Source organism: Elephas maximus, chromosome 6, assembly GCF_024166365.1.
Source record: "Elephas maximus indicus isolate mEleMax1 chromosome 6, mEleMax1 primary haplotype, whole genome shotgun sequence".
Lineage (NCBI taxonomy): Eukaryota > Metazoa > Chordata > Mammalia > Proboscidea > Elephantidae > Elephas > Elephas maximus.
This window is the reverse complement of record NC_064824.1, coordinates 63,791,178-63,905,629: the sequence shown is the minus strand read 5'-3', so window position 1 is coordinate 63,905,629 and position 114,452 is coordinate 63,791,178. Positions and strand designations below refer to the sequence as shown.

Below are 114,452 nucleotides of genomic sequence, written 5' to 3'. Positions count from 1 at the left end.
CCTCCTTCCTTACTATTATTTTTGGTTTACAGTGGTGAATGTAACACAGATATATATATAAATAGAGATTAATATTAATAACTTTCTATTTTATCAGTTACAACAAGCCACACTCATTAACAAATTTTTCGTGATAGACTTAAGGAGGCCTGGTGGTGCTGCAGTAAGTGCTCCACTGCTAACTGAAAGGTTGGCAGTTCGAACCCACCCAATAGCTCTGTGGAGAAAGACCCGGAGATGTGCTTTTGTAAAGATTACAGCCAAGAAAACCCTGTGGAGCAGTTCTACTCTGTCAGATGGGGTTACCATGAGTCAGATTCAACTTGATCATGTGCACGTATATATGCGCACGCACGTGTGCTTGCGCGCACGCACACACACACGCACATGCACACACCCCACAGTGTTCTTGACCCAAAGGAAGTCATTGCAAATAAAGTGAGGGGCCTATGACTAGTGAGGATTTCCTTTTCCCCAAACTATTCTCTACTTCACATTCTGCCATCCTATCCCTATCTCCTTTCATCATTCTCAAAAAGAGAAAAACACAAGAGCTCTCCTAAGGATAGCTATCAATGATTACTGTCATGGGTTGAATTGTGTCCCCCCAAAAATATTTGTCAACTTGGTTAGGCCATGATTCCCAGTATTGTATGGTTGTCCTCCATTTTGTGATTGTAATTTTATGTTAAAGAGCATTAGGGTGGGATTTTAATACCACCTTTACTCAGGTCACCTCCCTGACCCAGTGTAAAGGGAGTTTCCCTGGGGTGTGACCTGCACCACCTTTTATCTCTCAGGAGATAAAAGGAAAGGGAAGGAAGCAGAGAGTTGGGGACCTCATACCACCAAGAAGCAGCACCAGGAGCAGAACATGTCCTTTGCACATGGGGTCCCTGCACCTGAGAAGCTCTCGACCAGGGGAAGACTGAGAACAAGGACCTTCCTCCAGAGCTGACAGAGAAAGAAAGCCTTCTCCTGGAGCAGATGCCCTGAATTTGGACTTGTAACCTACTAGACTGTAAGAAAATAAATTTCTCTTTGTTAAAGCCACCCACTTGTGGTATCTCTGTTATGGCAGCACTAGACGACTAAGACAATTACATTTCTACCACTGGAAACATACATTCCTTTAACATAATGTGCTCTCTATTAATGATATATAGATTACCTTGATGAGCCATGGCAGGTTTGACCTTGTCATGTTTGTCTTTCCTGAAAATAGACGAACATGACAAGGTCAAAACTTGGGCAGGGTTGGTAGTAAGACTACTTTTTGCCTCTTACCTGTGGTTAGTGAGAAATATAAACATGTCATAATCACACCAACCACTTAGACAAACACCTACCACTGTCACTCTTTGTTGAACTTTTATTGATTCGAATTGCGTGAACTAAAATCTAATTGTCAAAACTTTATTCATTATCAGAATGTAATTCATGATAAGGTTTTGGATTCAGGCACACCAGGGTTCTTATACCAAGTTTTCTACTTGCTAGTTATATAAACTTCAATTCTCCGAGTCTCATTTTTTGTTAAATGGATTTAAGTGTACCTATCTCACAGTATTGCTTATTAAATAGGCTAATGTATGTTATTTAGGAAAATGCAGATTCATTTAATGAATAAAGATATGACAGTGGTTGTATGTTCTACTTGAAAAACTACTTAAGATTTTACCCTTTTCAGTTGCTCTGTTGGTATTAAAAAAAAAACCACTTAGATCCTTCAGTAAACACACCTATGATGACATGGTAAACAAATTTTGAATATTACTTTTTATTTGTTTGGCTTGAAGTGATAAATTCAAATCTAACGTATTCCCAAAACCTAATCTGAATCTAGTGTTACCTATGGCATTCATACATGCTTTCAGTTCTTTTCAATATGAGCAAGTCAAAGGTTACACATTGTTTTATCTGTTTCCTCAGCAGTCTGTGTATCTCCTATAGCACCTGAACTGCTCCATAGAGTTTTCTTGTCTGTAATCCTTACGGAAGCAGATCTCCCAGACTTTCTCCCGCAGAGCCACTGGGTAGATTCAAACTGCCAACCTTTCAGTTAGCAGTCGAGCACTTTAGTTCCACCCTGGGCATTTTTCTAGTCTGTACTTCCCTTTTACCTCAGCCATTTCCAAGAAATCAATTAATCAATGGTGATTCCTTTCCCTGGGTCTGTATACCCAAACACCCACTGGTTGTCTCCATCTGAATGCCCCTCCCCAACCCACACTGACCTCCGTCTGAGCTTTTAGAATTCAGTTCAGGTATCACCTCTTCTAGGAATCCTCCCTTTCATTTATGGTTTAAGAACTCCTCCTTTGTGCTCCCAGGCACCCTGGGAACACACATCACATTATATTGCATATTTGTGTAGTGTGTCTGTGTGTGTACGTGCTTCATATACATGTAGTATATCATGAATATTTAATGTCAGTCCTTCCATCCTTTTCTACCTATATTCACACATACATGCTCTACTTACCTTATCTAGATTGAACATACCTCACAGGTTACTAATTTATTTATCTATGCTTAATACGGAAACCCTGGTGGCGTAGTGATTAAGTACTACAGGTGCTAACCAAAAGGTCGGCAGTTTGACTCTACCAGGCGCTCCTTGGAAACTCTATGGGGTTTCTGTGAGTTGGAATCAACTAGATGGCAACGGTTTTTTGTTTTAAACGGGTTAAGCTTAATACAACTTCTAAGTTTCATCCATCCCATTTGTTTTCTTGTCTTCTATATCAGAATTTTGACAAAATAGCTAGAACAACAGACTCAAACATACCAACAATCATGAAGATGGCACAGGACTGGACAATGTTTCATTCTGTGATACCTAAGGTCTCCATGAGCCAAAGCAACTAAAAACATAGCAGAATTAACTATTCTTAAACAATACAGCAAATAAACATTATGTAGTATGTATTCTTATCATTCAATACCACCAATTTGAAACAGTATTTCTTTTTTCTCAAGAGACCTAAGATCTTACATTCTTGACAATTTATCCTTTTAACCTAGTCCAGATATTTATGATTTATAATTTAGAGGATAAATTATCTGTCACTTTCGCTCTCAAGATGATTTATAGAAGTCAAGTTAAATGACACCTTGGTCAAGTAATTTAGTCTCGCTGGGCTTCAGTTTCCTCTATTATAAAATTGGGATATTATATCAGGGAGTGTCTCAGTCTGTTCTCTAGAGGAGCAAAACCAGTGAAGTATATATATAGATATATAGAGAGATGTACTTCAAGGAAATGGCTTATGCAATTATGGGGGCTGGCAAGTTCCAAATCCATGGGTCAGGTAGCAGGCTGAAGGCTTCTGCAGGCTAGTGTCCCACGAACCAGAGATCAGGTGATGGGAAGAGTGCAAGGTCAAGAGAGAGAGTGAGTCTTGCTGGAACATCCACTTATATATATACTAGGGATAGGCCATACCTCCAGGAAACTCCTCTTCAACTGATTGCTGATTACATCAGATCACATCATAGAGGTGATTATATTATATTATATTACAATATGGAAGAGCGATCAGTCCAATGTCTGCCAAACCACTGAGGAGCATAGCCTAGCCAAGTTGACACATAACATTAACCATCACAGAGAGCTTATGGGCCCTTTGAGTATGGATTTCTATGATCTTATTAAATATTTTTACATCTTTCTCTCCAGGCTTTGGCGTTTTCATTGGAACACTAATGTCTTTACCATGCAGTGAGTAATTCAGAGCTAGAAGAAGAAAAAATTAATACAAATGAAAGAGACTACTTCTGAAATTCCACGTCGGACAGTCTAGTGGTGGCCATCTGGTTGGAAAGCCAGAGCAAGGAGATTTGTCTAAGCAGCAAGGCAAGCACATTGTTTTTCCTTTGGCTATTGGTGTGGGGGGCAGAGCAGTGTTAAGGAGACTGATGAAAATTCTGGAAGAAAAGCATCCACGCACACATACACACACACACACATACCCTTTGACATAGTTACTGATTACAGTTGATACCTATGGTTATTTAAACATATACTGATTCTGATTCACTATACATATTCATGCAGAATACCCATAGTGGCCATACATTGCCTATATTCATGCATATGTGACAAAATCCCATAAATGAGGCAATGAAGGTCAAAACCAAGGTATACACACAACTGTTCTGTTTTGTGTGGTGTTCTCCCCAGGGCTTCTCATGTATTTTTTTTTTTTGTCAATTAGTGTTACATCATTTCCATTAGTTCAGAATTCCTGTTCTTTTATTCCACGGAGGGGAGCAGTGGTAAAGAATACGGACTGTGAAGTAGATACACCTGAGTGTCAGATAAGGCTTTATGAATGAGCTAGGCCACTAGACAAAGGTTATGGAGGCGAATGCAGGTGAAAATCTAGCCTGTCCTCTGCTTGGCAGCCCATGAGCCTTAACTTCAGGCTGGATTTGTCTGGGGGATGGGGTCTTTTTAATATTCCCCAAAGGTTCTCTGGTGGTATTGTTTTGTGTTAGTATAGCTGAACCGGAACTATGTTTCTCAGAGTTCCCTTCCCTATGTGGTTCTGGGTTAGTAGGCTTCAAGAGACATTGTGCACAGGTTTTGGAAGACAGAATTAAAGGAGCAGCTGTATTTTTATGAAGGTTGGTGCAAGGCACAGGCAATGTATCAGGTTGTGCATGTTGCCACTGACTGGCTGGCCCTCCTCATTGTTGTGGGGCAGCACCCATACTCATAGATCCTCCAGCTTCCACCAGATCTCTCTTCAGCTTCTCAGGATCCTAGGCCAAGTGCACGTGCAGCTCCGTGGTGAAGGGTGCCAGGCTCTCCTGCAGATCACCCAGGAAACCAAAGTTGGTGAAAAGACATGTGTGATGTGATGGTTAAGACTGTGTGTCAGCTTGGCTGGGCCGTGATTCTCAGTGCTTTGGCAGTCATATAATGATGTGATCAATTCCCTGCTAAGAATTGATACATGACCACCACCATGATAGGATCTGCAGTGAGTAACCAATCAGTTGAAAGAGAGTTTTTTGGGGCATATGGTCTGCATGAAATATAAGCAGACATTCTGGCAGGGCTTGGGGGCTTTTTGCTCATGCTAGATACTCCAGCTGGCTCCTGTTCATCTGAACTCCCGGTTCTTGGGACTTGAGCTAGCAGCTTACCAGAGTTCTTACCTGCTGATCTTGGGATTCATAAGTCTTTGCAGCTTGTGATCAAGACCCCTGCTCTCTGACTGGGTGATCTTGGGTTTGCCAGCCCTTGCAGCTGTATGAATCAGGAGAAGCCTCTATCCTGACCCATGGACTTGGGACGTTCCAGTCTCTACAACCGTGTGAGCCATTTCCGTGATATAAATCTCTCTCTATATATGTATTTATACACTTATTGGTTTTGCTGCTTTAGAGAATCCAGCCTAAGACATTTGAGTTCTAGTTTGTCTTCACATGTTCCAGTTTCCTTGTGGATCCTAATTAGTCCTTGTGGATTTGATTCTAGTTTATCTTGCTCTCTACTAATCCAGTTTTCCTTCACAATTATCGGTCTGGTTGACTGATAGTGTCTTTGAGTTCAACACTAGTTGCAAAAATACGAGCCTGCATTGACTGTTCAACCGCTCCCACAATTGCATAAAATCTAATCCCTATGATAAATCCATTATTCTATATCACTTATGGGGTTCTGTTTCTCTGATTGAATCTTGACTGCTACGGGCACCATACAGGCTAGTAAGGGCCTTGGACATACCACAGTATTTGGTCTAGGATCAAAGACTGGCCAGAATGAATACTTAAATGCAGTTAGGTAACTGCCACTTGGATTTATTATAAAATCAGCAAACAAGCAGAGCAAAGTATGTAAGACCAAGGATATATAAGGATATATGTGAATGCTACACTTTAACCTTCATGGGGAACTAGGGGGAATGTTCAAATTTTGATGGTTTGGCAGCTCATAATGAGTGAGCAATCTCCCAAGTCTACGGATGGGGTTGGACTGTGGATGTCTAAGTCAGCACTCAAAACCCACCTTATCATTCGGAAGGAAATTCACTTGTTAGAATGATCTCAAGCTTGTAGTGCAGTGAGCATAGCCATGACCTTACATAACCAGTTGCTGACTTTTTGACCTACTGCAAGTTTCTTAGGGCAGTTAGCCATCCTGGTTTGTCTGGAAGTCTCCTGGTTTTAGCTTTGAAAGCCTCACAGCCTGGGAAACCTCCAAGTTAGTTGGTCACGCTATTTGGTAGTCTCTTTATACATCAGTTTCGTCAATTGTAGAGGGAACATAGGCACATTCAATATAGTACTGTTATCAGAACTAAAGGAGGTAATGTAGGTAGAATGCGTAACAGTGCCATCACTATGAAGACAATTATTACCGTGTTTCTAGACCACCAATATGGTTGGTTTTGTCTCTGGTGAGCTTGTATTCATTCTTATTTTTCATGGAAACACATGTAAACTATCACAGAATATAAGTGGTTCCTCCTAAAACTGCTGATTTTGCTGTTTGTGTGTATATTTGTTAACACACAAACATACAGCATTCATGAGCTCTTATAATGATCATTTTGATTGCTCTATTGTAGTGGTTCTCAAAGTGTAGTCCCCAGATCAGCAATATCAATGTGACCCGGAAACTTGTTGGAAATGTCAGTTTTGGGGCTCGACCCCAGACTTACTGAATCCACAAATTTGTGTCTCATTGAGCCCTCCAGGCGATTCTGATGTATGCTCAAGATTGAAAACCACTGCTCTGTTCTATAGTTTACAGCTGCCTGGACCACAATCAGAAACCCTGGAGGTGTAGTAGTTAAGAGCTACAGCTGCTAACCAAAAGGTAGGCAGTTGGACTCCATCAGGCGCTCCTTGCAAACTCTATGGGGCAGTTCTACTCTGTTCTATAGGGCCGCTATGAGTTGGAATCAACTCGACGGCAATGAGTTTGTTTTTTTTTTGGACCACAGTCCGTGGCTGGGGCCCCCTAGAGAGGAAGGAATCTATTAAAACAGTGACTGGATTCATTTTGAGATAAAGTAAGATTTTGAAAGGTACGAATCTTTTCTTCTTTGAATAGAAATCACTTAAAGGGTAGATTTTCATCCTGTGTATGTTCTTAGACACAGAACTTGACTGTGGAGGCTTAGGATTCACCTTTGAAAGGCTCTGACAATAGTTTCAGTACACATCTTCTGGACAACTTACATAGCTTCCCCATAGTTCACTGTAATTGAAAAAGATTAGAATAGGAAAAATCGTTCCCTGTTAACCTAATATGAAGGAGCCCTGGTTGTGCAGTGGTTAAGCACTCAGGCTGCTAACCTGTAAGGTCAGCTGTTGGAAGCCATCAGCAGGTCTGCAAGAGAAAAGACCTGGTGATCTGCTCCAGCCAGTAAAGATTAAAAAAAAATTACAGCCTAGAAAACCCTATGGGGAAGTTCTACTCTGTCCCACAGGGTCGCTATAAGTCGGAATTGGCTTGACGGCACACAACAACCACCTAATATGATATTCATCTTAAACTTAGAGTTTTGAAACATTTTACACAAATGTTATTGAAACATTTTTCAATAACTGCAGCTCAATTTGACAGTTATATTTTGAATGGCTGGTTTCATGGTTGATAGCTGTTTAAATTTAATCATTTCAATTTGGATGCTTAGTTACCTTTCTCCCCTGTGAGATCTTGATGAGACTCTGCTTTTGTCCTTCCTTGTAGCAATGACTTCTTTAAGAGAAGTCTAATTTCATTTTCAGTGGTGGAAATAAAATAAGCAGTGAAATGTAAACGATGTGTATTGACTTGAAATAAATATGTTTTAGACACAAGATCTCTGTCCAGATATTCAAAGTCCAAAATCCCCCCTTCACAGTGTGACAGCTGTACTGTCCTTCAAACAAATATACTCTTAGCTACTATTTTACACATGGTTTAATGCTGAGTTACCTGCTTCTAAAAGTCAGAGCTTAATGTTTGTGGGCGTCTCTCTTCAAAGAATTGTTTTGTCTTCTGAGGAAGCGTCTCTGGCATCCTCATCTCACTTTCTTTTCCCTCAGTGCAAAGCACTCCCTTTGAGTTTGCCAAGCAATCTTCTTTCCTGAAATCCTGTCTCAGGAGCAGGAATGAGCTTAGACAAATTTAGATGAATGAGAGAACTAATGAGAAGCAAAGAGAAAAAGGGCATCATTAACTGAGGTACCAATTTCACTGCGTTTGTTGTAGTTTATCACTAGGCGTTATCTTAACTCTTAGGCGAGAATCTTCTGATACCCTCTCCCACAGCTGTGATTCTATGACTTATTTGAGCAGAGAAGTAATTTTATGCCTATGGAGAATCACACAAGGATGTTGTCTAATAAGCTTTAAAGGAATAGCGACTGGGAGGCTGTTTCTGAACAATTAATTGAAACTCCTAAGTCACAGGATCTGACACTGGGTAGAGGCCTTGCTCATGCTGTTGCTGCCTAAAAGGCCCTTGTCCTATGGCCTATTCTCCTTCTACGTATTTGCTGTTGCATAACTTAGTGGCATAAATCAACAGCAATCATTTATTAATATTATGTCTCATGGTATTATGGGTTGACTGGTCTCAGCAAAGTGGTCCTCACATGGGGTCTCTCACGTGGTTGCAGCGGTAGCTGAACCAGCTGACACTCCTTAAGCATCTCTCTCTATCATTATGTCTTCTTTCCCGTACAGTGGCTTCAGGGTAACGTGATTTCTGAAATGGCAGCTCAAGGGTCCAAAGGTACAAACAGAGCTTCCAATCAGCATCTTAGTGCCTCACTATTAAATATGAAGATACAGCCAAGGATCACCAGGTATCTGGGGAAAATGTCTAACACAAAAGATAAAGACTAAAACAAACAGAAAAACACACACACACACAGAAAAAATAAAAAGGAATACAGAGGAAATGGATACAAAAACATATTATATAGGTTTACTATTGGCCAGGAAAGGAGCTCTGGTGGTGCAGCAGTTAAGCGCTCAGCTGATAACCTAAAGGTTGGCTGTTGGAACCCACCAGACACTTTCTCCAGGAGGGAAAGATGTGGCAGTCAGCTGCCATAAAGATTACAGCCTTGGACAGACACCTTATGAGGCAGTTCTACTCTGTCCTGTAGGATTACTATGTCTCAGAATCCACTTGATGGCAACAGTTTTTTTTGGGGGGGGGGAGTGGGGGAGCCAGGTATTGTTCTAAGTGCTTTATACATACCAATCTCATTTGTACCTCCCTACAATACTATTTTTTTTTTTTCAATACTATTTGATAAACATTCTGATTATTGCTATTTTACTTAGAAACTTCATGACAGAAGTCAGGGCACTCGCCTAAAGTCATAGGGCTCAGTCAATGGCAGTATTGGCATCTGAACTAGCTGTAGAGTCTAGGCTACCAACCCTTTTACAATACATTAGAAACAATTCACACAGCATCAGGAAAAAAATTCTCATAAATAAGATCCTCAGCAATAAAACCAAAAGCAAATCTGCTGCTGCCGAGTCAACTTCAACTCAGAGCGACCTATAGGACAGAGTAGAACTGCTCCATAAGGTTTTCAAGGTTGTAAATCTTTTTGGAAGTTGACTGCCACATCTTTCTTCCACAGAGCGGCTGGGGGGTTCAAACTGCTGACCTTTTGGTTAGCAGCCGAGTGCTTAACCACTGTCCTACCGGGGCTCTTTCAGCAACAAAATAGATACTATATCCATGAAATAAGAACAGAATGCTATTTAAAAAGAACATTTAAAATGCAGGAGTACAAATAAAAACAGAAAAGGGATGAAACACAAATTTTGAGGAAATCTTTCAGGAACCAGACAAAAAAACAAAGAGATAAAAATAGGATAGAAACCAGAGACCTCATATTCTATTAATAAGAGTTCCAAAAAACAGGGAAGATATAACACAATAAATATTTTCAGAACTGAAGGATGCATTTTCAGGTTGAAGAAATCATTCCAGTCTACCACAATGAATAAAAAAATACTCACATTGAGGCTCATCATCAGAAAGTCAGAAATAAAGAAAAGACTATAAAAGTTCCCACAGAAAAATCAGGTCTCACTGCAAGGATTCAGAACCAGGATCAGATTCTTACTGAACTTCTCAATAGCAGCATTGGCCACATTCCAGTTGGAGCACTGCCTTCAATATCCTGAGGGAAAATAATTTCCAACCTTGAATTCTGTACCTTGCCAAACCACAATCAAGTCTGAGGACAGAATAAAGAAATTTTCTGACATGCAATACCTCAGCACATGTATCTCTGAAGTCCCCATTCTCATGAGGTTATTGAACCATCTGCTTCTTCAAGATGAGGGTGTAAATTAAAAAGAGAAAATCATGAAATCCAAACTATAAGGGGTCAATCACAAAAGAGAAAAAATGCGAATGCTCAGGATAACAGCGGAGGAAATATCCAAGACCACTGCTGGGTAGCAGGCCAAGAGAGCAAAAGACAGGGCTCCAGGAGGATCATCTCTGTGAAAAAAACAGTACTGATAGTTCACCTAACACATCTGATTTTACTGAGAGTTTAACGGCAATGTCAGAAAATTTGAGGATGCATGAGTAGTAGGTACATAGGAAACTAAGGTGGTAAAATCATGCAGGGCTATTTTAAAGTTCAGAAGTAACAAAAATTAACACGAGATAAGAAACATAAATTACAAAACATGATATGTATGGTCAGTATGAGTACTATGCACACAGCTATAATAATGTAAATATTAAATATTCACTTAACCTCAAAGTATGCTGTAAATATAGGTAGAGGGGCATGTATTTGTGTGTGGTAGGAGTTGTGCATCAGACAGCTTAATCTTCATTTTTCATACTGGGAATCCAATCAATTATGATGTGTCTAAGATTGAAAAGTCAATATATAGGGTGAGCAGATTATTTAGAAATATGGGATCTATATTATAAACAAATTCAAGTGTGCATATATATTACTGTGGTAAAATTAAACCAAATTAAAGTTCTGCTGAATAATATTTATAAGTATCTCTATACCTGCATCCATGATTGTGAAAAGAAACTAAAAGCTGTTGCCCCACTTAGCCTGATTGTGGGTTTATCTGCAAACATCCCATACAGAGAAGCCTGAATTCTCTTTGTTGTTGTTACTGTTATTAGGTGCTGTTGAGTTGGTTCCAACTCATGAGAATCCTATGTATAACTGAATGAAACACCGCCCTGTTCTGTGCCATCAACACAATTGTTGGTATGTTCAAGCCCATTGTTGCAGTCACTGTGCTAGTCCATCTCTTTTAGGGTCTTCTTCTCTTTCACTGACCCTCTACTGTCCTTTTCCAGGGATTGGTTCCTACTGATAATATGTCCAAAGTATGTGAGATGAAGTCTTGCCATCTTCACTTCTAAGGAGAATTCTGGCTGTGCTACTTCCAAAACAGATTCGTTTGTTCTTCTGGCAGTCCATGGTATATTTAGTAAGGTTCACTGACAACACAATTCAAAATCATCAATTCTTCTTTGGTCTTCTTTATTCATTGTTCAGCTTTTGCATACATATAAAAAAAAAAACAAAAACCAGTTGCCATCCAGTTGATTCTGACTCATAATGACCCTACAGGACAGAGTAGAACTGCCCCACAGAGTGCCTGGTGGATTTGAACTGCCCACCTTTTGGTTAGCAGCCATAGCATTTAACCACTATACCACTGAAGCAATTGAAAATACTGTGAGTTGGGTCAGTCTCACCTTGGTCCTCCAAGTGACACATTTGCTTTTTCTTTTTATTGAGGCATTAAAGGCCATCTTTAAATTGTTCTTGTTATCAGGAGTAGTAACACAGAACTATCACTGGTCACTAGTTTTCAAAATAGTTCATCAGATAAGTAAGCGTCATTTAGGAGTGCCCTGAAGAAATGAATTGGAATTGACTCAATGGCAATGGGTTTGGTTTTGAGGAAGTGAAGTCAAAGACTGGAGAGTTCATCCAGGTGTACACAGTGAGGAAAATCTGGTCATTGAGATGCCACCTGAAAGTTCTCTTGAAGATGCAGAGTTGGCCTGGAGGAAGAGAGACCTGTGGTTAGAAGCAAAGTCGTTTGGAGAACTGGGGTACCTGAGAAATGGCGGGAAAAGTTGAACAATAATATCCAAGAGGTGTAGAAAGGATACATTTTTTTCTATTTCACAAGCTTGTAGAGGATTTGATTTGCAAAATTAATAACCTCTGTGATTTTAGCCATTTGACAAACATCTGAATTTAAATATTTCTTGAAGTATGAGAATTATCTTAACTCACTTTGGAAAAATTTTCAAAATAATTATGGATGTTTCTAAGTATATTTCCTCCTGGAGAAAGCTTGTTAACCCAGGAGGTTCTAGTCCAAACTGAAAGTGTGTGAGGGGAAAAGTATATAACGCATTTTAAAAGTGTATTAAAAAAATGATGGCTGGTTTTTACAGCTCACTGATAAATTAGGAATATTATATTTGAAAACAGATTTAGGCTAGAACTCTATCTTGTCCAATCTCCTGAGCGAATATCAATTCATTCATGCTAAACAGTCCAGTTTCTCTCCTTTAGGTAATTCTTTTGCTCACAAGAGTATTCTCTTTGCAACTGTTTGGAATTGGTGCCTGATTTCTTCTAACAAACATCTCTTTTGTTATTTTTTTAAAAAAATATCTTCAAGTTGAACTCATTTTCCTACTTCCTCACAAATTATTTTTTTCCCTGAAGAAGCATGTCTATTAGCATCTTCATCTCTTAGTCCCCCATCCATCCTTAATACTTCCACCCAAAGAACTTTTCTCTGAAGTAGAAACTACCTTTGAAGGATATTGAAACCACGCTATAGGTTTCAGTATTGTTGGAGAGCAAGTTGAGAATACATTTCAAACATTTTAACTGCTCATAGTCAATCACTTTTAGGGATATGACCTATGGAAATAATCATGGCTATTTGTCATAGTGTTATTTAAAATTGAATTGAACTACTTAAATGCTTATCAATAGTGGTTTGGTTAAATACAATAGAATTTCGTAGTATGTAGCATTATAAGTGGTGAGGTGGAGATTGATCAGTCTATCTAGTTATATTATACATATAATTAGTTATTATTTTTAAGAGGTCAAGGATATACTGTTAACTGAAAAAAAATATGATGTGATCCAAGTTTTGTCTTTAAAAAATATGTGCATGTACTTAATGTCTACTCATATAAATTTTGGAAAGGATATGCATGAAAATGTTCATAGTGTTTTTTTTGGGGGGGGTGCTAGGAATATAGGTGGTTTTCATTCTTTTTTACCTTTTAATGAATTGTCTGGTTTTGTTTTACCACAAGTAGGTATATTTTTTTTAATCAGAAAGAAATAAACAAATCCTTCCCATAAAGATTCAATATATCTAAATTAATTACTAGGGAAAAAAATAGCTAAACAACTTCCAAATCATAAAACAACAGTCCTAGAGGCAACTCTAAGAAATAGCCCCTATCTTTGAGCAAGATAATAATTAAGTTAAATACTTGTAGAAACTTTCCATGGGAATACACTTAGGGGCAATATCGAGAGCATAATTAAAGGGCCAACCATGGATATTAAATGGGACAGCAGTGCCCTTTGGGTAGAGGCAGTACCTTTGCTCCAAAAAAAATGAAGAAAAATCACTAATGAGAACATAAGGCAAGTCAAAATCTCCCTGCTCTGTTAAGGAATGGTGAAGTATACCAACTTGTCAGGAAAGCTGGAAACACAAATGTGAATTTCAAGGGTTTCCAAAGCAAAATAGAGGTCTGTGCAAAAGCTTTGACTGTACCATACAAACATTCGCAGCCCATCAACATAAGGCAGCATAACTTGATTAGGATAATTGACCGCACAGAAACTGGAACATCTAGAACATAAAGAAAGATTCCATTAACCTGCCAGCCTCAAATCCACTGAAATGGAAATGAAGCTGATCTTCTCAGAGCTCTCAGAGTTCCCTAGGTCAATTCCTAATTTACCCAAATGTCCTTTGCTGGAAGTAAACATGTGTTAGAATGTCCACTTCTATGTTAGGGTCTATCGTTATTGCTCATATTATTGCTAAAGAGGACAAGAAGCTTGGTTTAGGTCCAATTTAAGGTCTGTGGAAATTAGTTTGGTTTTCTTCCAGACCCAGCCAATGAAAATAACTGGTTCCATTCATTTATTAGTCCAGATAAACAGAGCCAGTTTTATTCTGGGCATAATGCTTATCTGTGTGACTGACCTGCACTGAAGCAGAGGGAAGATAGAAACTATGAAAAGCAGAAATGGAAAAGTTGGCCTCTTTCCCCAAGAGCTAACTGTCCCAGAGCAAAGAGAAATATTGCTTAAATGAACTGAAGTTAAGAGCAATAGGCTCTCTGGTGTTTTTGACCTTTGATTATAAGGAAATTAAAGCAATTTGGCAGTGTACTCCACAAGAACAATTTTTCTTAGTTTTTACTCAGCTTAAAGATACACAGAAATACAAATGAATTGTTTATTAGGGCATAACTTTTTTTGATACCAGCACCTGTCTTTCCCACAGCGTATGAAACATGTCTCCTTTGAAAACTAAATTACAATCTGTTTTAAAAATCTTTAAAGGAATTCCACACATTCTTAAACTATTCAGAAATACCCTTGTATAAAACCAGGGCTAGGAAATATTGTTTTATTAATATGGACATTAATGTCAGAACTGCATATTACTTAGTCTCCAACTATCCACTATGGAATTGACTCAAAGCAGCTTCTCTTGATTAGTTATATTCTTTCTTTTAATTAGATAATTTTTAATAAAAAATGCATTAAAGCCCTAAAAAACCAAACCCATTGCCGTCGAGTCGGTTCTGACTCATAGTGACCCTATAGGACAGCATAGAACTGCACCATAGAGTTTCCAAGGAGCACCTGGTGGACTCGAACAGCTGACCTTTTGGTTAGCAGCCATAGCACTTAACCACTATGCCACCAGGGTTTCCAAAAAAATGCAGAGTGAAAAAGTCATACAGCGAAAAGTATATCTGCTGCCTAATACAAATTCCCAGACTCCAGAAGTAATCGCTAATCACTTTTTTGCTTATCTTCTCAGAAATTTCTTATGCATACACAGCATTTATATGTAATAAATGAGTATATAAAACACACAGATAAATATTCATGTACCTCACAAATGGGAATCTTCTTCTTTATACCGTGTTCTGTAATTTTCTTTTTTTTCAATTTAAAAACTTTGTCCTGGAGATGATTCCAATATAGATCTACATCATTCTTTCCAATGATTACATAATATTTAATTATATGGATGTGTCATAATTTATTTAATCAGTTCTCTATTGAAGGATAGTTGATGTCTTGGTCATCTAGTGCTGCCATAACAGAAATACCACAAGTGGGTGGCTTTAACAAACAGAAATTTATTTTCTCACAGTCTAGTAGGTTACAAGTCCAAATTCAGGGCATCGGCTCCAAGGGAAGACTTTCTTTCTCTGTTGGCTCTGGAGGAAGGTCCTTGTCCTCAATTTTGCCCTGGTCGAGGAGCTCTTCAGCCACAGGGACCCCATGTCCAAAGGACGTGCTCTGTTCCTGGTGCTGCTTTCTTGGTGGTATGAGGTCCCCAACTCTCTGCTTGTTTCCATTTCCTTTTATCTCTTGATAATCCTCTCAACATAAAATTACAATCACAAAATGGATGACAACCACACAATACTGGGAAACAGGGCCTAACCAAGTTGACATATATTTTTGGGGGGACATAATTCAATCCATGACAGTTGGGTTATATCTTAGTTTGCTAGTGTTGCTATAACAGAAATACTACAGTGGGTGGCTTTAAAGAACTGAAATTTATTTTCTCACAGCTCATGAGGCCAGAAGTGTGAATTCAGGGCACCAGCTCTAGAGGGAGTTTCTTCCTCTGTCAGGTCTGGGGGAAGATTCTTGTCTTTTTCAACTTCCGTAGCTCCAGTGTTCTTTGGTGTTCTTCACATGGCATCTATCCCGCCCTTCCTCCTTTGTGCTCCCTTCTCTCTGTGTCTTTGCTGCTTCTCATCATTCAGAAGTGATTAGGTTTATGACACACCCTACTCTGATACAGCTGCATTAACATAACTAAGAAAACCTTATTTTTAAACAGGATTACTTCCACAGGTATAGAGATTAGGGTTCCAACACATATTTTGAAGGGGTCAGTTCATGCCATAGCAAGTTGTCACCTTTCTTTTCCCCTACAAACAATATTTGAATAAACAATAAGCTTTCAGATATCTATGTCTTTGCATGTATGCGTAAACATAATGGTAGTATAAAGTTCTAGACGTGGAATTACTAGGTCAAGGTGTTTCCCTTGTATTAAAAGCTCCTTGGTTAGTAGATTTGACAAAATTGTGTCTTTTCATTTGAATAGTTTCAAGTGAAAATATGAAAAACCAAAGAGTTGACTGTATAAAATGAAACAGCAATGGGCATTATTTAAGATCAACAAAACGCTCATTTTTGAGTGTTCAGTGCCTAAAAGATCAGCACGTAGATGTTGTTAAACCAGAGAGAACGGATTTCTACAAGCATGTTGTTGTTGCGTGCCTTTGAGTTGCATATGCTCCCTTTAAAAACACTCAGCTTTCAGTTCCTGAAAGAATCTGTCACCAAATTGTGAAGAGGATACTTTGTAGAGCATTTAAGGTCTTGAAGCAACTCAGTTCAATTTTACAAGTATTTAATGTGGGCCTACTCTTTACCAAACTCCTGAGGACTGCAAAAAGGATTCCATACTACCCATGCCCTCCAGGGTCACGGGGGTGAGAGAGGACAACAGCACAAAGAAGCTAATTAATGAAAGAGCCCTATTTAAAGTTTCACACACACACAAAAAGACTTTTAATCTACCACTTTTCACAGGACAAACTTATGTCATGTGAGAAATGATATAAGAGAAGGGCCTGTGTCTTACTTCTCTTGTACATTATAACCAGTAACTAGTCGCCATAGAGCCGACCCTGACTCATGGCAATGCCACATGTGTCAGAGTACAACTGTGCTCCACAGGGTTTTCAAAGACTGATTTTTTTGAAAGCAGATCACCAGGCCTTTCTTCTGAGGCACCTGTGGGTGGGTGGATTAGCCGCTGAGGATGTGTACCACCCAGGGCCCCCAGCACATTGTAGGAACCAATAAACATTTTTTGAAGGAAGAAAGGACAGGGAAAGGTAGGAGGGAGGGAAGGAGGAATGAACCTGAAAATCAGAAACAGCCTCCAGCATGCGTCACGTTCTGAGCTTCCTCATTCATCCTTGTATCCCCATCAGTCATGTGACAGCCCCAAGTTCACACCTTATTAACGAGCTACCTTGAATGATTCGCTTTTCCCTGCAACAAACACAGCCCTCTCATCCATCTATGCTTGTGAACACGCTGTTACTCTTGCCAGGAATGTCTCCCTTATATTAGTCCACCAAGCAAGGGCCCACGCATCCTTACATTGCTGCCACCAAAGAAGATAAAACTGCCCCTTCCCCTAGGCTCCTATAGTCCTGGAGCATGTCTCTATTACAGGTTTTCTTCCTGAACTCTTGTCCATCCGTACTATCAATAGGTAGTTTTTCTTTTCTTTTCTTTTTTTTTTTAAATTTATCACATTTTCTTTATTGTGTTCACTTGTGAACATTATTTATCTATTGACTAGGGTATAGTTTTTTATTATCTTCCCTGAAAATGCAGGTTTACTCAGGTTTGTATTTCTTGCAGTGTTTAGCACATTGCTCCATTTTTAATTTAAAAAATTTACTACTAACTGGGCATCTGCTATCCGAGCAGTGTATTAAGTTAATCACTTACATTGCATCAGTGAATACTTGGTAAGACTAGCAAATGCTTATGGTGCTAACCACATGCTTGCACTTTACGTAATTAACTCATTTAATTCTCACAACAACCACTGGAAGTAGGTTTATGATTATTATCATTTCTATGTTCAGATAAGGAAACTGAGGCACTGAATGATTCAGTAACTTGCCCAAAGTTAATAGCTATGTATGCATTGGCACTAGACTTCAGACTCAACGTCCATGTGAGACCTTTATGTGGGACTGTCTCAGGAATGGAGAACACATTTACATTAACACTTTGTACTACGTGTCAGGAGGACCAGGCCCTGGAGAAGGACACCATGCTTGGTAAAGTAGAGGGTCAGTGAAAAAGGGGAAGATTCTCAGTGAGAAGGACTGACACAGTAGCTGCAACAATGGGCTCGAACATAGCAACGATTGCGAGGATGGTGCAGGACCGGGCAGTGTTTTCGTTCTGTTGTACATAGAGTTGCTGAGTCAGAAAAGCCTCAACGGCACCTAACAACATCACAATTCCTGTTTATAACATGTTCAAGGTCACACAGCTCATTGGCAAAGACAGTTTCAAGATTATGTTTATGTGTTCCAAAGCCCATGCATTTCTGTTGTACATAGGTTTGCTATGGGTCGACCTATATGCCAACTCAAGGGCACCTAACATACACTTGTGCCTTGGTGGCTCAGTGGTTAAGAGCTTGGCTGCTAACCAAAAGGTCGGCAGTTCAAATCTACCAGCTGCTCTATGAGAGAAAGACATGGCAGTCTGCTCCTATAAAGATTATGGCCTTGGAAACCCTGTGGGGCAGTTCTACTGTGTCTTACAGGGTCGCTATGAGTTGGAATTAACTCAATGACAATGAGTTTGATGTTTCAGCTAGTCCCTGGTGGTGCAAATGGTTAAGTGCTCGACTACTAACCAAAAGGTTGGCAGATAGAACCCACCCAGAGGCACCTTTGATGACAGGCCTGGCAATCTACCTCAGAAAGGTCACAGACTTGAAAATCCTACGGAGGGCAGTTCTACTCTGAAACACATAAAGTTGCCATGAGTCAGAATTGATCTGACGGCAACTGGTTTATGCTTTAAGGCAAATAAAAGTCCTACCTCTCCTTTAGGGCATAACTCATGTCTCAGTTTATACTTTTCAGCAGTTGTTTTTAGCTACCCAGCACCCTTTTCTCCTTTTTCTGGGAGCACCCTGATATTTCATCAAGAATCTATCACCCCTCTCAGTTCACATAGGTAACACACGAATTATATTGCTGTTATGTTTACATATCTTCTCCTCAGTAAGATTTTAAGCTCCTTGAGAACAGGACCTTCTTCCTTCTCTCTCTTTTCTCCTCTCCCCTCCCCTCTACTCCCCTCCCCTCCCTTTCTCTTCTCCTTTCTTTTCATCTTTTATGTGACTCCCTCATGCACGATACATAGTAGAGGTTGAAAATGTTTGTAGAATGAATGCCTTGCACACTGCACTTGCTCACTCAATATTTGAAGGATTTAACTGTTTGTTGAATTATATGGCAAATACAATGAGTCTTACCAAGGTATTGTATGTCCCCTTGGTGGCACAAGTAGTTAAATGCTCCCCTGCTAGCTGAAAAGTTGTTGGTTTGATCCCACCCAAAGATGTCTTGGAAGACAGGTCTGGCAATCTGCTTCCCAAAGGTCACAGCCTTGAAAACTCTATGGAACAGTTCTACTCTGCACATATGGGGTCACCATGAATTGGAATTGACTTGATGGCATCCAGTACAACACCAACCTAAAGGCTGGCAATTCGAGCCTACCCAGCAGCACCATGGAAGAAAAGCCTGGCAAACTGCTTCCATAAAGATCAGATCCAAGAAAACCCTATGGAGCAGTTCTACTGTGTAACACATGGGGTTGCCATGAGTCAGAATCAACGTGACAGCAATGAATTCGGTTTGGTTTTTTGGTACTAAAATGTTAGAATGTCAGTAGGCAGAGATAGGCCAAGTATAAACTGAAGGTATAGTTGACATACTTATCCCATTCAAACAGAGAGCATTTTAAGTCGCTGAGCCATTTTTCACACTAGGGCCCATATAGAATACTTACGTATAATCCAACCTGTTAGTCGTAAAGGAGTGATGATGCTGACAAATTCCACATTTTAGAGGGGGAAAAAAAGTCAGCATTCTCCAGATAGGGATGTAAAGGTATCATGATACCTATCTCAATGGCAAAGACAAGTAAATCCCTATGTAATATTGGACTAAATTGGATTAAGACGTTTAGAGTTTCTAAACAGTAGGGTCACCATGAGTTAGCTATGGGTTTACACAGTAAAAAGATTACAATGTCCACCCATCCTCCACCCATCCAAAGGTGTGATTAAAAACAAACAATACTCTAAACCAAAAATAAATGTAATGAATCCCAGAGAAATTCTATTTGTTTCCTCTGATGATGACTTTTTAAAAAGCATCAAATTTCTTAAAAAATTCCTGGCTTTTGGCTACTGTGAGGTCCAGAAGGTGTTGGCCCGACCATGGTCATTGGGCCTCATCGTCCCCACTTTTTCCACTCCCCAGAAACTCCTCAATAAAATGGTTTGACCCTAAAAAAAAAAAAAAAATTCTCCAGAAGTCTGCCCAGGTGTGCCCTGAGCAAATCCTTGGTTTTCCTTTGAAGAGTCTTGTGCTGTCCCCAAGAAGAAAGGCAAACAGTGATGCAAGTGCTGACACAGCCATGAAGGGAAGTTCTCTGCTTATAACTCCTCTGGTACTGCACAGTGACCCTAATTTCAGACTCACTGTCTAGGTCACTTCCCTTTTTCTTCTTCAACAGTTTAATGTGCATTTCCCTTGTGAGAAAACCACCATTTATTTCCCATTGCCAATAACAGCATTTTCCTGAGTATTTTCTGAAGAAACTAGTCCTAATATTTGCAATACAAGAAAGTTGCTTTGAAATGCCCCACATATAAAAACAAACAAACAAACAAAAAAACTATTGATGTTGAGTTGATTCCAACTCATGGTGACCCTATAGGACAGAGTGGAACTGTCCCATAAGGTTTCCAAGGACTGGCTGGTGGATTCAAAATGCCTGCCTTTTGATTAGCAGCTGTAGCTCTTAACCACTGCATATTCTATCTCAACCCTTAGGGATATCACTCTACCTATTAGCATATGTAGGCCCTAATGAGAAGAGAAGATGAACATAGTGATAATATTATGGTCTCACACTACTGGTATTTAGATACCATAATTAGTGTGGAACAAAGGAAGAATAAAGGAGACTAGTATAAATGAGAAGTGAGACGAGATGAAAGCCATTCTTCTTGGTACTGGATCCTGCTTTTGGCTAAATACCCTAATATTTCAATCAGTCACTCTGTAAACAGCTGAGTCCAGTTTGGGATAGCTTTATTTTTCACTTTACATGGACATAAAATTGTGGGAGAGGGTTGAAGAGTTCAGGGATGGAGGTGGTGAGAAGGAGGAAGCATTTGCCCAAAGAAAATTTGGCATAGATCTCCTTTACCTCCTTGTGCAGCCATAGTACTTCTCCTTTTGCTGGTTTTTGTCTGTATTTCCCACTGTCTGCTCTATTTACTGAAAGACAACCCTAAGGAGAACAGGGCCTGGAGAGGAACTAGCCCAAAGGATAATTTTGGTAATGGCTAATATTTCCTGACTGCTGGGTTTTTTTAACAACATACAGTCACTGTGCTAAGACAATTATCTCATTAAGTCTACACCAGAGCCTCACAATCTAGGTATTGTTGTTAAGCTGACAAATAAGAAAATGGAGGCTTAGAAAGTTTAAAAAAACTTACCCAAGGTCACACAGCTCTGCTCTAAACTCTATCCTAAAATGATAAGAGTAATATGAGGCAACAGCGGAGTGAACAGGGTCTTGGCATAGAAATAAAAAGCCCTGCAATGAAGTCCTAGCTCCTCTTTAACTTTTTGAGACTCAGTTCTTCATCTGTCTATATGATGGAGCTAGGGTGAAATACATCTGAGGTAATGTTTTTTTTTCTAATGTTTATTGGAAAGCACTTTGTAAATGCATACAAACATAATGTATTACTCTATTGTTGTTACTTGCCAGCAAGTTGACTCCAACTCATGGTGACCTTATGTGTAACAGAATGAAACATTGCCTCGTCCTGCGCCATCTTCATGATGACTGGTTATGTTTGAGTCCATTGTTGTGGCTATGTGTAGTCCATTGCAATCTTGTGGGCTCATTGTCCAGCACTAGAGGATGCTACAGGATCTGTTCCTTGAGTGACAGCAGAGGAAGCTCTGAGCACTACCCCAGTGTGGTAACAAGAGGAAACATTCACTGAATCCCACTGTTGCGTCATTTAGTCCTCTCAACAACCATGGGGCTCTGGTGCTGCAGACACGCTCAGCTGTTAACCAAGAGGTTGGCGATTGGAGTTCAACCAGAGTTACCTTGGAAGAAAGGCCTGGCAGTCTACTGCTGAAAAAATCAGCCATTGAAAACTCTATGGCACACAGTTCTACTCTGAAACACATGGGGTTGCTATGAGTTGGGGTTTTAACAACCATCTGAGGAAGAGAAATATTATTATCTCCATTTCATTAGGTGAGGAAATGAAAGCGCAGGGTTAAGCAACTTGCTCAAGGTCACAAAGGCAGTAATTAGGGAAATGAGGATTTGATTTAAGACCAATTTTTTCCAAAGTCTAAACCATTCCTGTGTAACAATAGGTTTGAGCAATTTTGCTGAAACAATTCCTTTTTCAGTTCACAGCCTTCTTAAATGAGCTGTGAACAGAAAAGGGGTTGTTTTGGTAAAATTATAGTCAGAGATGTAACATTTGCTTTCTGGAAATGCTCAAAGATCTCTACAGTCTGATGTATAATAGCCAAAGGGACTGGGAGTTTGGCAACAAGTCTAGGGATTTGAGCTGATGAAAAGCTCGGAGAACTGTTAGATAGGGTTTTATTTTAAAAGCTAAGAAGGGTAATCCTCACCCAAAACCCCTCATCCTCAAAGGGAGTGTGTCAAGAATATCCTTTTTTTGAGAATACATTAACAATTCCCTTACCAGGTGAATAGGCTCTGAAGAAGATGTTGATGTTATGTGCTATTGAGTCAATTCTGACTGATAGTGACCCCATATGACAGAGTAGAACTGCCCCAGAGGGTTTCCTAGGCTGTAATCTTCACTCTGAAACTTGCTTTTGAATGTCGAGTAGCTAAAGCAAATGGAAGAAATGATGAAGTAAGAGTTGAGTAGAAGATTTCAATGGCAGCTTGAGAAGACAAGGTATTATAACGACATGTGCAAAGACCTGGAGTTAGAAAACCAAAAGATAAGAACATGCTCAGAATTTCTCGAGCTGAAAGAACTGAAGAAAAAAATTCAAGCCTTGAGTTGCAATATTGAAGGATTCTATGGGGAAAATATTAAATGACAAAGGAAACATCAAAAGAAGATGGAAGGAATACACAGAGTCACTATGCCAAAAAGAATTGGTCAACATTCAACAGTTTCAGGATGTAGCATATGATCAGGAACCAATGGTACTGAAGGAAGAAGTCTAAACTGCACTGAAGGCATTGGTGAAAAACAAGTCTCCAGGAATTGACAGAATACTAATTGAGATGTTTCAGCAAACAGCCTGATTGTCTGTGCTAAGAAATTTGGAAGACAGCTACCTGGTCAACCGACTGGAAGAGATTCATAGTTAAGCCTATTCCCTAGAAAGATGATTCAACCAAATGCGGAGGTTATAGAGCAATATCATTAATATCACCCACAAGCAAAATTTTGTTGACGATCATTCAAAAGCCAGAAATTCAAGCCAGATTCAGAAGAGGACGTGGAACCAGAGATAACATTGCTGATGTCAGATGGGTTCTGGCTGAAAGTAGAGAAAAACAGAAGGATGTTTACCTGTGCTTTACTGACTATGCAAAGGCATTCAACTGTGTGGATCATAATAAATTATGGATAACATCTTGAAGAGTGGGAATTCCAGAACACTTAACTATGCTCAGGAGGAACTTGTACATAGATCGAGAGGTAGTCATTTGAACAGAACAAGGGGATACTGCATGATTTAAAGTCAGGAAAGGTGTGTGTCAGGGTTGTATCCTTTCACCATACTTATTCAATCTGTATGCTGAGCAAATAATCTGAAAAACTGGACTATATGAAGAAGAATGCAGCATCAGGATTGGAGGAAGACTCATTAACAGCCTGCAATGTGCAGATGACACAACCTTGCTTGCTGAAAGTGAAGAGGACTTGAAGCACTTACTGATGAAGATCAAAGACCACAACCTTCAGTATGGATTACATCTCAACATAAAGAAAACAAAAATCCTCACAACTGGACCAATGAGCAACATCATGATAAACGGAGAAAAGATTGGAGTTGTCAAGGATTTCATTTTACTTGGATCCACAATCAACAGCCATCGAAGCAGCAGTCAAGAAATCAAAAGACACATTGCATTGGGCAAATCTGCTGCAAAGGGCCTCTTTAAAGTGTTGAAAAGCTAAGGCATCACCTTGACAGCTAACGTGTGCCTGACCCAGGACATGGTGTTTTCAATTTCCTCATATGTATGCAAAAGCTAAATGATGAATAAGGAAGACTGAAGGAGAATTGACACCCTTGAATTGTGATGTTGGCAAAGAATATGGAATATACCATGGACTGCCAAAAGAACAAACAAGTCTGTCTTGGAAGAAGTACAGCCAGAATGTTCCTTAGAAGGAAGCATGGACATGTTATCAGGAGGGATCATTCTCCGGTGAAGGACATCATGCTTGGTAAAGTAGAGGGTCAGTGAAAAAGAGGAAGAGCCTCAACAAGGTGGATTAACACAGTGACTGCAACAATGGACTGAGCATAACAACGATTAGGAGAACGGTGCAGGACTGGGCAGAGTTTAGTTCTGTTGTACATAGGGTTGCTATGAGTTGAAACCGACTCAACAGCACCCAACAACAACAACAATCTTTTCAGGAGCATATTGCCAGGTCTTTCTCTGGTTTAGTGGCTGGGTGGGTTTAACCTTCCCGTCTTTTGGTTAGCAATTGGATGCTTAACCTTTGCCCACTAGGGCTCTTTGAAGAGAATGTTAGGTGAGACTATTAAATATAGGGAACTGGTCAGTGGAGGAATTGGAGCTGAGAAGATCAGAAAGGTGACAGTTTAGAGAATACACGGCAGCAGTTTCTTAACATTTTTAGAGCTGGTTGAAAGAAAAGGCAATGAGCAAGGGCCGCAGTTAGAAGTTAGTTGGGAAAAGATTTTGACCCAATGAATAAGTGGAAGTTAGGGTTGTTCAAAATATCCACTGCCTTTCTCTGGATGGTCCCTCTCTCTGTCTTGGCCTCGCTGTGAAACAGGTCCATGTGAATTGTGTTAGCCAAAAAATGTGGAAATTTGAAGACCCAGCCTATGGTAAGCCACATCTTTTCCTCTGCCGGAGAACTGCAATGTCCCAGAGAAAGGCCGCTCCCTCTACTAGAGTCCAGAGCTAAATCAATGAGGGCAGAGGCAAGCTGACCTGTGATAGGCACATAATGTGAGCAAGAAAGAAGCCTCTGTTGTTATAAGCAACTGACATGTTGGGGTCATTTGTTACCGTGGAATGCCTTAGCTATCCTGACTGATAAAATAAGAAAACAATTTTTAAAAGTCAGTTGTCCAAAGATGGAATGGACTGTCTCCAGCAGTGGCGAGTGAGTTCACTGGACTGGAAGTATTCAAACATAACTGAAAGATCACTTTGGAGGATGTTAAAAAAAAAAAAAAGGAGAGGGAGTTCAAATATTGGCTGAGTGACCTTAAGTGTCTTTCCATATCTGAGAGTTTACGCTATATTAATAGTGAGTTAAAAGTTGGTGCAAAATGAGCTAGGCCAATTTCATGCATCCATATTTAAACTCACTTGAAGAGGAGGAACACAGTGACATCAGGGTAGATTAAAATCCGTCTGTGGTTACTGAAATTTAGAATATTAACTTACGCTTGTTTGGGAACAGGCTTCTGGAATGTAACTAAAAGGAGAGTTAAATATTTATATGGTTTGAGATTAACCATAAAAGACCTTCGGGGGAGGATTAGAACACAAGCATAGCCAGGGAAAGTGTAATTCAGTCACTACCATGAGCCTCTCCCCAGAGCCTTCCTAACTGTTAGATGTGCAGTGCCAAGCCACATGCTTGGCCAGACATCAGAGAAGGCAGGGACACGGAGTGGGATACTGCCATTCCACTGGATCCATCGTGCCCAGAGAAATGCCCGGCCAGTATTCCCTCCCTTCCTCTCTCTCCCCTTTGCTGTTTGCTTCCTTCATAATCCTAGTTTTTCTGTCTTCTCTCCTTCTGCTCTCCCCTTTCCCTCACCTCATTAGCTTTATTTTTCTTCCTCAGTAATCTGATCTTGTTCCCATCTTCCCATTTACCTAAGGTTTTATAAGTGAGAAAGCTAGGAAAGGAAAAGAGTAAAAATAAAGCAAAACTATAAAATGAGGGAGGCTTTCATTCACTAGCTGAGGTAATCAGTGTATAGTGCTGTGTGTACTATGTGTGAGCATGGCTTTGGGGAAAAAGATCTAATTCAAATCTCAGCTCCACTGATTATGACCTGGTTGACTTGAATGAGGTCCTTTAACTTCTCAGTGTTCTCAGTTTCCTAATCCTAGCAGGGTTGTGTGAAGATTGAATAAAATAAAATAGGTTATATTGCTAATACATAGTAGGCATCAGGTAAAAGGTCAATAATATTACATAAACCCATTGCCATCGAATCGGTTCCAACTCATAGCGACCCTATAGGTCAGAGCAGAATTGCCCCATAGAGTTTCCAAAGAGCACCTGGTGGATTTGAACTGCCAAACTTTTGGTTAGCAGCCATAGCACTTAACCACTGTGCCACCAGGGTTTCCATAATATTACACAGACTACATGTTTTAGTTCAGTTTGGATCTGTATTTACAACTTCATTACCTCAGCTTAAATGATTTAAAGCTGGAACCATTTTCTGTTTTATTTTTCACAATGCCTAGTATTGTGTTGGTCACAGGGATTTATAATAAGTATTCTAAAAGATAGAGCCAAAAGCTACTAGTGGGCATATTCTATATTATTTTATCCTCTAGTCTTGAATAGCACTATTCATATTACCACTGTTGAGTGAAGTTTTGGGGTATTTTGTTATTAGGTGCCATTGAGCCAGCTTTGACTTGTGGGGACCTTATGTATAACAGAATGAAACATTGCCCAACGTTTGTTGCAGCTATTGTGTCAATCCATCTCACTGAGAATTTCTTTCATTTTTACTTAGCTCTCTGGGGATACTACCTTACCATATAGGATGTGTCGTGTCAACAATTTTTGTTATGACCTAAGCCCTATACATAAGAAAGGGAATAGACACACTCCTGTTGTTGTTAGGTGCCATCGAGTCAATTCCAACTCATAATGACTCTATGCACAACAGAACGAAACACTGCCCGGTCCTGAGCCATCCTCATAATAGTTGTTATGCCTGAGCCCACAGTTGGAGCTACTGTGTCAATCCACCTCGTTGAGGGTCCTCCTCTTTTCCACTGACCCTGTACTTTACCAAGCATGATGTCCTTCTCCAGGGACTGATCCCTCCTGACAACATGTCCAAAGTATGTAAAATGCAGTCTCGCCATCCTTGCCTCTAAGGAGCATCCTGGTTGTACTTCTTCTAAGACAGATTTGTTCGTTCTTTTGGCAGTCCATGGTATACTCAATATTCTTCTCCAACACGACAATGCAAAGGCATCAACTCTTCTTTGGTCTTCCTTATTCATTGTCCGGCTTTCACATACATATGATGCATCTGAAAATACCATGGCTTGGGTCAGGTGCACCTTAGTCTTCAAGGTGACGTCTTTGCTCTTTAACACTTTAAAGAGGTCCTATACAGCAGATTTACCCAATGCGATGCGTCTTTTGATTTCTTGACTGCTGCTTCCGTGGCTGCTGATTGTGGATCCAAGTAAAATGAAATCCTTGACAACTCCAATCTTTTCTCCGTTTATCATGATGTTGCTTATTGGTCCAGGTGTGAGGATTTTTGTTTTCTTTGTGTTGAGGTGCAATCCATACTGAAGGCTGTGGTTCTCTTCACTTTCAGCAAGCAAGATTGTGTCATCTGCACATTGCAGGTTGTTAATGAGTCTTCTTCCAATCTTGATGCTGCATACTTCTTCATACAGTCCAGCTTCTCGGATTATTTGCTCAGCATACAGATTGAATAGGTATGGTGAAAGAATACAACCCTGATGCACACCTTTCCTGACTTTAAACCAATCAGTGTCCCCTTGTTCTGTCCGAACAACTGCCTCTTGATCTATGTAAAGGTTCCTCATGAGCACAATTAAGTGTTCTGGAATTCCCATTCTTCACAATGTCATCCATAATTTGTTATGATCCACACAGTCAAATGCCTTTGCATAGTCAATAAAACACAGGTAAACATCCTTCCGGTATTCTCTGTTTTCAGCCAGGATCCATCTGACATCAGCGATGATATCCCTGGTTCCACGTCCTCTTCTGAAACCAGACTGAATATCTGGCCGTTCCCTGTCGATATACTGCTGCAGCCATTTTTGAATGATCTTCAGCAAAATTTTGCTTGCATGTGATATTAATGACATTGTTCTATAATTTCCACATTCAGTTGGATCACCTTTCTTAGAAATAGGTACAAATATGGCTCTCTTCCAGCCAGTTGGCCAGGAAGCTGTCTTCCATATTTCTTGGCATAGATGAGTGAGCACCTCCAGCGTTGCATCTGTTTGTTGAAACATCTCAATTAATATTCCACCAATTCCTGGAGCCTTGTTTTTTGCCAGTGCCTTCAGAGCAGCTTGGACTTCTTCCTTCAGTACCATCAGTTCCTGATCATATGCCTCCTCTTGAAATGGTTGAACATCGACTAATTCTTTTTGATATAATGACTCTGTGTATTCTCTCCATCTTCTTTTGATGCTTCCTGCGTCGTTTAATATTTTCCCCATAGAATCCTTCACTATTGCAACTCGAGGCTTGAATTTTTTCTTCAGTTCTTTCAGCTTGAGAAACACTGAGCGTGTTCTTCCCTTTTGGTTTTCCATCTCCAGCTCTTTGCACGTGCCATTATAATACTTTACTTTGTCCTCTCCAGACACCCTTTGAAATCTTCTGTTCAGTTCTTTTACTTCATCATTTCTTCCTTTTACTTTAGCTACTCGACGATCGAGAGCAAGTTTCAGAGTCTCCTCTGACATCCATCTTGGTCTTTTCTTTCTTTCCTGTCTTTTCAATGACCTCTCGATTTCTTCATGTATTATGTCCCTGATGTCATTCCACAACTCGTCTGGTCTTTGGTCACTAGTGTTCAATGTGTCAAATCTATTCTTCAGATGTTTCTAAATTCAGGTGGGATATACTAAAGGTCATATTTTGGCTCTCGTGGACTTGCTCTGATTTTCTTCAGTTTCAGCTTGAACTTGCATATGAGCAATTGATGATCTGTTCCACAGTCCGCACCTGGCCTTTCTCTGCCTGATGATACTCAGCTTTTCCATCATCTCTTTCCACAGATGTAGTCAATTTGATTTCTGTATGTTCCGTCTGGTGAGGTCCAAGTGTATAGTCTCCATTTATGTTGGTGAAAGAAGATATTTGCAATGAATACTTCATTGGTCTTGCAAAATTCTATCATTCAATCTCCGGCATTGTCTCTATCACCAAGGCCATATTTTCCAACTACTGATCCTTCTTCTTTGTTTCCAACTTTTGCATTCCAATCACCAGTAATTATCTGTGCATCTTGATTGCATGTTGGATCAATTGCAGACTGCAGCAGGTGAAAAAAAAATCTTCTGTTTCTTCATCTTTGGCCCTAGTGGTTGGTGTGTAAATTTGAATAATAGTTGTATTAACTGGTCTTCCTTGTAGACATATGGATATTATCCTATCACTGACAGCGTTGTACTTCAGGATAGATCTTGAAACATTCTTTTTGACAATGAATGCAACAGCATTCCTCCTCAAGTTGTCATTCTCAGCGTAGTAGACTATATGATTGCCCAATTCAAAATGGCCAACACCAGTCCATTTCAGCTCACTAATGCCTAGGATATCAGTGTTCATGCATTCCATTTCATTTTTGACAATTTCCAATTTTCCTAGATTCATAGTTCGTACATTCCAGGTTCTGATTATTAATGGATGTTTGCAGTTGTTTCTTCTCGTTTTGAGTCATGCCACATCAGCAAATGAAGGTCCCAAAAGGTTTACTCCATCCACGTCATTAAAGTCGACTCTACTTTGAGGAGGCAGCTCTTCCCCAGTCATCTTTTGAGTGCCTTCCAACCTGGGGGGCTCATCTTCCAGCACTGTATCAGACAATGTTCTACTGCTATTCATAAGGTATTCACTGGCTAATGTTTTTCAGAGGTTGACTGCCAGGTCCTTCTTCCTAGTCTGTCTTAGTCTGGAAGCTCAGCTGAAACCTGTCTTCCATGGGTGACCCTGCTGGTATCTGAATACCAGTGGCATAGCTTCCAGCATCACAGCAACACACAAGCCCCCACGGTACAACAAACCGACAGACACATGCGGGAGACACAATCCTAGTCTTTAAGAATTTTACATCAGAAATGAGCTAGGGCATTTACGCAGACCCTGTTAGCTCCCCACCAAATATCCATTCTCCCATCCTCCTTGCCAACACAATTTAAGATTTTGTTTGAAATGTCAATGTCCCCATGACTAGACAATGTCTCACCATGGGTCTAAGCCAATCATGAGAATCCTGTTTCCTGCTTTCCCAGCCTTCTTTCCAGTTAGTGGTGGCCATGAGATGTAAGCAGAAGTCCTGTAAGCAAATGCTTTCCCAGACACAGGAGACATACATGGTTGTCCCTCTCTTCATCCTACTCTGGCTTGAGCATGCACATATTGCTGGCCCTGTAGCAGCCATTTTGTGATCATGTTATGACAACCATGAAGAAGGGAAACCAACAGGATAAAGACAGTGGAAGAGGAAGATAGAAAGAGAACTGTTATTAATTATATTGCTGCATAACTGAGCCAACAGCTCCAACTACCTACTTCTAGTCTTGTTAAGTGAGAAAATAAACCCCTATCGGTAGTCCCTGACTTACAATGGGATTCTGTTCCCATGACTCTGTTGTAAGTTGGTTCTGATATAAGTTGAATACCTCATTTTTTTTAAAAAAGTTTTCATTATTATTACCTTTTATTATCAGTATCTTTATCAATCCTATGTTTGTCTTTGGGGGTTGGAACCATTACATATAATCTTACAGATAAATTTTACTACATACATACATACATAAAAAATACAAAAGCCATAAAAATTTACTCCCACGATGAAGAAGAGTTGGATGATGCTAGCATTTTGTCAACTGCTGTAATAACTCCACTTGTGGAAGGTTCTGGATCATCTGGATTATCCCTGGGAATGGGGATGGCATTTTTGGTCAGAAAATTAGAGTTGCCTATATTGTTCTTTTCTTTTTTTCTTCATATATTTTGAGGTAACATCTCACTCCTTCCTCAACCTGTCAATCGACTTAAACAAAGCGATCAATGTTTGGATCCGTGTTTTCAAGCATCTGAAGCCCCTGATTTAGTTTAGAAAAAACTTCAGCTAATCATTTCAGTGTAAATTTTTTTGACAATTTTTCTCTTTCCTCTTTGTCATTGTTTCTTTCTTCTTCAGCATTTCTTTCTTCTTCAAAATCCGGTAAGTCCTGATCTGAAATTCCCCTCCTTTGTGATCTATGAGCTATTCCACATTGGATATATCAAGTTCTAAATTCATAGTTCTTGCCATATGGACAAATTTCCAACAACCTCTTCCATCATATTATCCTGATCAAATGCTTGAAGCATGTTCACATAACTCAGCAATTTTTTCCAAATCCTCTGCATTCATTTTCCCATAACTTCCTCCCAGGAAGATTTAATGTTCCAGATACACTGACAGTTGTAAGTGCGATTTGTCATACCTCGAATACGTCCTAAATTGGAGATTACCTGTATTTGTTTAGGCCATTCTAGATTTTTTATAAATTATAGCCAAACACATTTATAACAGATACAAGGAAAAAGGATAATGTATAGCATAATTTCTGCTGCTGTGAAATTTCAGGATAAGTAAACCCATTGCCCATTGCTATCAAGCCAAGTAGAACTGCCCCATAGGGTTTCCAAGGCTGTATAATCTTTACAGAAACAAGCTGCTACTTCTTTCTCCTGTGGAGCCCCTAGCATGTTCGAACTTCCTACCTTCCACTTAACAGCTGAGTACTTAACCGCTACACAAACCAGGGATCCCTGGATAAGCAAACAGTAGGGTAAAATATCATTTATATGGAAACAATGGAAAAAGGAAGGTATCTTCTGGAAGCTCTTTCTCTTTCTCTGATAAGAATACATTTAATTTATTCTAAGGAAGATACATTTGTTAACAAAACATATTTTAAATCTGAAAGGGGAAAGAAAACCATAATACGTATGGCTACCTGATGATGAAAGAAAATTATTTGGGGGAAAATTTTTTATAGTAAATATTAGTTATGTGATGTTGGCAATTAACACATACAGTTTTACCAGCTGTCTTCACATTTGTTGATATCACTGTGCTGGGATGTAAAGAAAATTAAGCATCAGTAAATTACATTAAATTTTTTTTTTTTTTAATTTGGCAGCAGTCTGACTTCTTATTCCTGACTAATTTTCCCCCACATATCAGTATTTGTCCCTATGCTAATTTGATTGTTTTAGAGTGCTTATTTTACTGCTAAGGAGGCCTGGTGGTGCAGTAGTTAAAGTGATCAACTGCTAACTGAAAGGTTGGCAGTTCAAAACCATCAGCTGCTCTGGGGAAGAAAGATGTGGTAGTCATCTTCTGTAAAGATTCACAGCCTTGAAAACCCTATGGGGTCTCTATGAGTGGGAATCGACTCGAAGGCAGTGGGTTTTTTATTTTACTGCTATTTTTGACTGAGACATTATTCACCTCAGGATTAATTCTGTCATCTTCATTTCCTGTATCATAAATCTCTGAATTTTATGTTTTTAAGCCTACGAAAGACTTTTAATACAAGCAAGTCTTACCCACAAATTTTTTTTTTCATGATCATAGTTAGAAACTCAGTTTATATACCTTCCCTGTCTACTTCTTTTTAAACTGGCTTTCCCATAATTGAAATACTTATTTGTTCATTACACAATTTTCCAAGCCAGAAAACACCTCGTTTACTATGTTCAGAAAGATCAGATCAAATCCAGCAGTGCCAAAGACACCCCTTTAATGTGAATATTTATTTAGTCACAGTAGCAGTTTGGATTGTGCAACTAACCCATGTGTGAAAATTAGCCTTGTTGTTGTTAGGTGCAGTCGAGTCAGTTCCAACTCATAGCAACCCTGTGTACCTTGTTATGCTTAAACCCATTGTTGCAGCCACTATGTCAATCCATCTTGTTGAGGCCCTTCCTCTTTTTCGCTGACACTCTACTTTACCAGCATAATGTCCTTCTCTAGGGACTGGTCCCTCCTGACAACATGTCCAAAGTATGTGAGATGTAGTCTTACCATTCTTACTTCTAAGGAGCATTCTGGGTGTACTTCTTCCAAGACAGATTCGTTCATTCTTTTGACAGTCCATGGGTATATTCAATATCCTTGCCAGTACCACAATTCAAAGGCATCAATTCTTCTTCAGTCTTCCTTATTCATTGTCCAGCTTTCACATGCATACGACGCGATTGAAAAAACCATGGCTTGGGTCAGGCTCACTTTAGTCTTCAAGGTGACGTCTTTGCTCTTCAACACTTTAAAGAGGTCCTATACAGCAGATTTACCCAATGCGATGCGTCTTTTGATTTCTTGACTGCTGCTTCCATGGCTGTTGGTTGTGGATCCAAGTAAAATGAAATCCTTGACAACTTCAATCTTTTCTCCGTTTATCATGATGTGGCTTATTGGTCCAGTTGTGAGGATTTTTGTTTTCTTTATGTTGAGGTGCAATCCATACTGAAGGCTGTGGTCTTTGATCTTCATCAGTAAGTGCTTCAAGTCCTCTTCACTTTCAGCAAGCAAGGTTGTGTCATCTGCATAACACAGGTTGTTAATGAGTCTTCTTCCAATCTGATGCTGCATACTTCTTCATACAGTCCAGTTTCTCGGATTATTTGCTCAGCAAACAGATTGAAAAAGTATGGTGAAAGGGTACAACCTTGATGCACACCTTCCCTAACTTGAAACCACACAGTATCCTCTTGTTCTATTCAAACAACTGGCTTTTGATCTATGTACAGGTTCTTCATGAGCACAATTAAGTGTTCTGGAATTCCCATTCTTCACAATGTTATCCATAATTTGTTATGATCCACACAGTTGAATGCCTTTGGATAGTCCATAAAACACAGGTAAACATCTTTCTGGTATTCTCTGCTTTCGACCAAGATCCATCTGACATCAGCAATGATATCCGAGGTTCCACATCCTCTTCTGAATCCAGCTTGAATCTCTGGCGGTTCCTTGTGGATATACTGCTGCAGCCACTTTTGAATAATCTTCAGTAAAATTTTACTAGCGTGTGATATTAATGATACGGTGCAACAATTTCCACATTCAATTGGATCACCTTTCTTTGGAATAGGCACAAATATGGACCTTTTCCTGTTGGTTGGCCAGGTAGCTGTCTTCCCAATTTCTTGGCATAGACAAGTGAGCACTTCCAGTGCTGCATCTGTTTGTTGAAACGTCTCAATTGGTATTCTGTCAGTTCCTGAAGACTTGTTTTTTGCCAGTGCCTTCAGTGCAGCTTGGACTTCTTTCTTCAGTACCATCGGTTCCTGATCATATGCTACCTCCTGAAATGGTTGAACATTGACCAATTCCTTTTGGTATAGTGACTCTGTATTCCTTCCATCTTCTTTTGGTGCTTCCCACATCGTTTAATATTTTCCCTGTAGAATCCTTCATTATGGCAACTCGAGGCTTGATTTTTTTCTTCAGTTCTTTCAGCTTGAGAAATGCCAAGTGTGTTCTTCCCTTTTGGTTTTCTGTCTCCATCTATTTGCACATGTCCTTATAATACTTTACTTTGTCTTCTTGAACTGCCCTTGAAATCTTCTTTTCAGTTCTTTTACTTCATCAATTCTTCCTTTTTCTTTAGCTACTTGACATTCAAGAGCAAGTTTCAGGGTCTATTCTGACATCCATTTTGGTCTTTTATTTCTTTCCTGTCTTTTGAATGATCTCTTACTTTCTTCAAGTGTGATGTCCTTGATATCATTTCACAGCTTGTCTGGTCTTTGGTCATTAGCGTTCAACTCATCAAATCTATTCTTGAGAAATTCAGGTGGGATATATTCAAGGTCATAGTTTGGCTCTTGTGAACGTGTTCTAATTTTCTTCAATTTCAACTTGAACTTGCATATGAGTAATTGATAGCCTGTACCACAGTCTGTCCTTGACCTTGTTCTGGCTGATATTGAACTTTTGTATCGTCTCTTCCCACAGATATAGTTGATTTGATTCCTGTGTATTTCATCTGGAGAGGTCCACATATGTAGTCACCATTTATCTTGGTAAAAAAAGGTATTTGCAATGAAGAAGTTGGTCTTGCAAAATTCCATCATGCGATCTCCGGTATTGTTTCTATGACCAAGGCCTTATTTTCCAACTACCAATTCTTCTTCTTTGTTTCCAACTTTTGCATTCCAATCACAATAATTATCAGTGCATCATGATTGCATGTTTGATCAATTTCAGACTGCAGAAGCTGGTAAAAATCTTCAATTTCTTCATCTTTGGCTTAGTGGTTGGTGCGTAAATTTGAATAATAGTCATATTAACCAGCCTTCCTTGTAGGCATATAGATATTATCCTATCACTGATAATGTTGTTCTTTAGGATAGATCTTGAAATGTTTTTTTTTGATGATGAATGCAACACCATTGCTCTTCAAGTTGTCATTCCCGGCATAGTAGACCATGGGATTGTCCGATTCAAAATGGCCAATACCAGCTCATTTCAGCTCACTAATGCCTAGGATATCTATCTTTATGCATTCTACTTCATTTTTGACAATTTCTAATCTTCCTAGATTCATACTTCATAAATTCCATGTTCTGATTATTAATGGATCTTTGCAGTTGTTTCTTTTCATTTTGAGTCATGCCACATCAGCAGATGAAGGTCCCAAAAGCTTGATTCCATTGAAGTCATTAAGGTCAACTCTACTTTGAGGAGGCAGCTTTTTCCCAATTGTGTTTTGAGTTCCTTCCAACCTGGGGGGCTCATCTTCCAGCACTATATCAGACAATGTTTTGCTGCTATTCATAAGGTTTTCACTGGCTAATTCTTTTCAAAAGTTGACTGCCGGGTCCTTATTCCTGGTCTGTCTTAGTTTGGAAGCTCAGTGAAACCTGTCCACCATGGGTGACCCTGCTAGTATCTGAATACCGGTGGCATACCTTCCAGCATCACAGCAACGCACATGCCCCCACAGTATGACAAACTGACAGACATGTGGGGGCTGGTTGTCCTAGCCCAACTATAACAGTATAAGACTTACCTGGAACGTGCCTTAAACTTTTTGACTACAGGGCAGGCCTCATGTAGAATCCTTGCTTTTCGCTTCACCCCTCCCCAATATGCCTACCTCAACTTATCAACACTGAACCAAAGATTCACGTCACCTTCTTAACAAAGACTCTTCTAGTCTCTCTAGCCAACAGAATTTCTTTCCCTTTGTGCATTGCCACAGTATATCTCTTATGGCACTTGCCATATTTTACTTTTGCTTACATGTTTTTGTGTTCAGGCTTTATTGACAGCCCCCTCCTCCGTCTACATTGTAAGCTCCTTGGGGAAAGGGACAGTGAATGAGACCCACAGCATGGTGCACACAGCAGGCATCTTATTCAGAAGCATAGGTATATATACTTGGTGGTTAGTCTTTGGGACCATCAGAGTTCTTATTCTTAGATGTGAGAAGGAAGCTACTAGTGGGAGACACAACTTATTAGAGTCAAGCAGTGTGGTCAAGGGCACAAGCTTCTGCATCATTAGCCTGCATGAGCTGCCTCCTCACTCTGCTGCTCACCAGCTTTGTAGCCTTGAGTATCTTACATAATTTTCTAAGTCTCAGTTTCCTCATCTGTAACATGGTAATAGAAATATTAACTGCCTCATGGGGCTTTTGTACAAACTAAGTAGCCAAAATCTAAAAAACCAAACACATTGCCATTGAGTTGATTCTCACAGATGGCAACCCCATGTGTTGCAGAGTAGAGCTACTCCAGGGGGTTTTCTTGTTTGTAATCTTTATAGAAGCAGATTGTCAGGCCTTTCTTATTTGGTGCTGTTGGGTGGATCTGAACCACCAACCTTTTAGGTTAGCCAAGAGCAAACCATTTGTTCCACCCAGAAACCTGCCAATTAAATAAGATATATAAAATGCTTAGCACACACAATAATCATTCATTGATACTACTCTTAATATCATTATTATTATTTGAGCTTCAGTTTTTTTTTTTTTTTTTAATGGCTTGATATAATAGTTTGCTATGTTGGATCATAGATTAGAAAGCATAACTGTACTGAGTAGTCCTCCATTAGCAAAGCAATAATAATCAAATAATTTAGGGCCCAGATCTTTTTTGCTTGGAACACGTAGAAAAATTCTGAAATTTCCTATTTAAATTTGCCAGTAGAGACTTGTGATACATTTTTTTTTATCATAGAATTTAATGTCCTATAAATTCCTCTTTAGGTTAATAGCAATGATTGACTATAATTACCTCTGGTTACTAATTTAGTATTTATAAAGCATGTTAGTGAATGCACTGCCCCCATGTAAATGGACACACCCTGAAACTTACACCTAAGCCACTGTTTGTTAATTGTAAGATAGGATTTTGCAGCACCCTAGTCCTAGTGCAAGGGTCTCTTGTGGAGCAGTGGTTAAAGCTCTCAGCTGCTAACCAAGAGGTCAGTGGTTCGAATCCATGATCTGCTCCTCAGGAGAAAGATGTGGCAGTCTGCTTCCGTAAAGATTATAGCCTTGGAAAACCTATGGGTGTGATTCTACCCTGTCCTATAGGGTCACTGTGGGTCAGAATTGACCTGATGTCACACAATGACAAAAGCAGTCCTTGTGCAGGAGACCATCAGGAATCCGCACATTAATTAGTGGAGCACAAGGGCTGAGAGGGTACCACTCAAGGAACTTTCAAGATGACATTACCATTTGCTCGATTCTAATTTAAATAATTTGAAGTTCTTATAACATTGGGATGCTTTGAAAAGTAGGATGTTTATACAAAGGAGTAAAAAAGAAACCTTTCCTGGCATTTTGCAAAATGTTCCTTTTAAAGAACAACACATTTTTATAGGCCTGTGCTGATTAAAGAAAGCTTATTAGATATAAATGAGAAGCATGTGCTTCTGGTGGGATTGTACCCAGAGGATTTTAGTTAAGTCTAAACTTATTAGAGTATTTGAAATATACCCAGTTGGACAGTAAATGGGCTTTCTTCAACTTAAAGTGGAGAATCGTTACAAGAAAAAATAATTGTACAAAAAAGTTATGGGAGAGAAAAAAAAACATATTAAAATCTTTGTCAGTGTTCCCATTCTGAGGATTTTTAGGAGTTATAGCTGAAGAAGTGCAGCTTTGCCTCCATCCCTGAAATTGGTTTCTTGCATAACACATTATTTTGAATGTCACCAGTGGGCCTTTGGATTTCTTTACAAAACCAAAGACCAAGATTGAGAATGGGGCAAATGCTTATTTCAGTCCTAGAAATGAAGACATCAATAGTGTATAAAGGCAAGTGAAAGATAAATACATTTGTTTTTCCATGTGTTAAGACACAACTAAAACATTCTTCCCATTTTTTCCTTAATATTCTGTTTCCTGGCAACACATGGCAAAAATTCCCAATCAACCACATCTTTCACAATTCTCGATTCTTTGAAAAAGCAGCACTAATACTGTTATTTAGATTTCTAGTATATAAAATTATTTTCAGAAAAGGGGTAATATATACATGTATGTGTATATATACAAATGAGAGTTTAGTAAAGGAGCATTCTAGTAAAACCATAAGGATGTGTTACATAACCACTTTAGCAAACAATTGGGTATTATTTCTTAAATTTGCTATAATCCAGCAATTTCACTTGTGGGTTTTTATCCAAGAGAAGCTCTTTCGCGTGTACCCTCTCCCTCAAATAAAACAAACCCATTGCCTATCAGTTGATTCTGACTCATAGCGACCCTATAAGACAGAGTAGAACTACTCCACAGGGTTTCCAAGGAATGGCTGGTGGATTCGAACTGCCGACCCTCTGGTTAGCAGCTGTATGCTTAACCACTGTACTACCTGGGCTCGACATACCAGTGGGAATGTATAAGAATGTTCTCATCAGCACTGTTTGTAATCTCTTTCTCACATATACATACAACTGGAGATTTTTGAAATGTTCATCAAGAGCAGACTGGATAAACACAATACAATGTGAAAACTAATACAGGTACATGTCTCAGCGTGGATAAGCCTGGTGTACATAATGTTGAGTGAAAAGTCATGTAGCAGAACATTACAGATACAATATATTTCCGTTATGTATATTGTTCAAAAATGTACAAAATTTACCAGTATTTTACTCAGGCATACAAGCATGTGGGAAATTTCTAAAGAAAAACAAGGGAATTATTTAAAAAAATTCAAAATCAGGAAGAAAGTGGGTAAGACTCTGGAGGGTCCTACAAGGATTTAGAATGACATTCTTTTTCTTTTTCTTTAAGTAGTTGATATGTACACAGATGTTCACTGCATCAGGATTCTGTGTACATTGCATGTGTTTAATGAATGTGCTTTTGAATCTGCTTAATATTTGGTTAAAAAAAAAACGAAGGGTGCTACATAATCATTGTTATTATTGTATCTAAGCAAAATATTTTAAAAGTAATATAATCTTCCGGTCTTTCATAAGTCATCTACTTGTGTGTGATCTGGGGCATAATTTCTTGATTTCTCCGAGATAATACCATTGTTCAACTGCTGTTAAAGCAAACAAAAAAAGAAAGATGGCAAAACTGGTCAGTCAAGTTCACTATGGTTTGTGATGCTACAAAAGGTCAAATTCCATGACAAATTGACAACTTGTCCCAGGTCTTTTGTGTTTGACAAACTTCAGAGGTGCAAAGTTATACTGAAAACTCTTTCACTGCGATACTATAAATCATGTTTATACATGAAAATTATTTTCTTATTTTGGTCTACCCTTTCACTGAATAGTTTTATGTTTTTCACTTCTAGGATGCTTCCTTAAATACAATCTGGCCCCTGATATTATAGAATATCTGTTTGTATGTGCTCCGAAATAATTAAATTAACGAAACACTTTCATTTTTTATATTAACGAACTTTATCATTCCCCCTCAATTCACATATTTGTTTAAACCAAGAAATTGATTTATTTAAAATCATTGGTCAAAAAACTTTTACAAGTATTTTATTCTCAATTCAAGTTTATATATTTATTCAAAGTGAGAAAGACCCTTAGTTTTATGTCAAAACATAAATTTGGAAGTATTTTATTTACATTGTTCTAGGTATAACTAAATGGGCAAAATTATGCTAAATAAGGCGTTATAAAGCATTACTTTGGAGCATTTTGTTTTATGGTTTTAAATATCACATGCCCAGTTATTATACAATTATACTAAAATTGCCACAATCCATTTTTTGGAATCCTCCTTGTACTAAAAGTTATATTAAAATCACCCAAATGAACAAACTAGGTTTCTGTTGTTAAAGGGAGTACTGTATGGAGATAACCTGGTGTCCTCTTTTCTTCCCCCGAGTTATCTAGAGAATTCATGTGATCCTCATTGTCTTTATTGTAGAAGTCGGTGTTTTTGCTTTTTATAGGACATCTGGTTTCATAGCATCCAGTATTTAAGAGGATCTCTTTATAAAACAAAATTAACAATTTTTATTTGAATATATTTGAAGATATTCTAAAACATATTGTAAAAGCAAAACCTTATATTGCTCAACTTTTCTATATGTTATCACTATATGACAGAATAGAGATTGTTGTTGTTGTTAGGTGCCATGGGGTTGGTTCTGATTCATAGCGACCCTACGTACAACAGAAGAAAACACTGCCTGGTCCTGCGCCATCCTCACAACTGTTGTTATCCTTGAGCCCATTGTTGCAGCCACTATGTCGATCCATCTTGTTGAGGGTTTTCCTCTTTTTCACTGACCCTCTACGTTACCAAGCATGATATCCTTCTCCAGGGACTGATTCCTCCTGATAACACGTCCAAAATATTGGGAATAGAGATTAGGAAAGTCGAAATTGACAAGAAATGCCTGAAGACAAGCTAAAGATGAAAATCATTCACCCTTGGATTCAAGGCAAATCTATTTTATAACACCTATCATCTGAGAATTACTCTGAAAGATTACACAGGGGTTTTGTGGAGTCTGTACATATTATTGAGCCCTGGTGGCACAGTGGTTAAAAGCCTGGCTGCTAACCAAAAGGTCAGCAGTTTGAATCCTCCAGCTGCTCCTTGGAAACCCTATGGGGCAGTTCTACTCTGTTCTATAGGGTCGCTATGAGTTGGAATTGACTCCACAGCAACAGGTTTGTTTGTTTTATATGCATTATAATGTATACATCATCCCCGGCACACAGTTAGTACTCAGTAAAATGTTCTCCCTGCCCTTACGTGCCAGCTCAAATAGGTAGTAAAATTTTCTCTGTACAAGAACATCACAAGGGAATACAAGCTACTTCCTTATCATCCAAGCATTTACGTGTGTGTGTGTGTGTGTGTGTGATAAACTACAGGCCTCAGGATCACTGCCCCACTGTCTTCTCCCACTCACTTCATAGATGTTTTCCTATTCACCATTCTCTCTTAACTTCGGGGTTTGGGTCAAGAGAGAGAAACATTTGTGTCAGGGAATAGAAACATTTAAACGGGGGGAGAGGATGGAGGTAGCAAAGTATGCACATTACCATCAACATCATCACTAGAGAAAGCATATGTAAGACGTGAGTCGTGAGTGACATGATTCCTATATGAAATGGCAAAGCCATCACGCAGTTTTGTAAGGTAGGAGATCAAAGGAAACCTATTGACGCTAAACATTCAACATTTCTTTCTTTCGTACCGATTTTGCGCTTATCACTGTGGAATGCCTTGTAATGGATTCTAGTTTATGAAGACAGTTAGGTAGATAAGAAATTTAATATAAATTTGTTTTTCTATATTTACCCATAAGTTTCCCTCTCACATCTCTATTCCACTGGGTGGTGGAAACTAAATCTCTGTAAAGCCCACATTCTATAGGTCCTGCCTAGGACAAGGTAAGCGTTGGGGTGTGGGTGGAGGCTGTATTTGTGTGAGACAATCTGCATGGGCTGTCAGGGGTATCCAGGCGATCATGTGCTGATACTACGTCCCAGTCCCAGAGTGCCTTATGGTCATATTTACATAATTTGTTGTTGTTTCCTGTCACCTACTTACAGTTTAAGATTTCCCACTTCTCTGCTCTTCATCTAAAATGAGGACTGGTACACTGTTTTCTGTAAAGGGCCAGACAGTAAATATTTTAGGCTTTGAGGACTATACAGGCCTCTGTTCTAGCTACTTAACTGCCATTTTAGTGTGAATGCAGCCATAGAGAATAGATTAAAAAAATGGGTGGTACTCAGTTCCATTGAAACTGCATTTCCAAAAACATGCACATGTAAACTATATTTACCTGCACTGGAAAACAATTTTTTGACTCTTCGAGACTCCCTAGGCACATGAGGGCTGTGGGGCTACCCAAGGCCTGCCTGTCTCAAGACCTCCTTTAGAAGTGCATTTTACCCTTACCCAACATTGGGCAAGGAAAGACCCTGAGGTCTTACTGCTCTCCAGGGCAGGGCTTGTGAACCTAGCCTCTTTTTTGCCCTGAGATTCCCCTCACTTATCTGGCTTTTCAAATTGCTCTCACTGCTCTCCCACTCTAACTGAAACTTAGTTAAGAGGATGCAGGATCAAGGTCACAGTACTACACATCTCATTATACGTGAATGGTGGCCCAGGTAGTGGTGCTGTTCTGTGTGATAAGAGGTTACAGGGCTTCTCCTCAGGCATGCTTTCAATGTGGTCTTTTGTTTTTTCCTTCTAACTCTTTTCTCTTTCTTCATTCTGTATATATATACATATTTTAAATCAAGACTTGGGGTGGATGTAGATGGCAGAGACTGAGCAAATATTTTTCAAAATGTATGGTTTATGACATATATTTTGTGTGGAGTCCTTCAAGATTTAGACTTTTGAGATTTCAATAAATTCAAGCTTTTGCATCATTCCAATAAATCAAGCTTTTTAGATAAAAAGTATTTAACTATGAACAGGGTGAGTGCAAAGGTTGCACACATGTAAAAGGTGCTTATGTTCTTGTTGAGAGACCAAACGTAGATCAAAAAAGTACATACGAAACCCTGGTGGTATAGTGGTTAAGTGCTACAGCTGCTAACCAGAAGATCAGGAGTTCGAGTCTACCAGGCACTCCTTGGAGACTCTATGGGGCAGTTCTATTCTGTTCTACAGAGTCGCTATGAGTTGGAATTGAGGGCAATGGGTTTGGTTTTGGGTTTTTTTTTTTTTTTCGGATCTTTTGCTGTATAAAATCTCCCCCGAAGTTTAGTGGCTTAAAACAAAAACAAATTAATATTTTTCATGATTTTGTGGGTTGACCAGGTGATTCTTCCACCAGTATTGCCTGAGCTCACTCACAAGGTTGAATTCAACTGGCATGTCATCTGGGGTTCAAGCCCAGGTGGGACATCTGGGACAGCTGGGCCCCTTTCTCTCCACGGTTTTTCACCCCAGGCTTCTACATGGCAAGGCAGTCTCAGGGGAGCATTCTGAGAGAGTGAAAGCAGAAGGTCAAAAACCTTTTAAGGCCTGGCCTTAGATGATACAGAAGATCACTTCTACCATATTCTATTCAACAAGGCAATTCACATAGCTGTTCCAGGTTCAAAGGGCAAGGAAACAGACTTTACCTCTTGATGGGAGGAGCATCAAGGTCACATTGCAAAAGGACATGCCTACTGGGGTGGGAGGAATTTGTGGTCATGTTTTACAATCCACCACTCCACCCGAGAGCAAAGCTGTAGGTGAAGGCAAACTTTCATTTTTTCATCCTGGTGGTCATCTGAAGGTAAATATACCTCATATCCAGTGGTCTACAAGAGGATGGGGTTGATGCCTGTCTGGATGTCACACTCTGTCGATTCTGCCTGCATAAAGGTATCCTGCCAAAAAGGCAAGTAGGGCTGAAATGCAGTGCAGACTCCATTTAGCTGAATGCCCTGGAGTGGATCAGCATCTACCAGGAGGAAGGGGTCATCTGCTTACCAAGCAAACCCTGTGTCTGTGGGACTGTCTCTGCTCAGAGGCAACTTTTTCTAATTTATATAAAGCACTCTTTAGGCTGTTAGAGGCCCTGCTGGGTACCGTCTTTCTGTAATTCAAATATACACTGGATCTCGATGAAGGTTAAGAACTTTACTACACAGTTTAGGCAGTTATTCCAAGTCTGTACAGAGTTGGCAGTGGGAGGAGAAGGAAGAGAAATTGATGTTTTCCTGGATTAACTCCTCTGCTCCCTATACTTTCCCAGAAGTGAAGCTACAATATCCAAGCCTTGGGTGAGATGTGTCCCAAAGATTCTATCTAGGCCTTCATAGGTTGTCCCACATGGGAGACTCCTTATTCCCCAATTCTTCCCCTTCTTTAGCACTTCTAAGCCCTTTAGCCCCTTCCTTCTACTCCCCATCCTAACTCCCCTTTTCTCTGTTATCTACCAACCCTTCCAATAGAAATGAGCAAGTTTTCTTCCTTGGCAGTGACTTTTTGTGTGCAGCCCCCAATACCAGCAGAATGTCAGAGACTCCAGTCCCTGAAGCTTTGCAAAGGTGAGGAGTGTGTTGTGGTCTTAGAGTTTGCTGATTTCCTTGGGAACAAAGAACAGGAGTGCTCTGGTTCGGTGATTAGATGCAGGGAGGAAGGGATGGTGGTGGGATTCCACCTTGGGCAGCAAATTACTTTTCTCCTGGTATATAAAAAAAAATTAAATACAAACACCTGTACCAAAAAAAGCCCATTGCTTTAGAGTTGATTCTGACTCACAGCAATCAAATAGGACAGAGCAGAATTGCCCATAGAGTTTCCAATGTTGTAATCTTCATGGAAGGAGCCCAGGAAATCCAATGGTTAAGCATTTGGCTGCTAACTGGAAGGTTAGGGCTTTGAACTCACCAGCTGCTCTTCAGGGGGAAATGTGGCAGTCTGCTTACATAAAGATTACAATGTTGGAAACCCTATGGGGCAGTCCTGCTCTGTTCTATAGGGTCACTATGAGTCAGAATCGATTCCAGGGGAAACTTTACAGAAGCAGACGGCCACATCTTTCTCCTGTGGAGCAGCTGGTAGATTCCAATTGCCAGCCTCACAGTTGGCAGCCAACTACTTAACCACAGAGCCACCAGGGCTCCTTAGATACATATGCTGTTGAATCGATTTCGACTCATAGTGACCCTATAGACAGAGGAGAACTGCTTCATAGGGTTTCCAAGGAGTAGCTGGAGGATTTGAACTGACAATCTTTTGGTTAACAGTCATAGCTCTTAACCACTGCATCACCACAGACACTGAAAAAAGTATAATTTCCTCAATAATTCCACTTCCAGTATGCATGACAATCATCGGTCTCTTTTTAAACTAATTATAATGATGCTATTTCTTTTGGTCTAGTACTCTAGACCTATTATGCTAAAAGAGCATCCTCATCTTTTATGCTTTCAGGTATTTAACAAATTATCCTAAATTTCCTGGCAATGAATGATACCATGCCCAGGTAGTGTCTCTCTACAATCCCCCCTTCATGCTATTGGAATCAGGAGGCAGTGAGGGCAAAGGGAGGTGGTAAGTTTACTTTATGCCATTGCACTGGAATTAAGAAATATCAAGGTAAGTTGGACTGATCCAAGGAGGCTTTGGAGTCCCTGGGTGGTGCAAAGGGTTAATACACTTGGCTGCTAACTGAAAGGCTGGAGGGTCCAGTCCATCCGGAGGCACCTCAGAAGAAAGGCCTGGTGATCTCCTTATGAAAAAAATCAGTCATTGAGAACTCTATAGGGAGCAGTTCTACTCTGAGACACATAGGGTCGCCATGGGTTGGAATTAACTTCATGCAACTGATGGTGCTGAAGGAGGCTTCATTGGAGATTAATTACAACATTCAGCTGGGCTGGAGGGGCTATGGAGAGGTGAAGTGAGATAACAAAACCATACCAAAAGATACACAGATTTTCAAAGATTTAAATTTAGTGTGGTACAGTCAGGGGAAGATAAGTTATCCGACTTTTCTAAAATAATTGATGTGTTCCATTTCCATGTCTAAAGTTCTAAGGTCTTGATTATAACAAGTATCCTTTACATAAAGCTCTAGTAATTAGAATATTCTTACAAATAGAAAATGCTAAGTTGTTAACATGATTTTCTACTATGTGTCTTTATGATATGATGCCTCTGATGATAGGAGCATAGTTTAGGATCTTGGATGATTGACACAAGGTGGTTTATTCAAATTAGTTAGAAGAAAATGATGAAGGTAGAGTGTGATCATCCCAGCACTCTTTGTAATATCAAAATTTGGAAGCAATCTTCATTGTCCAACAATAAGTGATTCATTAGATAAATCCATACAAAGGGATGTTGTTGTTGCTGTTAGGCGCTGTTGAGTTGGTTCCGACTCATAGCCACCCTATGTACAACAGAATGAAGCACCCCAGTCCTGCACCACCCTCACAGTCATTGTTATGTCTGAGCCCATTGTTACAGCCACTGTATCAGACCATCTCGTTGAGGGTCTTCCTCTTTTTCACTGACCCCCTACTTTACCAAGCATGATGTCCTTCTCCAGGGGCTGGACCCTCCTGATAATATGTCCAAAGTATGTGAGACAAGGTCTCGCCATTCATGCTTCTAAGTAGTGTTCTGGCTATACTTCTTCCAAGACAGATTTGTTCGTTCTTCTGGCGGTCCATGGTATATTCAATATTCTTCACCAACATCAAAATTCAAAGGCATCGATTCTTCTTCAGTCTTCCTTATTCATGTCCAGCTTTTACATGCATATGAGGTGATTGAAAATACCATGGCTTGGGTGAGGTGCACCTTAGTCCTCAAGGTGACATCTTTGCTTTCTTAACACTTTAAAGAGGTCTTTTGCTGCAGATTTGCCCAGTGCAGAGGATCTTTTGATTTCTTGACTTCTACTTCCATGGGTGTTGATTGTGGATCCAAGTAAAATGAAATCCTTGACAACTTCAATCTTTCCTCCATTTATCATGATGTTGCTTATTGGTCCAGTTGTGACGATTTTTGTTTTCTTCATGTTGAGGTGTAACCCATACTGCAGGCTGTGGTCTTTGATCTGCAGCTGTGAGTGCTTCAAGTCCTCTTCACTTTCAGCAAGCAAGGTTGTGTCATCTGCATATTGCAGGTTGTTAATGAGTCTTCTTCCAAGCCTGATGCCACGTTCTTCTTCATATAGTCCAGTTTTTCAGATTATTTGCTCAGCATACAGATTGAACACATATGGTGAAAGGATACCACCTTGATGCGCACCTTTCCTGACTTTAAACCATGCTGTGTTCCCTTGCTCTGTTTGAATAACTGCATCTTGGTTCTATGATGTAAAGATTCCTCATGAGCACGATTAAGTGTTCTGGAATTCTGATTCTTTGCGGTGTTATCCATAATTTGTTATGATCCACACAGTTGAATGCCTTTGCATAGTCAACAGAATACAGATAAATATCTTTCTGATATTCTCTGCTTTCAGTCAAGATCCATCTAATGTCAGCAATGATATCTCTTGTTCCATATCCTCTCCTGAATCTGGCAGTTCCCTGTCAATGTACCGCTGTAATCGCTTTTGAACGATTTTTAGCCAAATTTTACTTGTGCGTGATATTAACGATATTGTTCAATAATTTCTGCATTCTGTTGGATCACCTGTCTTTGAAATGGACACAAATATGGATCTCTTCCAGTTGATTGGCCAGGAAGCTGTCTTCCAAATTTCTTGACATAGATGAGTGAGCATCTCCAATGCTGCATCTTTTTGTTGAAACATCTCAATTGGTATTGTGTCAATTCCTGGAGCCTTGTTTTTCACCAATGTCTTCAGTGCAGCTTGGACTTCTTCCTTTAGTACCATTGGTTCTTGATTATACTCTATCTCCTGAAATGGTTGAATGTCAACCAATTCTTTCTGGTACAGTTACTCTGAGTACTCTTTCTATCTTCTTTTGATGCTTCCTGTATCGCTTAATATTTTCCTGTAGAATCCTTCAAAATTGCAACTTTAGGTTTGAATTTTTTCTTCAGTTCTTTCAGCTTGAGAAATGCTGTGTGTGGTTCTTTCCTTTTGGTTTTCTAACTCCAGGTCTTTGCACATTTCGTTATAATACTTTACTTTGTCTTCTACAGCTGCCCTTTGGAATCTTCCTTTTGGCTCTTTTACTTCATCATCTCTTCCTTTTGCTTTAGCTGCTCGACATTCAAGAGCAAATTTCAAAGTCTCTTCTGACATCCATTTTGGTCTTTTCTTTCTTTCCTGTCTTTTTAATGGCCTCTTGCTCTCTTCACTTATGATGTCCTTGATGTCATCCCACAACTCGCCTGGTCTTTGGTCGTTAGCATTCAATGCATCAAATCTATTCTTGAGATGATCTCTAAATTCAGGTGGGACATATTCAAGGTTGTATTTGGCTCTGATGGACTTGTTTTAATTTCCTTCAGCTTCAACTTGAACTTGCATATGAGCAATTGATGGTGTGTTCCCCAGATGGCCCCTTGTCTTGTTCTGACTGATGATGTTGAGCTTCTCTATTGTCTCTTTCAACAGATGTAGTGGATACGATTCTTGTGTATTCCATCTGGCAAGGTCCTTGAATATAATTAACATTTATTCTGTTGAAAAAGGTATTTGCAATGAAGAAGTTGTTGGTCTTCCGAAATCCTATCATGTGATATCCAGTGTGATTTCTATCACCAAGGCCATGTTTTCCAACTACTGATACTTCTTTGTTTCCAACTTTTGCATTTCAATCACCAGTAATTATCAATACATCTTGATCGCATGTTTGATCAATTTCAGACTGCAGAAGTTGGTAAAAATCTTCAATTTCCTCATCTTTGGCATTAGTTGTTGGTGTGTAAATTTGAATAATAGTCATATTAACTGGTCTTTCTTGTAGGCATATGGATATTATCCTATCACTGATAGCACTGTACTTCAGGATAGATGTTGAAATGTTCTTTTTGACAATGAATGCAATGTTATTCCTCTTCAACTTGTCATTCCCGGTAGAGTAGACCATATGATTGTTCTTTTCAAAATGGCCAATATCAGTCCATTTCAGCTTATTAATGCCTAGGATATTGATCTTTTTACATTCCATTTCATTTTTGACCACTTTCAATTTTCCTAGACTCATACTTCATACATTCCATGTTCAGATTATTAATAGATGTTTACACTTGTTTCTTCTCATTTTGAGTCATGTGACCTCAGCAAATGAAGGTCCTGAAGGCTTTACTCTATCCACATCATTAAGGTCAACACTACTTTGAGGAGGCGGCTCTTCCCCATTTGTATTTTCAGTGCCTTCCAACTTGAGGGGCTCATCTTCTGGCACTATATCAATCAGATGGTGTTCTGCTGCTATTCCTAAGATTTTCACTGGTCAGTTTTTTCAGAAGGAGACCACTAGACTAGTCTGACTTATTCTGGAAGCTCTGCTAAAACCTGTCCACCATGCATGGCCCTGCTGGTATTTGAAATACTGGTGGCATAGCTTCCAGCATCATAGCAATATGGAAACCACCACAGGATGCTAAACTGACAGAAGCGTGGGGATACAAAGGGCTACATGTAGCCATTAAAGCTAATGCTATAACAATGAGTTTATTGACATGGAAAAATATGTTAAGTAGAAAAAACTGGTTACAAAACAAGTCACAAAAATGGTCTAATTTTCATTTTAAAATATATATGTCTCTGTCTCTCTTCCTATTCTCCATCCTACTCACCCAACTTTTCAATAAAAAAAAAAATCTGGAAAGATATACAAAGAAATCGGTCTGAATAGCATTGATTACCTGTGGTATAGAGAATTATAGGTACAGTATTTCAAAACTGGTTTCTTTTAGTTTATCTGTATTTTCTGCAATGAACACAAATTGCTTTGTGAAAACAAAAAATAGTTATACAGAAAAAGAGATTCATTTAAGAAAAGTCTGAGTCAGGGATACCTGAAATACTACAGCTCTGAGGTCAACATTGTACAGGACTATCACCAGATTTTCCCACAAAATATCCTTTGGTGCCACTGTCAGAACTGAGAGCTAGCTAGATCGAATATTAGTCTGACTCAGCATGGCGTTTCTTTTTGCTGTTATGCTAATTCTTAAAAGCTTGAAACTCTGCACTCTATTCAATCCATTTCATCAAATATTTATCGAGCACCTACTATGTGCCAAGCATTAAGGATACAAGATTAACAAGACATAGCTCTGTTGCAATTTATGTCAATAAGTGCCCTCACAGAAATGTGTACCTCTTTGAAAATCCCAGATGGCTGTTCTGATGATAGTCTCCAGGGCAGAAAAAAAAAAAAAAAAAAAAAATTCGTAAGCAATGCTCATGCAAAACAATTGTCCAAAAAAATTCATACTAAAATTATCTATTTATGTTTTCGCTCTTTTAATTATTGTAATATTTTAAAACAATGTGGGATTATGTTGAATTGTTATAAAAAATACCACGTATTTGTAGCTTTTCAATAGGACACCAGCGCTTTTCTCCTTCTGATTCAATAGATTCTCAATTCTTTTATTTCTTTTGGTAGAAATTGTTTCAATCTGTTTAGTCTTTGTGCCAAATCTGTCAATTTGACTTTCAGATCCTGACTCTAGACTCCAGTTCCCACATGAGGCAAAACTATTTTTAAAAGCTAAATTAGGCAGTATGTTTCAAACTAAAATTGCTAAGGCCTGGGTAGCCAGCAATTAAACAATTAACAAACTAAACATGTTTTTAAAGTTGAGCTTAGTGAATCTGAACAATTTTGTTACATTATATATTACAGTAAAATTTTATGGAGTAGAAATTTGATGTCAGTTAAGTAATTTCAATTTCTTCATTTTTGTTTTCCATGAATTATTGTTTGTATTTCCAAAAGGTATGTTTTTTTTTTTTTTTTGCATGACAGTATTCTTGGCTCAGAGTTTACATGAATCAGAGCGTAAAAGAACATAGAGATCACCTCGTGCCACTATTTTATTTTGGGAAAAAGTTAAGCCCAGAGAAGCAATTTGTGTGAGTGTAAAACGCTCTGCACAATCTATACAATTTAAACCCATTGCTGTTGAGTAGATTCTGGCTCATAGTGGCCCTACAGGACGGAGTAGAACTGCCCCATTGGATTTCCAAGGAGCTGGTGGTGGATTTGAACTGCTGGCCTTTTGGTTAACAGCCACAGCACTTAACTACTATGCCACCAGGGCTTCCTGAAAATTGGTAGCTATTGTTATTTCAACCATGTCCTTCAGATTCCCAGTCCATTATTCTTACATGCTTCAAATAATTTCTCTATATTGTTTGGTTAAACATTCTTTGGACCTATCATTTGCTAAAGACACTATGCATACTGAGTTGTTCATTGTATTTAATGGTATTTGATTGATTGGTTCATTTATTTAGCAAATATTTCTTGAGCACCTAGTAAGTGCCCCTTAATGTTCTCAGCATTTATTTAATAGTCAACAGAATAGTTTCAGATCTATATAAATGAGTGTTTTGTGGCTAGTCCTGTGTTTCTTTCTGTATGTATGTAGACACGTTCACCTCTCTTCTTTCCTGTGTAAAATCTGTTCAGTTTTCTATCTTAACTGTCATTATATACTGGACATATACTATTAAAATAAGCCTATTTCTGAGAAACATGTCTACATTCAAGGTTCTGGATTTTATTTTATGATGAAATGCTGATTTCCCTTTTGTAAAGCAAATTCCTTATTTCATAATTTTGAATAGAATGGTACTTAAAAAAAACCCTCCAGTTGATTAGATTTAAGGCATTAAACATTTCCACATACAATATTTTTTCCCCTAGGCCTGAAACATTTTAATTATATTGTGAAATAGAAAAACTTCCATTAATTTTAAGTATTTGCTTTTGGAGCGATATGAAGTAGTAAAAGTAATGTGGGTAGGTATGTCAGACCCAGAAATATTGTTTTCTTTGTTTAAATTATCTGTCTTGGTTGTAAAACTGACAGTCAATTTTTAGTGACCTGTGGTCATTTTCATTTTTTTTTTTCACTCCTCATGCAGCATTTTGGTCCTATTAGCTGGCTCTCTCTTTTTATAGACCTTCCCTAGCTTCCATTTTCAGTTGTTATTTGCCTTACTAGGCTTGCTGTCAATGCATCTTGGTCCTTGGAGTGCAGATTGCTATTCTATATCCATATGCTCGGTCTTGATTGTCAGTGAAAATTGTTGCTTTTTACCTGGGGGAAAACCAGTATCCTGACAATCTTTGGCTCCTGCCTCATTCAGGGATGGGTGGTGCAAGACAAGGAATACTGATATCTAGGATTTCTCCCAAACTTCCAAAGACTACCATGCTAACCTCCTTTTAAAGGCACAACAACAAAGAAAGTTGCAGAACCTCCAAGAAGAGAGAATTTCAGGAGTTAGTGTTTTCAGCTCTGGACTTAAGGGCAAATGTTGCCAAGTTAGTATGGCAACATACATTATACCTCCTGAACTTTTTTTTTTTGGGGGGGGGGTGGCGGAGAGCTTAGAAATTGCTTGTCAGAAAAGAAAAAAATTTTTTTTTACTGATATTAAAATGTCACAAAACACATAAATTTTCACTGATGCTTGCAAAATAACCACAAAACAAAAAATAGACAAATTACTAACTAAATAAAATTTTAGACCTAATTCACAGGTGTTGTGGTGTAAAATAGTACTATGGATGCTAAACCTAATGTCTTACACTAGCTAAGTACGAAAGCTACACCTGTTGATACTGTTCCAAACAATATGTCTAAACCTTATTTTAGGTCACAATAACACTAATATACCAATAAATAAGTACTTTATGAGTATGTGTCAAAATGCAGGAGGAAGGGCACAGCTAAACTTCATACAAAAACCTGCCACCAGGTAACCAGACACTCCACTAAAAAGTTTTCAGCTATTTCTCTATTTATATTCCTATGTACATTGAAGCCAAAGCCAAATAAACGAATCAATTCAAAGGAAGTTATAAAGGTCATTTTAAGTCCTAGTTTAGGGTGTGACAATGTTTGTCATACCAGCAGAAGAAAGGCTGAAATGGAAAGTTTTATTGTAAATATCATAAAAGGAAAAAAAAAAAAAAGGTAGTTAAAAAAATTGTCTTAAAAACAACGGTAAAACCCATCAAGTGTCTGAGTTCTCATCTTCCAGAAAAGATTTTGAGCTTTTAAGCAAACCTGCAGTAGAAGCAAGCCTTATCCAGGAAGCCACAGTCTTTCCAAACGAGGACAGCAGGTTTCTCTCTGGTGTCCCTGTTTTCTTTCCATCTGAGAATTGGTTTGCCTTTAGATAGCAACCCAGGAAGGGGAGGTGCACCCCAAATTGGCGAGGCTCTGCCAAATACCAGAGGCTGTTTGGAGAGGGAGGCTCCTCCTTGGGTTGTGAGGCGCCCCTACCACAGCGCGTGCTTACACAAACGGAAACCACTAGCTGCGCTGAAGTGAGTCAACTGATGAAACCAAGACTACAGGAGAAGGAAGCTCACTCAATAACTTAGGAACCTAACTGGTGACAGAAGCTGCTGAACTCTGCCGGAGGAAACCACATGAGCCGACACTTGCTGCTGTCATGAAGTGGTCCTCACAGGCGCTGAGCCCCCCCAGTTTGCAGGCAGCTCGCCTCTTCATTTTGGCGAACTGAAGAGTAATGGAAGAAGTGTGTGGGGAAATTTAGATCTTCTGGTTCCCCGAGGACCCTGACCTGTGTGTTCTGATTACAAGGTGACCATTGCCACCAGGTCAGTGCAGAACTCCTCAAGTGTAGACGGGCTGGGAGGCACGACTCCTGAGAACTAGTCTCGAGGATTGCGGAGCGACAGAATCCACGCGGCGGCTGCGCGTGGGCTGGACGGCGGCACCCTCCCCCCTTCGCGCGGTCCCAGGTTCTCACCTGGAGCGCTCAGGTAGGGCTTGGGCGGGGCAGAAGGCTGGCGCGCAGGCGCGGGACGGGGGCCTCGCCCCTGCCGACGTCGCAGACTGGAGCTCACCTGGGAGACTCCAAGAGGAAGCGGAGCCTCGGTTCGGCCTCTCCTGGCAACGCAGGAGGCCCAGCGGGAAGTCAGGAGGCGGCAGAGGAGGAGCTCGACTGAGCGGCAACTGTAGCGACAGCAACCGGAGCCGCCGCCGCCGCCGCCACCTGCACCTGGCGCCCGGCCCACGTCCAGCTCCTGCTTGGCCGCCGCTTCCCGCCGCCCTGCCCTGCCCACCTGCCAGGTAAGCCGGCGAGTCGGGAGCGGGGGATCGGTAGCCCCCGAACAGCCTCGGATGGGGTGGTGGGACAACCGCGGAGGTTCACGTGTGGAAGAGAGGGCTAGGGTCCAGGTGGCCGGTTGGAGACTGTCTCGAGAGCAGTTCCAGTTGCCCATCGGGGGAAGGCGGAAGGGGCGCTAGGGATCCGGGGAGGGGGCGTCCCGCCGCCCGTCTTGCCCACGGTGTCCCTTGTCGGTCCCTGCAGGCAGGCGCCAGAAAAGCCGGACCCAGGCCGAAGTCCTGGTGGTCCCAGACCCGTCCTTGGGAGGGTCGCTGATGGGCAGGAGAGGGTGGGCCATGCGCGAGGCGGCAGCGTTTCCACTTGGGCTAACAGGTTGCCCGTCGCCTCCCACCCCTGTGCCGGGGACTGCCAAGCCCGCTACGCGAAAGGGCATGGCTTCGCCTGGCCACGTTCCCAGCCGGACCCCAGACAGTCCTGTGCTGGAAACCGCGGCCGCCCGAGCCATTTAAATGGTTTCCAAGCGGTTTGGAAAGCGCTCTGTGGTCGCGACACGGACATCCCTCTCTGCCTGTTTCGTCTCGTCTCTACACTTTCCCGGGTGCGCATTCTAAGCCAGTGCTGCGCCCACTTTCCGGTTTGATGGGGAGGAGTTATTTTCTTCGTGGCAGAAGGAAATCCAACTGCCACGCACCAACCGCACACCATCTCGTTGAAGGACCTGTTGACTCAAAACCAAAACCAAACCCAATCCCATTGCCGTCGAGTCGATTCCGACTCATAGCGACCCAATAGGACAGAGTAGAACTGTCCCACAGGGTTTCTAAGGCTGTAAATCTTCACGGAAGCTGACTGCCGAATCTTTCTCCCGTGGAGCCGCTGGTGGTTTGGAACTGCCGACCTATCGGTTAGCAGCCGAGCACTTTCATCACTGAGCCACCAGGGCTCCAACCTTGTTGACTTAAGGACCTGTATATCGCGGCTATGGTTTCCTTGTGGCATATGACTCAAAGGTTCAAAACTTTGTTTCAGGATCCTGCCACGTCTGATCCTGGGTGTGCCAGGCCCAAATTCCCCTCCCTGACTAATTAGGCTTTTCTGAAGCTTAAGAATTGAGGATGAAGCTGGTGCTTACCTTAGTCTTTTATTTCCTTCTTTAAGTCCTCAAAGAATTCTCTCTGTTTTTTAGAACCACATCAAATTTACCAATTTTTCTGGTATTTAGAAAACGTTAAGCTAACATCACTTACTATTGAAGTTGCAGTACATAATGAAGATATTCATTTAAGCTCAAATACGTTCTATTGTTTTAAACTAAAAAAATTACTGCATCTTATTTGGGAATTTTGCAGGAAAATCTTCTTTTCCTGTATAAATTTTTCTTTGTAGCTAAAGTACATGAGATTAAAGTCATACCCTATAATTAGATTTCTTTACATTGAGCTTTTAATATCTGATATTAAATATTTAATATCTTAATATTAAAAGTATGCTTTTAATAGTGTACATGAAAGTTTAAACATCTTCAGCTGTTGGTTTGTACATAGCATCTTTCTTTTAACCAACACTTTTACATAAAATTTCTAATAAATGGCAATTCTACCACCTAGGTTTGTTTAGTTCTATCTTTGCTAAGTTTTAAAATATTTAAAATTGTACATTTGGCTTAAAATGCCGTAGGTAACACATATAGTTAAAAAAAAAAAAGTGCAATTAAAAAACCAACCAGAGCATTTTTTTTTTTCTGGACATAATTTTTAATTATACTTTCAACCAACGCTTTTCTGTTTTTCTCCAGAGCCCCACTTGCCCTCTTAATCTTGTCACTATACAGAGAAATAAATGTGCTAAATACTATTTAAAAATTAGGTGTAGGTGTTGCTCCTTGAGTTTGGAATATTAATTTAATCTCCATTGGTTATTGGGCCAAAAGTTATCAGACTATCTTTACTGTTATATCTAGAGAGAAATGTCATGAGTGTGCCTCAGTTAATCCACCTGTAAAATAGGAAAAACCACACTTATCTTTCCTAGATTAAGGTAATAAGGCCTTAAAAAAATCAGGGATCTTCTCTAGCCCTAGCATTCTGAGGTCCCCCTTCTCACACTGGAGATCCAATCAACCCACCTGGTTTGTGGTAAACTGAAGCCAAAAGAGATCTTCTAACTTCAGTTCCCCCAGCAGTTTAGTGGTAGAGATGGCATTACTGTTCCAGTGACTTAACTCATGTTACTTTTCACCACGCACATTCTCTCTTATCGTAAGGTGTTTATCTTTTTTCTCTTTTTTATGGTTTATACAATCTTTACAAGGAGCTCTGGTGGTGCAGTGGTTAAGCACTTGGCTGCCAACTGAAAGGTCAGGGGTTAGAACCCACCAGCTGCTCCATGGGAGAAAGATGTGAAAGTCTGCTTCCATAAAGATTATAGCCTTGGAAATCCTGTGGGCACTTCTTCTCTGTCCTGTTGGGTTGCTATGACTTGGAATCAACTCAACGACAATGGGTAAAGATATTTGCAATTAGAGAATGGTCACCTGTTCTCTGTTCAGCTCTGATTTACCTTAATTCCTACATATCCCGGTGATGTCTGACTTCAGGGAGACTCAGTGAGACCGCCATGCCCTTCCTCTCACTGTGGATCACATATACATTGAAGATTCCAAATGGATTGAGATTTTTAATCCTTTTTTGGTGTTTCAGAACCACAGTTAACTTTTTAGTCAACATGGACAACATAATTTACTCTTCTGAACTTTTCTTGTGTTGGCTTAAATACGAGCTTTATAAGGCAGAGCCCCAGGGACATCCATCTATTTACAGTACTCTAGATTTTTGGGTGGCAGGTACACTTCCTCAATACTAGTGCTTTTTAGACTCTTTTTTTTTTTTTTTACTGCAATCCTTAGTAAGAAATGCATTCTGTGCCTCAATTCAGTATACTCTACTGTGTGTAAGATAAATGAAACAAGTTTCACAAAACATTTAATATTACTTCATAGATATTGTCTATTATTTAAAAAGTGTTGGTCTCAACACACTATATTGATTTTGTGATCACTAATAAGCTCAGAGGAGTCGCTGGGTGGCACATATATTTAAGTGCTTGACTGCTAACTGAAGGGTTAGAAGTTTGAACCACCCAGAAGTGCCTTGGAAGAAAGGCCTGGTAATCTACTTCTGTAAAATCAACGATTGAAAACCCTCTGAAGCACAGTTTTATTCTGACACACATGGTGTCGCCATGAGTCAAAATTGACTTGATGACAACTGGTTGGTTGGTTGGTTTTTTTTTCGGTTTTAAAGAGCTCAGACAAACAATGTGAAAATGCTGTATCTTACTGAATTTACATTTCTTAAAGGCGGATTTTTCTACAAACACACAAAGGGAAAATAAAACTGTACTTTTTTCATAAATCATATGCAAACCTAATTAAGCATTTGTTTGGAGAGTTTAAGACTCTAGATTCTTCCTGCCAGATTAAATCTCTTAAACATTGGGAAGGGTATGCAACCTCATTGTACGTTATTGGATTTTAAATGAGTTCCCAGCATACTGTAGTGTGTGTGGGGGGGGGGGGAGCAGGAAAAAACTGTAAAGGTTATTTTGAGGGAGTTTTGATGCTAATTATCAAGTGAAGGTTTGAGAGAGAAAAAGATTTCTGTCCAGCTCTGTTCTAAGCTGTAAGTTTATGGCTGAGCTACAGTGCTGGGTGGAATCTGAAAAAGATTATTAAAGAAAAATATAAGCCAGTTTATTAGTTGCTTTGTATTCTGTTAACTTTTCACGGTTTCCTCTTTTATTATGAAAGAAGAATTAAGAGAAGAATTATAGGACTCACACTCTCGCCTCCCTCAAAGAGACTAGATTGAGAGATTCAATCAGTGCTAATAATGTATGCAGAGTATATCTTTTAAACTTGCATTGCAAAAGGTGAGTAGCCAGTGGTTTCATGCTGTATAATTCAGGAGATGTGAATCGACACATAGACTACACAGAATATCAAAATAAGATATATTGCCAGTAGTCGGTATATCATTGTTTTCAGAAGTATGATTTTCTTTTCCTTCCGTTTTTGCTTAGAAGTGAAAAAGGTGAAAGAGGTTAGGAAACATGCTTAGTCTGAATTCCCCAAACCTAAAATGATTGATAGAGCCCTTCCAACCCTTCCATAGAAAGCTCAGAGTAAAACAATTTGGTTTCCCCTGGTGCTTCTCTGATGTTAGAAAGGTCAGAGATCCAGTGACCTCTGGCAGTGAACCCTGATGTTCAGAGACCTTGAGAACAATTGAGGAAACTGAGAAACCATCCTCATGGGGTAGTGTGCAGACACTGGGAGGGGCCTAAGCCCATACACGCCCTGCAGGGTTTGGGGCCTCTCAGAAGCCTTCCTGCTGGAAGGTTTCTCATCCTGCTCCTCCCTTACCCAAAGCCTGACCGGTGCACTTACACTTTTGTGTTAGACCTGCCTATGTATTTGTAGTAGGGAGGTGTAAGGAAATGAGCAAGATATCCCACTCAGTGACTGCAGGGATGCAGCCTTAGAAGTCTGGTTGGGTGGTTAAGCCTTCCACAGATACTTCCAATTTTAACCTGTTCTCACATTCCTGGTGGAAGGACATTTTCTCCTAAAACAGTATCACTGTATTTAATGTTTTGGAAATGATCAATGGCACATCATCTTTCTGTGTATTCACTTCTCTGATCCATAAAGTGTAATAATATATTTGGAATCATAGATCATTTATGGATATAAAAATCAGATTGGGAAGAAAGCATTTTCAATTACCTGTCCAATTATGTATCTAGTTAGTGTCAGATTAATGGGTTTGTGTAATTTGGGTAATTTTAACACAATTCATGGACTGTCAGTGGCACCATTTAATTCAAATCAGTGCCAGCCAATGGTAAAATAAAAAAGTACATTAACAAAGCAGAAACTGAGTAGGACTCTGAATTCCAGGTCATTAGTACCTATTGACAGATGAAATCTCGAGTCATCTTTTGAGTTGGGTTCATATTTTTGACACTAACTAGAGAGTATGAGCGTGCACTCTTGTGCACGTTTTCCCTATAATTGTTTCAGTTTCAAACTGTCCCAACTACTTGCTTCACCTGTCTCATTGCTTACTGGCTATTTTTAATTTATCATAAGCACCTGAGATAATGCATGTTTAAAACAGTACCTTCATTACATTAAAAAAAAAAAAAACTGTTTCATTTCCTGTGTACTATTTTTAGACATTAATATAGTTTCACCATTTCTTATCTACGATTCCAAGATTAAAAAAAAAAAACCACTGGAGACAAAAAATTTTTTTTGTAACTTATTTGTCAACACAGTATGACTTGAACTCATTTGGAGTAAAAGCTGAGTGAACTGTCAGGAAGCTATTTATCGTGTATCACTCTTGGTGAGACTATCTGTATATCTCAATGCAGAAAAAGTCACATGTTTGATTACAAGGTACTGCCCCAGGCGCTGTGTAATATAGGCAATGTGAACCGTTTCACCTTTCTAAAATCCAAAAAGTTACAGATTTTGAAATACATTAGGTCCCAGGGGTTGTACAGAAGGGATTGTGGCTCTGTACCTCTATCCAGGTGCCATGGCAGAAATCCTGAGGTCAATTTGTACTCTTTTAGCTTCTACAACCATAAGATCACTGAATCCTCCTAAAGTTTTGCACCTAACTTTTTTTTTTTTTTTTTTTCAAATCTCCTCCCACTTTTACTACCGTAGTTCACGGTCTTCTCAGATCTTTACAGGGGTACCACAGACGCCTCCTCATATCGTGACAGCCCAGCGAAAGGTCTTGTCAACCTCTAATTCATCCTTAGCGGAGCCTCTGAGGTGATGATCTCCATCAAAATGTAAACTTGAGCTTCTCTCTCCTCTGATTAAAATCCTCTAATAACTTGCCATAGCTCACAAGATAAAACCCACAGCCCTTAAAATAGTCCCACAGAATCTGACTCTTTCCTAATTCTGGGTTTACAGGCCATAAGCCAAAAAAGTTTATATTCCAGAAACCGATTTCACTGTTTTTTTTCCTGTGTGCTTTTCTTTTGTACCCCCAATTGCTGAGAGTACCTTTCCTCTTAGCTTATAACTCTTACTGGTTCTTTAGATACAACTTACGTCTTACCTCCTTTAGGAAACTGTACCCCTTTGGCCGTCACCTCTACATACAGCTGAGCTGGGTGAGGCCCTGTGCATACTTCTGTCATGCACTTTATACATGGTGATATGTACAATTACAGCCTGCTTTTGTGCTTGTCTCTCCATTAATCCACATTCTCCATTAGGGTGGGGACTGTTGTCTTAATCCATTTTTTTCTTCTTCCTTGACTAGTAATACTATCCAGTTCCATCAACGAATGTGTGAATGACTCTTTTTGTCCTCTTCCATATATAAACTTGAGAGAGATGGGGAATTGTGTTTGACTGAGGTTGGAGATTTTTCATAGCATCTTTCAGTTTACAAAGCACTTTCATGATTTTTTGTTTTAATTCTCAGAGTAGCCCATGATATAGGTGACAGTATCCCCTGATACAGATGAGAAAACAAATCTATACAGATTGACTTGTTTAATATCACTCAGTACTGAGTAGGGTCCATTTTATTTTTAAACCAAATTATCTGCTGTAGAGAGCTGTCTCTCATAAATTTTATCCTAACAACGATGGGGGCCTGACAAAGAGATTTAAGGAGAAAATTTGCATATGCAGTTTAGCTTTTAAAAAGATCACTTTGGTAACAATGTAGAGATAACATGGCAGGCTACTGGAGAAATCCAAGTGAAAAGTGGTGAGGGGTTGAGCTGAGGCAGCGACAAAGGAGATGAAGAATATAGATAGGAGATAACATGGAGGTAAAATTGATGTGGCTTGCTGTCCACTTATAAGTAGTGGAGCAAGGAAGAGGGAGGAGTCTGGGATGGATTTAGGTTCCCTAGCAGCTTTTGCAAACAGGGAAGTCTCTCCTAAAAGGACACTTAAATGATCGCATTCACCTCTCTATCAAGTTCAGAGAATTCGGTTTAGATTTAATTGGGTGAGAAGTATCAGTTTCTGTAAATCTAAAGCCAGGCTGGCACTTCATATGTTCCGTTTATCTTACATGATCATGTGTGTACCCTGAGTTACAGGATTAAATTATTTCACTAACAAATTTCAAGAATTCATTTTTTTTTTTTTTTCCTTCTGGTACGGTTGATTACCCCACCTATATCCTTGAAGATTGCAAACAGGCAGAACCAAGGCTACATGTCAAATACTTAACAATAGTCATTTAATAACCTGTCAATTCCAGGGATCTTCTTTTTTGAATATAAGGAGTAATGGAAATTAGCCCATGAGGGAAATTATATGTGTGTGTGTTAGATTATTTACAAATCACGCAAAATTTCTTTTTTCTTTAAGCCTATTGTAGAGTAAAAATGTTGGAGTGAAAGTGGCCCGGGAAGGGCAGAGGGATTGGGCAGACACTGTAAGCAGATTTGCTTTTTATGGAAAGCAACCACAAAAATTACAGAGTTGGAAAATTGTTTCCCTGTACTTGATTAGTCTGTTTAATTTGGATTGTTGTTATACCCATCTCATTCCTGTGAATTCCATATTATTTTTGTGCCTTTTGGTTCTGTTCCAAGATCTTAGTTTTACTGTTTAGAAATGGAAAGTAACTTTGTATTTGAAATGTTTTCCAGCTTCTGTTTATATTACATAATTGAGTATAATACTATTGGTGAGAAGTTAAGGGGGGCAGCTTTTACTTAAACTTTAAAAATATAATTGAATTGGATTAGACAAAAAAAAAAAAAAGGCAAATGATTCCTAGGATGCATCCATCCTCCCCTAACCCTCATAGTTAGTCCTTCTGCAGATACTGTCAGTTGTACCTCCTAAGTAAATGCTTCTCAAACCCATTCGCTTTTCTCCACTCCTATCTCTACCATCACGTCACGCCTGGACTTTTGCAGTGGCCCCCTATACGTCGACGTGCATTCTTTCTGGCTTCTTTCTAGTTGTTTCATGGTACTGTAGCCAGAGTGGTCTTTTCAAAACATTTGATCGTGTTAAAAATCCAGTTGCCATCCAGTTGGTTCTGACTCATAGTGACCCCATGTGCGTCAGAGTAGAACGGTGCTCCACAGGGTTTTCAATGGCTGGTTTTTTGGAAGTAGGTCACTGAGGTGCCTCTGGGTGGACTGGAACCACCAGCCTTGCAGCTGATTTATCAGCGGAGAGCAGTAATCATTTTTAGCACCCAAGGACTCCTTGGTCATGTTACCCTCTGCCTAAAGCCCTTTATTACCTTTGGGATCCTCTTCTAGGCCTTTGCAAGTGTTACTCTCCCTGTCTGAACACTTTTCCCCCTCATTTTGGCCTACCTGGTTACCACTTGGAGCCCTGGTGCTGCAGTGTTTAAACATTTGGCTGCTAACCAAAAGGTCAGCAGTTCAAATCCACCAGTCACTCCTTAGAAACTGTGTGGGGCAGTTCTCCTCTGTCCTGTAGGATCGGTATGAGTTGGAATAGTTGACAGCAATGGGTTTGTTTTTTAGTTACCACTCATCCTTCAGATTCCAGCTAAAGCTCCCATTTTTTTTCAGCACTTACAGTTTTATAGTTGAAATTTTTCACTAGTCTTCCCCCGCACCCAGATTCTGGTTTAGAGTGAAGACAGTAGGCTAAAGAGATGAAGTCCTGGGAATATTAACCTTTGAAAAATTAAAGTTAAGGTTTCTTCACGAAGGGGGCTGACTTTAATATATAGCTCGAATTTTTAAAATTTTAAAACTTAAATTTTAGCTATCAATGCCTTTATATTTTTATCAAGTAATAAAAAAACAAAAAAAGCCCTTGCCATCGAGTCGACTCATAGCAAGAGTGTATAGGGCAGAGTAAAACTGCCCCACAGGGTTTCCAAGGAGTGGCTGGTGGATTTGAACTGGTTAGCAGTGACAGCTCTTAACCACTGTGCTATCAGGGCTCTTATCAATTAATAGTTAATACTTATCATCATAACAACTGTTAAAACAGTTAGTCCATATTTATTATTTTACTATTGAGTTTTACTCTAGTTATATGTAAATAAAATTAAGTAGGGCTATTTAAAGGCTTATAAGAGCAATAACAATAAAAATCCAATCAGTCCTTCCTTTCCTTTCCCAACTCCCCCTTGTCTGCTGCCTAAAGGTAACCACTTTCACCTCTCTAGCTCTTTCTTTTGGTAGTTACCTTTTAAATTAACATGCTTATACTACTTTTTTTTAGTGTATTGATTTTTGACATTGTGTTCTGACTTCCTGTTACCATAGATGAAGGTTTATCTCTTTCACACACACACACTCTTGCTTTCCATTCTTCCACCAAAACCAAAAAACCAAACCCACTGCCATCGAGTGGATTCCGACTCATAGTGACCCCATAGGACAGAGTAGAACTGCCCCATAGGGTTTCCAAGGAGCGCCTGGTGGATTTGAACTGCCAACCTTTTGGTTAACAGCCGTAGCTTTTAATCACTACTCCACCAGGGTTTCCCATTCTTCCACATCCCAGTGTAATTCTCACATTCTTTTGTTTGCATTTGAAGATTTATTCACTAAGTATTTATTATGATTATGCAAATATTGCTCATTACTGAGCCAAGCAAACGTGTGATGAGTATGATTTCCTACTTGCAGAATTTTTGGTTTATCCTGGAGTTAATAATATACTTTTAAAAAATTTACTTAGTTTTTCCATGTATCAGTTACTATTTCTGTGTATTCTAAAATCTTCTCAGTATGAAGATTTTGAAATTTACTTGTCCTTCCTGAAGCCATCTGGCCTCTTGTTCTACTTTGGGCTGTTGCTCTTTAGGCCTGCTCCGTAGCCGTTTTTGGGACTGCCCTTTGCTGACATCTCTAATGGATTCCCTATTTCTTACATAATGCAGTGTTTTCCTGTTTATTTCTTCCCTCATTTGGATGGGCCACATCCTACAGTAGCTTCATGAGAAATGTTGCATGGAATTAAGAAACGAGATCTTGCAGGTTGTATCCTTTCACCATACCTATTCAGTCTGTGTACTGAGCAAATAATCTGAGAAACTGGACTATATGAAGAAGAATGGGGCATCACGATTGGAGGAAGACTCCTTAACAACCTGCAATATGCAGATGACACAACCTGGCTTGCTGAAAGTGAGAAGGACTTGAAGCACTTACTGATGAAGATCAAAGACCACAGCCTTCAGTATGGATTGCACCTCAACATAAAGAAAACAAAAATCCTCACAACTGGACCAATGAGCAACATCATGATAAATGGAGAAAAGATTGAAGTTGTCAAGGATTTCATTTTACTTGGATCCGCAATCAATAGCCATGGAAGCAGCAGTCAAGAAATCAGATGACACATTGCGTTGGATAGCTCTGTTGCAAAGGACCTCTTTAAAGTGCTGAAAAGCAAAGACGTCACCTTGAAGACTAAGGTGTGTCTGACCCAAGTCGTGGTATTTTCAATCGCATCATATGCATGTGAAAGCTGGACAATGAATAAGGAATACCGAAGAAGAATTGATGCCTTTGAATTGTGGTGTTGGAGAAGAATATTGAATGTACTGTGGACTGCCAAAAGAACCAACAAATCTGTCTTAGAAGAAGTACAGCCAGAATGCTCCTTAGAAGTGAGGATGGTGAGACTGCATCTTACATACTTTGGACGTGTTGTCAGAGGGGATCAGTCCCTGGAGAAGGACATCATGCTTGGCAAAGTACAGGGTCAGCGGAAAAGAGGAAGACCCCCAACGAGGTGGACTGACACAGTGGCTGCAACAATGAGCTCAAGTATAACAACGATTGTAAGGATGGCGCAAGGCCCGGCAGTGTTTCATTCTGTTGTGCATAGGGTCGCTATGAGCCGGAACCAACTCGACGGCACTTAACAACAACAACCTTTACATTTTCTGTTATATTTTATTTTTAGTAGTTAACTCTATCCACATGGTTCAGAAATTTTAAAAAGTAAGAAAGGGTATGAGTCTTCCTTTCACCATTGTTCTCTGTCAACAAGTTTTCCTCTCTGGCAGAAACCAGTGCTGTCCTTTTCTTATCTACAAGCAATATGTATATATTTCCCTACTTTTTGAAATGCAAATAAATCTTGCTCTTTTTTTTATTTAACTAAATTTTTGAGATCATATCATCTTATAAAGTAGCTTCTTTGTTTTTCACTCAGCATAATATTTCATTATATGACTAGCATAATTTATTTAGCTGGTACCCTATAATACAGTTGTAGGTTGTTTCCAACCTTTTAATATTAAAACAATGCTTCAATGCATAAGCTTACAGGTATGTCATTTTACTTGTGGACTAGCATATTTGTAGAATAAATTCCTAGATATTATTCTTACACCTCATTGATACGTTCAGTTATCAAACTACTGGACGTTTGATAATTATAAGCCAAATGGGATAAGGTAAAAGTGGACAAAATCTGAAAGGAGAGTAAGTAAAACCAGGCCATTCTGGGAGGACAATTAATAGTGCAGGGAGTGCCTAATGCAAACTATTGCTTTCCTTGTTTTATTTGAGCTTTTTGCTCATAGCTTTTGTTTTCAGGTATGAACCAACTTTTGAACTGGATAAAGCTTGATTCCATTGTTATTTCAGTCCCCTTCTTATACCCTTTAACTCTGTTATCACCTGCTTTAGTGTTCAGTGGGCTTTTTTTCCTCTGCAAACATAAATACAGGATTACTTTTGCAGAGAATCTGGAGCAGAGAGCACTTCATCATCAGAGCCTTTTCAACAAGTCTAGAACACATCAATACTTAGCAACTTCCCTGGCATCCACATTGATTCATTTGCTGAGTTCAGCTAACTCTGCCTCCCAGATCTCTTTCCAAGCTTCCATACCCCTTCTGCTCATCTCTTGCCTGGATTACTCTTAATAATAGCCTCCAGCCTTCTATCTGGTTTCCCTACTTCCCCGCCCCGCCCCCCCCCCCGCCCAAAACTTTCACATTTAGCACAGCTTCAAGGATAATCATTCTAAATTTCAGTTTGATTAGGTCATCACTCTGTTTAAAATCTATTTCTGCCTCTCCTCTTTGTCTAAAGAATTAAGTAAGCCTCCCTTCCCTAAGTGGAGTTTAGCATTCAGTATCTGCCTTCTATGCCTCACTGTATGGTAATTACCTCTGTATGGTCCTGAGGAAAATTGCCTTATTTCTGGGAAGCTGTCAAAAGCAGAATTAAAGTTTAGGCTGACGCAGGTTTATTTCCAACTGAAACTTGTATTTTAAAGTAGGCCTTTCATACCTTAGGAGCCCTGGTGGCACAGTGGTTAACAGCTTGTTTGCTAACCAAAAGGTTGGCAGTTTGACTTCATCAGCCACTCCATAGACACCCTATGGGGCAGTTCTACTTGGTTCTACAGGTCGCTAGGAATCAGAGTGCACCTGATGGCAACAGGTTTGGTTTGATTTTTTGGTTTTATACCTTAACTATAAGGAGTGGGCAATGCAGGAATTTCAGGGGATAGCTGGGTAAATAGAAGGTATTGTGTGCTTCAAATGAGGCACATGTATAACCTAATCTTAAAGACATGCTTTTAGGTATAATTTTGTAAAATTGATGGTACGGATGATTTGTGAAGAATTTATTTTATTCTTTTACATCTGTGTGAGGTGAGTAAGGGGATAGTTCTAAAAGTTGAGGTTGTAGTTTTTTTTTAAGTTTTAGAGCAGGGGTTGGCAGACTATGACCCTTGGGCCAATTTTGATTCTCTGCCTTTTTTTTTTTTTAATAAAGTTTTATTGGCAAAGAGCCACACCCATTCATTAAGGAATTATCTGTGGCCGCTTTTGAGCTACAACAACAGAAATGAGTGATTGCAATAGAGATGATATGGCCTGCAGATAAAATATTTACTATCTAAGTTGGAACTGACTCAATGGCAACAGGTTTGGTTTTTTTTTTGGTTTGGCCCTTTGCAAGAAGTTTGCTGACACTCTTTCTAGAAGATAATGGGAGATGGAGGATGAGTGGAGAGCTGGAGAATGAGTATCTCCTAAATTAGTTGTGGATAAACCTGTAGAAAGGCGAGTGCAAAGTGATAGGAACTGAGTAAGCAATCTTAGCTTTTTCCTCTCTCATTACCCCATCCCTTAATATTCTGGGTCCTCAATGGGCGAAGGAGGAAAATGCAAGCATAGCTTCTCCACTACTTTTGAGACCTTCGAATCCTTTAAAAAATGAATGCTTTACTGGATTTGTGGCACTCAACCTGCATACCCACTCTCCAGCTATACTCCATGAGAAGGCCCAGAAGACACTCCCTTCACTAAGGTATTGAGGAATAGCCCTCTGTAGTTGCTCTTCTTGTAGGCCTCTGAGATTGGTTTCCTGATTTCAGTGGAAATGATGGGATCCCATCATAACATTCCATAGAAGCCAAGTGGCAGCATATTACCACCAAAGGCAGTGAGAACATCTGCTGTAATGGGCAGCAGGGACATATAGGTGTACCTGATTATTGAAATAGAAGCTTCTAGAGAATCACTTGATCTATACAACAGCCAAAATTTAAGACCTGGTAGCCAAAAAGTTGACTTTAGTTGCCACAGTGGGAAGTCATGGCCTCTCACCCAGTTTCTAGATCTAAGTCTTTTACAGACTCAGAGCCACTTGATAGAAATGGAGACCAAGTCCCCTTGAAGAAGAGCCCTGCACCATTGCCTCACCATTCTTCTAAGCCTGCCATAAAGGGACCTGCAGTCATTTACTAGAAAGTCTGCATCTTAGTCATCTAGTGCTTCCATAACAGAAATATCACGAGTGGATGGCTTTAACAAAAAGAAGTTTATTTCCTTACTGCAAAGTCGGCTAAAAGTCCAAATTCAAGGCGTCAGCTCCAGGGGAAGACTTTCTCTCTCTATTGACTCTGGAAGAAGGTCCTTATCCTCAATCTTCCCATGGTCAAGGAGCTTCTCAGGCACAGGGACCCCGGGTCCAAAGGACATGCTCTGCTCCTGGTGCTGCTTTCTTGGTGGTATGAAGTCCCCCACTCTCTGCTTGCTTTCCTTTCCATTTAACTCTTGAGAGATAAAAGGTGGTGCAGGCCACATCCCAGGGAAACTCCCTTTACATTGGATCAGGAAGATGACCTGGGTAAGGGTTATGTTACAATCCTACCCTAATCCTCTTAACATAAAACTACAATCGCAAAATGGAGGACAACCACAGAATAGTGGGAATCATGGCCTAGCTAAGTTGATACACACATTTTTGGGGGGACATCATTCATTGCATGACAGTCTGCATTGGAAAAAAAGAAATACATGGACCTTTCATATTAATACCTGAGGACCCCAAAATGCCATCGTGTTCCACCAAAGTAGGAGCTTGCAATGGTCATGTAATAGATGGAGTCTTAGCTCAAACCTGACTCACAGTTGGCCCAGATGGTCCACATATCCATCCTGTGGTTATATCTCCAGTTCCTTAATATATAATAGACCTACTGGATAACAATGAATCCCTACATTGGCTCTCGACATCATGGAGTGAGGATCATTATGACAGAAGTTAAGGGGAAGACCTTGAAACTCCTTCTCTTCTAAATTTGTAAATTAGAAGCCATCCCATATCCCCGATGCAATTGCTCAGATTAATGCCACCATCAAAGTCTTGAAATAAGACTTGTGATATCTATCCCATCCCCTTTAACTTACCTCTTTGGCCTGTACAGAATTTGGATGAATCCCAGAGAATGACTGTGGACTGTCATAAACTAAACCGAGGAAAGATTCCAAATGTATTTGCTGACTCATATGTAGTATCTTTACTTATTAAATCAACTTTTACCCTGGCATTTGATATGAAGCTGTTGACTTAGCTAATGCCTTTTTCTCCATACCAATTCAGAAGAAGCACCAGGAGCAATTTACTTTTGCTGATTAGGACCAATAATATAGTTTCAGAATCTTGCCTCAGGGTTAGGTCAGTTCTCCTGTCCTAAAGGTCTTGATAATCATCCTGCCCTTCTACAAAAAGTCACCCTGGTCTACTACATTGATATTTTGTCGATTGTATTTGGTGAGTGGAAAGTACCAAGCAATTTTGATGTTTTACCAAAGCAAATGAGAACTAAAGGGTAATAAATAAAGCCCGTGAAAAATCAGGGGCAGTCATTTCAGTGATGTTTCTGGGCGTTCAGTGATCTGGAGTATATCAAGATACCCCTTCCAACATGAAATCAAATTAACTGCACCTCACACAACCTACCACAAAAAGAGAGACACTATACTGAGCCTTTTTGAATTTTAGAGGCATCATATACAACATTTGAATGTACTACCAAAAAAAAAAAAAAAAAACAAAAACCCTGTAGTTGTGTCGATTCTGTCTCCTAGTGATCCTTTAGGACAGAGTAGAACTGCCCCATAGAGTTTCCAAGGCTGTGAATCTTTATGGTAGCAGATTGCCACGTCTTTCTCCTGCTAAGCGGCTAGTGGGTTTGAACTGCCAACCTTCTGGTTAGCATACAAGTGCTTTAACCACTGCATCACCAGGGTTTCCTTTGAATGTGCCCCTTCAACTAAAGCTGATCAATTTTTGGTTTTGATCAGAGCAAGAGAAGTCTGTACAGCAAGTCCAGGATGGTAGTGCAAGTTGTCTTCCAGATAACTTTAGCTTTAAGATCTAGCAGATCCAACGATAATCTCTAAGTGTCCGCGGTTAAGAAAGATGCTATATGGACCTCTGGCAAGCGCAAATAGAAGAATCACAGTGCAGACCTCTGGGACTTTGAAGGACACTGATGCCCTACGTTGGTCATCTAGTGCTGCTATAACAGAAATACCACAAGTGGATGGCTTTAAGAAACAGAAGTTTATTCTCTCACAGTCTAGTAGGCTAGAAGTCCAATTTCAGGGTATCAGCTCCAGGGGAAGACTTTCTCTGTCAGCTTGGGAGGAAGGTCCTTGTCATCAGTCTACCACTGGAATAGGAGCTTCTCTGCACAGGAACCCCTGCTTTCTTGGTGGTATGAGGTTCCCCTCTCTCTGCTTGCTTCCTTTTCCTTATATCTCTTATAAGATAAACAGTGATGCAGGCCACACCCCAGGGAAACTCCCTTTACATTGGATCAGGGATGTGAGCTGAGCAAGGGTGTTCCATCCCACTCTGATCCTCTTTAACCACAGGCTGAGATTATGATTTATAACACAGGAAAATCACAAAATGGAGGACAACCACACAGTACTGGGAACCATGGCCTATCTAAGTTGGCACATATTTTAGGGGGACACAATTCAATCCATTACTCCCACTGTAACAGGTTACTATTCCGCCTTTGATAAACAGCCTTTCACTTGCTACAAGGTGGAGACTGAATGAATAACTCTGGGGCATCAGATGTGAACCAAACTTTCCATCATTAACTGAGTGTTGTTTGACCTACCTAGCCATGAAGTTCGCCATGCACAGCAACAATCTCTCATCAGGTGAAAATGGTATACAAGAGACAGAGCTTGGGTAGATCTGAGAAGTATAAGAAAGTTGTATGAGCAGGCAGCCAGATGGCAGCCATCTTGGCTCCTGCTGCACATGAAAGTGCATTGGATTCCTGCAGAGAACAACCTCTCCAACTCTAAGTTCTAGTTCACGGGCTCGATACCTCCCTGTGAACAGCCTCCTTTGACACCCCAGAGGGCAGATTTATGACTTATCCCACCAGCAAGTCACCTCGTGAGTTTTCTACCATTAGCGTGCCAAAGCCATGTCCTCTTCGGCCAGGTCTGGATTCAGCCCTGGTATTGAGGGGGGTGTTGTTCTACCTTGGGGACTTATCTCAGCCCTAGGGATCATGGTTGTCTCTTATAACTACTACTCCTGTGTTCTTTAGAATTCCGTTTACCCCTTTCTTGCCAGTTCCCTGTTACTCCAGTCCCTCCCCATAATTGTTTGTATTGAACTTCCCTTGTTCAAATCACTATGTGGCTTCAGTCTTCTAATTCAAAAGCAATCAGCTGTACTTACCAAGTAAATAGCTAAATGGACAGACCTTTTAAAATGCATTGCTTCTGTCTAAGGGAAAAATCAGCTAAGTGACTCATGTGGAACCACTCTAATCATTCTTTAAAATTCCTCTACTCTTCAGAATGCATAAATACTCTGTACGCATAGTTCAGATATTTGTGAAATTCATGCCCAGGTGCAGATGTGGTAGCAGGGAGTTTGGGACCCCCGATGGGTAGTGCAGCTCCCTTTGTATTTATTTGCACCAAGCTGTAACAGGTAGAGTTAAATGTCTGACTGCCTTGACCTTCCTCTTATTGAAACCTATGCCTCACAGTCAGCTCTGATCAAATCTGTCACTCTTGTCCTTTTTCCCATGACCTGTAGCTGTCTTTGCTCAGAAGGTAGTCCTGCATTCTGACAATTGGATGCACCTCTTTTTCAGTGGTGGTATTTTCTAGGCATTCAGAGCAACTCTTCTTTGCCCTTAGCGGGGCGCTTTCAGGTGTGTCTGCTCCTGCTCCTCTGCTTGGGCTGTCTCAATGCAGTTGGCTTTGCATCGGTGTTTGTCTCTTCTCGTACGTACATCCTCAAGTCACTTTCTGCTCAGAGGAATTGCTGGTGAGGTTGTGAACATGCATTGAAACGTAATCAAAACTAACAAACCACTGTAGCAAGTCACTATAAAATTAAATTCTACCAATAAATGCAAGCAGAAATTACTTCCTGCCACCCCTCTAGTCCCTAACACTTTCACCCGCAGATGAGGGGTACTTAATAAAATTTTTGCCCAAGCACTTAAGGGTTTATTATCATGGCAAGGTTTTTAAAATTTGATTAGGAAATCAAAATGATAATGCCTGGCAAAGAGCCAACGGAGTATTGATTCACGGTAGTCTACTTTTTTAAATCTACAATCTACACTAGTATTTTGGGATGTAATTGTGTACTTCCTTGCTTAGTGTGGTTCCCCTTAACTCTCTACAGCCAGGCATTTAACTCAGTCACAAGAGGTCTCATATGCCAATTAGGCTTTGTGCCAATTAAATTCAACTGGTACCAGACCTTAAATCCCTGGAATTGTGAAAGTTTATTGTCACAAAAGGAGCCCAGGTGGTGCTATGGTTAAGCACTTGGCTGCCAGGTTAGTGGTTCGAACCCACCAGCAGCTCTGCAGGAGAAAAGACCTGATGATCTGCTCCCATACAAATTTAAAAAAAAAAAAATTTTTTTTTTTTTTTTTTAAATTACAGCCTAGGAAACCCTATGGGGCAGTTTTCCTCTGTCCTATATTGTGTCTGTGAGTCCAAATAGACTCAATAGACACACTACAACATTGTCACAATGCAGGAATGAGCAATGGAAAGAGCAGCTATCTTTTATTTTATTAATGTTACTTTTACATGCATTTATGAAGTTCTGCTTCTCACTGTCTTAGAGTATTGCCTCAGTTGGAAATTTTAAGCAAAACTAACAATATAACATTCCTGCAATGTGTACTTTTCTACCAGGAAAAGCAGCAATGATGATAAAGATTGATTTTATCTTCATGCTCTTTCCTTCTGAATCAGAATCTGTATTTAAACAAGATCTCCAGGTCACTTTAGTGTTTGAGAAGCACTGGTCTGAAGAACTGGAAGCCATAGCGTCATAGTTAGATTATTTAAATTTGTGAGATTTCAGGTCTTTCTGTTCAGACAGAAACATATTTTTACCCTGAGAATAATCCGTGGATTTTAACCAAGTCTCATAGCCTATTACAGTTGTACATATGTTGTTAGTCTTTCAAAGTCTCATTTTATGAATATTTTCTTTATCATTAATGCCTTTTTATAATGTCTACACATATACTTACATATAGAATAATATTTTTAAGACAGTCTCTGAATTTTAATTTCTTATTTTAGAAATTTAGAAATTGAGAAGTTGTCTGACCTTTACATTTTTTTCTAGTTTTTAGAAATTATTTCCTGGTACTCCCCACCCTTGCTCTGTGACTATGATCTTTCACAATTAATAAATGATCATTTTAGATAGATATGTTTGAAAGGCTTTTAGAAAGAGTACAAGAAGAACAAATTTTTATGTCAGTCATTTCTCATGTACAAATGTAACTTGTTATATCTTGAGTTTGCTGTCCTGCTGATTTTTTCCCCCAATTTTCAAACTTCTGAATCCAGTTAAATGTTGACTCTAGGAGAGTCACTATGAGTTGGAATCGACTCGATGGCAGTGGGTTTGGTTTTTATAACATCATAATTTACAATAAAACTGCAATGCCTTATTCACATCGTCATTAATCCCTGAGTCTTAATTTGGGTCATTCTTGCTTTGGATTTTGTCTTATCTCTTTGTGGCTAAATAACTTCTGCTCAATTTACATCAGGAATCTATTTTTAAACAACTATCTTCAGGGGTATTAGATATTAATAACATGGTTGGCCCTTGGATAACACAGTCCTTTCCTTATCAGGAAACCCTGGTGGTGCAGTGGTAAGTGCTACAGCTGCTAACAAAAAGATCAGCAGTTCAAATCCACCAGGTGCTCTTTGGAAACTCTGTGGGGTTCTTCTACTCTGTACTATAGGGTCGCTGTGAGTCGGAATTGACTTGGTGGCAATGGGTTTGGTTTTTTGTTTTTTTTTTCCTTATCAGTTTTTTTTTTTTTTTTTTATCGGTAGCTAGTTTTGATTTGTGATCTAGACTTGTGATTTTCAAACGTGTTGCCCACTGTAGTTCTCCAGGGAGCTTAAACCAACAACAGAAACGGTGCCTGGGCCCCATCCCTAGAACAATTAAATCAGATTCCAGAAGTGGGGCTTAAGGCGCTGCATTTTTAAAGAGCTTTCCGCTAATGTGTATCCTGAGTTGAGGACCATTGATGGAGATGCTTAATGTTGAGTGTAATTTAGCTTTATGGAAACCTGTTATTGCACATTAGCATCAAAGGACAGAAAAGTCTTATGAAAATTGCTGGCTGGACTCTTTGAGTGATCGACGACTGATAACGGAAGACTCCAGAAATAATCTGAAAAGAGCAAAGCATCATATTCCCACTGCCAGACTCTGTCACTAAAAGGTTCTCAGCCTCTTAATCCTCCATTGTCAAGATCAATCTCATCCTCAGTCTTTATAGATATATTTTTTTAAAAAGAAAAAAGCTCAGAAAAGTGTTTTAACTCGTTTGTCTACAAAACCTTACCTCAAGTGATGTGAGATTATTTGTAGTATTTTTTTTAATGTATTTTGTATGTATGTTCATGTATTTCACTGTAAAATATTATTTGGTTTGATTATGAGGTGCTGTCTCAGGTCCCTAGCAGGGGTGTTTTTAATACACATATGTGCGAAATATCACCTTCCTAAAAGCCAAAAAAAAAAAAAAAAATTCCAAAACACATCTGGTCCCATCAGGTTTGAATAAGGGGTTATGGACCTATATTTTTCCCCAGGCTTTTTCCCTTATCCTCTTACATTTGGGGTGACATTTCTTGACTCTTAAAGACCTTATTTCAGATACCTTTAGTCAAAAAGTGTGGGATTTTACATCAGTCCTGAGTTTGAATGCCTGCTCTGCCACTTAAAATGAAGGCTGTGGCCAAACCACTTAATCTATTTGACTGTTAGTGCCTTTGTCGGTAAAATGGGAATAATATAATACATTACAAGGTTGTTGGAAGCTTAAGTGAGAATTTATGTGTTATAGTACCAGAGACCTAATCAACATTCAACAAAAGTTAGTTATTGTTTTGTTATTTCTAATAATAAAGGAAATCTTGGTTCTCCCCTCTCCCCTTTTCAAGTAAACAGACATTTATTGGGTAGGTGTCCACTATAAGAGGAGCATTGATGGCACAGTGATCAAGCACTTGGCTGCTAACTGAAAGGTTGGTAGTTCGAACCCACTAGCCACTCCATGGGAGAAAGATGTGGCAGTCTGCTTCTGTAAAGATTTATAGCTTTGGATACCCTATGGGGCAATTCTACTCTGTCCTCTAGCGTCACTATGAGTTGGAATCAATTCAATGGCAGTGGTTTTTTTTTTTTCTTTTTCTTTTTTTGTCCCGACTATGTAGCCAACAGTGTCATAAGTGCCAGAAAAATAACCATGAGTAAAGGAGACACTATCCATGTCCTTCATGAACTTTCCTTGACTCCCTCATTAGGGATGTCCTAAACTAAAACCTACTCATTGAGTGACTTCTTAGATGGATACACAAACATACACAATGACAGGCCTATTGTCCTGCTGATGAAGAACTCCTTGTATATGGTTTATATCCCTCCACCCCCAAATGCTTTCTACTGCCTCATTAGTTGCATCCTTCTTTCTCATTCCCCACCCTACCCACAAATATGGTTTTTGGGAAAACCACTAGTACTGTGGAAGGATCTAGTTCTGTCATCTCCCCACCTACTCCTTTGCTTTCCCTGATTTCCAGTTCCATATATCTTTTTGACCACTGAAACTTGCCTTGGGAGTCCTACCAGCATCTCAAATTTTCCATTTCCAAAATTGAACAAATTATCTCCTCAATTCCCACCCCAAATCTAGCCTTCTTTCTATATTCCCTGCCTTTTGTTAATGTCATCACTTTACCCATCCATCTCAAATTTTTCCTTTTCTCTCGCCAACTCTCATTGTTTGATTCCACTTTCTGGACTCCCTTGGAACAGTCCTCTCCAGCTTTCCAGTTCCTCTCATCTCTTTGGTATTCATCCCCTTTACTGTGCTGAGGAGCCTGTGGTCTTTTTAAACATAGATTTGCTTATGATCTTTCTTCCTTAAAACTGTTTAATTCTTTCTATTCCATTCATTGAGGATAAAGTTGCTACGTTCCAAATTCATTGTAAGATGTACAAGACTTTTCACGAACTGGTTTTTCTAAGCTTAACTGACTTTCTAGCCTGTGCCTTCCACTTCTGCTGTACTAAGGACTGGCTATGTCTTTTCTTGGTTTTATGCCTTTGCATTTGCGATTCACTCTTTTTCCCTCATGTTTACCTGCCTAGGAATTAATTCTCTTTCAAGACTCTGCTCAAAGGTGTCATCTCTGGAAAATTTTTACCTTGAGATTTCTCCTTACCCTCCCGTATTTTTTTCTTGGACTCTTGTCCACGTACGTATCACACTGCTTTGTAGCTGCCTGTTGACTTGCCTTATTTCATACTAGTCTCTGCGCCTTGAAGGTAAGGGCTATCTTTTATTTTAGTAGTCACAGCTTAGTGTAAACTTGACACGTAAGAAATTACGTAACTGCAATTTCTTATATTAAGCCTCCAGACAAAGGAAAATGGAGAAGAGGTGATTTTAATCTTTATATGAGATTGGTGAAACAACCAAAGATCAGAAATCTTGGAATCGCTCACTTTTGTAGGAAGCGAACATCATTATTGAGGTTATCTTCTGGAGCCAGTGGTTCATTGATAGAGCAATCCAATTAGATGTAGACTATACCTGTTGCTATCAGTTGATTCTGATTCATAGAGACCCTATAGGTCGGAGTAGAACTGTCCTATAAAGTTTCCAAGGAGTGCCTGGCATACTTGAACTGCCAATCTTTTGGTTAGCAGCTGTAGAGCTTAACCACTACACCACCAGGGTTTCCGAAGTAGACTATAGAACTAAATATTTAAGTTGTGCCCGTTTTGTTTATTCAGCTTAAAATTTTCCTGCTAAAGGCCAGAGAATCCATCTCAGACCTTAGTTTTCTTATTTAAATATAGTCATTAGTGTTTTCTTTTTTCTTTCTTTTGCTCCTGGCGGTGGATAATAGGCTTTAGTAAAATTGTTGCTCATTTCTTAGGACAACTGCAGGCAGTGCTTTTTCAAACCAAATATTGCCCCTGTAACTCAATGATCTCTATAGCCTCCCTAGAGACACTTCAAGTAACACTTAATGCCATTTCCTTTTTGTTATTAGATTCTGTTTCTGTGTAAGATATTGAAAATAACTGTTATAAAACAACAAATCAGATGCTCTTGATTTTCTTGTCTTTGTGGGTTCTGTCAGGATTCACAAGTACTATCTAATGAGCAATATTTTAGCTTTATTTCTGGGAGAATGCTAGTTTACTTGTCAGTAAAACTACTTCATAAATCTTAATTGGTTTAGTTAGAGTAGCTGTTCATAAAAAACCAAAACAAACAAGCCTGTTGCCGTCAAGTCGATTCTGACTCATAGTGACCCTATAGGACAGAGTAGAACTGCCCCATGGGGTTTCTAAGGAGCGTCTGGTCGATTCAAACTGCAACTCTTTTGGTTAGCAGCCAAGCTCTTAACCACTACGCCACCAGGGCCCCATAGGTTAGAGCAAACTACATAAAATAAAGACCACTATTTTAGATGTGGAATCCCTGGGTGGCACAAAAGGCTGGTATCTAAAAGGTTGGCAGTTTGAATTTACCCAGAGGCACTTCAGAAGAAAAACCTGGTGATCTACTTCTGAAAAACCAGCCATTGAAAACCCTATGGTGCACATTTCTACTCTGACACACATGGGTTGCCATTAGTTGGAATCAACTCAGTGGCAACTGGTTTTTGTTTTAGATGTATACCTGACAGTACCCCTTCAATATGCCCTTGTTTTCTTATAATGTCGCCCTTTCTTTATAATCAGTTTAATGAAGTCCTTTGACCCTTTGGTTATCAAGTGTAAAATATCCTCTTTTTTTTAACTCAAAATATATTTATAAAAAATAATTTATGCATATTATACAATAGATTTAGCCAGAGCTAACAAAGAATATGTCTTGTTCTGGGGAGAGATCACTAATATTTCACAGTCTCAATAGAGTATAGTAGCCAATTTTAGCAACTGTGCTCTTCCAAAAGTGTAATTGCCTTGAGAGCAAGACATCTTTGAATTCTTGTTAACCGTGAGAGTACAGTGTTTATAGCTTATGTTCACTTGTTGGTTGAATGAATGAATTGAAACATACCTGTAGGAATATATGTCTACTAATGCCATCTATCATTTCTGTTTATAGGTATTACCACTTAAGGAAACCTTCTTGCCAGCAAATCTATGATAAAAAATATAAGCAACAGAGGAAACTATAACTGTTGTTTCTCAAGTGAAAAGCTTTTAATGTCAGAATGGCTCACCTAAGGCGACTAGTAAAATTACCTCTTAAAAGATATTACCATAACAAGTTCTGGAAGCTTGGTGCAGTAATTTTTTTCTTTATCATATTTTTGATTTTAATGCAAAGAGAAGTAAGTGTTGAATATTCCAAAGAGGAATCCAGGATGGAAAGAAACATGAAAAGCAAAAACAAGATGTTTGATTTCATGCTAGAAGCTGTAAACAATATTAAAGATGCAATGCCAAAAATGCAGATAGGAGCACCTGTCAGGCAAAATATTGATGTTGGTGAGAGACCCTGTTTGCAAGGATATTATACAGCAGCAGAATTAAAACCTGTTCTTGACCGCCCACCTCAGGATTCTAATGCACCCGGTGCTTCTGGTAAAGCATTCAAGACAACAAATTTAAGTGCTGAAGAGCAAAAGGAAAAAGAACGCGGGGAAGCAAAGCACTGTTTTAATGCTTTTGCAAGTGACAGGATTTCTTTACACCGAGATCTGGGACCAGACACCCGACCTCCTGAGTATGTTGAAGAATATTCATGGTCTAAAAAAAAAAAAAAAAAATTTTTTTATTCCACTGTTTATCACCAAGGTTGATTAGCTAAGGAAGGTGCTTATTCTTTAGCCACTCTGAGGGTAAGAGGGTGGGGATCAGCAAATACTTTTTTATTTAATCTGTTTTATTTATTTTTTGTTTATCATTATTGGGGAAAGATATCCTTATCTGTGCTTGGGAAGGCAGTGTAGACGTGGAAAGTTATTTGCTTAGAAATGAGAAAACTGAAATCTAAATCTGACCTGGATAGAACCACAAAGAAATCCTTTCTTCTTAAATGCTTTAGTTTTCTCATCTACCAAGAAGAAAATATTGGGCAGTTATGGGAAATGTAGGCAGTGGGGACGTTGTTCCTGTTCCTGCGTATTTCGCTATAGCACAGAAAGGTTAAGGAACGTGCCAAGATTTTGGGACTATTAGACAATATTTTATGGATTTATGAACTAAGTCACAGACTTTGTGGCTACTTTCAGTGCTTAATTTTTTTTCTATCAGAATGCCTTGTGTTTTGCAAACTTTGGAGGGACAATATTTTTATAATTACTATTTCAACTGTGCTTTCTGTAGAGTCTTGTTGGTATTTAAATGCTTGTTATCTATAGAGTGGCCTCCCTTTAACAGTTAAGAGGCTCACATTTCTTTTTATTAAGTCACTTTATTTTTTTGTCTCAAGTATATTGCATCTTTGTTAATATTTTTCCTCAGCTTCTACTATGCTGACTTTTTGTCTGTTGTTACATGTGACATAATGTTCAAATGCTCTATTTGGACTGAAATGGATAAAATATATCCCAGCACTTTTAAACTATATGTAGATTTTTTGATGGTACAACGTAGACTATAAGCAAATAATGCCTACATATTTGCTTTCTGGCTATAGCAGAATTACATTTGGCAGTGAACCTGAAGAAAAGCACTGTTATAGACTGAGCCCTATTGCTTCATTCTGGTTTTTCTAGATTTATGATCATAAATACCTGCTCCAACTGTATGGGGTACTTAATATTGAAGTTGTGTAGGTTAGATTTCTCTCACTCTAATCTGTATAACCCAAGATTAAGTTGGCTCATCATTTTTAAATCAAAGTGTGAAGAAACAAATGAAGGTTTATAAAATATTCTAGCTGCTATAACAGGGCATGGGACAGTTCCTTTTTATATTAATAATTGAATGCATTATTGCACTGTACTGATTTTTAGGGAGTTCTTGACTGAAAAGCAATCCACATCACAAATCAAGAAGCATGGTTTTTATTCTTTCACTTGACAATCAGGGTCAGCTCCAGATGAGCCGCTTTTCTGATACAGCCTTGAGAAGCTGCGATAATTTTCATCACGTTAATCGCTAAGTACCTGAAAAACCACTAAACTACATTAAGAACATTGTTTTGGATGGGAATGGAGCACATAGAACTGTGTAGAGTTGGTGAAGATTTAATAGGCTATTACTTTGAATTAACCTAGTTAGAATTGCTAGTCTTTTTTCATGCCCATTGGAAATATATATGTACTTTCTCCCAAAGCCAGGGAGTCATGTGACTTGATAATTTAAGCATATTTCTATATGTCAAACTTTTCAAAAAGTTTGACTGGAAATATATAGTCACTCTGGCAAATTATCCTAATGCGCTATTTTAGTGACATGTGAAAAAAAAATTAAAGCATAAATTGAACATGTTATTTCCAAGTAAATGGAGTTTATCAAATCATACTGTGATTTTTTTTTTAATCACTTGCATTATGCTACAGCCTGACACTTTTACCTGATATTAGTAATCAGTTAAGCAGATAAATCCTTAGCTTAAACTGAGGAAAAGCTGTGTAAGATTAAAGTGATAACATTTTATTAATGTAAATTTCTGTTATTTTCTACTTTAAATCTTCGAAACCTTTTGGTACTTCTTGATTAATATTGTATTAATTAACTACATGACAAATACAGGGAGTGAATTTATTTTTAAATCCCAAATTTCCACTCCCTTCCTAAAATGCTTGTACGATAACAAATCTTAAGGTAGTTCCTCCTTTTTTTTTTTCTCAAAAAAGAAAATACCATGTTATGTACGTTTTTATAATTTTTGCTTATAGTCGATGTTGATTTATAAGCCTTTATATCTTAAAAATACAAACTTATATTTAGTCATCAGTTTCCAGGTAATTATGAGTCAAGTGTATATTATGAATAGATTAGTCTGTGTTTAGACTTTATTTTTAATTGGTAGCTTGTCCAAGGTTTAGAATAAATAATTTGCTTTCACCTACCAGTGAGGAAGAATGTCATTATTTGCTTCTGACCACGCATTTGTATAAGGCTTTAAAATCATGCAGGCACCAAAGAGAAAATCACTTTCACTCCGACCCACCTCTTTTTCTCACTCGGTGCTGTTGATACTTTCTCTTGATACCCTACCTCCAATCTAAGTCCCTTTTTATCACTAAATATTCTGCCCTAAAGACCTCTTAGAAAAGGATCTGTAACTAGCTCCTACGGAGGTATGGTTATAAAAGGAACTAATAAGAGAGGTTGTAGGGTATCTTTTTTAGGGTGGCTTTCCTAATCCCCTGTTACACTGGGGGCTACGGTTTCCCTGGTGTCCCCGGCAGAGCAGCTCAAGTGTGCTGGCCTCCTGTCTCCATGTGTCAGTGACAGATTTCCTTATCTTTGGGTTTGAGCAGCACTGCTTGATTGTTCACACACTGTATTTATAGTGCCTTTTTACTGTGTGGGAGAATTTCATAGTCTGTTGTCTAAAACTGTAAAACATTTGTGGTTTTTAAGTGAACTTAAAGATACAGTTGCTTTATTCATTTATCTTTCCTTTAGGTCACACACGTTTTATTGTATGTCCTGAGTTCACTCTGTGTGGCTTTACAAGGTTGTGAACCCCTCTTTTATATGTTACCTTATTGGATCCTCACAGAAACTCTGTAGGCTGGGGACTGTGGTCTAGTCTTAGAGGCCACCCATACCCCAGTGGCTTAATATGAAGATCATTCTTATTGAGGGAGGCATTTTTTTTAAAAACGAATTCAAGATTAATTTATAACTAATATTTCTAGCTAATGGATAATACCAATAATCAGCCAAGGACTACTTATGGTCTTTTTCCTGTGCCCACCAACATTTCAGATAGTGATGGAGGCTTAAAATGTTGCGTATTTTGTATCTTGAGCAGATGAGGGCACAGGATTTAACCTGCTTTAGATTATTGTTTTTTCATTCCATTATGATTTTCAGAAAGTTTGTGACTTTTAACATGGATGTAGATCTTTTATTTTAAGTTTCTAAATATGGCTTTTTTTTAAAGAAATTTTAAAATGCAAAGTCTTATTAAACAATGTATTAGATTATTGGATCAAAATACAACACATGGCAAATGGTAAGTACTTACTAAGTCCTTGCTGAATGAATCAACATCATAAGAAAATAGATTTTATGGTAAGCTCTTTTCCCCCCTTTTGGTTCATGTATAGATTAAGAAATTAAATAAACTTTGGAAAATATTATATATTTGGAAAAATCACTTAAAATAATTTCTAAAAAGGTGAGTATTCATTTATTAAAGTTATGCCATTTTTATAGTTGCAAATAAGAAAAATGGATGATTTTTGCTAGGAAGGAGAAAAAATTGACTTTTAACAATTACAAGTATTTGTCATTTTTACATGTTATCTCACTTAGAAGTAATTGTCATTATTTAAGGTGTTATTTGTATTAGTTAGTATTATATTGTTGAGAAAGCTTACAACAGCATGTTGTCATCTTTGACATGTTGTAATCCGTGTCAGTGGACACGATTGTTGCATAAATGGTCTGCTGGTAAAAATTTTTACTTTGGTCTATTTACAGTTGTAGAGCATTAAGATCACCATTTCTAAAGTGATAGAGGTTAAATAATGACAATTTTGGAAACCCTGGTGGCGTAGTGGTTAAGTGCTACGGCTGCTAACCAATAGGTCAGCAGTTCAAATCCGCCAGACACTCCTTGGAAACTCTATGGGGCAGTTCTACTCTGTCCTATAGGGTCGCTATGAGTCGGAATCATCTCAACGGCAGTGGGTTTGGTTTTTTGGGTTAATGACAATTTTAGTAATGTTATACCTATGAAATAAAATGATAAAATTAATAACTATTTCTATTCTTTGACTTCTTCTAGATGTATTGAACAAAAATTTAAGCGTTGTCCTCCCCTGCCTACCACCAGTGTCATAATAGTTTTCCACAATGAAGCGTGGTCCACGCTGCTTAGAACTGTCCACAGTGTGCTGTATTCTTCACCTGCCATACTGCTGAAGGAAATCATTTTGGTGGATGATGCTAGTGTAGATGGTAAGAAAGCACATGCTAATTAGATTGTTTCCTGAGTAAATCCATGTAGTGTTGTCCAAAGTCTATTTGTTTATATTGTGCCATCTGTATGCCAGCTTGGAGACTGAATATAAAAGCTTGGATCGCATGTATGCTAGATGAAAGTAGAATCCAAGAGTGTACATATTCATATATTTTGGGGTACAGAAATGCATGAGACATCATTTTTCATAGCTTTATAGATATCAGTGTGAGCTGTTTATTATACAGCCTAGTAGGCAAGAGCACAGACCGGAGCCTTGCTTGAGCCAGACTGCTTTGGTTTGAATCCCAGCTCTGGTGCTAACTAGCTGTGAAACTTGGGCAGGTTACTTCACCTCTGCGTCTCAGTTTATCTGTAAAATGGGGATAATGCCTTATTTCATCAAATCTATTGTAAGATATACCATTAGTTTATAAAGCACTAGAAAGAGAGAAAAAAAAAAGGTCAATTAAACTAACATGCCACTGATTATAAGAAGTATCAAATTGTCCATCTTAGAATTAAGTAAATACAGAAATAATACGAAACTCTTATGATTGTGCAGAGAATTAAATCAGTTAATATGAATAAAATATTAATTAGTAAATAAATAATATAAATGAGTACTTAAAAATCACTAGTCACCATATTCTGTTTTATTTTGGCTCTTTTAAATATTCCAATACTGTTTACAAAGTTAGCCAAGTGCTTTTATGCATTTCCATTTAAAATTATAAGTCAAAAGTTAGTTACTAAATTAGACATTTAAAATTAGAATCTCAAGGCTAACCTGACAAATACTCTAATTTGCTAAATTTTTAGACATTACAAATATTTTAAATATCAAACATGTACAGATTATTTCAACGATTACAAAATCTATTCCTGAATGAGTCGATTTGGAACCAGATTGCTGAAGGTACTCTATGTACCACAAGAAAAGAAAAGAAAACAAACACTACCTATTAAGTGACATGCCATTAGTTATAAGATGTATCTAGATTTCAGAAATTATCATGTGAATAAAACATAAAACTTTTAACTTGTTTTATTTAATCATCTCTACAGGCAATTGTAAACATTTTCATGTTTCAAAACAAAATATCCTGAATGAACTGAGGTTATGTCCTTAAATTAACATCTATTGTTGTTGTTTTTGTGCCATCAAGTTGATTCTGACTCACAGCGACCCCACAGAGCAGAGTAGACCTGACCCATAGGGTTTCCAAGGAGTGGCTGGTGGATTCGAACTACTGACGTTTTGGTTAGCAGCTGTAGCTCTTAACCATTGCACCACTAGGGCTCCTAAATTAACATCTAGGTGGAATAAAGTTGCTTATTACCAGAGATTTTTGAACTGGAGGTGAAATCTATCCTCCAAATGTGAAAGTTTTATAGGTCAGGTCCCCTGGATTAAAGTCGTGTACTACAGAACTCTGATTCGAGTCTCCTGTGCCCTTACCCAAGCTACTTCACTTTATAATCAACTGATTTATTTACTACTGATTCTGTTCTGAGTTTTTTCACATTCTTCCTGTCTAGTTGGGCCACAGCTTGTTGAGTTTTAAGTGCCATCTCATTAAATTCTGTACACTTCTCATATGACATACCTTTTAAAAAAAAATCTTAAAGAAATTGCTCTTTCTTCTTTGATTTTTTGAAACTTCTCTCAGATAATTTTTATTTTGTTTGATTTATCAAGTAGCAGGGCAAGAGGGGGCATGCTAATTCTTCATTTGAAGGTAACTCGTATGATTTAATTCCACAAACAAAATTATACCATTAAAGGAAATCAGAATCAAAAGTCATAGTCATTCAAATCATTCTGTTCTAACCATTTTCGTCTTCCCTTTTCTCTCCTACTCACTGTCTAAATAATAGTGGTTATCTAATTCTACCCATGTCAGAAATCCAATTTTGAAATCTTGACATTTTCACATAACATGGTTATTAGGCTGTTTCTTTTGCCTTCAAAACTTTATTTTTAATGACAGTGGTGGACTAGGTGTGTTTTACTTAACCATTCACCCTTTTCACCCCACGGTGTTACTCTGTGTGATACTGCAATGAATATACTTGTGCTTAAGTTATTTTCCTTATCTTGAATTACACCTATGGATAAGTTAGGAGAAGTAGGACTCCTTTTTCAGAGGGTTTGAGTATTTTTATAGTTCTTTATGTCAATCAACAATGGAGTTGGAATGGTTTTCATGGCCAGGGCTCTCTTTGCATGCTAGTGTAACATGCATTATTGAATCAGTCACAAAGCTCTCTTTTTGACTGATGGGTACCCACTGTGAAAAATGTGTCCCTAGTGGCTGTAAAGAAGCCTGTGAAGTAGAAACTATAGCTCCTGATTTCAGTTTGCTTAGGGAGAAGCAGAATAAAAACGTAATTAATCTAGTAATGATGAAAGAGTTAAATCCCGAGCATAGCAAAACAAAGATAATGAGCATTTTCAGAGCATAGTCCATGTGCTAGGCCCTATCTTAAATGCTTTATTTGTGAAGAAATCTCTCATTTTTTTCTCCCAGAAATCCACTGGTGGGGGTAGGCTCTATTATCCCCATCTTACAGATAATTTGAAACTGAGGTACAAAAAAGATAAAATAGTTTACCTGAGGCCAAGCACTAGAAGTAATGTCGCCATAAATGAAACCCAGGAGGTTGAATTTCATAGGTTTGGGCTCTTAACCCCTCAAGAGAGGGATGTAGATGGTGACTAAATTTAGGAGGCATAGAAGAGATCATAGGAAGTTCGGAAGTTGTTGGTAAATAAAAAAATTATTAACAATTTCAAACAGTGAGAGGGTTTATTGAAGGAATCTGTAGTGACTCCATTAAAAAAAAAAAAGACCATTAAGACCTTTGAAATGTCTCTATCTTCTAACCCTCTTAAAGCAGAAAATACCTGTGATTATATTTTTATAACAAATTACAACCCTGCTTATGTTTCAAAGAGTTCATTGCGAAATACTTGGAAGGTGTTAAAAAAGTTAATCTATTACTCGGAGACAACAGGGTTTAGATAGATTTATTTTTCAAAGGGTTGTTCCTGGACTCTCACCTTCTCTATGAATGTTTAAGCTTTGAATAAGTCATTCTCATAGCTACACCACCGGAGAACTGAAAAAGCTTATATGATCACAGGTAAAGCCAAAGTCATCTGCTTTTGCTTCTGAAATCTGGCAGAAGCAAACATCTACTCCAGGATATCTGTTGGCCTTCTCAATATTCCTGAATCTTTCCGAGGCTGTCCTATGGGCCCAAGAAGCCCACTGGAAGAACTGGTTATCTGCTCAACAAAGAATCAAGAGTTTAATGGTGAAAAACCAGACTTGAGAAGTTTTTAAAAAATATGAACGACACTTGACTAACTTGATTTTAGTGTTTTTCTTTCACCTACTGTCTCAACTTCTGCTTGTTATGTATCTCATCCAAATTGGAGTATTGTAAATCTTAAATTGCACACCCATGGCTAAAATTTTGCCTGTTTTTAAATTCATTCCTGATTTACATACTCTTTTCTTCTTTTATATTTTTACTGGAAAAAAAAAATCTGTCACAAGGCTCTAAAACTTTTGAAAAACTTCTGCTTCTTGTAGAAATAGTCCCCAACTGTTGTCATCCTGAACTTCCCTACCCATTTTTCTCTCAACATTTCAGTCTCAAATTACTTTGACCACTGCCTAAATATCAGAGAATCTTTTCTGATACCATTTGTTTCTAAGATTTCCAAATTTAAATACCAATTTAAAAAACTGACGAACATGTTTTTGGCCATCCTTGGTCAATGTTCTCAGACCTTTCAATGAGTCTTGTTAACTCCTGGGATTCATTCCATTTGAAGTCTCTTAAAACTTCCCCCCAAATACATTATATTTATTGATATGAAAGATATAAGTATGTATTATAATGTTAAGTGTTATAGTAGTTCAGAAGATAAGATTTGCTTTTTTTTTTTTTTTTTAGTAAAGGGTTAAAATAAAGATCTAATTTTCATCTTAATGGAAGAACGTGTGCAATTGTTAAGATTATGAATGGGGACGGATCATTGCCCTGTGGCGTCTTCATTTCATATGTTAAATACAAAAATAAATTCAGAAGAGTTAATATTGATTTTTTTTTCCTTACAGAATACTTACATGGTAAACTAGAAGAATATATAAAACAATTTTCCATAGTAAAAATAGTGAGACAAAAAGAAAGAAAAGGTCTGATCACTGCGCGGTTGCTGGGAGCAGCAGCAGCCACAGCCGAGACGCTCACATTTTTAGATGCTCACTGTAAGTACTTAGGTATAGACATAGTTGTAATGCTTCCCCTCCCTTTCCTTCTCATTTATCAGGGAAGGAAGCTTTTTCTTTAAATACTTAATTGCATTTTCTTCAGCAGCATCTTCAGCTGGTGATGATAGCAATGAGAGACCAAGCAGATGACAGCTCTGCACAGGATCTTCCTTCCATTTAATCAGAGCTCTTACCTTGTGTTCAAGCCGCCTCAGTTTGATCATCCTTCAGTTAGTTACTAGTTTCCCCCGAGAGCTATCCTTACCTGGGTTTTTTTTCCAGAAGCTCATTCTGTTAAAAAAACAAAAAAGCAAGTTTTTCCTTATTACTCTATTTCCTGTACTTAAAATAAGTGAAAGTTTTTTCTTTTTAAATATAATCAGCTCTATCATTTAACTTTGCCTTAGTAATGATACTTTCAATGTCTATATTTTGGTTTGTTTGTTTGTTTCCAAAGATTTGTGGACTCCCTACTATGCCAATTTAGGCATTCTCCTCTCCTAACTTCTTCTGGTATCTCTTCCATGAATATTGTCGATTTTTGTTGCTGCTACTGTTGTTTGTGGAATTTTAATTTTTTCCAGTGTCAGTGTTTTTAAATAAAGCATTTTAGAATCAAGGTTTAATGGATATGTTAGATATTACCAAAGGTCACTTAGTCCTTTGAGCTACAAGTTTAATGGGTTTCATTGTTAATGTTCGTATTCGTGTTTAGCTTTGAATTAGCCAGTCCTTTTTTTTTTGGTTATGTTTGACCCAATACCATTGTTCTGAGCATACTCCAGTTGTCACAGAAGGATGTTTGGATTTGCGTGAGTAATTTAGAGCCTTCACAGCAAGTACTCTCTTATAGCAGCCATTTAAAAAATGAAGAGAGTCTAAAAGTCATTCAACAATGGGTTCAAACAGCAATTGTGAAGACGGCAAGGACCGGGCAGTTTTTTATTCTGTTGTGCATAGGGTTGCCATGAGTCAGAACCAACTTGATGGCACCTGATAACAACAGCAACATTCAAGAGAGGCCTTTTAAAAGAGAAATGGCCCATTTTGCAGTATTCCCACTCTTGGTCCAAAATGAAAATAATTTCAGACCTAGTAGTCCTTGCCTCCCTGCCCCGTAAATGTCTCTAACAGTGGGTAGGTGGCTAATGGCCCCTGCTGGACCCTGGCTGTCAAGCTCTGCTCAGCAGGGAGCCCAGATTAGGACTACATATGTCAGTATCATTGAATTTGCTGTGTATTATGTCAGACAGCTTATCCTATGCCAAGAGCAGAATTTTCACAGGACTCCTGGGCCCCACTCCCTTCCTTTAGGACTGGAACAGCTTTGAGTGGTCCTTCTCCAGCTATTCAGAATATTCTGACTCATTAACTTATTTTCTCCTAAGATCCAATCAGAGAAATAGAGATTTCAATTACTGTACTTTCCTCAAAGAAACAAGTTTAAGAAATCAGAATACTAATTTTTGGATGAGATGGTATTGACCAGCACAGAGTTGCCTTGGTTCATGACCCATTTTAAAGTGAAACACATTAGCTGAATCCTAAATACACCAATTTTACTTTCACTCCCTTTCTAAGGGAAAAAAAAATCATCTTTAGGAGAATTTTCCTAACATATACAGAATCTTACTTTACCTTCTCATCCCATCACGCACATACATATACGCACACACACACCTTAAAAAAAAAGTTCCCATATGTAAATATTGAAAACACAAGTGACTTTGTTATTGTTATTTCTCTGTAAACCTTCTTCAAAAAAAAAAAAAGGAAAAAAATCCTCATTTTTTTCGTTTAATTAATTAAAATTGTGTTCTCTCTAGGTGAATGTTTCTATGGTTGGTTGGAACCTTTGCTGGCCAGAATAGCTGAGAACTACACAGCTGTCGTGAGTCCAGATATCGCATCAATAGATCTTAATACCTTTGAATTCAACAAGCCTTCTCCTTATGGAAGTAACCATAACCGTGGAAACTTTGACTGGAGCCTTTCCTTTGGCTGGGAATCACTTCCCGATCATGAGAAGCAAAGAAGGAAGGATGAAACCTACCCAATTAAGTAAGACGATTGCTCTCAAAGCAATGTACAGTTTGGTTATTTAAAAATGTATGTGCTATTTGCTTTTATAGCACTTGCCTCTGAGATAATTCACACTGAAGAAATAAAGAGCACACATTCTATGTGTAAGGAATAGAGAAGTCATTTACTTAGGTCCTCACGGATGAGGCCACTGAGCAGGAAGTAGAATTAAGAGGGTTCTTAGGTCTTCCTCATAATCATTGCTTGTGAACATTTAAGCTTGATTAGAAGAAGACACTTAACGAATGTTTGCATTTCCCCCACAACTTGATTTTGAAAATAACATTTTCCGTTTTATTTTACCTATATAAAAGCTTTGAGATTGTGATAGCTGTTTAATTTGGTTGTGAATTTGATTCACTTGGTCTTCAACAATGCAGTTTTATTTTTGTTTTTATAACTATGTTCAATGATGTATTATTTTTCAGAACACCCACTTTTGCAGGAGGCCTTTTTTCCATATCAAAAGAATATTTTGAATATATTGGAACTTATGATGAAGAAATGGAAATCTGGGGAGGTGAAAATATAGAAATGTCTTTCAGAGTAAGTTTATGGAGATTAAATATAGCACGTATATTAAAAAGTGGAGTTTATTGCATTCTGATTGGGTGATACAGATTATTATGTATGTGGCCAGCCTTTGCTTTCTAAAATTTAATTGCTGGAAAGCTTGGAATAAGGGTATTTCCTTTTAAAATGTAACTTAATATATTTATTTGTTATTGCCAATGTAAAGAGAGGAATCAGTTAAACTTCTGTGTCCTGGCAATAACACCAATTAATGTACTTGTAGCTACTGAATTCCAGCCAAGATAAATATAATTAAATCCAGTGCTTCAGGAAATGAGTTGATTATCAAGGGAATCAGGATGGAAAAACATTTATGTATAATTTTAAAGGACATTGGACTTAACTCTTTGGATTAAATGAGCTGGTTTTTCTCTATACACGTTAAAAGTTAGTATGAGAAACAAAACGAAGGCTTTGGATGGTCTCCACTTGTACCTCATTTATTTGATTTCATGAGTTCACTTTCCTGCAATTGACTTTATAGTTCATTTTTCGTACCTTAGGCTGGAATGTAGTACAAAAAGGACTGAATTAGGAGTGAGAAGATTTAAGTTTTGGCTCTGGCTCCATCATATACTGCCAGTGATAATCTTAGCCAAGCTTGAACCCCTTAAGGATAGGGGTCTTGTTTTATTCATTTTGGTGTTCCCATCACCCAGCACATTTGTATCTCAAGCACAGTTTGTTAAATTGAACGTATCACTAAGTTTTATCATTTGTTTAAAAAAGGGGAAAGAGAGAATATAATTACTTTCCTTAACACTGGCATGTACTATTAAACATGACTTCATTTCAGATTTTTTGCTTAGAGATTATTTCTGGCAAGACCAATTTTCAAGGTATTTAAGTGAAAAGGTATTGGTTTCATGATTTGCCATTTAATTTAAAGTTAATGCAAATAAGTTTTTTGAAACTCTAGATAGGTATGCATTATTTTATAATGAGTAACTGCTTCACAAGGTTACTAGATTATACTTTGGTGATAATGCCTATTTGGAATTGTTTTCTTGATTATAAAATTGAATATACAGTGAGCAAGTGGATGCTGGGTTCACTTGTTCCCAGGCTGCTAGTTCATTTCATAGAAGAAAAACCCTGTTGCTCAAGTGAAGTGATCATGTAAGTTGTAGAAAAAGATGGCAGTCAAATGCAGAACAGTCTTCAGTCTTCCTGTGCAATTAGAGTGCTTGCATAAAAAAAAAATAATTGCTTGCAAAAAGAAAAATTTTGGAATCCATTTTTATAAAAGATCTGGAATAACTTTGGTTAATTTCTTTCTAAAAATGTGCTTTTATTCTTGGTATCCGTACAAGTTAATAAAATTGTTCCTTGTATTTAAGAACCTAACAGGTATCATTTGTGAAGTTGTAGTAAATCTATTTTCTCAATATTTTTATTAAAATCTTAAAGGTAAACTTAAAAGCAACACTTTGATCTCCCTAAAATACTGTAAATTTAAACAAATATCATTAATTATCAGGTATGGCAATGTGGTGGGCAGTTGGAGATTATGCCTTGCTCTGTTGTTGGACATGTTTTTCGCAGCAAAAGCCCTCATACCTTTCCAAAAGGCACTCAGGTGATTGCCCGCAACCAAGTTCGCCTTGCAGAAGTCTGGATGGATGAATACAAGGAAATATTTTATAGGAGAAACACAGATGCCGCAAAAATTGTTAGACAAGTAAGTTAAGAGCTAACTAATTCACTTACAATAAAAATTCACACCGGGTTTATGTCCTTTTGTTTATTTGAGTCTCAAGTACAAAACATAGAAAAATAATTATTTTTGATGCTGGATTTTTATTTTAGCTTTCTAAAAATATAGCTAACTGATGGTGGCATGGTGGTTAAGAGCTACAGCTGCTCACCGAAAGGTCGGCGATTCAAATCCACCAGGCACTCCTTGGAAACCCTATGACGCAGTTCTACCCTGTCCTGTAGGGTCGCTATGAGTTGGAATTGATGGCAACGGGTTTGTTTTTTTGGTTTTGGTGTTAGTTTTCTCCTTTTGTAAGGAAACATTAAGTAGATTGCTTTAAAAAATTCAGGTATTCTAATTGATATTATCCTTTTTAGCATGGAAGATACTTAGTTTTCAAAACTGCCTTGATTCAATATTTTACCCAAAGAAACTAAGATTAAGTGGAACCTATTTTTACTGATTTTAGGAAATGTAATGAACACGTAAACCAAGGTGCTAAGTGGCCTTTTGAAGATTGAAATAGAGAGAGTCATAGCGTGGCATGAGAATGAACCAGGAATGCCAAGGCTTCCCCCCCCCTCCCCCCGCCAAGTTCTGGTTCCACTCTTCACTGAAGGTGTTACCTTGGCAAAGCCCCTGTGAGATTGAAAATGAAGATACAACTTCATAGGGTGGTTGAGAGGTTGCTGAACATGGAGCATGTGCTTAACAGACTCCTTCTCTCTTCTTCCCCGTCTTCAGGGACAAAGTATATATATGCCCTGTCTACCTCACAGGGAAATCAGAAAGTAATAAGTGCTATCAAATGTATGGTGCCATTGTTATTGAATTGTCATAGATAAAAATGCTACAAATGTTGATATCCAAATACAATTGAACTGAGTTCCAACAGTCTTAAAATTGGATGTGGTGAAAGAACTATCAGTTAAACAACATGCTTCAGCAAGTGGCACTGACCTCTTTGTAGGTAACAGTGCTAGTTTGTTGGGTGTTTCTGCGGAGTCCTGGGTATCAATGTTTTGACTGTCCTGGTGAAGAAAAACTGGGCTACATCTTTTCCACCTTTTTTCTGATCTCCAATGTCTCCCTATAACTTGTCAGGAAGATGCAAACTCAGAGCACTATTGGGTTAGATTGTAGGGTTTTTACTCAGGGCCACCAAAACAAATTGGGTAGACTGTGTACTGCACAAAGGTACCTGGCTAAGAAGGGACACCGGCGCTGAGTGCATCTCATGCTCTGCTTGTCACCCACAAGGGGTCTCATGAGCCAGCAAACCATTTTTTTTTTTAACCACAAGGCAAATAGGCCTACCTAGTAAAATGCATAAGCTATCCAGAAGTCTTAAGAGCCTTATAAACCTGTTGCTGTCAAGTTGATTCCGACTTATAGCAACCCTGTAGGACAGAGTAGAACTGCCCCATGGGCTCCCGAGGGTGCAGCTGGTGGACTGCTAAACTGCACCCAGGGCTCCTAAAAGCCTTATACTGTTGGCCAGGGTGCCTTGGTTCAAGACTTTGAAGTTGGCATAAGAACACATTTCCCTTAGTTGAGCTGTTAAGGTTGAGTATTTGCTTTTGCATAAAGGAGCCCTGGAGGTGCAGTGGCTAAGCGCTCAGCTGTTAACCAAAAGGTCGGTGGTTTGAACCCACCAGCCTCTACGTGGGAGAAAGTATGGTAAGCTGCTTCTTTAAAGATTAAAACCCATTGCCGTCGAGTCAGTTCTGACTCAGTGCAACCCTACAGGACAGGGTAGAACTGCCCTATCAGGTTTCCAAGGAGTGCCTGGTGGATTCGAACTGCCAATCTTTTGGTTAGCACCCATAGCACTTAACCACTACACCACCAGGGTTTCATCTGTAAAAATTACAGCCTTGGAAAACCTATGGGGGAGTTCTACTCTGTCCTAAATTTAGGTTTCAAATATAATATTTCTCTAAAATTTTGCCCACAGCCCAGATACCTTTTTATTTCAATAGTATATTATTTTTTAAAAATTTGTCTTCTTAGTCCCTTAAAATAAGAGAAAATAAAACGCATTTAACTAAAAAATGTCTTTTTTCAGGGTATTGTTAGGAGTAGGCAACACTTCTTTTGACCTAAAAAATTACTCCCGGCTGCCTTGCTTTTTGTGGTCTTGCCTGGAGAAGAGATACAAATTCCATTACGTATCGGCGCTGCTTACCAGTACCTGCTTTCTCATGTCTCAGCTTGCAGATCACTGGATAAATTTTGAGTGCTCCCACTTCCATTCCTTTGCCCCAGCATTTCACTGTGGGAGAGGTTTGTGGCACAGATGAAAAATAAAAAGGCACCATGTCAGCATGTCTGAATGAATGGTGAATGAATGCAGCTAAATTGCGTCTTGTATTTTAGCCCAGCTTTTTTTAAAAAGCCCTAAATAAAATACAAAGGATAGCATTTGACGCCCTTGACCAGTGCAGGTTTGATTAAGCATCCCCTTCATTTCTCATCTTTTTCTAGAAATCGTTCGGTGATCTTTCAAAAAGGTTTGAAATAAAGCACCGCCTTCAATGTAAAAATTTTACATGGTATCTGAACAGTGTTTATCCAGAAGTATATGTGCCAGACCTTAATCCTGTTATATCTGGATATGTGAGTACTTTCCTGTTCCTTTTTACTCGTCACGTTCCTTGCCACCTACATTTATGTGGCTCAGGGAACATTGCTGAAATACTTTCTGATTTCTTGTGTTCGAGATTTTACATTTTTATTAACACTACTTCCTGAAATTAATTGAAACAATTTAAAGTACACAGATTTAAATATATATATTGTAACTTGAAATTTTTCTTTTAGATTAAAAGCTTTGGTCAGCATCTATGTCTAGATGTTGGGGAAAATAATCAAGGAGGCAAACCATTAATTATGTACACGTGTCATGGACTTGGGGGAAACCAGGTGAGCATGGCATTAAATATCCTCCCAGCTCCTTAGCACTTACAAGCACAAGTTGCTGTATATTTTCTACACATCCTAATTAGCTTTATACTGAGGTAAACTGGTGTGCAAAAATGTTTTTAGACTAAGTTTGACAATTAATATTAAAGTTACAGAGTATTTTGGTTTTCCCTCTGACTGAATACAATTTGAAGTTGCTTGTTTATTCAGTAGAAAGGCAAATGAAAAAATAATAGAATAATGGCATTTGAAATGAAAAAAATGGAATCCACTATATAGAAGATCTTTAATGTTTACAGGGTGATTTTGCAAGATTATACATAAAGGCCATGTTTAACTGGATTTAATATCAGATTACATCAAATGTTAGCACCAAAAGAGTAGAATAGTAAGTTATTTTTGTGAGCCATGATTTTATCTCAGCATCTTCTTTAAAAAGGTATGGTCTTGATTCTCCTTGATTGGTGACATCTGGTTTATTATCATTCTTTGACTGTTTTGCCAATTAACACTCAAATACTAAATGTTACTATTTGGCCTACTGTCAATGGAGAGGTGTCCTTAGGTGGTACAAATGGTTAATGAGCTTGGCTGTTAACTGAAAGGTTGGAGGTTCAAGTCCAGCCAGAATCACCTCGGAAGAAAGGGCTAGTAATTGACTTCTGAGAAATCAGCCATTGAAGACCCTGTTTAGCACAGTTGTACTCTGTCACACATGGGGTCACTATGATGGCCACTGGTTATGTGTAGAGAACATAATAAAATATTGAGTTTTTAACTTTTAACTTCCTTTCCTTGCCTTTTGCAAATTAACTCATGGGAGGATTAGACTCTATTTCTCTCATTTATTTATTCAACAAATTCACTGAGTGACTCCTTCATACCAGGAGCAATTTTCTTCCAGAAATCTATATTTCAGAACAAGCAGTTATAGTTAGTATGACAAGGTCTGGAATAAGGTATTCAGAGTGCTCTGGGGATATGTAGGAGGGTGTCTGAATTAGACAGGGTGCCTATATATTTTCCTTGGGAAGATGACACTTAAAAACATTTTTTTAATTTGAAAGGTTAGTTGGAGTTAGTGAGGTGACTGACGGAAATGAGAACAGAATGAGAAGAGTGTGAAGAAAGGTACTGAGGAGAGGCGCTGTCTTTTCTGCGAACTATAGGCATTTTGGTATAGCTAGAGTCTAAGATGTGTGTGGAGGATTTTCAGAATATTAAATATTTATGATGCCCCATTGTAACAGGATGGGACTTTGATGATGTTGGTTTTAGGAAGGACGGGTCAGTTTATTTCTGGGATCCATACTCTTCCATATTTCCTTCTACTCATTAACCTCAGCTTAATGTAGTCCCAGTCCTTACTCACCTAAACCAATCAGTCTCCTGAGGGCAGATGGTACAGCAGCCAAGAAGCCAGAACTGATGAACAGGATCCACTGCCGGATGGTCAAAATGTAATTCTGAAATGGGATGGAGATATATGTGTGTGCGTGTGTGTATATATACATATATATATTTATGTGTGTGTGTGTGTATATATATATATATATGAGTTGGAATCAACTCGACGGCACTGGGTGGGTTATGTATATATGCCTATACTGAAACCAAACCCATTGTCAATTCTCAACTATACAGGGTAGAACTTCCCCATAAGGTTTCCAAGGCTGTAATCTTTACAGAAGCAGACTGCCATGTCCTTCTCCTGTGGAGCAGCTGGTGGGTTTGAACTGCCAACCTTTCAGTTAGCAACCGAGTGCTTAACCACTGCACCACTAGGTCTTCTCTCAGCCTGAATGGCAGGTATCAATTTAGATGCAGTGTTAAAAGTACAAGAAAACCTGACACAATTCAAACTGTCTTGAAAAATAAGGGAATTTATTAGGTCAGTAAATCCAGCCATGGTTTGGTAGCGGCTGCAGTCCAGTTTCTGTGTATTACCCGGTGCTATCCTCCTCAAAGGAGCACTTGCAGCACAGTGGTTAAGTGCTCAGCTGCTAACCGCAAGGTTGGCAGTTTGAACTCACCAGCCATTTTGGGGGGAAAGATGTGGCAGTCAGCTTTCGTAAAGATTAAAAAAAAAAAAAAAAACCCTGAAAACCATACGGGGCAGTTCTTCTCTGTCCTACAGGGTCGTTATAAGTTGGAATTGGTTTGACAGCAACAGGTTTAGTTCTTTTGAGGTAAAATACTGGACGGATTTCCTTATCTTGGCAATGGGAAGGTCTGTCTTTTCTAGAGAATTATAACTAGAATGCTGTTTTCATGATCTAAACTGCTTTTCTTCTAGCGCCTCTATCAGAAGTACTACCAGGTATAAAAATGTCTGAAGTTATACTTTCAGGAAGAGATAGAAATAATTATGAGACTAAAACCAGGGGAACTCAAGATATGTTGCTGTGTTGATTCAGCTAATGTCTGTGGTGTGCCAGCTCTGATGCCTGCCTAGCACATAATAAGGGCTTGATAAATATTAGCGCGAACACTAATTATTTCATTATTGAAAATCAATTAACGTTAATTTATTTTATCTTGCGAAGTCAACATTATTAAATATTTGATTTGTAATGAATGTTATCACTAGATATACTGCCTGACTTTGGTCTATGGAGAAGGCAGCTAGCTACACACACTATTCTAATAGAGTGCTATGAAAGTTGTCTTTGATGTAGTGTGGGAATCTTGAAAAGGGTGTAATTTTGTACAGTTGGACAAATTCAGGGAAAGCCAAAAAAGGAAGGTAATACTTTAGTTGACTCTTAAAGTATGAAAAGGGGCTAATCAGGCAGAGAGGGTCAGAAGGGTATTCCAGGCAGAACACAGTAAAGGAAAGTCTTAGAGTTAAGGATATACACATTTTGCTTTGTTAGAATTGTGTGGAAGGAGCATAGTATATAATTGAGGCAATGACTCACATAAAATTAAAAAAAAAGGACAATTTCATGTACCGATTAAGTAGTGTGGGCTTTATCTCAACAACACAGGTGACTCACTTAAACAGGGGAAGTAGAGGATAACATCAATGTTATAAGAGAATAACTCTGGCAGCAGAGTGGATCATAGATAATAGGGGCAGAAATTAGAGGTAGCTGGAGGTATTACGGTAGAGATTCTGAGGGCCTGAACAAGAGAAGTGAGGAAACTGAAGTAAGGATGGATGGGATGGTAACATTTCAGAAGAAAAGATATTACTAAGTAGGGTTAAGAGATGTAGGGGGAAAAAGACAAATAACCCAATTAAAAAATGGACAAAAGATATGAACAGACACATTACTAAAGAAGACATTCAGGTAGCTAACAGATACATGAGGAAACGCTCATGATCATTAGCCATTAGAGAAATGCAAATCAAAACTACAATGAGATTCTATCTCACTCTAACAAGGCTGGCATTAATCCAAAAAACAGAAACTAATAAATACTGGAGAGGTTGTGGAGAGACTGGAACACTTATACACTGCTGGTGGGAATGTAAAATGGTACAACCACTTTGGAAATTAATTTGGCGCTTCCTTAAAAAGACAGAAATAAAACTACCAATGACCCAACAATTCCACTCCTTGGAATATATCCTAGAGAAATAAGAGCCTTTACATGAACAGATATATGCACACCCATGTTCACTGCAGCACTGTTTACAATAGCAAAAAGATGGAAGCAACCATGGTGCCCATCGATGGATGAATGGATAAATAAATTATGGTATATTCACCCAATGGAATACTACTCATCAATAAAGAACAGTGATGAATCTGTGAAACATTTCATGGAGGAACCTGGAAGGCATTACGCTGAATGAAATTAGTCAGATGCAAAAGGACAAATATTGCATAAGACCACTATTATAAGAACTCAAGAAATAGTTTAAACAGAGAAGAAAATATTCTTTGATGGTTACAAGAGGGGTGAGGGAGGGAGGGAGGTATTCACTAATTAGATAGTGGATAAGAACTACTTTAGGTAAAAGGAAAGACAACATACAATACAGGGGAGGTCAGCACAACTGGACTGAGCCAAAAGCAAAGAAGTTTCCTGAATAAACTGAATGCTTCGAAGGCCAGCATAGCAGGGGCGGGGGTTTGGGGACCATGGTTTCAGGGGACATCTAAGTCAATTGGTATAATAAAATCTATTAAAACATTCTGCATCCCACTTTGGAGAGTGGCATCTGGGGTCTTAAACGCTAGCAAGCAGCCATCTAAGATGCATCAATTGGTCTCAACCCACCTGGAGCAAAGGAGAATGAAGAACACCAAGGACACAAGGTAATTATGAGCCCAAGAGACAGAAAGGGCCACACAAACCAGAGACTACATGAGCCTGAGACCAGAAGAACTAGATGGTGCCCGGCTACAACCAATGACTGCCCTGACAGGGAATATAACAGAGAACCCCTGAGGGAGCAGGAGATCAGTGGGATGCAGACCCCAACTTCTCATAAAAAGACCAGGCTTAATGGTCTGACTGAGAGTAGAAGGACCCCAGGGGTCCTGGCCCCCAGACCTTCTGTTAGCCCAGGACAGGACCATTCCCAAAGCCAACTCTTCAGACAGGGATTGGACTGGACAATGGGATAGAAAAAGATGCTGGTGAAGAATGAGCTTCTTGGATCAGGTGGACACATGGGACTATGTGGGCATCTCCTATCTGGAGGGGAGATGAGAGGGAAAAGGGGGTTAGACACTGATGGAATGGACACGAAAAGAGAGAGTCGAGGGAAGGAGTGGGATGTCTCATTAGGGAGAGAGCAATTAGGAGTATATAGTAAGATGTATATAAATTTTTGTATGAGAGACTGACTTGATTTGTAAACTTTCACTTAAAGCGCAATAAAAATTAAAAAAAAAAGATGTAGGAGGGGACAGAAGCATTAGTAATAGCAACAATAACTAAAATGTACTGAGTACTTAACACGTGCCAGTCATTGTTCTAGGTGTTTCCATATATTCATTTATTTTCATAACCATATAGGTTAAGAGATATTAAATTACTCCTTTTACAGGTGAGGGAACTGAGGCATGGACAGGACTGCACAGTTCCTAGCTTAGGTGGAAGTGCCATTAATTGAGATGAGTAAGGGAGAAGGAACACATGTGAATAGGAAGAGACATAAACTTATGTACTTGTTACAACTTTCCAGGTACATTTTTGTGGAGTGCCTGTCCTAGTCTCCATCCTACTTGATAGCTTCCAATTTCTGATATAAGAAACACAATACCTTCTTCATGAAGTATTGGTGATGGACTGAAAGTTATAGTGTCCTCTATTATAAGAACTCATGTTTCTTGAAACTTTTTATTGTATTATTTTGTTGAGGCAGCAATTACTTCGTTATTCAGTAAGTTGCTGATTTTCTTATTGAGTAAATTTTAAAAAAATTTTATAACTGAGGATACAGGATGCTTTTGTCAGTAACAGCACTCTTCCTTCCATAGTACTTTGAATACTCTGCTCAGCATGAAATTCGGCATAACATCCAGAAGGAATTATGTCTTCATGCTGCTCCAGGTCCTGTTCAGCTGAGGACATGTACTTACAAAGGTCACAAGACAGTCGCTACGGGAGAACAGATATGGGAGATCCAGAAGGTACTTCTGTGCAATTAACTTGTCCCTTTATGTAACTATTATTATTTTTAGCTCTAATTGCTTATCTAATGAGCCCTGGTAGTGCAAATTTTTAAGTGCTTGGCTGCTAACAGAAGGTTGGCAGTTCCAAACCACACAGTGGCTCCATGGGAGAAAGACCTGGCAATCTCCTTCTGTAAAGATTACAGCCAAGAAAATTCTATAGGTAGTTCTACTCTTATCATATAGGTCACTATGGGTCAGAATTGAGCCTGACTGCACCCTAGAACAACAATTGCTGATCTCAGAAAATGCTTGAAATATAGTACATTAATACCATCCAACAGAATTTCTCTGCCTTTGTTAACTTTGTTATTATATATGTCTACTCGTGTGTGTGTGTGTGTGTGTGTGTGTGTGTGATATAAAACATCTATGAGTTAAATACACTGTAGATAAAAGTAATTGTAAAGTTGCTTGGTTGAAGTTAGGTTTATTCAGATTGACACTTCTGTGAATTATTATTACTATTTTGAATTATTATTTTGAGGGTTTCTAACATGCTTCTTGCAATGATTGCTTTTTTTTTTTCTTGGCAGAAAGAAAAAATCATTTTTTAATCACCTAAAGTAATTAATTCTTTCCTTCCCTGTTTTAGTACTTTTTTTATGAATCTAGAATTAAAAGAAAATGCATGAAAAATCTCTGTTTTTAAACACACATTTTAGTACCACATTGGAGCAAAGCAGTTTTTACCTGAAAATTGTTTTGTATAACTAGAATACTATAATGACTAGCTTTTATGATTTCTTAAAAATAATTTTCCACTTCTAGATATATTGATGGAATACTTCTTGTTTGAAAAGTTTATTCAGAGCTTGCTCTGTCTACCTCTCTTCATTTATGTAGTACCTTGAGTGAATTGAATGGTAATGGCATAAATCGTGTTGTTTAAACCAGAAACCAAGATTCTCTCATAGTTGATGTTAGAGAGATTTAAAGTTAAGAATGATGTACATGTGGTATGCAAGTCACCCTTTAGTTTCAATAAAACCATAAAGTAGTTATGTTTATTCGTTAACTATGAGTCTTGAAACTTAATGTCTTTTGTTTTTTCCTTTTATTCTAGGATCAACTTCTATATAATTCGTTCTTAAAAATGTGCCTTTCAGCAAATGGAGAGCATCCAAGCTTAGTGTCATGCAATCCATCAGACTCATTCCAAAAATGGATTTTTAGCCAAAATGATTAAGTGTTCCTTAAAATTAAGGAGTTGAAAATGGAGATATTCTTTCTCATAAAACTGTGACTAGGCATACACTGTAGATTTTGAAAATTATGCAAAAGCAGCTAATCGTAACTTATTCCAAGTGCATTTTTCTTATTTATATCTTAAAACGTCTACATAGCACTGCTACAGAAATCCTTTAAGTTTCTGTTTCAAAGCACAATAATTAGTAATACCAAAGACGATTCTGAAATGTCCAGGTGTAGGGGAAGAGGTGTTTACAGTAGGAAGAAAATCATTTGCTGAGTGAAGTGATGTTTGTGTGTTTTGTATACTTAAGAATATACATACCTATATTCACACACTCACAATTTAAAATATTTCCTCTACTTTTTTGGGGAAGGGAGAAAGATTTGATACTGTATTTTTTTAATTACATAGACATAGATTAATAAAGGTCAAACATTGACCTTTGTGAACAATCCAGGAAATTTTTATAGATCTAGAATTTATTATTTAAAAATTTATTTTTGCCTTTTATTTAACTCGTCTGTCAAGTGTTTCCTTAAACATGAAATTAAATGAATAAGAAGAGGAATATTTTTAACTCTTCAATTTCTTGGCAAATTTAAAATATTTTTTAGTCTGAAGCCCACTCCACTTGAAGCACTTAAGTCTTCCTTAAATGACTTTTCTTAAATAGCTGTACAGTGTGTTTTCCAAAAGCAATTCTTTTTTTAAAGAAAGAACCTTCATAAATTACTATCTGTTTAAAAGGTGTTTTTCTTTCCTTCTGTTAGTCTTTTCTTACCATAATTCACTAATCTTGAATGTTTGTGGAATTAAATTTCAAATGTAGAATATTTGACTCTTTTTAAAGCTAAATTTTATGTTATTGATTCAATTATAAATGGTCTTTGTAATTTTTTCATCAAAAAAGTGTTATTTTCATCTACTTAGAAATATAATTTAAAAAACCCTAGATGCTATTCTAATCATTTGCTAAAGTTTTTTTTTTCTCTTTTAGAGAAAATACATGTTGATAACTGGTGAAGGAAACATGAATTTTATATGATGAATTTCTAAATACCTATTATTCGTAGAGCCATCAGATATTTCTTAAGAAAAATATTCGATAGTAATGGCCTTAAAAAATGAGGAATGGAGAAGATTCTATATTAGATATTTAAAAGATTTTGTACTAATTTCTGGTAACATTCTTTGGACATCAGCTAGAGTAACTTAAAAACAAGTATGATGCTTACTTAGGCGCTCCAACAGTCTTTTCGTTTTGATCAGTTTATATAAAGATTTCTTAGATTCTCATTCCCGAAGTAGAAATATGATTGGCTTTATATTTTAAGCCTAGCAGACCCTCGATTATACAAAAGAAAGCATTTTTTTTTTTTCAGTCGTCCAGCTTCATCTTCTCATTGTTTGTAACTTTGGACTTGAATTTTAAAACCTACATTCTTTAATTGATTTTTATGCCAACTTCTATTTCAGTTCAAATAACACTGTGTACCCAACTTTATGTCAGAAGTAAGGCATTGCCCTTGAACATGTGTCTCATGGGGTAGAAAGAAAGACAAATAATTTTGAAATAATATATATAACATAACTAATATTATGTTATGTTTTATGATACAGATGACAACTCACATTCATACTGATATCTCACTAATAAGTAAAGATATTCTTTATTACTATAACTAATAATATATATTATGAAATATGCACTAATGCCCATTTATATGTACAATTTTCTGTTTTCTCAATTTGTTACTCTAGACGTGAACATCCAGGAGTAAATATTGCTCTCACAACTTCTTATATATCTTAAAAAAAAAAAATTCCTCAAAGATATTTTATAAATGAACTTAAGTAAAGCATGTTTAAAAACAAAGTAAACCTGAGTACCCTCTGTGTATCAGTCACGCGTTGTCATGTCATGATCCATCCAAAATCTGTCTCGATTAGGTTGATTTTATCATGGCTGAATTAAATACATTCAAAGGGAATGTTGTTTTTCCATGATCTGGGAGCCTTAGGCTGTTGCTCAAGGGTCCTACAAATAATTTCATTAGGGATTGGCTGTTTGGGGGTGAATAGTGTCTTTTAAAAGTCTGAGACTTGGAGCACTGCTAACAGATAATTATGGAGCCTGACTTCCACCCACCTGAGAGATCTGCCTGCACTCAAGTGTGAAATTCTGGAGCTCTTGCTCTATTTGGAAGGAGCCCTGGTGGCGCAGGGGTTAGCACTTGGCTGCTGACCGGAAGGTCAGCAGTTTGAACCTCCCAGCCACTCTGCGGGAAGAAGATACAGCAGTCTGCTTCCATAAAGATTTATTTACAGCCTTAGAAACCCTGTGGGGCAGTTCTACTCTGTCCTACAAGGTTGCTATGAGTCAGAGTCCACTCGATGGTAAGGGGTTTTGCTCATCTGCTGTGACAAATGGTCTAGTTATTGCACAAGGACTGGCATGTCACCTGCATTCTAGAGGACCAAGTCTCAAGGACTTCTGGTTGGTAAGCTACATTGCCAGACACTCTAGGGTCAACCTCATGGGCAGGCTCGTTGAAGACTGAGATGTGATCACACAGTTAACCACAGGAGAAAATAAGCAACACGCTAAAATTGACTACTGCTGCAGCCAGTGATGACGAGCATTCATTAAGTCTCTAGCTTGCCAGAGAATTGGCCTTACTGTTGATATACAATTCAATTAAATACTACATAAATATCAAAATATAAGTACAAAAGATAAGTTGCTTCTATTTTGAGAAAATCTTCAATGCTTAGGAAAGACTAGAAAGAAGTCAAACTTCTAGGATTTCTGCACTCAGTTGCTTCACGATTCATTTTAAAGAAAGCAAAATTTAAAATCGTAATACATTTTTGTGTGATTTGTGCAGCAAAGTTGCTGCAGAACTCTCATTAGCCAATTTACCTGAAAAGAAAAGGCCTTGGCCCCAAACAGAATGTTTGTGAAGGCATTAGTATACTATTAGTATGTTTTAAGTTAAAATATTTTATATGTATCCTTTTTATGGCTATTTTAATGACTTTTTTTTTTTTTTTCAAATCATCAGCCCAATTGCATTGGAGAAATGGGTTTCTTCTGTACACAAAAAATAGTCATGATTGCTCTCTAGCTTTGGACAATAGGAAATATCTTTCATGTTTTCGGGATTGTACTAGGCACCAGGGACTAATGATATTCAAAATAGTCCTAATTTTCAAGAATTTACAGTCTAGTAATGCAGTCACCAATGAGTATCATAATCATGCTATTGGGGATAAATAGCTCCATGAAGGAGGCAATACATTTAGCTTCTGGCGACTCCATTCTGAGAGTTATCAGAGAGCTCAGAGGCCCCATATTTCAGAGAAAAATGACTAGAGGAATGCTTCTTAAAATTTATTGTACACACCTGGGAATCTTATTAAAATCCAGGTTCCTATTCACTATGCTTGGACAAAAAAGAAGAGCAAATAAAAAGGGATACTGCTTGGACTGATGAAGATCACGGACCAAGAACTGTAAAGTATGACTAACTCCACTCCTTGAAAACCCTATGGGGCAGATCTACTCTGTCCTATAGCTTTGCTGTAAGTCAGAATTGACTTGATGGCAAATGGGTTTTTATAGTACTAGAATAATGGAATCAAAAAATGAAAGTACTAATTCGCATAGCAAATAGTAAATCTATGAAAGTCATTATTCCAAAGAATTAAAGTAGGTGGAAATTTTAAATGCGTGTAAAATAGACATAGCAAAATTGATGGCTGACAAATTCGCAATTGAAAGGGAAGGTAGAATGTTTGGGCATGTCTCTAAGCTTTTAGAGCAACACAGACAATGACAGCATCTCCTAAAACATATCCCTTGAGTATTATGTCAGTGCCAGTATGCTCCCTTGAATATTAGCTATGGGAGTCTGTTTTTACTTAACAATTTTTTAGTTTTAAGGTATTCCTTTAGAATCTTAGCCATCCACTGTGTAAATCATAGTGGGAGAAGTCTAGTTTTTTTCCAGTCGGTCTTTTGAAAATGTCTCTCATTTTAAAACATAACAGTAAATAGGAGATTACTTTTCTTTGAAAACACAGGTGGAATTCATGGTGTTTCGAGTTACTTTCAATAACATTAAAAAAAATGAAAAAGACCAAATAACTTCTACTTATCTGTAAAAACCTTGTTAACTGGGAAGAGCATTATTTCTGTTATTCTGTGTTATTCTGTGTTAGGGTGCATTTATTATTTTATTTTCCATCATCGTTCTTCTTACTAGCAATAGAAATTAAATTTGGCTGATTTAAGTGGAAAAGGAATTTGTTGAAAGGATATTGAATAGTTTGCAGAATATTTGAAACAGTGGAGAAAAGGCTAGTAGAAATGGCAGGATAAAGCAAGGGATTCAACTTTGTAGCTGAAATTATGCTGTAGAACTCTTCTGGTGAGGATACCGTTTCTACCACAAGCAAACACCAGATGAATGGCCTGTACTTTCATTTCACCGGAATCTGCATTGCCCACTGCTGACAGTGGCTACTGGATGCCCCGCTGTTACAGCTGTCACTAGCTCCTCGGAGTTATTGCCACTGTTGCTGCCAGGATGAATTGTCCACTGCCTGCCCTTTTCTCTCTAGCCCCCAAGTCGATAGCTAGGCTGGCTGCAGGTTGACTAAACCTGTTCCTGAGCCCCTCCCCTCAAGGCAGTGGAGCTTTGAGGCTTCTGCAGTGGACCTTGGACATTTCACAGGCATGGGAAGGGAGTTCTATAGGGTCACTATGAGTCAGAAGCTACTCAAGGGCAGCAGGTTTTTGGGGGGTTTTGGGGAAGAGTTCAGGGACCAGGCAGCTAAAAAAAAAATGTCAACTTTAGTACAAATTCTATAAAATATAAAAAAGTTGCTATTCTTTCCTCACTATCTTTCCACTTAAACTGTAAAGCAAACATATTAAAATGACTGCATATATAATAGGTACAAAAATGCTGCCCACTTAATCATATTGTGAGTACATTCTCTTTTTTTTTTTTTTGGCCTCTTAATTAGATCAAACGTAATATATTTCTTAGTTCTGTACTCTGTGGCATTAGATATTATACTCATAATTTGTTACCTCCCAGCAGCAATTTCTATTTTATTTTTTAAAGTTACTATTTTTCGAGGCATAGTTTGCATGCAACAAAGTGCACAGATCTTAAGGGTTCAGTTTGATGAGTTTTGACTTGTGTATAACCTCATAATCACCATCCAAAATGTGGTGTAGGATATTTGCATTACACCAGAAAGTTCCCTCGTGCCTTCAACCCAGGAAACAACTACTTTCTGATTTCGATCAGAGCGCGTTGATTTTGATCTTTCATTTTATATACATGAAATCAGACATTGTACTTTTGTGTCTGTTTTTTTGTTTATCATGGTGTTCTTGAGATTCGTCCATGAGATTTTGTGTGCCTGTAGACTTCCGTTTTAATTGCTGAGTAGTATTCCATGTATGGATATACCACAGTTTCTTTATCCTTTGACTGATGGGCATTTTGAGTTGTTTCAAGTTTCTGGCTATTTTGAACAAAGGTGCTATGAATATTCACGTAAAAGTCTTCTTGTGAACATATGTTTGCACTTCTTTCAGGTAGATACCTAGGAATGGACCTGATGAGTGTTTACCTTTATAAGATATGGCCAAGTAGTTTTTAAAAGAGGTTTAATATTTTAAATTCCTGACAGCAATATCTGAGAGTTGCCTGTAGCTCCACATCCTTGCCAACATTTGGTGTTTTCAGTCTTTTTCGTTTTAGACATTCTAGTGGATGTGCAATGGTACCATATTGTCTTTTGAATTGTCCTTTCTCTGATAAGTAATGATGCTGAGCACCTTTTCATGTGCTTATTGGACAGTCATGAACTTTCTTTTGTAATGTGTTTAAGTCTTTTGCACATTTTTTGGGTAGATTTAGTTTTATTATTGATTTGTAGAAGATCTTTATGTATTCAGAATACAGTTCTTTGTTAGATATATATGTTGTAAATATTTTGTTCCAGTCTGAAATATGCATGTTTCTTTTCTTCATGGTGTCTAATAATGTGCAGGCATTCTTATTTTTGAAGAAATATAAATTTATCAAGTTTTATGTTTAGTGCTCTTTATGTTCTAAGAAATCTTCGCCTACCCCAAGTCTGTGAAAACATATTTCTATGTTTCTTCTAGAAACTTTATATTTCTAGCTTTTATTTTAGGTCGATAATTCATCTTCAAATAATTTTTGTATCTGGAGTGAGCTAGAAGATTGAGATTTATTTATTTTTTCATAAAGATATCCAGCACCATTTGAGAACTTTCTTTCCCCCCAAATTACATTGGTGCCTTGGTTGAAAATCATTTGACTCTATGTATGTGCGTGTCTCTTTCTGGGCTCAATTCTGTTTTATTGATCTACAGTCTCCTTATGGCAATACCACAATGTCTTGATTATAACATAGTTTAGTATTTTTCTGTCCCAGACAGGTTATGGGTTAATTTGTGTCCCTCCAAAAGATAACTCCTGGTACCTGTGAATATGACCCATTTGCAGAAGTAATTAGTTAACATAAGGTCTATAGTGAGTTCAAGGGAATTAATGGCTGATCAAGGAAAAAGATAGGACCACAGATAACAATGCAGAACAAAAAGCTATTTATTATGGCAGAAGCACAGAAACCCTTGATAGCTGCATGCAGGGGGTGGTTCCCCCCACAGCATGCGATCTTTCTGAGGCAAGAGGTGCAGGGAGCCACCAGAAGGAGAAAAAAGCATGAAAGAAAGAAAAGGAGAAGGGGGGAGGAGTTTAGATGTCTCTGCCTGATGTCCTCCTGCGACGAGGTGAGGAGGCTGGCTCAGAGAGCTCCAAAGGACAGCAGCATCCTAAAGCACTTATAACCACAGGGTTTTATCTTATCTAGGGGTAAAAAAAAAAAAAATTTTTTTTTTTTTTTTAGGGGTAGCAGATGTCAGGTGCAGTTTCACTGGGTATGAAAAGTGGCCAGGCTCTAAATGACTAAAAATCTGCTTATTTGGCCTATTTTTAAGACAACTGGATATATACAAATTTGAGTTTGGCGCCGGCAGGCTTTTTGGGCCAGTGGGCCTAAGCTTGCTAGTGAAGATGTAAACACCTTGAGGCCAATACACAGGCCATTTTGACTCATACAACATGGTCACATAGAGGTTATACTGGAGTTGGGTGAGTTCTAATGCAATATGAGTGGTTTCCTTATAGTAAAAGAAGAGCCATAGAGACAGAAAGATACAGATGGAAGATGGCCATATGAATATGGAGGCAGGGATTAGAGTTATGCAGCTATAAGCTAAGGAATACCTGGGGCTACTAGAAGCTGGAAGAGACAAGGAAGGATCTTTCCCTAGAGACTTCAAAGGGAACATGACCCTGCCAATACCTGCATTATAGACTTCCAGTCTTCAGAACTGTAGGGGAATAAATTTCTCTTGTTTACATCACCCAGTTTGTGGTACTTTGTTTTATTTATACATCTATATTTATATATATATGTGTATCATCTGTATCTATATATACATCTTTACCTATCATCTCTGTCTCTTTCAGTGGTAATCCAATACCTTAGCCTCCATTTCCATCTTTATAAATCCTTCTCTGAAGTGAGAAACCTGACTCCCATTATCTTCAATATATTTACTCATTTGTTCAATCTCCCTGTATGCAACCAAACCCGTGACTGCCATCTGGCTTCTTGGTCCCTGGCCATGCCATTTCCTCCTCATCCTAAGCCCCAGCCATCTCCAAGGGAAGAAATGGAAGAGAAGAAAAAATCAGCAAGAAGAAGAGAAAGAGAAAGAAGAAACACCTCCTACTGCTTTTCTTAAACAAACCGAAAAAACCCCCAAAAAACTCCCTAAACCAGAGGAAGAAAAAAATGCTTTTGAAACCATGAGAGACCGAGTGTTTTTGACCACATTTTATCTGTTTCACTGTAGTTGAGAATAGAAATATAGTGACTGCATTTCAAAAGCAGAAATCATAAGAGGAATTTTGATAACTTTGTAAAGATTCTGTATACAACAAAAATGGGAAAACATTTGTAAAATGTGCATCAGTTTCCTATTGTTGCTGTAATGAATCACCAAAAATTTAGTTTTACCACCAATTTAAATAACACAAATTTATTATTTTATAGTTATGGAGGTCAGAAGTCTGAAATGGGTCTCACTGAGCTAAAATTGGAATCCCTGGGTGGTACAGAAAGTTGAGGGCTCAGTTAGCAACTGAGAGGTTGGTGGTTCAAACTCACCCAGAGATGCCTCGGAAAAAAGTTCTAGCAGTCTCTTCAAGATCTATCCTGAAGTACAACGCTGTCAGTGACAAATCATATCCATATGCCTACAAGGAAGACCAGTTATTAAAATTTACATCCCAACCATTAACGCCAAGGTAAAGAAATTGAAGGTTTTTACCAATTTCTGCAGTCTGAAATTGAACAAACATGCAATAAAGATTTATTGCTAGGTGGAAACAAAGAAAAAGTATCAGTAGTTGGAAAATATGGCCTTGGTGATAGTCAAGGGAGATTGCATGATAGAGTTTTACAAGACCAACAACTTCTTCATTGCAGATACATTTTCAGTAACATGCACGGCAACTATACATGTGGACCTCACTGGATGGAATACACAGAAATCAATTTGACTACATCTGCGGAAAGAGATGATGGAGATGCTCAGTATCATCAGTCAGAACAAGGCCAGGTGCCAACTGCAGAACAGACCATCAATTGCTCATATGCAAGTTTAAGCTGAAGCTAAAGAAAATAAAAACAAGTCCATGACTGCCAAAGTACAACCTTGACTATATTCCACCTGAATTTTGAGACCATCTCTGGAATAGATTTGACACATTGAACACTAATGACCAAAGATCAGGTGAGTTGTAAGATGACATCAAGGACATCATACATAAAGAAAAAGGTCGTTAAAAAGACAGGCAAGAAAGAAAAGACCAAAATGGATGTCGGAAGAAACTCTGAAACTTGTTCCTGAACGTAGAGTAGCTAAAGCGAATGGTCTGAGACTAGAAGGACCCCAGAGGTCATGGTCCCCAGAGGTCATGGTCCCCAGGCCTTCTGTTAGCCCAAGACAGGAACCATTCCCAAAGCCAGCTCTTCAGACAGGGATTAGACTGGATTATGGGATACAAAATGATACTGGTGAAGAGTGAGTTTCCTGGATCAAGTAGACACGTGAGACTATGTGGGCAGCTCCTGTCTGGAGGGCAGATGGGAGGGCAGAGGGGGTCAGAAGCTGGCTGACTGGACACGAAAATAAAGAGTGGAGGGAAGGAGTGTGCTGTCTCATTAGGGGGAGAGCAACTAGGAGTATATAGCAAGGTATGTATAAATTTTTGTGTGAGAGACTGACTTGACTTTTAAACTTTCACTTAAAACACAATAAAAATTAAAAAAAAAAAGAAATGAATTAAAAGGACTGAACAGAAGATTTCAAAGGGCAGCTCTAGAAGACAAAGTATTATAATGAAAGGTGCAAAGACCTGGAGTTAGAAACTCAAAAGGGAAGAATATGCTTGGCATTTCTCAAGCTGAAAGAACCGAAGAAAAAAGTCAAGACATGAGTTACAATGTTGAAGATTCTGTGGGTAAAATGTTGAATGATGCAGGAAATAGCAAAAGAAGATGCAAGGAATCAGGGACAGATTACCGAATGAACAAGGTATGCACGGGTTTACTTGTGCTTACTTACTAATCTGTAGTGCACGATTTCAACTGTTGTTCACCACATCAAAGATGTGAAATCATGTACTGCAGATTAGTAAGTAAGTACAAGTAAGCCAGTCTGTAAGCTTGTGTGTGCCTTGCTTACCGGCTGATCTGCCCCTAGAAGGAATACACAGAGTCACTATTCCAAAAAGAATTGGTCTACGTTCAACCATTTCAGGAGGTAGCATAGGATCATGAACTGATGGTACCTAAGGAAGAGGTCCAAGCTGCACTGAAGGCACTGGTGAAAAACAAGGCTCCAGGAATTGACGATGTTGAGATGTTTCAACAAATGCATGCAACACTGAAGTGCTCACTAGTCTATACCAAGAAATTTCAAAGATAGCTACTTGGCCAACCAATGAGAAAAGATCTATATATGTGCCCATTCCAAAAAAAGGTGATCCAGCAGAATGCATAAATTATCAAACAGTATCATTAATATCACATGCAAGTAAAATTTTGCCCAAGACAATTAAAAACAGGTTGCAGCAGTACGCCAGCAGGGGGCTGCCAGAGATTCGAGTGGGTTTCAGAAGAGGTTGTGGAACCAGTGGTATCATTGGTGATGTCAGATTGATATTGGCTGAAAGCAGAGAATACCAGAAAGATGTTTACCTGTGTTTTATTGACTATGCAAAGGCATTTGACTGTGTGGATCATAATAAATTATGGATAACATTGAAGGAAAGGGCAGGAAAGATGAATGAATGGAAATGGGGAACTCAGGGAGGACATGGGTAGAGTGCTATCACTGAGGGGATCGCAATGAACGTATCAAAACAAGATGTGTATAAATTGTTGAATGGAAACTAATTTGCTCTGTAAACTTTCACCCAAATCACAATAAAATGTAAAAAAAACAACAACAAATTATGGATAACGTTGAGAAGAATGGGAATTCCAGAACACTTAGATGTGCTATAGGGTCATTATGAGGAGGAATTGACTTGATGGTAACAGGTTTTTTTTTTTTTTTTTTTTAATTGTGCTCATGAGAAACCTGTATACAGAACAAGAGGCAGTCATTTGAACTGTACAAGGGGATATGCATGGTTTAAAATCAGGAAAGGTGTGCCTCAGGGTTGGATCCTTTCACCATACTTACTTAAATCTGTATGCTGAGCAAATAATCAGCGAAGCTGGACTATATGAAGAAGAATGAGGCATCAGAATTGGAGGAAGACTCACTGACAATCTTTGATGTGCAGATGGCACAACCTTGCTTGCTGAAAGTGAAGAGGACTTGAAGCACTTACTGATGAAGATCAAAGACTATAGCCTTCGGTGTGGATTACGCCTCAACATAAAGAAAACAAAAATCCTCACAACGATAAGCAACATCATGACAAATGGAGAAAAGATTGAAGTTGTCAAGGATTTCATTTTTCTTGGATCCACAATCAACATCCATGGAAGCAGCAGTCAAGAAATCAAATGATGTATTGCACTGGGCAAATCTGCTGCAAAAGATCTCTCAAAAGTGTTAAAAAGCAAAAATGTCACTTTAAGGACTAAGGTGCTCCTGACCCAATCCATTGCATTTTTAATTACCTCATATGAATGCAATAGCTGGACAATGGATAAGGAAGACCAAAGAAGAATTGATACCTTTGAATTATGGTGTTGGCTAAGAATATTGAATATGTTATGGACTGCCAAAAGAATGAACACATCTGCCTTGGAAGAAGTACAGCCAGAATGCTTCTTAGAGGAAATGATGGTGAGACTTTGTCTCATGTACTTTGGACATGTTATTAGGAGGGACCAGTCCCTGGGGAAGGACATCATGCTTGGTAAAGCAAAGTGTCAGTGAAAAAGAGGAAGACTCTAATGAGATGGATTGACACAGCGGCTGCAGAGATGGGCTCAAACATAGCAACAATTGTGAGGATGGCGTAGGACCTAGCACAGTTTCATTCTATTGTACATAGGGTCACTCTGAGTTGGCACCTAATAACAACAACAACACTTCAGAAAGATTAGAGCCATTGAAAACCCTATGGAGCACAGTTCTATTCTGAGACACATGGGGTCACCATAAATCAGAACTGACTCAATGGCAATTAATTTTGGGCAAAAATCAAGGTTTCAGCAGGCCAAAGCTCCTTCTAGAGGCTCTAGGGGAGAATCCATTTACTTTTCTTTTTCAGCTACTAGAGGTACCTGCATTCCTTAGCTAACAGTCATATTCCCTCATTTCCAAAGCCAGCAGTGCAGCATCTTCAAATCTCCCTCTGACTCTGACCACTTGCTGCCTCCCCCTTCCACGTTTATGGACTATTAGAACTACATTGGGCCCACTCAGATAATCCAGGATGATCTATTTTAAACTCAGCTGATTAGAAAGCTTCGTCTCATCTGCAACCTTAAGACCCTTTAGCCATGTAACACAATATATTCATAGGCTCTAGGAATTAGTATTTGGACATCTTTGAGGACCACTGTTTTGCCTACCAGATAAGAGACAGACAAAAGGTTAACATCTGTAATCATATAATTTACAAAGCAACAAGAATAATAACAAATTAACAGAAAAATAAGAATATTCACATGTAATTAATGAAAGAAAAAAGTAAAAATGGCTAGAAAAACATTTGAAAGTTTTAATGACAATGAAGTAATGCAAATTAGAAAAAAATAGAATACAAGTTTTCACTAATCAAATTGGCAGTTTTGGGGTTTGTTTTTTAACTGTAGTTTTTAGCTATTCTCGTTCCTGATGGG

At 38.6% G+C, this 114,452-nt stretch overlaps 1 protein-coding gene across 1 annotated transcript; it reads left to right on the top strand.

Moving 5' to 3' along the window:
* Window positions 1–53,698: 53,698 nt before the first annotated feature.
* On the top strand, window positions 53,699–106,929 carry GALNT3 (polypeptide N-acetylgalactosaminyltransferase 3). Its single transcript, XM_049887348.1, has 11 exons — window positions 53,699–54,567; window positions 78,570–79,193; window positions 83,385–83,557; window positions 87,695–87,844; window positions 89,674–89,908; window positions 90,358–90,475; window positions 91,983–92,183; window positions 94,689–94,820; window positions 95,025–95,126; window positions 100,568–100,720; window positions 101,829–106,929. The coding sequence occupies exons 2-11, from the start codon at window positions 78,679–78,681 to the stop codon at window positions 101,949–101,951; spliced, it is 1,902 nt and encodes a 633-aa protein (XP_049743305.1). The 5' UTR covers window positions 53,699–54,567; window positions 78,570–78,678; the 3' UTR covers window positions 101,952–106,929.
* The last annotated feature ends 7,523 nt before the right edge of the window (window positions 106,930–114,452 follow it).

Bases quoted from the DNA above. Each gene is read 5' to 3' on its own strand.
- GALNT3 (XM_049887348.1), top strand. From the start codon at position 78,679: ATGGCTCACCTAAGGCGACTAGTAAAATTACCTCTTAAAAGATATTAC. The intron at 87,845-89,673 runs GTAAGTACTTAG...TGTTCTCTCTAG, and splicing joins CACATTTTTAGATGCTCACT to GTGAATGTTTCTATGGTTGG. The intron at 90,476-91,982 runs GTAAGTTTATGG...ATTAATTATCAG, and splicing joins ATATAGAAATGTCTTTCAGA to GTATGGCAATGTGGTGGGCA.